We start from the raw sequence: 126,010 nt of genomic DNA, 5'->3' as shown, positions 1-126,010 counted from the left end.
TTTTAATGTATTCATAATTTACCACTCCCATTCCTGGCTCCACCCCTTGTATATATAAGGAGCCACCCTCACCATTTTCTTTGCTTCTATCTTGAATATTCAGCGAATATAGAATGCCTATTATTATTAAAGAGAAATATATTTAAATCTCTAATTCTTATTATCTTTATTGAGTCTGATCCTGAAAATATTGCAACATGATCATTACAAAAACATTTCTGGAAATCAAAGAGATATATTCTGTGTCCTGTTGTTTTGAAGTTCAAAAGAACTAGATCAGATCTCAAAACTGCAAAGCTGGAAGTGTATAAGACATAATATAAAGTGTTTTTGTTTTGTTTTGTATGAAGGATATTTTCCTTCATTAAAAACTAAATATTTGAAATGCATAAATTAAGTATACTGTATTTTTCGGATTTTAAGATGTACCGGAGTATAAGAAAAAAAACCTTAGTTTTTGGGGAGGAAAACAAGGAAAAAGCTGATTGGGGGTGGATCGGCCTCCCAGAATACCCCCAATCAGCTGTTCCCAGAGGTGAACTTTAGCAACAGGTTTGTTGGTTGTGAGCTCTCTGCCTTGCTTTTTTTTCAGCCTCTCAAACGGAGGTTTCAGAGGCTTTTTTCAGCCTCTCAAACGGAGGTTTCAGAGCCTTTTTTCATCCTCTCAAACGGAGGTTTCAGAGGCTTTTTTCAGGCTGGGCAGAGCTATATTCAAACTATAAGACACACCCAGATTTTCACCCTCTTTTGGGGGGTAAAAAGGTGCATCTTATACTCCGGAAAATATGGTATATAGGAGGGGGGTTTGCATGTTTATGCCTCTTTTAAACTACGTACAGGCAGTCCTCGATTTACGACCACAATGGAGCCCGAAATTTATGTTGCTAAGTGAAACATTTGTTAAGTGAGTTTGCCCTGTTTTACGACTTTTCTTGCCACAGTTGTTAAGTGAATCATTACGTTTATTAAATTAGTAACATGGTTGTTAAGTGGATCTGAATTCCCCATTGACTTTGCTTGTCTGAAAGTCACAAAAGGTGATCACATGACCACAGGGCACTGCAACCATCATGAATATAAACCACTTGCCAAGCATCTGAATTTTGATCATGTGACCATAGGGATGCTGCAATGGTCATGTGCAAAACTGTCATAAATCACTTTTTTCAGTGCTGTTGTAACTTTGAACAGTCACTAAATGAACTGTTGTAAGTCGAGGACTATCTGTATTCAGCATCCAAAGCTGAAATGGCTCTTAGCAGGACTTAGAAATATGGAACCCATTGCTGTTCAGTAGCTCAGTCACCTCAAAGCATCTGCTAAAAATAAAACTGTAATGTTTATTTTATTCTTGGATTCTTCTTCTTAAATAGCTTATTATTTCATTACTGATCAATAGGTCTCTTCTTGCTGTTTTCTCCAGCTGCTCCCTTTCATTCTCCAAAAATGATGTTTTTATTTAGAGCTAAATTATGCAATATTCACTGTGCAGTTCAACTTCTAGGTTTTTATCTGAATCCAATATAAATAGTCTGATTGAGTGGGACCACATCAGGAGGAGGAGGGAAAAATATCATTTAAACACTTGGTGACAATGTATTTTTCTTAAAAAGAAAAAGCCTTTCCACTGCACGCAAGTATGCAATTTTCTAAACCAAGAGAGGGCAGGAAAACTGGGCTACTCTCTTCATCCCCTACATGCTGCTGTCTTGATGCACTGTGCACTTATTCCAAAGAAAATAAAGATGAAGGTGGAATGATACAAAATCCATCTGATTTAGATGAAGAATATCTTGCACTTAGAGGGAAGATATCTGAATTAATGAGATTCGCCCATTTGTTATTAGTGACAAATATTACATTGAAAAATTAACATGAATTTAATATTCAATATGAAAAAAGCCGCCTCCCCACCCTTTTTTTTTTTTTTTTAAATTTGATTTATATGCTGCCCTTCTCCGGAGACTCAGGGCGGCTTACAATGCGTTAAGCAATAGCCTTCATTCTTTTGTATATTTTATACAAAGTCAGCTTATTGCCCCCACAAACTGGGTCCTCATTTCACCTACCTTAGAAAGGATGGAAGGCTGAGTCAACCTTGAGCCTTGGAGAGATTCGAACCAGCAGAAATTGCAGGCAGCTGTGTTAATAACAGGGTGCACTAAACCCCTGTACTATCAAGGCTCTTAGAGATGCTTAGAGTTTCCACTAATTCTTTGGAGGGTAGAGATAGGTTTAAGATTCAAGTTAGAATTATAACATAAACAGGGATCTGTCTATCTGCTATTATTGAGAAACTTATTTGTTTTCTATTGAGATTTAATTGAATAAAAAGTATTTCTATCTTCTCCTCTAGTTAATCAGACTGTCACACTTTGGAACTGTCCTAACAATCAAAGGAATAAGTTTATTAGAAACAGAAGAACAGAATGTAGTTCTTGCTGCAGCTAAAGGATAGTCTCTGGTTACTAGAATAATTTTGACAACTGTATTTTTGTCACTGGCTGCTGACTTACTTGTTTTGTGTAGCACCAATGTTGTGAGTATTTGTATGGATGAATCCTTGCTCGTTTTGCTACAAGGACAAAATGTATAATATTGTAATGGGATTTAAAACTCCTGCCAGTATGGATGAGTGGATTATAAAATCTGGCAATTTGGTGAAAAGAATGATATTTTGGAGACTGCAGCACCTAAAATGTACATGATCAACACAGAAATATGGCCATATGCTAAGGGAAAGACAGAACAAGGTATAATTACTTGGAGGAACAGAAAATAATTTGATGGCATCAAATATGTAAATAATATCCTTCATTTAAAATAATGCGGCAGTTATAGTATTAATACAACTTTTAGAAGAAAATTTTAGTTTCATAATTATGGAAATGTTTTCTTTTTTAGAAAGCTGGTTTTCTAAAGTCTGTATGCATTAATTATCAAATGAAAGGCAGATTTGTACTCCCTTTCTCAGTTTAGCAACATTACACAAAAAATATGAAGCAAAGCACTTTTTCTTGGTTCATTTATACACCCTACTGATTGTAACCTAACAATGCCAAGGATCCATGATGTGTATCTTTTTTTTTCCTTCATAGAAAAAGCTTTCCCATTTGTTGTATATTTCAGCCAAATATAGATTAGACCTTTTTTCAGTGTTTCTATTCTATCATAGACTTTAGAATGGCATGTCTAAGGATTATTAGGAAGAATCCCATCCAGATATTAGCCAGACCTGTCAAATTTAATATCATAAATAGAAGCAGTTCAAGAATTCTCATCTGTTCAGGACTCTGATGGGGAGAAACTTTGCAGCAGCATTCTGTAGTTGTTTCCTGTTTGCATCTTTCAAAGTGATTTTTGGAAATAAAACTTTTTATAACTATTAAATTCCCTAAATTTCAAATACACGGCACATTGTTCCATCAAAATGCTTGCTAAGTTACAATACTTTTTCCGAGTTCCAAAGAATTATATGTAACCAAAGCGGTTTTATCGACTCTCCCATCTTCCTTCTCTTGCCCTCTTAGTCTGGAAACAAAGTTGGTTGAAATGATCATGTAGTAAAGAATTTCTTTTCCCATACAGCATAAGTTTGCCATATTCCTATTTTACATACTGGAAAAAGGCAACCTAGTTCTGATATATGGACAGCACAATCCTAATCATCATCTTGTAATTCAAGGAGAATCAATCAAATCTATGACTAGATGAGAGAAATGGCTGTAAAGACTGGTAAATGGGAACTAACCGCTTAGGCATGAATTCATCACTTCAACATTAAAATAATTAATTCAATCAACAAAGCATTGAAATATTATGTTACTATGGAAAATTTCTACTTGGAGACAGTTTTTGAACCATAAAACACACCACGATTAGTTATGCTGCTAATCATTATGCATACAATTTATGCCTTGTAAAATCAGAAAAACAGATAACATAAATCTGAACTACATAATAGTGGTAGTTAGTCAGATCAGTCACAATCTCATTCAGTTATGAAATCTATTTGCCTTTTCTACAACAGTGAAATAAAATGACCTGCTAATATCAAAAGCTTGGGAGAATACAAGTAGAATCTGAACTAAAAAGCAGTTTGAATATAATATGTAAAAAGTAAATAAAGTTGGATGGGCTCTAAATTGCATAAACAAACAAACACATCTTTGCCCAAATTACTGGACCTTTAGCTAGTAGAGATTTGGCTAAAGTAAAATAATTTTAGGCGTATGTGCTTTCTATTAATGTAAATAAGCTAAATTAAAAATATATTTGAAATATATTTAGTGCATTTATGCCCATGTCTAAAGTCGGGAAAGATCCTATTAATAGTTCAGAAAAAAAAAATCCCAAAAAGAGTTACATTCCAAATGTAACTGCCTGCAAGTGAACACAAAAAACAGACATAAACAGATAAGCATAATTCAAATTTGGTAATTTATTTGAAGTATATGTTTTGCGTGTGGAATGCATTATATATAAGTACAGAGTATTATTTCATAAAAATTACAAATAAATGAGTTGAAATTTAATATATGCACAGGTAAAGATGTTATCAGCTACCATGATCTCTTTTTCAAACGTCGTCAAAATGTTCCTTTTCTGTCCTATTTCTGTCCAAGTTGGGAAAGCTAAATATATAAAAAAAGAATAAAATTAGTTTGCGGATTACTTTCTAACACAAAAAGGACATTTGACTAAACCCCAATGCTTGATTATTACTAAAAAAGGAACAAACAGAAATGATTAAAATTCAAGACAACTGATTTTTCTCATGGGTAAAGGTCCTTCCCTATGGGAGGCAAAAGCATGAGAGAAGTACTTACACAAAACGTAACAGTTTCCTTTTTCATTCATTTACTCAATGGTGCATCCAGGCAGCAAAATCTGTTTTCCTGCTCTAGCCCTTTATCCCAATCTGACACCATCTACTTTTTCCATCAGGTCAAACTGCTTGGGAAAAACCCTTATTTCTAGGACTTATCAGGTATATACTGCATGCCATTCTGTGATAAATAGGATTCTTTCAAATCCTATGAAATGCCTCTTGAATATAGGTAAAACCCACAGAAGAAAGGGCTGCTCCACCGAACAATTAAATAGTATATGGAAAAATTAAACCACATTTTATGTGTTTGCAAATGAATTTTGAATCTACATATACATGAATCACTGCATCATGATAATACTCTATGCAGATTTAATATACATAAAAAATAACAGGTTCAGCAATATTAAGCAAATTGACCAGTTAAACATTTTGGGCACCAGGAGAAAAAAAATATTGTACTCCTGTTACTGATTTATATGTACTACATGTAATGGTAAGGTCACTTTGACAAATTCATCAGAATTAAGATTTAGATATACTAAGGTGCTTCACTTTGACAAGGACATTCCCTATTGCAATGAATGCACAGACTGCTATACTAAAAGCAAATAGGAGCAGTATGAGACTTTTGTGCTGAATGTCTGTTTATCTGAATAGGTGGTGGTGATATTATTAATATTATTATCATCTCTTTTATTCATTAAACATGAAACTCAGTCAACTGAACATTTAAAAATGTATCACAAATATCACTGACTGTTGCTAATGGTTGATACGGGTTGCTGACAGCATCCTAGGTATCAATTAACTATCTTATGACCAAGTATGAGACTTTTGTGTTGAACGACTGGTTTCCTGAATAGATGGTGGTGGTATTATTATTATTATTTAGCATTATCACATTAACCAGGAGACCACAATACTATTGCAGAGTAGTAGTTTGGCTGACAAAGCACCAGCTCTGTTGTAGAAAATGCTCATGCACTTCCCATGACGCACCACAAAAGGACAAGCTGGCTTCGTACCAGATAGAAAGACAAGCAGCTCTTCCTGCAGCAGCATCAAAGGCTCCCTCCCACCCCGGACCTGCCTCGCCAACAAGTGCCGCAACCAGGAAGGTTCAGAAGACAGGTGTCTGACTGCCTGCATGGAGCACCAGCTCATTCCCCCCCACTCCCCGAAGTTGTACCTATTTTACCTACTCACAATGGAACATGCTTTTGAACTGTTAGGTGGAGAGAAGCTGAGGCGAGTGACAGGAGTTCACCCTGACACACAATGCTAAGACTTGAACCACTGGAGCAGAGACCATCTCTAGCATCATTAAGTCACTGAGCCACTGCGCCTCTTCCTGAAAAGGTTCTCACAAGAGACTAATTACTGATTTGAACACAACAACACATGGGCCTATAATAAAATAGGAGCTCTGGTGGCTCAGCAGACTAATTAACATCCACTTACATCTGCTGCCTGCAATTACTACAAGTTCAAATCTCACCAGGCTCAAGGTTGACTCAGCCTTCCATCCTTTCTAAGGTAGGTAAAATGAGGACCCAGATTATGGGGGCAATAAACTGACTTTGTATAAATATACAAAAGTATAAAGGCTATTGCTTAACGCATTGTAAGCCTCCCTGAGTCTCCGGAGAAGGGCGGCATATAAATCAAATAAAAAAAAAAAAAAGGAATATGCCTCTTGCTTCTTTTATATCAGTGCTGAGCATCTTGTTAAGTCAATCTTGAATCTTCTAGGAACGAGTTTAAGATAAAACATATTAACTGCTTGAATACATTCACTAACATATTTTATATGTCTGCATATTAATCTATTTTAAAATGATGTTTTAATTTAAATCTTACCTGTTTTAAAAACTCTGCAGCATTAAAGAGTTCACTGCAGCCATATAAGACATGTTTACCTTGTTTGCCCTATGAAAAAGATAATTTCAATAAGACATTGTTAATTACTTTAAACTAAAAGGGAATAAGATATAATATCAATTCAGCAATTTCAGCAAACAGGTTACTGAAGAACCACAGCACAGATACAATCTGTAATTTCATTTGTTTTAGTGACAACAAGCAATAAGGCATTGTTTATGGGGGGAGGGGATTAAGAATGTATCTAAGTAAAAGAAATATGTCTACTTGTTATATAGCTCATCACATCACCCACAGTAATATCAGACGACACATAGATAACATAAAATTATATTTTATGGTTTATATTATCAACACAATAACTTATATTGCATCAATACAATAGAATTATTACATATATTATGAAATTATCAGATGGTTATTATCAAAGCTACAATCATAAAAATTATCATGAACATTGCATTGGTCTTGTTATTGGGGATATAGACATGGAACCCTTGTCATGGACAGACCACTCACTCCTTCGCCTGGATCTTCGAACCGCTGCCCCCCGCCGCAGGGAGGCGGATCCAATTAGATGGATCCGCCCCAGGCGCCTGATGGATCCTGAGGGGTTCCAGATGGAGCTTGGGCCATTTCCTGAGGTTCTAGCACATGACTCGGCCGAGGACCTGGTAGCCGCCTGGGATCGGGCGGCTGGTGGGGCCTTGGACCGAGTCGTGCCTTTGCGGCCTCTGACCCAGTGCCGATCCCGTGCGGCTCCTTGGTTCACCGAGGAGCTGAGGGAAATGAAGCGCTGGAAAAGACGCCTGGAGAGCGGTTGGAGGGCCAGTCTCGCTGAATCTGATCGAACACTGGTAAGGTCGCATATTAAGACCTACCTAGTGGCGATAAAGACGGCAAAGTTTAATTACTTTTCCGCCTCTATTGCGTCATCAGGGAATCGTCTGGCCGCCCTGTTTAGGGTGACCCGCTCCCTGCTCCATCCGGGAGTGCGGGAGGATCCCTTGGAAGGCAGGGCGGAGGATTTTGGACAATACCTGTATGACAAAATCGCTCAGATCCGGGGGGATTTGGACTCTGACTGGGTAGATCAGGGCAGAGTGACGAGGAATAGTCTTGAGAATGTTATCTGGGAGGAGTTTGACGCTGTGACTCCCGATGATGTGGACAGGATTTTGGGGAGACTTAGTGCGGCCACATGTTTACTGGACCCGTGTCCCTCCTGGTTGGTACTGGCTTCCCGGGAGGTTACACGAGGCTGGCTCCAGGGTGTTATCAACGCTTCGCTGAGTGAGGGCCACTTCCCCACTGCCTTGAAAGAGGCGATGGTGAGGCCTCTCCTCAAGAAGCCGTCCCTGGATCCGGCAATATTGGCCAACTACCGTCCTGTCTCCAACCTTCGCTTCATGGCAAAGGTTGTGGAGAGTGTGGTCGCGCGACAGTTCCCACAATTCCTGGAGGAAACATCTTATCTAGATCCGTTCCAGTCGGGTTTCAGGTCTGGGCACAGCACAGAAACGGCATTGGTCGCGTTGGTTGATGATCTCTGGAGGGCTCGGGACAGGGGTTTCTCCTCTGTTCTGGTCCTGTTAGATCTCTCAGCGGCTTTTGATACCATCGACCATGGTATCATGCTGCACCGGCTGGAAGAGTTGGGGGTGGGAGGCACCGTGTTGCGGTGGTTCTCCTCCTTTCTCTCCGACCGGTCGCAGTTTGTGTTGGCAGGGGGGCAGAGGTCGACCTCGAGGCCTCTCATCTGTGGAGTGCCGCAGGGATCGGTCCTCTCGCCCCTTCTGTTCAACATTTATGTAAAGCTGCTGGGCGAGATCATCCGTGGCTTCGGGGTGAGATACCACCAGTACGCTGATGACACCCAGCTGTACATCTCCACCCCAGGCCACCCCAATGATGCCCTTGAAGTGATGTCCCAGTGCCTGGAGGCTGTGCGGATCTGGATGGGGAGGAACAGGCTCAAGCTCAACCCTTCCAAGACTGAGTGGCTGTGGCTCCCGGCATCCCGATATAGTCGGTTGACTCCATCACTGACTATTGGGGGCGAGTCTTTGGCCCCCACAGAAAGGGCTCGCAATCTGGGAGTCCTCCTGGATATGCAGCTGTCCTTGGAGGAACATCTGACAGCTGTAACCAGGGGGACCTTTTGTCAGGTTCGCCTGATTCGCCAGTTGTGACCCTTTCTTGATTGGGATTCCCTGTGCACAGTCACTCATGCCCTCATCACCTCTCGCCTTGACTACTGCAATGCTCTCTACATGGGGCTCCCCTTGAAGAGAACCCGGAGGCTCCAACTGGTCCAGAATGCAGCAGCGCGGGTAGTGATGGGAGCAGCATGGCGCTCCCATGTAACACCGCTCCTGCGCGAGCTGCACTGGCTCCCAGTGGTCTTCCGGGTGTGCTTCAAGGTGCTGGTTATCACCTTTAAAGCGCTCCATGGCATCGGGCCTAGCTATCTTCGAGACCGCCTGCTGCTACCGACGACCTCCCATCGTCCCGTGCGCTCCCACAGAGAGGGCCTCCTCAGGGTGCCATCAGCCAATCAATGTAGGCTGGTGACCCCCAGGGGGAGGGCCTTCTCTGTGGGGGCACCTACCCTCTGGAATCAGTTGCCCCCAGAGATAAGGAGAATCCAAGACCTTAGTGCCTTCCACCGTGCCCTTAAAACCCACTTTTTCCAGCAAGCCGGGCTGGCTTAAGAAGAAATTTTAAATGTTTTAATTGGTTTGTATTTTTAATTTTGGGCCAAATTTATATATATTTTAATTGTTTTTTAATATTTGTATTTTATGTTTTTTAATTTTGGCTGTACACCACCCTGAGTCCTCAGGGAGAAGGGCGGTATATAAATTTAAAATAAATAAATAAATAAATAAAATAAATTATCTTTATAAAAAATAATGATGAAATCAAACTTGGGACATTAATGAAATACAGAAATTGGAAAGAAAAAGTGAAGGTAATTACAAAAGGCAGAGGTATCATAAATGTTATAAATGTATAGAAAAAATAATTGTTATGCATAGTATGAAAATATTAAGGAGTCTTGTAGGAGAAAAAACTTGTTATATAAAAGCAATTTTATAGTAGCATTTATTTTAATTTGCTTAATATTTTATCCTTGAAAAACAATAAGGGTGGATAAAGCAAGGAATGATAATTCTACAGACAGTTTTATTTGCCTATTTGCAGATTACTACTTAATAATAGGAACATATATTACTTACATTCCAGATTACAGTAAAACCATAATGGAATGTTTTGCTGGAAAAGGATGATATTAGAAGTCTGTAACTCAAAGGTGCTTTTTCAAGGGGCAACTGGACTTTCTGGTTTTTCTTTGAAGACGTTTCGTTTCTCATCTAAGAAGCTTCTTCTTGGAGAGCTGAAGAAGCTTCTTGGATGAGAAGCGAAACATCTTCAAAGAAAAACCAGAAAGTCCAGTTGCCCCTTGAAAAAGCACCTTTAGGACAACCATGACCTGGATGACTGAGAATCTCCATAGACATGGATGATATTTAGAAGTCTGTAAACTCTATAATTAGCCACCCCATTATTTCTATGTGTACGTATTAATATGGACATTTTAAATTTTTGTTCAGTTCAGTAAAGGGACAAGCTCTGCACATATTTTTTTCCATCTTCAGTTGAAAAGAACAGAGCTTCACACAGCCCACCTACTATTGGAGATAATGTGTCAAGAAAAAGAAAAACAGAAATGTAATCCTAAACAACTATCTGAAGAAAAGGCACGTACGTACCTTTATGTAATCAGCAAGGTTTTGGTATTCAATATAATTGCCACCTCCAACTACAAATACAATTGCCTAAGATTCAAAGGGAAAAAAAAAACCATTTACCATAGGTATTAGTACACCCTAGAGTTTAGAATATACACAAGGTGCAAAATAGTTCATTCTAGACTAATGGAAGAAAGGATTTTGATACCTGGATAAAATTTAGGCTATTAGAGAAGAGATTATTATTTATTTGGTAGTAAGATTAAAGTAGCTTTTCGTAATGGTAAGTGTGAATGACCTTGAGAGACAGCAGAGAGAGCCCGGAGAGGACAATTGGCATATAAAAGATGTCTCAGCCCAAAGAAGGGGGGATGGCATGGGAAACATTTCAGAAAGGGACCCTCCCTAATTTTCTGGAGACGAAAAGGAAAAAGGGGAGGGGGGGGAGAAATACTTTTAGTTTTGCAAAATTTTGTTAATGTAACCTTACAATAAAGACAGAACTGGCACACTCTTGGATGTGCTTCTTCTCTGAACTACCCTGCAGGGCTAACACTTTTGCGAGATAACTTTCAACTATATCTCAAATCGAAAGTCTTCTTGATATATTTCATTAAGATATAAAATCCCTCAATGAGCAGCAGACAATGAAAAGATGTTATTTTTGGTTTCTATCTTCAACTTTTGGTAACTTCTCGATTATCTACACATTCGTATTATAGTAGAACTTAGTTGAAGTGAAGAGACATGCATAAAGCTGCAGTTAGACTGTTTTAAGGGGGGTCATCCACTTCTCTGAAAAGTAATGTTATTTTTGGTAATTATTATTTGTACTACTCATTAAGATATACTTGTTCAGAATCACATTTCTGATAAGTGAGTCTTAAGAAAATAAATTTAAGAACAGGGTATTATGTTAAGATTTTGTCATGAAATCCTTACGAGTTAAGGAAAGAAAAAGGATTAGGAATGCTTACTCAACTTTTTGAAGTTAGAAGGATTATACATTCGTAGGTAACTAATAAAACTGTAATCAAACTAATAATTTCAAATAATGGGATTTGATTTTTCTCTTAAAAATAACTACCGTATTTTTCAGAGTATAAGACACTCCGGACTATAAGACTCAGCTACCTTTTTTGGTGAGGAAGACAAGAAAAAGAAATCTGCCTCTGCCTCCCAGCAATTTTGCAGCAAATAGCAAATAGCCTGTTTTACTTTCATTTTCATTTTCAGCATAGCTTGATTAACACAAGAAAAAAAAAATCTGGTCAAAGAAATTTACCTCCTTGCAGCAAGCAGAAGAGGCCCGCACAACAATAGGCAACAGCAATCCTTGCATCCTGAAACAGCTGAGAGTCAGGTGACTGATCCAAGGGACAAACAACTTGTGCTAATTAGGCTGTGCTGAAGCTGAAAGGAGCTGTTTCTTCTTGCTGCTTGCTGCAAGGAGATAAATTGCTGGGAGGCAGAGGCCAAAGGGTGGGGGCTAGTGGGTGGGCAAGGCTACATTTGGTGTATAAGACGCACCCAAATTTTCATCCCCTTTTGGGGGGGAGGGAAAGTGTGTCTTATACTCTGAAAAATATGGTAAGTTATCACATTTTATCCTTGTAAGGCACCTGGAGTCGGTCGCTGAGGCTGAGTTGGGTGGTCATATAAATTTTCTTAAATAAATACTTAAAGCCAATTTTTGTCACCAATTGTGTGAAAAAAACATGAACCAGTCTTACCTCCTGAAATGGATTTTTGTTTCGTGGAACTGAGCTGCGATTTAAACCAAATCAAACAAGGCATTTATAAACAAAAATGAAAAATAACTTGAATTATACTAAGCATAAAATGTCCAGTTCCCCTAAGATTCCTGTTAGGCCCAACTTTAAAAAAAATCATTGTAATAATTAATTAATAGAAAGCTGAAATTCTGCAAAGGAAACTACTAGCATTCAGCATCATATAGATATTGCACTGGAATGTCACAGAACATCCTAGGCAGTTGTTTTTGTTGGTAAATGTGAATTTGTTGACTACACATGTCTAAGCGTGCATACCGCATTCCAAATGTGCTACCCCCTCCCCAGTAGATTATTTACCCTAGTTTTACTGGTCAAATTTTACATCTATCTGTACACATTCTTCTTCTGTTTCTTTCTTTATGTCCCTTCCTAAATATATACTAAGTTTAAATTAACTGCTCTTGGTCAAGTTCCCTCACATTAAAAATAGGTAATTTCTTAAATTATTTTTTAGAGGGTGCCTTTGAGTCAAGTCTATTCCTAGTCATTGCCTGAACAAGTTTGTGCAGTTTTCTTGGTAGCATTTTTGGATCTGGTTTGCCATTGCTTGCTTCCTAGGGCTGAGAGAGAATGACTGGCCCAGGGTCACACAGCTGGCTTTCTGCCTATATAGGTAGTCCTTGACTTACAACCACAATTCAGCCCAACATTTCTGTTGCAAAGTGAGACATTTGTTAGATGAATTTTGCCCCATTTTACAACCTTTCTTGCCAAAATTGTTAAGTGAATCACTGCAGTTGTTAAGTTAATAACACAACTGTTAAGTGAATCTGATTTCCACATTGACTTTGCTTGTCAGAAGGTTATAAAAAGTGATCACAGGATCCTGCCACACTGCAACTGTCATAAATATGAGCCAGTTAGTAAGTGGCTGAATTTTGATCATGTGATCTTGGGGATGCTGTGTGGAAAATGGTTGCAAGTCACTTTTTTCATTGCCACTGTAATTTTGAATGGTCATTAAATGAACTGTTGTAAGTTGAGGACTACCTGTAGGAGATTTCAAAGTCGGGGTTTTTTGGATATTTAGCAAACTGTTCAACAAGAGCAGTAACTAAAAGAACAAATAAGTAAACTAGGTAAAATATGCCTAAACAATAGATATTCAAATATTTAATATAAACTGTGAAATGGAATATCACATTTTTATGTTATTCCATATGTTTACACTAATTAGTGTCTGCACATTGCCATTTTTTTAAACCTTAAGTAACTTAGTATCAAACTCACCTGTCACTACCTCGCAACATTTTAGGGTCAAAATACCTATAGTCATCTGTCTCCTATTAAAAGAGAAAATTGGTTAGAACACATTTTCATTATCTTATTTTTTATTTCCCAATATATTTACATTTCATTGAAATATTTTGAAAATATTATTCAGCCAAAGAACTAAAGTATCTATTGTAGCTGCTACTCAAGGCGAGTCATGACATTCGCAGTTGCTAAATCTTTCAAAACATACTATTCATATATTTATTTGAAAGAATATAAAATGATAAATAGTCCTAGTTTTCATGTTGCTGCATTTCACCAAAGTACATTTTGTAATTATAATCTATTCTATTTTGAAAATATATTTAATGCTCAAATAATATAGCATAAAAAATCTTTCTTCTTTCATTCTACATTTAAAACAAAATGAAGTTTGTTTATAAGGTGTGAGATATTAGGACACTTTTGGATTTAACATTGTTATATAAAAATATTTCCTTTCTTTTAAAAAAATCAATTCAATATTAGCATTGATGACTGCAATATGTTTTTCTGCTTCTATGCTCATTATTTTGCAAAGCAAGAAAAAAAGAAATAGATCAATTTTGTTTATGGCCTTTTAAGAAGAAAATATTAATTCTACCACATTCTATATTTTTAAAAAATTGTAAGGTACATAACAAGCCAAATGATCTTTGGGGGATTCACCTTTGATTTCAAAATCAATTAGATACTAATTCTTTATATCTATAGTGCACTCCAATGCCCATAGGCATCATTACAAAATTCTATCTGATATCTAAATAATTCAACCACCTTGGATTGATTTTGGTATCTTTAAAGTCTGGACATAATAACCAAGAAGAGAATTGAAATTATTCTGGAAAACAATGGATTGCTGAAGATTACCTATTATTTATCATTTTGCATCTGTTAACTCTGTGAGAGTCTAAAGTGGTTCATATAGGAATTTCCATGATTTTCTTTCTATTGTATTACATGGATAGTATTTGAAAGAGCACTATAATTTTTGGGAATATATTAATTCAATCTACTGTAATTGTTATTCTCTATACTTACAGGATTTGACTTCATCTCCATAAGGTTATCTAAAATGCGGGTTGCTGGAAGATTCTATAAAAAAAGTTGCAAGAGCTGTGGTTTAAAACAGTAACACATACTCAGATCATTATTCAGCTCTATTATCATTAGATACTAATTCTTTTTGAATCATCATGTGGTTTGAATACAATTCTTTCATGCTTGCTTCCCTAAAGAAAGCATTTGACCACTTCAGATTTTATGATAAAACAAATATACAGTAACAGATAATGGAGATGTACTCTTATGTAGTTTTTAAAAAGGGCATTGCTTTTTAAAATTAAGCTTGGTGGGTAATACTGAAATTAAGAAATGTATACACTTCTGCAACATCCTGTGTTATTAATGAAGCAGAAATATAACGTAGGACAAATTAAAAAGTACTTTTTTAATGAAATGCATAATTAGAGTATGCTATTCACCACTAATACCTGTAACAATAACCACACATTTCTAAATCTTTTTTTATGGATGCAGCTGGCTATGTTTCAACAAATGCAACTTCAGATAGTATAAATTTTATGATTACTGATTTAGCCTCTTGTGCAGTCACTGGTACTTATAAAACCAAAGCACATCTTGTAATCTGTTGAAAGTATTTGTTATTGCATAGATAAAATATGTATAATCACTAAGTGATATGCTGCTTCTAATTCAAAGATAGGATAACACTACTTTGCTTCTCTTCCCCCCCCCCATCTTTTAAAATATGAAGTTGCATTAGCTTTAATGAAGACAATTTCTGGAATAGTAAGAAATCTGCCGTTACTCTGCTTTGATATTTTGCATGCTATCAAAGTAGCAGCAAAATGAAAAAGTGGATATCTTGAGTTACATAATTTGGATAACATTTCTTGATGGAAAAAGTATTCCCTTTTTTATTTTCTTTATAAAGATTTTTTTTTTTATCTTCTAAAAATTCTAATAATTAAAACCCGGCTATTTTAATCAAGTCTCCCAGGTATTTTGTGATAATATTAAAACATTATTTCAAGAAACTGTTTTTTATGTATTAGTAGCAATATAAACTAGAGAAGCAGAATTATGTAACAAGAGAAAATTAGGACAATCCAAAAACTGAGCTGGATGAAATAGTAGCGAACCAAACTTCTCTAGAATTTTTTTTTAATGAATTATGAGTTTATGAAAATGTGCAATTAAATTACCATACATTAATATCCATATTATTTCAGAGAGCCAGAGAATGTCACACAAAGCACAGAACTGAAATGGAACCTTTCCACACAGGGGTAATTCAGTTCAGTTCTGATAGGCCAATATAATTCTATTCACTTTGTTAAGCATGCTAGATATTGCAGCCTAACTGGGACACATGCAATTGATGAAACGCTGAAGTGTTTATCCCTGTTTATCCCAGTCTGAAAAGTCTGTAGTCTTGGGTATATGTTCATTCAAAAATAATGAATATACTTTTTTTTTTTTTTTTTTATTGAAAAAGTTTTCAAATACAAATTTTTCCCCCTTTTTCCCCCCCCTCCCCCCCCCTCCCTAACCCCCCCTCCCCACCCTTCCCCCCCTGTGACTTCTTCGTAACAAAAAAAAAAAACCCTAATTCATAACAGATTACTTACTCCCTCCTCAAAATACTGACCTTTACTTACTAAAAGTATTATAAATCCCCCTTTATCCATACATCTCAGAAAAGAAGAAGAGAAAAAAACAAAACAAAAAACAAACACATTATACTATAACTATTATAAAATAACTTCTAATTTAGCATAATAGTGTTTTATATCTATACATTATTGCAACAATTCAAAACCACCTTCCACTTTAAAACTATACGATAAGTCCTACTTTAATAACATTTCAAAGCGGGCTCCCCATAAAATCTAATTTAACATTTATTCCACTCTATCCATTTCCTCCACTCCCCTAAATGTATCACTTAAAAATCCCTTTTCTTAAACTAATCAATCTGTAGCTAGCTTATTCACCCACTGTCTTACAAATTTACCATACACAACAATTCTTGATATCTTTAATTCACTGCCCACACTACTTAAAAATATATATATATATATATTCCATTATATCTAAATAAAAAAAGAAAAGACAATAACTTTAAATTTATAGTCCATATAATATCTTCTTGAAGTCTTTCCACTGGATTGTTAGAACCAACATCCATAATAGGGTAACATAGCTTGCTGATGCAACAGTTTATTCAAGGTCTCCAATCATATCTGCCCCCATCAGTAGTAAACATCTTCTTATATATATAAAAGTAAAAACAACCACCCGAGTGACATTATAATTATATTCCATATAATAATAATTGTGGGTTTCATCAGGATTATTAATTTCCATCATCGTATTGGGTAACAATCCGATCTTCTGCATGTCCCAATGTGATTCTCTTGCCTTATAATTCAAAATAATTATAATATATTTATCAACACAAAAAGAAGTTTCAAAGTAGATAATTCAAAACCATCAATTTGAGGCTCTTTCCATGTCCCAAAATTACGGCAATGCAGAGATCTGCCACTATCCTCAGGATGATATTGACCAATGTGTCGCCTCCTCTATGTTTTCACATAATCATTCATATTTTAAAATCACTGGCTTCACTGTTGCTTGGGTTAGAAATTTCTATTTTTGCACAACCTATTTCTTTTTTGTTTTCTTTTTGTGGGTTTGACTTCCATCCTAATTTTTTGTGTCTCGCGTTTCTTTTTTATCCCTTGTATATCCTCTAATTGGTTTCCATGCTTGTCCTTGCCTTGATAAGTCATCACATTAAAATCAGATGGCACTTCTCTCGAATTTGTAGATAATCCAGCTGGGGTATCCGATAAATCCAAAGGCAATTTATCTGGTACAGTCTCTGTCTTTAGTTCCAGCTCCTTCTGCTTATCCTGTATTATATCTGAAGACGTTAAATTCATTTTCAACCTATTTTGATAAAATTCTTCCGCTCTTTCAACAGTATTTAACTGGTATCTTTCTCCTTGATATCTCAATATAATACCAACTGGGACGTCCCACCGGAATTGAATATTTCTCCTTTTTAACTCAGACACCAGAAAGCCAAATTTCTTCCTTTCCATTAATATCTTAGGTGGGAGTTCCTTGTAAATCCAAATCTTTCTTCCATACAATTGCAAATTAGAATTGAAGGAATTTTGCACAATTTTATTCCTAATTTCTTTATCTGAAAAATAGATTACCACATCTCTAGGCAATTGCCTTTGCTTGGCAGTCCAGGAGTTTATTCGATAAGCTCTGTCAATCCTACAAAACACTTCCTCAGGTTGAATCTTTAAAATCCCAGCTAGAAATTCAGAAGATATTTTCCTTAAGTCATCTCTGTTATTTTCCTGCAAACCTCTAAGTCTTATTGCATATTCTGTAAAATTATATTGTATCTTTAGAACCTCTTTTTCAATCCTCTGTTGCAGAGTTTCTACATTACCAGACTTTTGATCAGCATCCATTTTAAATTTTTCTTCTGAACTATAATCCTGAATATTTAACAAATCATTTTCAATTTTTTGAATTCTATTATCCAATTTGTCTTGAATTTCATCCATTTTTGACTCTAGTAAATTAGCATTTGTTTCCAACCGAATCATGAATTCTGACATTTTTAAAATTTTTTGCTGCAAAAAGTCAAACTTGGATTTCACCAATTCCTTAGTTTCCTGCTTAAATTTTTCAAGTTGCTGATTCACAATCTCATCCCTTCTTTCAATCTCCTCTAAGAGAAATTCTATTATATTAAAATCAGGTTTCTGGGACTGAAGAGTTAAAACTTGTTCCTTTAAATTCTTAGTGGGGGAATCCCCCCCACCTATTTTTTTGTCTGACTTCACAAGCCTCAGTGCCATGTTTCCGCCTAAGCAGGCTTTGTTAGAAGAAAAAAAAAAAAACAAGACAAAAGACTTCCAGCCAGCAACAATCAGGCCTCCAGGGGAAAAAGAGAAAAACAAAAACAGGAGCGGAGTTTTGTCTACAAATGTAGCCAGTGGTATTTATTCCGCTACATTGTAATAATAAAAAACGGAAGAACTTTCCCTCTCAAACTCTTCTCCAGCCACGGCAGACGCCATTTTAAAAAAAACCTTTTTTCCTCTTTCTCTTCCTCTATTCTCTTAAGTAATTTTTAAAAGATAAGTAAAATACTTGCGCTTCAGTATTACAGGTCCAGCTCACATTTTCTTTGAGTAATCTGTCAAATTCGCAGGCTTGCTTTTGACGCCTAGCTCTGCATTAGCAGAGGTCTCCCAAAGCCCGGAGCAGCGGCTGGGGATATGGGGCATCTCATCCGCTCCATCCCAAAAGTAAAAGAAAAACTTTTGGGACTCTGCAGAGAGTTCTACCCACCCCTGCCGGCTCTATCTCCGTTTCCTCATGGGAACGGAGTTTTTTCGAGCCGCCGTTCCGTTGTGAAGGCGGCTCTGACAGGCTATGGAAGCTGACGATCCCAAAGGAACGTCTGGCGGCGGCCAGCAGCAAACAGGAAGTCCAAAAATAATGAATATACTTAACGTAAAAACATACCTGCTGCTTTAGTACTAAATTTTTGACTCCTTCCATCACAAACTGGGATCCAGTATTCATAACGCGTGAGAAAAGACTGAAACAAAATGCACATCATAAAGATTTGATTTGTGTCCACATACTTAAGTAACAGACCTTTAGTACCGAGTCTGCATGTCAAAATATATATATATATTTAATTGATTTGGCAATATTTTTAAATTGTCCCAATCAACTGAGCAGTTAACAGATAAAAATAAAACAGCATGCCAGTAACAAAATAATGAAAAACAGTAGCATCAATGCATATCCAAGATGAACATCCACCATCAACTTGAGTCAAAGACAAATTGAAAAAGCCTGTTTTCACCAACTTACAAAATTCTAATAGGGAATTTGAGAATTTCCATGTTTCAGAGGAAAGACCGTTTCAAAATAGGGGGCTGCTACAGAGAAGGCCTGCTGCATAGCTCACTCCCAAGTACCTTACCATACAGGGTTCTCAGCAGATCTGCTTAAGAGGTTTAGACTGGATGGGCTAATTTAATGTTGGCAAGGTGGTATCTAATGTATCCCAGTGCTATACCAATTAGGATTTTATAGATGACAACCAGCTCTTTGAAATGGGCCTGGAAGCATACTGGTAAGCAGTGTGGTGACTTTAGGTTTATTTTGCAGTGGAAGGACTGTCCTGCTAGGAGCTTGGCTCTGCATTCCAGAGCCTTGATGGTACAGTGGTTAATGAACCCTGTTATTAACACAGCTGCCTGCAATTTCTGCTGGTTCGAATCTCTCCAAGGCTCAAGGTTGACTCAGCCTTCCATCCTTTCTAAGGTAGGTGAAATGAGGACCCAGTTTGTGGGGGCAATAAGCTGACTTTGTATAAAATATACAAAAGTATGAAGGCTATTGCTGAGCACATTGTAAGCCGCCCTGAGTCTCCGGAGAAGGGCGGCATATAAATCAAATTAAAAAAAAAAAATTTGCTGCACCCAATTTCTTTCCAAACACATGTAGAATGTCTTAAAGTAGTCCAGTGGTATGGCAATCATATTAATAGTTTATATTACCCAAGCATGGATATAAAAATATCAGTCAGCTTCTTTCCATTGTTTTATTGCATTTTTTCTTATTTAACCTGTGTGGGGAATGTTTTAGACTGAAACTACAACATAGGATGCCAAAAGCAACAAAACACATTTGGAACTCACCCCAATGACTTGGCTGCGCTATTTCCATACATAGCTGGACCTGAAGCCATCTTGGCAAAAGCTCTGCAAAATGTAAAAAAATAAATTATATACCTGTTGGTTTTCAGCAAATGATGATGAATAAATTGTTCATTAACAAAACACTTCCTAGTCATTTTGAGGATAAAATTGCTCCTTTAACATAAATGACAGTACTATCATAACTAATCACACAAACACACTATAAAACTGTAATACATATTATTGAAATAACAAAGGGAGAGTTCCTGCAATAATACACTTGGCAGATGAATTTATTTACGTGGAACAGAATTTCCCTATTTCAGGTAAAGAAAATGGCAGTCAAACCATTTTTGTTCAAATATGACTCCACATTCTATCTGGAAATCACTTGTTAGATCACAGATATATTATTACATATACAGCTGGGAAGATTTGAAAAAGCTTATTGTTCTTATTTGCGGCTGAGTAAAAATACGCTCCAATAATAATGCAGCTCATCATGCCCCAATAAATGAAGTAGACGAGGAAGCCAAATTTTATTGATATCCTACTGGATATGAAGGCTAGCAAAACACCTGAATCTTTAGCAAATACAATGGTAGATGGGAAATGGCAAGAAGAGAAATGCAAGCTGTGTGAGAATATAGGTAGCTGTGGATGAGACGAACTTATGTTTATGCAAAGAAGAGTATTACTATTGATTGTATCTTTTTCCATGTTTCTATGTTGCTCCACAGAATTGGGTAACACTTCAGGCATGCACCATGATATGGGGAGGAAGGGAAGAGTTCTAGCAAGGATAAGAAATATTTCCGAAGTCTTACATATATGAACATAACTTTATAAATTTTATAAACAATGTGAATAAAGAATTAAACTGTTCATTCATTACACTCTGTTAAGTCTTTTCCTAACAGCCAAAAGCAGTTACTGCTCTTATTTTGAGAACTATGAACATATGGCAACGAAACCATAGGTGGTTATTCTAACAACAGTGATGCCTGAATGAAATATATGTTGTGACATCATGGTACAAGTTGTTCTCATACTTGTGCTGTGAAGTTGCGTGAAAGAACAACAGAGGCAGAGTTTGCATCTGAATATTGCAGCCTATGTTTCACAACCTATCCTCCTTCCTCTCCTCTTATTGGTAGTCCTCTTACAAATGGTCATTCGTTTGGTGACCATTCAATATTACAATGGCACTGAGAAAAATGACTTATGACCGTCTTTCACACTTAGAAGCATTGTAGCCTCCCTATGGTCATGTAATTAAAATTTGAATGCTTGGCAACTGGCATGTATTTATGACAGTTGCACTGTCCCGGGGTCATGTGATACCTTTTGTAACCTTCTGACAAGAAGGGTCAATAGGGAAGCCAGATTCACTCAACAACTGTGTTATTAACTTAACAACTGCAGTGATTAACTTAACAACTGTGACAAGAAAGTTTGCAAAATGGGTCAAGTCAATTAGCAAATGTTTCACTTAGCGACAGAAATTTTTGGCTCAATTGCAATTTTAAGTTGAGGACTACCTGTATACTCCCCTTTGGGGTCAAAATGCCTCTCCTTACAGTCCTGGATGGATTCTAGGTTCAATCTGAAGCAAAATTCTGATCTAAATTTTAGCAGCATACTACTTTCTTATATTATGAAAGCAAAAGTTACTTACTTCCATTGTTTAATGTAGTTTAAAGGATTAAGGTTACATCCAGCATCAGTTAGTGCTTTTTTGTACTGTTCCAAATCTGCCTGGAATGAAATGGACATTTGAAATTTGTGACATTTAAAATTTATTAATAAGAAAAACATTAGTATGACAGGAAATAAGCTAATATTCATCTTCCAAATATATATAAATATAAAAAGAATGAGCTTTTACACATAAAGGCAAATGTGTTAGTCCCCCCCACCAACCACTGCTGTGAAATTGCTAATTAAGAAAACAAGATCACTGCAACAAATGATTGAAAGCAGTTACTTTTGTTTCTTTTTGAAGAAGAGTCTATTTGAGAAAATGAAAGGAAGCACTACTATAAAATGAAATTATTTTATTAAGCATTTTAGTATGTGTGATGGTCCATGACAATCTCATCATATCAGACTAGTTGCCATGCTGGCTGAATGTGAAGAAAGTTAGTCAAAATATATGAGGAACATCAGATTGATTATAACATAAATCAACTTTCCCAAATTCAAATTTTGAGGATTAAGATATATTTACATTTCAGTTCCTCCAAAGGCAAGAGCTTAAATCACTGTAAATACAATTTGATTGGTACAATATAGAAGTTTGGTAATGAAGAAATATGAAGGATAGTATTTACAGACCTCAAAGTCAGAAAATATTACAGGTAGCACTCATTTAACAAATATAAATAGATAACTATAATAGATAATTATAACATGTTATATGTTGGTATTGTTTTCCTTAAATAGTAAATCTGTAAAGTGTAAATAAGGTAAAGGTAAAGATTCTGCGTGCTAGTCGTTTCTGACTCTAGGGGCAGGGCTCCAGGGCCGGATTTAGATGAAAAGAGGCCCTAGGTTATTCCACTTATGAGGCCCTTTCACCAGTGGTGGGATTCAATTTTTTTAACAACAGGTTCTGTGGGCGTGGCTTAGTTGGGGGTGTGGCTTGGCAATCATGTGACTGGGTGGGCGTGGCTAGCTGGTCACGTGACTGTAGGCGTGGGTAGCTCATCATGTGACCGGATGGGCGTGGCTATGTGCATAGACTTTTTTCAGAGGGCTGAAAAAAGTCATTTCTGACTGGGCCTCGCACTTTGACCGGTCCTCACACTTATGCCCATGCAGCTTTCTTAACAACCATGTCACTCATTTCACAACTGCTTCTCTTCACCATGGTGACAAGATAGGGCAAAAACGTAAAATGTGAGGACAGTCGTAAGTTCGAGGACTGGTCAAAAGTGCGAGGACCAGTCAAAAATAACTTTTTCAGCCCTCTGAGTAGTCCATATGCACAAAAGGACTACCCAGAGGGCTGAAAAAAGTCATTTCTGACTGGGCCTCGCACTTTTGACCGGTCCTCACACTTATGACCATCCTCACATTTATGCCCGTGCAGCTTTCTTAACAACCATGTCACTCATTTCACAACTGCTTCTCTTCACCATGGTGACAAGATAGGGCAAAAACATAAAATGTGAGGACAGTCGTAAGTTCAAGGAGAAAGATTGCTGTACAATAAAAAAGATGAAAGGGAAGAAAGCCAACCCCCAAACAAATATAAAGATATTAAGTTAAAGAATGAATTGTTAAACTTTAAAGAATAAAAGAGAACAAATATGAATAAATAACAATAATTAGAAACACACATACAAACATACAATGTATTTTCTTTGAACAGAGTATTTGGCCGGTTCACAAATTTAAACAGTGTTCAGTCATTTCAATTAAGTTTACAATTTCTATATTTCCTTTTTGCCATATTTATTCCTCATCTATTTTTGTAAAAAACCAATATTACCCTTCATCCTCATCTCTAATCTTAATCAAATTCAATTTTTCCCTTCTATTCTATATTTTACCCCTTCCCATTGTCATATATTTTTATATCCATCCTCACATTGGTTAATTATGTAATATTACAGTTGTTTAATATAAATTCAACATTTTAATATAAATCAATTAGTTATATAACTACCTTTTTTGTATATTAATCAATATGAACATGAATATTCTAATTATTTCCATGCAATCCAATTGCTTACCAATCAATTAATTATATTTACCAATAATAATAAACCAAATAATTTCCCCCATATATTCCTCCATACCACAACTTAACCATTTCTGCTTTCAGAAATATACAATTAATAGTATCTCGATTATTACAATTCCCTAGTTAAATAGAGCTTTTTTTCTTTTGTGTTTTAAAATCCTGAACTCTCCTCTTTTTCCCTAAATTTCCCATTGTTTGTACCTACCTTTTTTGGTGAGGAAAAAGAAAAGAATTCTGCCTGCCTAATTTTCCAACCTTGCAGCAACAGCAAAGCAGTTTCACTTTCGTTTCTCAGCATAGGTAGGGGGAAAAAAATCAGCACTCTTTGCAAGGAAGCAGAAGAGCCCTGAGCAAAACAGCTGAGACAAATCAGCTGAGAGCCCGGAGGCCAATTAGCCTCTGCTGAAGCTCCGGGGGCCAATAAAATTACAAAAAAAACACCGAACCCTTTGTTAAATTGCTGGCTCCCCCGCCCCTCGCCCACCACTATTTATTGGCAATAAATAGTGGTGCGGAGGGGCGGGGCAAGCCAGCAATTTAACAAAGGGTTCGGCTGCACCACTGTCTCTAGGGTGGCCCTTTGAAGCCCCGCAGCAAGAATTTGAAGTTTTTTTTTTCCTCTAGCCATCGGAGGCAGCAATAGATGGGGAGTGGGCGGGGTAAGCGAACAGCCGGCGATCCAAAAGAGCAGAGAGTGAGGGTGAGTGAAGGCGTGGAAGCTGCTTTCTCTACCCTGCTCTCTTGCGTCCGGAGCCGGTGGGGAACCACGTGGCAGCCCACGTGGATCCCAGGCAGCGGAACTCAGGCTAGGGAAGGGGTGGGCAATTGTGGCTCTTTTACAACCTGTGGCCTTCAACTCCCAGAATTCCTGAGACAGCCAAGCTGTCCACAGGTTGTAAAAGAGCCACAATTGCCTACCCCTGGCTACGGTAGGCTGGCGCCGCGTGGGTGGGAGGCAAGGGGCGGGCGAGCCAGCAATTTAACAAAGGGCTCGGCCGAACCCCCTAGAACCCCCAGAATCCCACCACTGCGTAGGCCCCTCTTGATCTTGAGGCCCTAGGCTGAAGCCTAGTTAGCCTATAGGAAAATCCGGCCCTGCAGGGCTCATTTCCATTTCTAAGCTGAAGAGCCAGCGCTTTTTCCAAAGACATCTCTGTAGTCATGTGGCCAGCATGACTAAATGCCAAAGGTGTATGGAGCGCTGTTACCTTCCCACCAAAGTGGTCCCTATTTTTCTACTTGCATTTTTTATGTGCTTTCAAACTGCTAGGTTGGCAGAAGCTGGGACAAGTAACGGGAGCTCACTCCATTATGTGGCGCTAGGGATTCGAACCGCTGAACTGCAGACCTTCTGATCGACAAGTTCAGCGTCTTAGCCACTGAGCTAATGTGTCCCTTAAAAGTGTAAATAGTATATCCTTAAATAGTATATCTGTTTATAAAACTCAGATTTGTTTTTATTTATTTAGTACAGGAAAAAAGGGTTTTTAAAAAGCTTTCCTCAAGTAAAAACTAGAGTATTTTATCACATCACTTAGTGATAGAAATTCCAGCCCTATTTACTATTGTTAAATGAGTGGTATCTGTAAAAATTTTTGAGTTTGAGGTATGTAAACACTATCCTTTGTATTTCTTTGTTTACTGAACTTCTATGTATACCAAGCAAATTGTATTTATACTGATTTAACCTCTTGCCTTTGGAGGACCTGAAAAACCAGGTTAGACTGGGATAGATTGTCATGGAGAAAATTGTACCTTGATGGCCTATAATCAAACAATTAATCACTTGGGATTTTTATTAGTATTAATATTTCAAATGTGATTATAATGTAAATTATAAACTAAACAAGTTAGACAACATTAAGCTCTGTTAAGTTCAATGGGATTTTTGTTGTTTAAAGATGCTCAGAAAAGCTACTTTTGTAGTTAACCTCTACAGCTTTTTTGCTGACATAAAAACCTTTCTTGTGTTCCCTGATATCCACAGAATATTTTGATCTTTTAAACATATTCACATAATAAAAAGTAAAATAGTTTACATATTGCTAAATCACTGTGTGGCCTATTTGGCTATGACATAGCATATTATGTGAATTCTATCATAATGGATAGATATAAGCCTAAACCTGAACACATATTTTTGTTCAACAAATTAAAAAAAAAAGTTTAATGCAACACATAAACGATTCATTATGTCTGCCTGGATCTATGTACATTTCCATTGTTCATAGGTTTGAAACAAAGTATTTAGAGTGCAACAGGAAATTACTTAATGTTATTGACCCAAAAAACTAAACTATAAATTCACCTATGTTACTGACAAAAATATTAGGATTATCTATATGTAGATGTTTGCTTTAAACATACCTCAGAAGGTAACTGTACAGAACTTATGAAATAGATAAGAAAGAGTCGCATCTTGTCTTCTGCAGTTCCCGCTGTTCAGAAAAAAGGTTTGCTTTTAAAAAAAATCTTTCTTTAAATTATTATAAAATACATTTCACTAAAAAATCATCATAATAAAAAGTTTACCACTTCACTTTTGGCATTTACACCGGCAGGAAAAGTACTGACAAATTAGCAGTCATGACATAGAACAAGAATCAATTTGATAACTACTTATTCAGCATTTGCTCCTCTATGATTCTCCTGAGATATTTGCTTCAGAGTGGAGATAATACTATCCCTCAATTTGTATAATGGATGGAGCAACTCTCTCTCTCTCTCTCTCTCTCTCCCCCCCACCCTCTCTCTCTCTGTGTAGTAACACCAATTGAAAAAAAGCCTATTCATATAGCAAAATGGATAACAGGAAAAACAATGGGAAACACCAGGGTCACCAGGGATATGTAGTGGCATGGCTACTAGGTATCATTTATTTCTATTGAGAATATAACTGGTTGTACTTTTGATCAATACACAAACCTGTTTGCTAGAAAGCAACAGACCATTACCCCCAAATGTATTACATCTCTTAAAATAAACAATTTGTACAAGTTATAAATGCTGACTTTTAGCACCAAACTGAGTCCTCTAATGTCTTAAACAAAATTAATGAGATTCCTCTGTTCAAAGGGAAGCTAAAGGAGTTATTAACCAGAAGATTTTTTTAATGTAATAGTCAAGATTGGAAATAGGTTACAAACAACAGTCTATAACTTTACTTATAGTAAAGTTTATATCTGCTTTATATAGTACAAGACCTTTGGTTCTTCTGGCTCTGCTATTTCACCAGTAGTGACAGTAGTTTTTCAAGTTTTTAGGTAGAGGTTCTTATTGCTATACGAGCAAGTTAATTAGTTCATCTTTAGAACATTGATTAACAGAAAGGAACTTTGCAATAAATCCAAATTATACACTTACCATCAGGATCAGAAATCATATCCAAAAGTGATTTATCCAATGTGGACTTGCTCATAATTTTTTCTTCATATTCAAAATACACGTCTAGTTTCCGAGTCTGAATGAAAAGAAGTTGCCATTGGAAAGTGTTTTTGTATACGCACATAGCCACACACCCATTTCTATTAGAAAGTAAGAAATGTTTCCATATTTTTAATACATTTTTCCATAGTAAAAAACTAAAAACAATTGCATAGTAAGGTTCATAGAATATATACAATATATGTATATATATATAACATGTATACATATGAATACATATGTACAGTAAATACATATAATACATATACGTATGAATAATATGTATTTTCATAGAATACAGAAAATACATAGAATACACAAACTATTATATTTTTCTTCCATGATACCTCAAACTCAAAGGATTTACAGATCATTCATCTGGGGGTTAATCAGATTCAGTCGCTATAACCCTTGCCTTCAAAGCACCTGCAGCACAAAATCTTTCCTTACTATTTTATATTATATATTTTAAAAGTATTTAATAATATTGTTTACTGATTAAATTATTAGATTAAAAAAACCACAAGGTTTTAAGCAGAGGATAACTCTCTGCCTATCCAGAAATGGTCTACATCAAATCATTACAGCCAAATCATCTGAAAATAAACTTAAAACTACTTCCAATTAAGTCTAGTGGTTAAGGCACCAGGGTTGTAGAAAGCAGAAGACTGTGAGTACTAATCCCACTTTAGCTATGAAAGACAGCTGGGCCAATCATTTTCTCTCAGCTCAACTCAGCTCACAAGCTTGTCATTGTGGGAAAAATAGGAAGAAGAGGAAGGCATTTTGATATATTTGCCATTTTAAGTTATTTGTAAAAATAATAAAGGCAGGATACAAATAAATAAGTAGTGAGTAAGTAGAAGCTCAGTTTAGCCACCCAAAACAAAACAAAGCCAATGGGCAGAACATATGGTAAAGTACTAATTATTTGCAACCATTTCAGACCAATTGCAAACAAACTTGTTCAATTGGTCTGGTAAAACTATATTATATATCTCAAATCAATTGTTTAGTAGGAGGGGGAGGTTCATACTTAAGGCATTTTTAATTTTCTAATGCAATAAAGATTAGAGCTTTCTATAAAAAAGTCTACAATGATTTAGTATCCTTTACATGATATTGGTAAATGGTAAATGGTAAATGCAGAAGTCTTAACAATTTTTTCTATTTCTTAAATTTAACTTCATAAAATGTCATTCATAAAATAAAGGCAATACTTTGCATTATATTTATTGGAAATTACTATTAAACCATGAAAATACTCAAGAAAAACCAGAGACCCATGGAGGAAAAAAAAAAAGAAACTCTCTAAAAGTACAATTGCTCTTTTTCTGATATTTAAGTCATACTAAATACCAATGAAAAGAAAAATGAATAAAGATGTCCAAAATAGTAGTACAAAAATGCTTCCAATAAAAGCAGATATTTTCCTTGCATCTATTAAATTCTGATTATATTTCTGAGTTGCCAAAATCTTACTAGGTTAAATAATAACTTAAAACAAGGTTTCTCTTCTTCTAAGCTTTTCCGATAAATATTTGGTAATCCATCTTGGGAAATACTGAGGTTTCTTTCCAGCTTGTTGCTTAAACACTGAAATATGCCAAAAAACTGCCAGAATTTCTGAAAGGTGATTAATCTCAGAATTCCTTTTGCTATGCCTTAGGCATAGCAATAATCTAAGGCAATCTGAAAATAAATCGCAAAGTGAACTACTACAAAAGTATAATTTAAGATTCATTGTAGAAAATATAAATTAGCATATCAACTATTTTGGCCTTGACAAATTACACTGTAATTACACTTCCATAAAGCTTTATTAAATTACTCTGAAGTCAAAGATATATGGTATGGATAGTACTCTAGGCAAAGTCTAGATTCTATGATGAGCGGCTTCTATGGATGGAAATGGGAGAAGGGCAATGTTCCCTTATTTTACATTTTCTGAATCGTGTTTCTCTTTTCCATTCATAGAAGACTTCACTGGATCAAGCAGTCTTTCAACAGGCCATAAAGGGGGACAGCATATCTGTGGCCATATGCAGATGTGTATGTATTCACTGACACATCCTTCCATATATATTTGCATGTCTGTATATATGTGCATGTATAAGAACTTTTTAAAATACAGATTTAGGGGCAGCCAATCTATTCCAAAATAAATTATTCTTTTACAAAATTAATGATAAAAATTAAAAATAAATTACTACCTCTTACTGAAATGCAAATAATGGATACATGAGATAATAATTAAGGATCCTAGAAAATAATATTTCTCCTCCATTTTGGCTTCAACTGATAAAAACTTACAGGAAAGTTAGCTACCCTTTCTCTCCTCTTATTTTTCTCTAAGAAACTTCCTGAAGCAGAAAGGAAGCATGCTAATAATTTATTCCACCTCTGCAGTGTCAAAAGCATCTAATTCAGTAAGGCCATCTGATTTTGATGCCTTGGGAGGAAAAGACAGTCAACTATGGAAGTATTTCCAAACCACATCCTGCCTTGAATTTTGAGAGCGGTCCAATGTAAAACACTGAAGAAAAAATAAACTAACTTTATTTTCAACATTACTTTCTATGGAAACAGATTGTCAGTGAATTAAGCTTCAGTTATCGAAGACAATTGTGAAAAACATTTTATGCAAAAAAGTAGAAAAAGTGATTGTACTTATTCAATGCAGGGGGGAAAATATTCTCAATAATACGCAAATCTTCTAAAATTCAATATCATCACAAAAAACTAATTAAAATTTCAGTTGTAACTTTTATCTCTGGTCGTTGGCTATAATGAAGTTTCATTCAAACTCATTAAAAAAAATCTATAGTACTATATTTTAATTATAATAATTGAATTGTTGGTTTGGTTACCAATTTCCAAAATTCAATTCTTATTTAATAAGTGTGTATTCTCAAAAGATTGTACCCAGAAAAGTCATGGAAGAAAAAAAAGATTGGATTGTTTAGTTTTCTTTTATGAACTTCTTTTTTTTTGCAGCAGCAGCAGCATGAAACAGTAGTCTGTAATTCTGCCTAAATTTATTTTTTTTAAAAACCCAGACAAAAATGAAAATTCAGTCTGGCAGAACAACAGCTTGAGTATAAAGCCTCTGGAATAAATGAAAGTTTTCATACATTTTAAACAATTATAGAAATATAGGACTATTAAAAAATAAGTTTGTTTTTCTGAGTATGAAATGAAAAATCCAGGCAAGCTAAACTGTTATGAAGGGATTGAATTATGCCAAATCATTTTTTAAGTAATAAAAAACCCGCACTATGCTTTAAAACCAGCTATTTTGTTTGGCTTAATAACAAATATAATTATAAAACATCCTGCCACCCAATCTCAAATGACAAGGATACTTTGATTGAAAAGAACACTTTGTTTTGAGAGCAACCATATTTGTACAGAATCTTAAAATGCTACTTATCTAACCCATTATGGCATTCTTGTGAATGAAGGGGATTTATTTCTTCTTGGCATGGACGACACAAAACAATATTTTGTAATTTATTGGAGCTCTGGAGAAAGAGGTCAAAATCAGACTTTTCAAGCATGGAGGCTAGAAATTCATATACATATTGGCTGTACTTTAAACTAGTGGCCCTCAACTTTTTGGATGCCAGGGAACAGATGATGAGTTTTCCCTGGACTGGGGGGCATGGTTTCACACACTGGTTAGATCCCATGTATGTGTGGATGGGACAGTACTCGCTTGCACGGATCAGTTCCTGGTAAGCTGTGGTGGGCCGTGGACCACTGCCAGTTCACGGTCTGGGGTTTGGGGACCCCTGCTTTAAACCATGTCAAGTACTCTTCAACATGGTACTATTGTATCCCTCTGAGGCTCTTTCCTTTTTAAATGATTATTTTATCCAGAGAAAGAAAAAAAGGGTCTAAGTCCCACAGGAACTCTTGGGACTCAAACAATTGTTAAAAGTTCAAAAACCATGATGAGCAGATTAAAGTTGCGGTAACTAGGAAATGGGGCTATTTTACTAAGCACATTAGCAGAATGTAATTTTATTACATTCTGTTAATGTAATTTCATTTTATTGAAGTTTTTTTTTTTTTTAAAAAAAAATCCTTTTCTGCTCTACAAATGCCCCAAAATGATAATAAAGTATAAATCAATACTAATCTAAATGGTAGCCTAATTTTATAAAATAGATCTGGGAGAGAAGACTCAAGAAAACTAAATAGTGAAAATTAGTAATGGCTGAAAATCAAAGCCTTTTATTATCTGATGAATGTAAGCTATCTTGCAGAGTGCCAATTATGTTCAAACCATTACATATAAGAGAAACATAATGCAAACAATTGTTCATTATAACTACTGCTGCATACTCTCTTGCCAAAAAACTCTGTCCTCGCCATTTCCTCTGCGTTGATTCAGTCACAGCTAAAACTTGGAATCAAATTTCATAGTACACAGTATCTCTCTGTGTTTTTTGTTGCATATTATTTTTGAAAGGAATAAAACATATGGCTGAACATTCCTTTTAATATATTCAATTAAAAGGATTGATTAACTATAATAATTATAACTATAATAATTATATCTGATAAACTTTTAAATGGCAATGTTTTATACCTTTATATGTTCCAGAACGGCTGTTGCTACATTTGTATGAAGATCTATGAGTCTTTTCTTTTCTAGAAGCTCCGGAAGAGAGCTGAAAAAGATTTCATTCAAATTAACTTGTCTGTTTATTGTATTTTAATAACATAATTAGTATTGTATACACAAACACACAATTTGGGAATCAATCTCATATTGTACAAATGTATCAAATAAAAGCAGAGAAAGGAAGAATCCATGAAGGTGCATCTCAGAACTGGGCCTCAGGAAAATATTAAAAGTATTCTGAACTAAATAATATTTAGATCCTGTTTTGTCCTTATTTGCTAGCCATAGAATGTACTGCACAAGAAAAAAATATGAACCTGGATAATATACTGTCCAGATCTTTCTCTATATGCTCTGAAATCTTAAGACTTTGACACCCTCTTCATTTACTAGTATGATTTTGCAGGTAACACATCTGGTTTTGACACCCTCTTTTTTTACTAGTATGAGTTTGCAGATAACACAACTGTCCAGTTTTGTTGTAAACTAGCTATTCTACCTCATCATATTTCTGATTGGTGGTCATAAAACAGTTCATGATTCAAATCCTTCCTAATAACTTAGTATGTCCATTAAGTCAAATGAGGTTACAGTACAGGAATTAAAATTAATTTTGCAACACATAATAATCCATAAAATTGTTTTCAATACTTAAAGAGCTCCTACTTTTCCCAAAATGTAGATTTGGAATATATGGTTTACATCATTATATTACTTTAATATTTGATGAAATATTTAAAGAAGAGCATTGCACTTAGTATGAAATGTAGTCTAATATCAGAATAAAGGAAACTGATTAAATTGTGAACTTCTTGCCCATTAAAAGTGTTTCATAATTACCTAACAGCTGAAGTTAGTTTAGCTGTATTATCAGATAGCATACTTATTGCTCCTTCATCTTCACCTTCCAACCCCTAAGAAGAAAAATTGTATTTTTATTTATTTTTATTCATATGTCTATGCTTAAAAACTAAATGGGGCATTTAATTTACACAGAATGGAATTCTCGTTTTACATAACATTGAAGAAGAGGCAGTTAAAGCAATTCAGAAAGATCTTACTGATTATACGCACACAACTTATTGCAGATCTGACTTGCAGCTTATCAGAAAAATGATTCTCTGAATAAATGTTTTAGACATACAATAAGAAATCCATGTTATATGACATTAACATATCATGAGAGGCAGGGCAATGATGAATTAGATACAGATGGAAAATCCTATTTCCATTGAAAGTTATCTGGAAACAAAAAGAATAGCCATCATTTTATTTATTTTTATTTATTTTTAAATTTATATACCGCCCTTCTCCCGAAGGACTCAGGGCGGTGAACAGCCAAAGGTAAAAACACAAAATACAAAATTTAAAAGCAATTTAAAATAAATTAAATAATTTGGCCCAACAGTTTAAATACCCCATTAAAATTCAGATTAAAATTAAACAATTTAAAAAATTTAAAAATTAGGCCAGCCCGGCTTGGTGAAATAAGAAAGTCTTTAGAGTCCGGAGAAAAGTTTGTAAGTCCAGGATCGTCCGTATCTCCGGGGGGAGCTTGTTCCAGAGGGCAGGTGCTCCCACAGAGAAAGCTCTCCCCCTGGGGGCCGCCAGTCGACATTGTTTGACCGACAGCACCCTGAGGAGCCCCTCTCTGTGGGAGTGTACTGGCTGGTGGGAGGCTCTCGGCGGCAGAAGGCGGTCTCGTAGATATCCAGGTCCTAAGCCATGGAGCGCTCTAAAGGTGGTAACCAACACCTTGAATTGCACCCGAAAGACCACCGGAAGCCAGTGCAGCTCGCACAGGAGAGGTGTTACATGGGAGTGCCATGACGCTCCCATAATCACCCGCATGGTCGCATTCTGGACCAACTGGAGCCTCTGGGCACTCTTCAAGGGGAGCCCCATGTAGAGAGCATTACGGTAGTCCAGGCGGACTACTGTAATGACAACCACAGAGGTTTCCTCTTTATATGACATCCTAACTATTGGATATGTTCTCTGCCTTGAGTTGGTTATGTTCACTTCCTTGAGTTATTTGTAGACTAATAAAGGCAGGATACAAACAAAACAAACCAACTGTTCACGACGGAACAGATAATGAACTTCGTAGAACAAGGAAGGAAACTGGAGGTACAGCAGAAGGGAAACCATGTATAGGTTAGATTGGCCCCAACCCTGCTGGCCTTCAGGAAAGGCCTCAAAACATGGATGTGTCATTGGGCTTGGGGATCCCATGGAAGTGTGGAGTCCATTAAATGGTTGCACTGAGTGCTTAGGCAGCATACCCCCAATCTTTTTTGTCACTGTAATTTTTGTTTTTAATTGGTTTTAATGGTGTATATATATATATATATATATATATATATATATATATATATACACACACACACACACACTACTGCTATACAGAGGGTACAGCATAATTAGAGAGGGTAATTATACTCCATGCCACAGTGGAGTAATTAAAGATTTTGTCTGCCTTTCTGGATATAAATTTAATGAAAACTAAAAAAACAACAAGGAATGTAACTTTTAATGAAGAGGATTTTGTTAAGAAACAGATATAGCAAGAAATTCAGTGAAAGATATGATTCTACTTGACATGACGTAATATATTTTAAAAATATATATGGAAATAAATGAAACAAGATATTAAAAGAAAATTTTCCTAGTTAGGATTTAGGATATATTACCCAAGATCAATTTTCTATTTCAAATGACATTGATTCCAATGTCAGATAAAAACTTGCAGGTCTGGCAAAGAACAATCAACATATTTATTATGGAATGGGAAATAAACCAAGAGTTAAATTCAAAATTTGGCCAGATTCCAAAGAAAGGAGAAAATTAGCATTTTTCAATCTTAGACTATATCATCTTAAACTCTGGAATCAGGTTTCTTTTTTCATTTATGTGGAAGACTGCCTTCAAAAGGGCTTTAGGTGTAAAATGTGATTGTTCTACCCTAGCAGACAGTTTAGCTGAAATCTTCATGTTACCTGTTTCAAATTACTATGGATATAAATAAACTTAGTCATAATATAGAATAATATTCTATATTATTTTACATATACAGAAGCAGGCAAAGCTGGCTGATTGAGACATAAATAAACATAAATTTATACATTTCTTCATCTATTTTTCTGTAGTATTTTCTCATCTCCAGTTTTTTCTCTTAGAAGATGCAAAGATTCAATTTTGCTCCCCTAGAAGAGTAAAGAATATTCCTAGCTCTCATATCTACTTGTAATCCATTTGTAATCAGTTACAAGAGTTATTTGACCTCTATTTATAAAATATAGATTGTGAAACTCTTTACAAGGCTGTGGAATTGATTTAAAATCTTTTTTTTTAGTTTTAGAATTCTAAATTAACCTGCATTGCACTTCCAGCGTATTTTTAAAATGTCAATATATTTAAAGAACCCTATGAAGTCCCAAAAGGTTATTTTTATTATATCAATAAATCTTACCATTATACTTTTAAGCCGCTTCACTTCATCCTCTTGAGTTCTGTAGGATTCTAACTCTTCCTGGACAGACTCTGCTACCTCTGGAAAAGGACTAATAAATATTGTGTAAACTATTTTTTAATTTATAATCTGTATTTTAAACATACCGTATTTTCCGACGTATAAGACGACTGGGCGTATAAGACGACCCCTGACTTTTCCTGTTAAAATATAGGGTTTGGACTATACTCGCCGTATAAGACTGCCCCTCTTCCAACGCACACCAAATAAAAATTAAAAAACATCAACTGGCTCACCCACAATGTAAAAGCAGCTGTGCTAGACCCAAAATGGCCCCTGAAACAAGCAGGAACCTCACACAGCCACAAAAAGCCCCCAAAAAACTACTTTCACACTTTACACACACACAACACAACACAACACAACACAACACAACACAACTGGCTCACCCACAATGTAAAAGCAGCTGTGCTAGACCCAAAATGGCCCCTGAAACAAGCAGGAACCTCACACAGCCACAAAAAGCCCAAAAAACCAACTTTCACACTTTACACACACAAAATTCCACATACAGCTTTGTGAGATTTTGTGTGTTTGTGTAGTTAGAGTGAAACACTACAGAAACACACTAAATCTCAGAAAGCTGCACAAATATTACTTTATTTTATTTTATTTTTATATGAAAGCTAAATTTAAAACTTCCTAAGCTTTAAATGGCTAGGTCTAAAAAAGAAGAACTAAAAAAAACCCCAATTGACTATTTTTTTTAAAGCTCCCAAAGGGGAAAAAAACTTACCCAATAGAACAGGGATCTCCAACCTTGGTAACTTTAAGACTTGTAGACTTCAACTCCCAGAATTCCTCAGCCAGCTTTGTTTTGCTGGCTGAGGAATTCTGGGAGTTGAAGTCCACAACTCCTGCCTGCATGATTGCAGGCAGGGAGTGGCTTGCTGATGGAATGGATTCAGGCAAGCGAAGCAAGGCTGCTAAGCAAGCTGGAGGGGGAAAACTTTTCCTTTTACAGGGCTCTGGGCTCTGGCGATCCCAGCTGAGTTGCCTGATTAGCAGGCAACGCAGCTGGGATCGTCAGAGCTTGGATCGATGGCTCTGGCGATCCCAGCTGCGTTGCCTGATCGGCAGGCAACTCAGCTGGGATCGTCAGAGCTTGCAGAGCCACGTAAAAAGAAAAGTTTTTTCCTTTAACATGGCTCTGGCATCCCAGCTGAGTTGCCTGATTAGCAAGCAAAGCTGGGATCGTCAGAGCTTCGATCGCCAGAGCCATTTAAGGCTCGTCAGAGTCTTTTGGTTACAGGAGCCTGGTTACAGGAGAACGACACCCGGCGTATAAGACGACCCCCGACTTTTGAGAAGATTTTCATGTGTTAAAAAGTCGTCTTATACGCCGGAAAATACGGTACTTTTTTAAAATGTTACTTATAGCTTTCTTCATACTACATTTTATGCTTTGTTTAACTTACTGAGAAAACAGTAATATAAATTGAAGCATAAATAGTGAACTGGTGATATAAAATACTCCGCTTACCTTCCTTTATGTTTCTGCCAAAATTTATCAGCTGCAGTTAAATCATATGTTTTTTTATTTTTTTTCTTTGGTCTAGCACCTGCTACAGAATTTTCCATTCCTGAAGATTCTTCCAAAACAACTCTGTTCAAATGAAAATCCTAGAAAAGATTACTTTAGAGATTATTGCCTATTACCTAGTATTTCAATAGACCATTTTAAATTCAAAATAAGTTAATAAAAACATCAAACTGATATTTGAAGTTTTGCTCCTGTAAATAAAGACAGTTTTCCAATTAAAGATAATATTTGAATTTTTCTTTTAAATTTCTCTGTACATATTATATACAAATAAAAACATGTATTTTTTTCTGTTTAATATATGCACATGGTTTCAAAATTAATAATTTTGAGTTACTAATTATTCAGTATTTCTGAGTAAATTTTGAAATTCTGAGTAATTCTGAAAGTTACGTGATATTTCTGTTAGTCTATTTTATAGCCTGGAACAAAGATTTTTTTCCCATTGGTATAGTATTACACCAATGTTCATTAGTACTAAAATTGATGATTCATATTATACAAGTGCTCTAAATGACAATTGGTTTGATCATTTTTTTCATACTTAGTAGCCAGGTCATAAAGCTCAATAACCCTGGAAGATGATTCACCATAGAATGATACAAATTTAAAATATTAATTTTAATTCTTACCAGCTGTTTTTCCACTAAGCATTACTCAATCTTATATGAATGCTGCAAAGTATATGGAGTTGGCTTGTAAATGATAACAGCTGGTAGAATACCATATAGTTCTTCATGGAAATTGCACATAATCCCTTCTTTAGAAGAACTGTGGACTATGCCATGGGAATATGGGTCAATGTAAAAAATAATTTAGTATTTAGAATACAAACCTTATCCTGAATTTAATTTAACCTATTAAAAAAGTTTATGCATCTCCATGAAGCCAATTATATAGACTACAAAATATGTATTTATTGTGACAAGTCAAGTAATTAATACAATGAAAAACTTTGTAATCTTTCTTGATTATAAATTTAATTCAGTTGCTTGGAACAATTCTTTCTATAAAATTGCACATTTTAGATTTTTTTATTGGATCACATTCATAACTATGAAAAACTACTTTTCCATTGAAGTTATTAATATGCAACACCTACACCATCTTGTGGTGATTAATGATATTTTAATATTTAATGTGTAGCTTTGAGAAATAAATAAATACTGAAGAGATTAAAATATATTTTATGAACATACTTCAGAAAAATCTAAACAGGCAAAATACATATTAACAAGTAAAATATGTTTTATATTTTGGTAGGACACAATCTATGAGATAGCATTTTAGACAGAACAGCATCATTTAAAAGAAATTTCATTGACATTATTTGGGACTGGCAGTAATTTTATTTAAAGTAGTTTAACCAATTTTAAGCAATGAAAGGCAAGTACCTTGAAGTTAGTTCACCTTTTCTCTAAACCTCCTACACAATCCATCTTCTAAATTTCTATTTCCTTTTATTAATCAAAGATACAACCATTTTTTCAATCCTTTCCAATTGTTTTGACATATGAATTCTTTATATCTGGCACCAGGCCATGGCATACCAGAAACCGGACTGCGCAAACAAGTGAAGCCCCATTCGCGTGATGTAGGCAGCACAGGAAACCACACCCACTCCGGTCCATGGAAAAACCTCTCTCCATGGAACCAATCCTTGATGCTCCAAAGGTTGGGGGCCACTACTTTATATGCCTGTCCTATTTTCAGTACATTTTCCACAATCCTTTCCAAATTCAGAAAGTAAACTTTTACTATACCAACAATATATATGAAACAGTGGTGACTCTCCTCACATAATACCATTATTCTATCATATTCTGATGATTAGTATAGTAAACCTCTATTATACGCCACTGGAAGAATAAAATTTCAAGAGGTTTTGAAAGCAAATTAGGAAAGCAAGATTATTCCCCTCCCCCATGGCATCAGACTGTATGTTCCTCCACAGTTTTTCTTAGATAAAATCCTCTTGCCAGGCAGTTGATACAGGCACTTCATCATTGTGCAGGAACAAATGAGAAAAATGGAATTTCACTAACTAAAAATAATGGCTGGTGACCAAGCTCAGCCAAAATCTGGGTAATCCATTATGTCAAAATAAATCATACCATATGTAGCAAAACTATACAAGACACCTTGGATTACTTACATTCCTAAGTCTATATAGCCGTGATGGCAAAACTATGGCACGCAGAGCTGCAGAGACCTCTCTGCGGGCACACGAGCTGTCACCCAGCTCAGCTCTGCCACACATATGCGCACGCCTCCCACTGGCCAGCTGGTTTTCAGATCTCTGCCGTGCATGCGCAGGGGCTCATGCAGGAGACGTGCACGCACGCACGGGGCTTGGGGTGCACATGGGGGTGTTGCGCGTGCATGTATGGAGGAAGGGAGTGGGGCACGCTGGGAGTGTTGTGCATGCATTGCATTATGGGGGTGCGCACACGCGCTTTTGGCACTCGGTGCCGAAAAGGTTAGCCATCACTAGCAAAAGTAAAGCTGGCATTAACTGATAAATTTGCATATCTCTTGGGATATCAGCTATTTGGAAAGAAACTGATTTTTAAGTTATTGGTGTCAAGTAAGAATAGTCGGTGATGTGCGTGCATGCATTGCATTATACTTTTGTACTATGAAGGTGGGAGTAAAAAGAGAAAAAAAAGATAATACACATAGTACTTACCAGTACATCATGTACTAAGGCTTGGTAGGTCCAAGTATGATGTAGAGGAGTTGCCAAATCTATATTTCTGTCAACAAGTACTAAAAGAGGTCTCTGAAAACTATAAAAAGATATCTGTTTAGAATCTCTATTGCTATCTGTATATTTAGAAAATTCTAATGATTACAACTCTATTGGAACACTATAGGAGTTATAATGAACATGAAGCACTGTTCCATTGAATATAATGGAAACGTGTAAACCTTTATACACAAACGTTTAATAAAATGAAACGTTTGTGTATAAAATTACATTAAAAGCTAACAAGAGTCTGTCTAAAAAAATCTTCTTAAATCATCGATTTTCTTCAAGAAACATTTTTAAATACTGCATTTGTTACAACAATAAGTAAATTATGGAGAAGCAGCGACATACTTTAATTCTACAAAGCTCTAATCAAATAATCTTTTTTTTAAAAAAAATATTGCTTAAAAGTGAAAATGTTACCTAAATTGCCCAGCCCCAAGTGTGTCGCCGGTAAAAAGGCTATTTCTGGCATCTCTAAGATTCTCTCGGAGTTTCTTATCCAATTTCTATGGAAACAAAATACAATTTTCAAAAACCTATAAAGTTGGTGCTATATTGGGGGGGAGAGGAAAGAGGAAGAGAAAATAATTAGGAAGATGGGTCATGAATTTCTCAATAATTAATAAAACATATCCAAAACCATTCATATCATTCCTATTTTTCTAGATACTATTAACAATAGATCCCTCAACTGAAAACATTGTTTTCTCCAGAGCAATCTGGTATCATTTCAGAATCTTTTCTTTGTGACTGAGTTGGTGAAAAAATGGTAAACTGAAGACAGCTCTGCAAAAAATGGAGCTGACAACTGTGGCAGAATGAAGTGCTGGTAAGTAGTCTGGCTCATCATAATTCTTCTCTGGATAAGAAAGTGGCTCACAAGTGCTTTAGACAGCAGTCTCCAGTGGGTTTAGAACTCTGGGAGATGAACAAAATAGCTGTCTTGCTCAAACCGTAGTCTGTTTCTTTGGGTTTGCAGACTTCTTTTCTAATAACTTTTAGAAACTGCTTATTAATTGCTTTTCAGCTATTAGGAACGTTTGGATACACTAGTTTGACAACACTGGGTGAGTTTCCTTCAATCCTTAACAAAATCAGTTTTAAATACAAGTTTACAGACTAATGTTTGTTGAATAAACAACAAAAGGGTGATTAAAACTTTGATTTTAGAAAGTTACAATGGACTAAGGGTCTAGATAAATTTGAAGTAAGATTAATAAGAATCTTTCCCAAGGAAAAATGGTGTTTTGAATTCTTAGAAAAAAATGAGAACTTTAAATTTTGGACACTATAGAGAACCATAAAGAACTAAGATTACAATTAAACTTAAATTTGATTTATTAATACAGAATGGCACAAAATACTTTAATATTGGATATACTAAAGGATATTTGTGAACAATGGACCCAGAAGTTAATTCCAAGAATGACTGCCTCTACAGATAGACTGTGTTTAGAAAATGTTTGTAATGAAAGAGGAATCAGTTTTACTGACATGATTGAGATTGATTTGAAAGTGGATTTAAAAATGACAGGCTACCAGAATAACATGTAAAATGGAGTTACACTGGACATACAAAAGTAAGTGGCTAATATCTTAAAAATCAAAAGGTATATACGAATAGAGAGTGACCTGGGTAATTTCCTTACAATGGCTTTACAAAAGAGGCTTTGAAAAATTTTATGAGAAGGAACAAAATAAAAATGAAAAGAAATCAAGTTCTAAGACACTATTTGGAGGTACTAAAGATCAAGATAGTTAGAAGCAAAAGGAACGAATATAAAGTTGGTTTGTTTGATGAAAGTTAAAATAGATATGAGAGTTAAGTCTGGTGTAGTGGTTAAAAGCATCAGGTTAGAAACCAGGAGACCTTGAGATCTAGTCTCACTTTAGCACAAAGCCAGCAAGATGATCTTTGGTTAGTTACTCTCTCACAGCCCAAGGAAGGAGGCAATGGCAAACACTTCTGAAAAAAATCTTGCCAAGAAAACTGTAGAGATTTGTCCAGGTCAGTCTCCAATAATCAGAAATGATTGAACAGTGAGAAATAAAATAAAATAGTTATGTTGTTATCTCTAGTATTTGAACAAGCCAGAATTTTAAATTATGTATAAGTTTGATAGAAGAATTAAAAACAATTAACTGAAAATGGAAGAAAATCAGATAGTACCAGATGAGATTGGAAAGAAAAGTATATAATCCTAAAATCTATTTATTTTGCATCAAAGCAAGTTTAAGATTTGATTGAATAAGATGAATTGGGAAATTCTTCAAATATGCTTGACTTGATACATCCATCCATGTGAATTTACCATCAAGCAAATGCCAAATCTCTTCTGCAATTCAAGTCAAATATACAAATAAAAATGCCATTGGCCTATTATAAGACTAGGTGAAAAAGTATAAAATGAATAGTTTGTTAATATTTATATGTTGTTAGCATTTGTCCACACTGTAATAGAACAATATGTGCAGTCAGTAAATAAGACCTACTAATGTTAGTCCAAAAGTTGGTACAAGAAAATCAAAGGTTTGATTGGGCACTTGAAAAAGGATAAAATTTGTTTTTGCAAGCTACAGAAACTACAGTAACTACTGTATAAAATCCATTCTACATTTTATATTAAAGCACCTACAATGTTTACAAGCTTAATGCTGCCACATGTTTATTGGACCCGTGTCCCTCCTGGTTGGTACTGGCCTCCTGGGATGTTACACGAGGCTGGCTCCAGGAGATTATAAATGCTTCTCTGAGTGAGGGTGTCTTTCCCGCCGCCTTGAAAGAGGCGGTTGTGAAGACCCTCCTCAAGAAGCCTTCCCTGGACCCGGCTATATTATCAAATTATCGTCCAGTCTCCAATCTTTGCTTTGTTGCGAAGGTTGTTGAGTGTGTGGTGGTGCGACAACTACCCCGATACCTGGATGAAGTTGTCTATCTGGATCCGTTCCAGTCGGGCTTCAGGTCACGATACAGCACGGAAACGGCATTGGTCGCAATGATTGATGATCTCTGGAGGGCTCGGGACAGAGGTTGCTCCTCTATCCTGGTCCTATTAGATCTCTCAGCGGCTTTTGATACCATCAACCGTGGTATTTTACTGCACCAGCTGGAGGGGTTAGGAATAGGGGGCACCGTGCTTCGGTGGTTCTCCTCCTTCCTCTCTGATCGTTCGCAGTTTGTGTTGGCAGGGGGGCAGAGGTCGACCTCGAGGCACCTTATTTGTGGGGTGCCGCAAGGGTCAGTCCTCTCACCCCTTCTGTTCAACATTTATGTAAAACTGCTAGGCGAGATCATCCGTGGTTTCGGGGTGAGTGTTCATCAGTATGCTGATGACCCACAGCTATACATCTCCACCCCAGACCACCCCAATGATGCCCTTGCTGTGATGTCCCGTTGCCTGGAGGCCATGTGGATCTGGATGGGGAGAAACAAGCTCAGACTCAACCCCTCCAAGACCGAGTGGCTGTGGCTTCCGCCGTCCCAGCATAGTCAGCTGGTACCATCACTAACAATAGGGGATGACATCTTGCTCCCCACAGAGAGGGCCCGCAACTTGGGTGTCCTCCTGGTTTCACGGCTATCTTTAGAAGATCATTTGACGGCCGTGGCCAGGGGTGCCTTTTATCAGGTTCGCCTGATCCGCCAGTTGCGTCCCTTTCTGGATCGGGACACCTTGCACACGGTCACTCATGCCCTAGTTACCTTCCGTATGGACTACTGTAATGCTCTCTACATGGGGCTCTCCTTGAAAAGCACCCGGAGGCTCCAACTGGTCCAGAATGTAGCAGTGCGGGTGATTATGGGTGCAGCTCGTTACGCCCATGTAACACCTCTCCTACGCGAGCTGCACTGGCTCCCGGTGGTCTTCCGGGTGCGATTCAAGGTGTTAGTTATCACCTTTAAAGCGCTCCATGGCTTAGGACCTGGGTACCTACGAGACTGTCTTTTGCCACCAATAGCCTCCCACCAACCAGTTCGTTCTCACAGGAAGGGACTACTCAGGGTACTGTCAGTCAAATTATGCCGACTGGTGACTCCCAGGGGGAGGGCCATCTCTGTGAGGACTCCAACCCTTTGGAATGAACTGCCCCCTGAGATACGAAATATCCCTGATCTCCGTGCTTTCCGCCGTGCCCTCAAGACCCTGATGTTCCAACAGGCGGGGCTAAACATATGAACATGTGAATGATTTTTTAAAATGTTATCTAATTCTGGGTTTTATTTAATTGACCAAACTAAGTAATAATTTTAATTAGCAATTTTATGATGTTTGTGTATCTATATTTTTCTTGACTGTACACCTCCTTGAGTCCTACGGGAGAAAGGCAGTATAGAAATATAATAAATAAATAAATAAATAAATAAATAAATAAATAAATAAATAAATAAATAAATGAATGTTATTTCAAAGCCTATTAAGTTGTGATATTTCATAACTTACCACTGCCACCATTTCTGCTGCTGTTCCTCTTGAGCATCTAATAATTGGAATTGCTCCTGTAAAAATAATGTTCAATAAATATCCTTTGATCAAGTCTAGCATATATTTAAGCTAGATTACATATTGTTTGCAATGTTGCACAGTGCATTTTTTATTAAAGAAACAGGTGGGTCACAACTTTGATAAAACATACTGTATATAGACACATACATGCATATTTAAAAAGCAGACAGAGTTTATAGAACCTTTCAGAAAATAAAACAGTAGATTGATAAAGCAACAAGAATATTATATATTGGAGGCTCTACTAAAAAGGCCTTTACTAACTTTCGGAATGAGATTAGTATTCTCCTGGAATAGACTTTCCAAGCAGTGGCCAAAGCCACCAAAACTTTAGTCTTATTAGTTCTAAAAAGATAGTCCCAAAAATTTATTAGAATACAAAACAGGGTTCCAAAGTTAATTTTAATCAGTGTTTATTTATTTATTAGAATTTGTCAAACAAAAACTAGAACAAGAATAAACGAATAAAAATACAGGGACAGGGACAATAGGCACGTTAGTGCACTTATGCATGCCTCCTTTTCCAGTATATACTGGAAAAGGAAGTTCTTCAAATATTGTTTTCAATCATTCTGGCATTTAACATTAGTAACTAATTAACTAATTAACATTAGCATAGAGTCCAAAAATAAACTAGTACAAATTTTTTAATACCTGATCATAAGCTCACTATATATAGTCCCTCTTAACATGAGTTCAGGACTTCCAATGCAGAATGTATTTTAAAAATCTTGATATGTTCTAAAGCTTTATATTAATTGTAAAACCATTAAAAAAATAATTTCAAATTTCATACAAATGAACAATATCAATTCTGCCTAATTCAAGCTTACAATGTCATATCTCTGTGAAAATAGGAAACATGATGAATATTTAAAAAATTTAAATTCAAGGTTCAAACTGATGAGAAATCTTTGAGAAAATGTTATTTTGGATAGGATAAACTTTAATGTTATAACACAACTAATGGAAAAATAAGAAAAAATATAGAAGTGCACATAATAGATGATACATCCTGTTTTCTTATTATTTACTCCAGATAGTACATTGAAGTAGAAGTCATCATCTTTACTAATAATTGTACAACAATGAAAAAAGAAGTCTACACTTACCGAGTGTAACAAAGAAACAGAAAAGGCTGTCAACAATTGTATCCATAATGGTCTCCATTTCTGTATCTGTTATGTCTGGTTTGTTAATGGCTATATCAAGGAGGAAAAATCATCAGAGTGACTTTATTTCTAGCAAAGAATTCTATATAACAAATGCTACACTGAAAGATAAAACACACATATACCCAACACATACAACTTGAAAAACATTACTTATCCTTCTTTCCATAATGAAAAAGATATCCTGATGCTATTAATGTACAGAGCATCAGATCAGCAAAGGCTAGATAAACATGGAAGGAAGAAGATTTAATAAACATGAGATTTTTCTTTCTCATTTTCTTGATTTGGCTCAGGCAACCCAAACCCCCCCTTATCTAAACCAGGTTTTTCTATCATTATTTCTCTTCCATCTATCCCACTGGGAAGAAAGTATATAAGCCATCCCAAAGGATTATTTTTTCCCCAAATTCTGAGGAATGCTAGCATCCTTCTTTTGCTCTTTGTAAGAAAGACTCAAAACTCCTAAGATCCTGGAACATTCTTTCAGAAGCTAAAAGACTGCAGTTTTTTTTTTAAAAAATTTTTTTTGCCTCATTAAGATCCATTTTTATCAATAACAAATGCATGTTTAATGATGTGGTCTTACGTGTTTAATAGCAAAATTCTGTATCAGTGATTGAAAATTTGTATGCATGCAAAGAATTACAGCGTTAAGATCTTATACGGTTTAATTGTACTATACCCTCAATAATGTGGTTTAAAGGGTAGGCTGAAAAAAAATCTAACAAATATTGATTTAAAATGCCGCACATTACATTAAATAAAAAAATTACCTACCATGATATGAAACAAGCTCCTTATTTTGATTGCATAATACAAACATGTCATCTTCCAAGGTAATGAAATTGAGGTATTGATCAAAAACCTATACATCAAAGACAAAATTATCATCACTACAGAAACATCTTTGTAGATATTGCACATATTTAATTAACATACTTGAGAAATATCAGTGATAAGAATAAGAATAGTGAAGTAATACATTCAGTAGCGAGGCAGTCTCAGGAAAAGTATGTGTGTGGATTAAAGAGATACTGAGGATGACACAATCACAGGGCAGTAAGACAGTAAAAGCAAATATCTTTCAGAAGCCACTGACAGACAGTATGAGTGCTGGATCCAAAGGACCTTTACTTTTCTACTTTAACATTATTTTATTATCTCATTTTTATTATTCTTTAGCAATCCTACAAAAAGATACGATGCAGAGGATTTCAGTAGTTAAGGATTCATAAAAATATAGGCGTTCCAATTTGTGCAAAGAACTTCCAATAAAACAAAACCATCACAGGATACAATTAATGCCTTCATGCATTATGCATCTCTGGGGTGATTCCGTCCCTATGGAATATCATCCCCCCAGAAATAAGATTATTCTCCAACTTGATACTTTTCCAGAAGGCCCGGAAGAGTGTTTCTGTTAGCAGGCCTGGGGAACCCCATGTTGATATTGAACTGATCAAGCATTGGTTTGATTCTGTTTCTTGCCACTGCAGGGTGTGTGTATTGTATGGGTTTCTGTACTGTGATTTTTAATTTTGTAAGCTGTCCAGCGTCACCATGTGTGAAGGTTGGTCAGCCATGTAAATTTGTTTAATAAATAAATTAGAAAATGATAAAATGTGACTGTTATCTCAACTAAGTTTGCAACTGTCTATACATCTTTATGCACAACCCATTCTCTCTATGAAAAAATCCCCTTCTTACCCCTATGGATGGGATGAGTCTCAATTATGGGTCCTCTATCAGAGGCCTAGGAGATTGACAGTTCTGTGTTGTATCTTAGCTGTTCCTAGCACTGCCTTCTTCTGGACTCCGATATTGTTCCTGGGATCAAATTGGAGCCACTCTCCCAACTTAGAAGTCACAGCCCTGAGTGCTCCTACCACCACTGGAACCATTTTGGCCTTTATTTTCCACGTTCTCTCCAGTTATTCCTTCAGACCCTGGTACTTTCTCCAGCTTCTCATACTCCTTCCTGATGTTGTTAGTACTTGGCACTGCTACATCTAACACCACTGCTGTTTTCTGGTCCTTGTTTACACCATGATGTCTGGTTTATTGGCCAGTACCTGCCTATCTGTATCTGGAAGTCCCACAGGATCTTAGTCTCATTATTCTCTATGTTCTTCTGTTGAGCCCATACCCTGTGCACATTCTGGTACATAATGCTACCAACTTGTTTGTGCCGTTTAGTGTATGCTGTTTCTGCCTGCATCTTACATCCTGTCAATATGTGTGTTGGACTGTCTCGGGGGCCTCTCTGCAGTCTGTACCTCAGCTCCTATCTAGTGTGATAGATGCATGCTTCTATGAACTGGTGCTTGGTGCCCCTTTTTGTGCTAATATGATCAGAAACAGCACTGTTTCTTAATCCAGCCCTTTCCAGTCACTGGTAAGATCAGTTTGCCACATCAGCTATCTGTCACTAGTATATCCCATGCCTTGCCATGGCACTTTCTCTGCTTGATCTTCCTCTCATGTTTGCTGCTGCTTCAGCAGCATATTTTAGGGTGCCATCTTCTGATATATTCCTGGATGTTCTGGGTTTTGTCCAGGACAGTGGTTTTAACATTCCCGCCGGTTTCCAGCTGGTGTACAGTTCATGGGTTTTTGATTTGGCATGGAAATCTTTGTACATTGTGAGGAGCTTCTGAGTCTTCACATCAACAGTTTGCATGCGCATATTATGGTGGCCAGCTCACTATACTGGCAGGGTATCTGATGACTAGCAGGCGATCTTATTCTTCCCATTGAGCTGGCTCTTCAGGACCTGCTTATCCTTTGGTGATACTTGGACATGTCTCTCTTGCGTCATCATGGTGCCCATGTAACTGTGAGATACCAAGGTATTTGTAACTGGTCTCTATGTCTGCAAATCCATATCCAGTATTTGTGATTATCTGCCTATGCAGAACAGCAACTTGCACATGCATCAGTTGGTGTGTGCCATACTTGATGGCCACTTGTGTGTGATGTTTTGAGTTGACTTCCAGTGTTGTCTTCCACAGTCCCATTGAGTTCTTGAGGAAGTCTTGAGTGTCTTATACAGCATCAGGCAATCACAAATCCACGTACTGTATGTGTTAGAGATTCCAATGCTGAAACTACCTTTTGAAATTAAAGATATACAGTACCAGTCACTCTACAAGCAATGTATCTTCAAAGATGTATTTTTAAATTAATTATAGATTTGTGCCAAATACATGCTTTGGAAATACATAAGCATGTGTGTCATGTTCACCTGTATCAATATAACTTAAATTATACTTTGTACCTTAGCAACTTGTGTAACTGCATTGGCACCAAGAGCAGCATTTGCTATATCTTCCAGTTTACTTCTTGAAATGGCAGAAATAAAATTTAAATAATATGATTCATAAAGTTGATTTCTAAGATCCTGAAAGAAAAAAAGGCCAAACCAAATAATGTTAAATAAATGGGCTTTTAGTGAACAAGAGTACTTTAAGATTAAAATATTTAGCAAACAGGACAGTAAAGATGTAATTATTTTATACAATTCTCCACTGGATAAATCAACTGTCAAGAGCTTGCCTTATTTAGGAATATAATTTTCTTATTAATTTAAACATATAGAAATTACCTTTAACGTATGCCATGAAAAGTTGAAAGTGGACGCATAAAACTGAACAGCTGAGCAAATGTGGTTGTATGAAATTTTGTAAAACAAACCAAGGAGGTATGTTTAATTAAATTTGGGGTGTCCTGCATCATGATTAAATGCATTTTTCTAGTTCCTTGCTGAGTCATCTATCACTATTGAAATTTCAATTAAGATGCAATATTTTTAGTTCCTTATTGGTAAGATTGGCCTTCATTAATATAATTTTAAAAAAGGCTTCTAAGTGAGAAAGTGCTTATTTTTAAATGAACGTCCCCTGGGTTACCGAAAATATGGGATAATCTATCAAAATTCTGTGATGTGGCTAGGTCTTAAAAATATGGATATACTAGGCCACCTCATCTATTTATTAAATAATTTGTATCATGGCCAGGAAGCATTTTCTATTGAAGAGACATTATACAGTGGCTATTTTCCTCCCATTTGCTCCAAAGACAGATATAAGATTCAGTCAGTGCTTCAGTTCTACGTACAGCTCCGTCCGTAGTTTCTGAATAAAAAGCTATTTGGAGAGCTCAAAGAAGTATATTTGAGAAATAGGTATATTAAATATATCTGATTGCTGAAACTGGTGGTTTGAATGCCTTTTGTCTGCTATAGAAAATATACTCACAAAGTCTCAAGTACCATTTTCCTACAATGGAGTAATGACATTCTACAATGAGATAAGATGTGGCTGCTTGAGGGATACAAGACAAAATTCAAGGTTCTGAATTTCTCTTCCTTGCTATCGTAATGCTCTCCTGACATTCAATATATGTCAATATATGTCTCTTTCTTGGAACTGAGGCAGCAGATGGATGGGAAGATCCTTTTCTGGCTCTGATGGCTGGGTCTAAGTACAGAGTGATAGCTCCTGGCTAGATGATACAAAAGTCTTACTTGGTAAAGAGTGACCCCAATCTCTGCTATGTGCCTGGCTGAATTCATAGTTCAGATATTCACAAATGCCATTTTCTGTATGAGGAACTGCAGTGAAGATCTGAAGGGGGCTTGGGTGAAGGCTTGGAATACTACCCAAAGTTCCTGTGAAGAATACAGTATATGATGAATAATGATTGGACACAATAGTCTGGTCCAGGAGTGCCAGGATCAGCTCCAACTCTGACACAACTTGCTCCAGAAGAGCTGGTTGGACCTCATCCTAAAGAAGCATCTAGCATTCCAATGCCTGAGGCAGATTCATTGGGAAATCACTGGAACTTTCTCATCTTGTATGTATCCCCTTGAATTCTATATTACAATTTTGTTACTATTTATAGAAAATGTTAAATAGGCTATATCTACCTGGCACAGCCTATCAATATTTTCTTCTGTTGGCATTACAAAATATATTGCTGGAACATCAGGAATAGGGTCTCGATCAGAATGAAGAAGACTGAAAAGAAAAGAAACTTTAGTTATTTAATACTAAGCAAACAAACTAAAAAGCCATTTAAAGAACAAAGACATCACTTTGATCCTATGAATTTACTTGGGATTAAGCATCACAAAAAGCTGAATATTATTTATTATTTTTATCATCTTTCCATAAATGATGGTCTATAATTAATTATACAAAAAATGCAAACAGATCTATAACAAAATATTTTTAAAAAGTTAAACCAACATTGAACACACTAATGTGTAAAATCAAACTGATACTTTTAAGTTTTAAGTTCTACTCAAAAACTCAAGAGTAGGGACTAATTAATTAATAAGAAAGCATTTTATTTTATTCCATGACAATCTCTGTAAGTGATTGTATCATGGCCAGGAAGGAAATAAGATATACTATTTAATGAAATATATTTTCTCCTATCACACTTTTGAACTCTACTGAGACTGTTTTGACACATGATTAAAACATATATTTTTAGATTTTTTTCTTGGTTTTTTTTCAGTATTTTTCAAACTAATAATTTTGTCATCAATGTCATCAAACTTGTTTAACTTTATACTGACTGGCATGCTAGTGTTTCAGGTCTGCTTTTGACAAGACAGGGCAATGGCCCTGATTAGTATTGGGCCCTTATAACTTTCTCATCTACTGCGTCATTGGCAGGATATCCAATTTGCAACTTAATCTGATAAACTTTCAATCATGTAAAATCTTTCAAATACTATGCATTACAATATATGCACAGACATAAACATACACAATACATACAGATGCAAAGTAATGCCCATATCTCTTAATTCTTTCACAGAGAGTAATGGAGATATTATGTCTTGGCCAAATCTGTCATAAATAAGAACCTAAAATGGAAACACAAATAATATTAAGACATACATTATGTATATAATCTTAATATACTCTGTGTATGCTCTTTTCCCACTAACACTTACTATATAGTTAATATTGTAAGTAGTCCTCAACTAGCTTAAAATATGGTATTATACAGCTCTCTCATTCAAAAAGTAAGGACATCTTTTATTTAAACAAAGGAAGGGATGAATTTACAGAAAGGATAAAACAGTAAGTTAAACAGTTTTAGTTGCAATATTAAGAATAGTTTTGAAAATAAATGTTCTTTGATGTTTACAATTGTTTTTTTATACAGCCTTCATCAAAATTTCAGACCAGCTAATTTTCAATTGTCATTTTTTTTCTATTTACTTCTTTATCACAAATAACAATTGCTCCACCATGTCACCTTATTAGCTAGAATTATAAAAAATATTTTTCACAAATATGACAAGGAGGTTAATTTGACAATATCAATTATCTTGGATAGAAGAACAATTTATAACTTGACTTACTTTCCATACTGGTTCACCTGTACTGTTTTTAACAGGTGGCACGTTAAAATTCAACATGCGCTTCAAAGCCCCTGAAAAAATAAATTGTTAATAATTATAATGATCACAATTTTAAAATATTTATATTTAGGGGGGCACTGCAGAGAATGGGCCTGTAATCTTTTGAATATGCATACCAAAATGCTTCTTTTAAACTAAGGGACTAGAGGAATTCTTGTTTATGGACATTAACACCCAAAACAGAGAATTATAAAGCAAATGAAAACATGTGCAAATCTCTAGGTACCCAGCACATTTATACAAATGTCTTGGTAAGCCCTTGACACCATCTATATCAGATGCACAGGTAGAATAAATGCAATTGGAAGATCTATTCTATGTGCAAGTATTCCTTGCTTAGTGACCACAGTTGTGACTGGTAACTCTAGTCTGTTGTTAACCATTGCAATTGCAAAGCCAAACATCATATTGTTGCAACAGGTTTACAACCTCACTTCCATTAGTTGTTAAGCAAATCACAGTGGGTTGTTAAGTGAGACATCATATGACTGTGACTTGTGATTTTACTGCCAACTTCTAATGATTCTGCTTGTTGGAAGCATGCAAATATAGATCATTTGACTGCAGGGCACTGTGACAGTCATAAATACCCACAAAATGCCTGAATGTTGATTGCAGGACTGCAGGGATGCTGTGACAATCAAAAATGTGAGGACTAGTTGTACAGTTAATTTTACAGCACTGTTGTAACTTTGACTGGACACTTAAATAGGCCTTAAATACTCTTAAATTCCATTATTTGATAAATAGGACAATTATCTTATTTAACCAGTCATTATGTTCATCAAGTCTTTCAGAAATTTCAGCTGAAGAAAAGGCAAAAACCAACTATTCAAAAGATAATTAACAAGAAGAAAACAGGGTTCGCATGTAATTTATATTCACAGTTCTTCATAGCAATGTAAAAAGCTGAAGAGAAAGGTAGCTTTGTTTACAAGCTTAGAGTTTTGATTATAACTACTGTATTTTTCGCACTATAAGATGCACCCCCCGCCAAAGTGGGTGGAAATGTCTGTGCGTCTTATAGAGTGAATATTGCCAATGCCCCGGCCACCTGCCGGCCAACCCCTTCAGCCGTTTTTGGCCTCAGCACGCCCCGTTTTCCGCCCGTTCCAGACAGCGGGGATTGCCACCATCTATTGCTGTGGCAGTGGCAATGATCCCTGCCGCCTGGAACGGTCTGAAAACGGGATGTGCCTAGGCCGAAAATAGGGTACGCAGAGGCAGCGATAGGCAGCGGCGATCCCCGCAGCCTGGAACAGCTGATTGGCGGTACTCTGGGAGGCCGATCCAACCGCTAATCAGCTGTTTGTGCTGAAGCTGACCAGGCTGTTTGCTGCAAGGAGGCAAAATTGCTGGGAAGCAGAGGCAGATTTTTTTCCCCCTCCCCAAAAACTAGGTGCATCTTATGGTCTGAAGCGTCTTATAGTGCAAAAAATACAGTATATGGAAAGAAATAAGAAGACTATTGTCTTCTACTGCTCTCCTCATATTGGAGGACACATTTATAAAAACATGTTTATGTGTAGACCTTCCCTTTCATGGTAATCACTAATAATGCAGAAGGTGCCATTGATACCTTTTTTTCAATCAACAATTACGGGACAGCAATTAAAAATTACCTCCTTCACATTATTATATAATAGAATAATTACAATAGAATATAGCAAGCAACTGTTACTAAAAATCAAACTGGATGTAACAGGAGTAATTTTTAATAGGCCTGTCTTGGACTCTTCCATTAACGTTTAGACTCCCCAGGAATCAAATTGACAATGTATAGTAGACCTGCCATGTTTTCTCAGGCCTTTGAGTGTGTTAAGGAGATGGTTGACTGAGTACTTCTAGGGTAGGAAAATGGCTTACTCAACAAGTTATAAGTCTTGGAACAGTGATCCCACTGCATCTAAAAGTGTGGTTAAGTGCTCAACCTTGATTCTTGGCAATGAGTTTTCAATGGACAGGAAGGCAAACCCCTCTGGCACTTTTACAGAGAAAGGCGTGAGTAACTGAGGTCTACTTTTAGCATAACCTCTTTCATGCCATCAGAGCAAGTTGGTATTATATTTTCTACTCCCTTCCCTATACTGACACCCTCATTTTTTATGTTTGTTTAGTTTATTATTTATGGTATCTATTTTATAGTGTTTCTCTCTTCCATCTACCCAATTACTATGACAGAAGGACTACCCAAATTTTTCTGTTTGTCTTCAGCGAAGTCCCTGTTTTTGGCAGACTATGACGTTCATGCTTTCCAAAGTTTTAAAAGTGTTCTTTCAACCTGTCACCTATTATATTTCTACCATAGTTAATTGCCATGATCTTTGGATGCGGTGACAAGGAATTATGGGAGCTGTGATCAAACACACCTAGAAGACATCAGATTAGACGAAGCACCTGTTAGCTGTAGTGCATAAAAGGAGGACCCTGACTTCATTTCAAGAACTACAGGTAATATATATGAATATGAATCACGAAGAAGTCTATGTCCATTATTTCTTGGGATAATAGTTCTTTAGAAATCTTGCTTGTTTTTGGATATTACCTCTTTTTTTATGTAAGAAGCTCAACATTCTTACTTTCTTTATTACAAAATAAAGTTTATTTATTAGACTTGTATTCCTCTATATGTAATTTTTCTTGGTATATTTAAATCCACGTAAGTGTAATATTTCTAATTATGCTTGCATTTTGGACCAACTTCTGGAATGACAGTTTCTAACCAAAATGGATCTGTGGGAATATTGATGACCAGAAATGGCCAAATTGTACCAGTCCTACAAGAAATATACAGATTGCCAGTTTGTTTCTATGCATGATTCAAGATTTAGGTAACATTTTTTAAAACTTAATTTCTTGGTACTTTAGGATTTGTCTCCTTCCATACTGTCATCTTACTAAGATATGACAAAAAGCCCTTGTCTATGTCCCAGTTGGGGCAAGAAAAATAACCTTTTACAGTCACATCTAAGAATTGGAATATTGTATTTTGGGAGGCTAGGCTAGCACCCTCTCTGGCATTTTGCCAATAGGTTAACATCTTACCTTTTAGGAATATATGATCTCTAAAACCAATCTGAAAGTTAGTCTTTTTTTGGTCCCAAACAGTTAAATATTTCAACTTTGTAAATGTCTTTGCAAAGTCCCTATACAAAGGTATAGCAGTTATGGATTCTCCTACAGGTTACTAAATTGATGTGAGCAAGAAAGGTATACCCTAAAAATCAAAGCACACCATGGAAACCTGCCAAAGGATCCCTCCAAATAAAGCATATTGAAACAAATTGACAAAACAAGTTTGATATGGACTAGTGCAAAATGAGATTAGTTTCAAGTTATATGTTAACTCCATATTGTTAACATATAACTTTAATTGTTCTGAACTGAACACATTCTTCCTTCTTCTGTAGCATAATAGCAAGTAATTTTTACTTCTAAGCTCAACCTCTGAGAGCATACCTGACATGGAGTTTATCTGAAAAAAAATATTTTACCTACGATATTGGGCTGTAAACCAAGCTATAAAATCAACGTCTCATAATTTAACAGAAGTAGAGATGGCACTGTCTACCTTGAAAAAAAAAACCTGACTCTAATGCAACTTTCCTCACCCAAGTGATTTCCAGATGGTTTAGATGACAAACCCCATAATCCCAATGAGCATAACCACTGTTGGATGGGAATGATAGATGCAGCCATCCATCAAATCTGACAGCACCTGGTTGGGGAGTGGACCCTCTGTTTTACAAACTCCAAGTACATGCTTCTTATAAACAATTCACTCTTATATTTTCAACTTATCCTGTTGATTTTAAAAAGTTTAAACCGGCACACCAGCCTAAAAATTAATTCAGGTATTCCTTTCTCTCTGAAACAATTTCTTTTGCAAGGCAGTATAGGTAGTCCTTGAGTTACGACCACAATTGTGTGGTGGTGCAGTGGTTAGAATGCAGTATTGCAGGCTACTTCTGCTGACTGTTGGTTGCCTGCAATTTGACAGTTCAAAACTCAGCATGCTCAAGGTTGACACAGCCTTCCATCCTTCCAAGGTTGGTAAAATGAGGACCCAGTCTAAGTGCTATGGCACCCAAAATTTATGTTGCTAAGTGAAACATTTGTTAAGTGAATCACTACAGTTGTTAAATTAGTAACACTGTTGTTAAGTGAATCGTAACGATCTTCCGTCGTGAATCTGAATCAGTTGTCAAGCATCCAAATGCAAATCATGTGACCATGGGGGGGGATGCTGCAACTGTCATACGTATGAAAAATTGTCATGTCACTTTTTTCAGTGCCGTTGTAACCTCGAACGGTCACTAAGTGAACTGTCATAAGTCGAGGACTACCTGTACTGGTGGAAAGCCGGCTTCCCGTTTTGCACCATGCCCTTAAACTTTAGCCCACGAAGTCCTTCCTAGCCGGTAATCCCCAAGGCTAAGCGAAAACGAAAATAAAGAAAGGCCTCCAGAAGCACCCTAAGCGAGAGGCACAAGGGGCATCCCAGTAGAAGCCACCCCAGTAGTGAGGGCTCCATCAGCCCAGCCGAGACTGGGCATGCCCGCCCGCTGGCTCTCACGACGGGGCAGAAAACAGTTCTCTCACATAAAAAGCACCGAAGCAAGGTACAGCGACGTAGGGAGGGCCGCAGTTCCACACCGGACAGACACGAAGGAGGAGGCCCTAGCCTTCCTCCTTGGAGCCAGTCCTGGCTTCAGGCGTGCCGAAGAAGGTAAAGCGACCAGACCAAGCAATCCTGCGGGCGACCTAACGCCGGGCACTCACCGGTCTGCTTCTCCCGGATGCTGGCCGCCATCTTCCCCTGGTGTTCGGGCCGACTCCGCCCCCCTCACCGCCGCGCCATCACCAGCCCGGCAGACGTGGCGCGCTAGAGGACTACGCGGGTTCTTGCGGGAGCGCGGCGGGCGGAGTCTGGCGAACTCTTGGTCGACCTGTCGGCCCTGATGCTGTTGCCCCCGGGGTGGTGGTGGTGGTTGCTTCCTTTGAGAAAGGGAGAGAGATGCCGCGTCTTAGTAGACCGGCGTTCCCGCTCTGTTTCTTGAGGAACGGCATTTGGCATTTTTTCCTGTCGTATTCTGCGACTCGTTCCGGACATCATTCACTTTGTGGGCGACAGTTGGTCGGATGGCAGATGCCGGACGGCTGGATTGATAACCCTCGGCACTGTTTTATGGGACTTTTATGAGTGTGAAAGCGGATCGGCGCATTTCAGCTTTCATTTCTAAACAAACCTATCGCTTCGATGCTTTTAGGGGACTAAAATGCTTCGATGCTTTTAAGGGACTCCCCCTTACATTCTAAAAGTTAAAAGAGCTGTTATCGTTTGTTCTCCAATACATTCTTCCAGCTAGCGGACCCTGCTCTTGCGGGAAAAATGCTAGGAGGAGGAGGATGGTGACGACGACGTGACGGTGATGACAACGACATTCTTACAACTGGAAAGTACGCGTAGGATCTTGTTCTTTAAACTTTAGCCTCGCTTACTGCAGCTTAAAACGGAAGCAAAACTACAACTTTTCCGAATGCTAACTAAATCCCCTTATCTCTTGATTTTTCAGGGTGGCTGAGGGCTGACTGGAACTGGATTTAACATCTGAAGAGCTAGTCTCGAGGCAGGCATTGGACGGAATTGCTTCAGGAATAAAACGAAAAAGACTGCACAAGATTGTCTTTGTCTCCCCAAAATAACCAAGAATGATTTAAGTTCCACTCTTCTTTCTAGCAGTGGTTAATTATCCCTGTATTTCACAGGCATTTCTGTATCCGAAGCCTAATTTCTGGGCATCAAATTAGATAGGCAGCTTGACTATTTTTGTAACAAATCTTGTTTCTATATCAGAAGAGTTGGCAATGGGAGCCAGAGGTTTTCTCATCTGTAGCAAAAATTAACACATGAGAGCTGATTTCCTTCAAAGCAATTTACTTTTTAAATAAATCTGACATTGATAATAAATCAAAGGAAATTGAAATGGAAGCAAAATGAAAAAAGCAAAAGGGGAACAGGAGTTCCACCTGTGTTAGATGAGATTGGGATTTAGTTTTGGTGTAGACCCAAATCCAACCTTGAACCTAAGCAGCACTTTTCCAGATTTGATTGATGTGCTATTTTGGAATGAATCTTTTGGCTAAACGACTTTAGTTATATTCAATTTTGATAAAAAAATATATAGTGATGACACAGAAGCTATGTTCAGACAATTGCAATAGAAAAGCTTTTATTGGATCATGTAACCCCCTTATTAGAAGATGCTGTCTTAGCTTCCATTCCAGGCAAAATCCAAAATATTGGTTATGACTTCTAAAGCCCTATTAATTCCTAAGATTTTAAATTAGTTTTTCTACATAGGAACGATAACATTTTCAGTAAAAGATCTTTGTTAGAATTAAAGCTCTTGGTAAAGATTTGAGGGTCTTCTCTTTATCCGTTCTCATTCTGGAATTCTTTGTTGTTTCTGGAATTATTGTCTAATTACTGTCTGGTCATAGCTGTTCTAAAACCTTATATTTCTGAGCAAATTACTGAATGTGGAAACAAATAAACTATTACATATATTTTAATAAAATTCCAGTTTGAAAATTGAACCAGAAAGTTCAATTTTTCTTGCTATGGCTTCACGCTTTCACTAAAAGGCAGAAATAAGCCAATTTCTTACAAATTGATTATACAACATTGGCTGCACATATGCCTTACTTTCACTTTTAAAAGGATCATAAATTTAAATCTTAAATAAACTTAAACACTTAAAGGTTAGTTTGTCACATTTATAGATACTGGAAGAGAAATTTGTTTGATTAAAGTTGTCCATATATGAATACAACTGCGATATTTTAAGACCACCAACTTTTGTTACTGCTCAAGATTTAAGGAAGACATATGGAAGTCAATTTTACAAATAGATGCATACAATTAGAGAATGCAATTGACTTAGTTCACACTTTTTCTCAAAAATCATGAACCCAGCTTTTGATAGCATTGACAAAATGTCTATTATTACTTTTAGCATTTGACAGTTCTCATTCTTAAGTGTAATTAGAGCAGAGGATAGGCGCATACCTTTTTAATCATGCAACACCAATTGTTTAATCCAGTATTATCAAGTTAAGTCAAGTGACATGGCAATGTTTAATTTTAGAAATCTCACATATGAAATGTCTTTGTATGGCAATCTTTTGCCATAAAAGCAAAACACTTCATATTCATTCCATTAGAATTAGCTTCACTTTCAAACTATGATTGATGTGTAATAATAATAATAATAATAATAATAATAATTTTATTTCTATACCGCCCTTCTCCCGAAGGACTCAGGGCGGTGTACAGCCTATTTAAAAACACAAAAACACAACAACAATTTAAAATTTAAAATCATTAAATAATTAGGCTCCAATTAAAATCCCAGAAATTTAAAATACCCCAATTTAAAACGTTATGTTAATAGCCCTGCCTGGCGGAACAACAGGGTCTTCAGAGCGCAGCGAAACACCCGGAGGTCGGAAATCTTTCGTATTTCGGGGGGCAGTTCATTCCACAGGGCTGGGGCTCCCACAGAGAAGGCCCTCCCCCTGGGTGTCGCCAGCCGACATAACTTGGCTGATGGCACCCGGAGGAGACCCTCTCTGTGGGAGCGGACTGGTCGGTGGGAGGCTATTGGTGGCAGAAGTCGGTCTCGAAGGTACCCGGGTCCTATGCCATGGAGCGCTTTAAAGGTGGTAACCAACACCTTGAATCGCACCCGGAAGACCACTTGGAGCCAGTGCAGCTCGCGCAGGAGGGGTGTCACGTGGGCGCAACGAGTTGCACCCATAACCACCCGCGCGGCCGCATTCTGGACCAGTTGGAGCCTCCGAGTGCTCTTCAAGGGGAGCCCCATGTAGAGAGCATTACAATAGTCCAACCGGGAGGCGACAAGGGCGTGAGTGACCGTGCGCAAGGCGTCCCGATCCAGAAAGGGCTGCAACTGGCGAATCAGGCGAACCTGATAAAAGACCCCCTGGCCACGGCCGTCATGTGCTCTTCTAAAGACAGCCGTGCGTCCAGGAGGACACCCAGATTGCGAGCCCTCTCTGTGGGGGGCAAAGATTCACCCCCAATAGTCAGCGATGGCACCTGCTGACTATATCGGGGCGCCGGAAGCCACAGCCACTCGGTCTTGGAGGGGTTGAGTCTGAGCCTGTTCCTCCCCATCCAGGCCCGCACGGCCTCCAGGCAGCGGGACATCACATCAAGGGCATCGTTGGGGTGGTCTGGGGTGGAGATGTACAGCTGAGTATCGTCAGCGTACAGATGACACTTCACCCCGAAACCACGGATGATCTCACCCAGCGGCTTCACATAAATGTTGAACAGGAGAGGCGAGAGGACCGACCCTTGCGGCACTCCCCATGCGAGATGCCTCGAGGTCGACCTCTGTCCCCCTGCCAACACAAACTGCGAGCGGTCGGAGAGGAAGGAGGAGAACCACCGCAAAACGGTGCCCCCTATTCCTAACCCCCTCAACCGCTGCAGCATGATACCATGATCGATGGTATCAAAAGCCGCCGAGAGGTCTAATAGGACTAGGACAGAGGAGCAGCCCCTGTCCCGAGCCCTCCAGAGATCATCCACCAACGCGACCAATGCCGTTTCAGTGCTGTACCCCTGCCTGAAGCCCGACTGGTACGGGTCTAGATAGATAGCTTCATCCAGGTGCCGGGGAAGTTGTCGTGCCACCACGCTCTCAACAACCTTCGCCACAAAACGAAGGTTGGAGACTGGACGATAGTTGGCTAATTCAGCCGGGTCCAGGGAAGGCTTCTTGAGGAGGGGCCTCACTACCGCCTCTTTCAAGGCGGCAGGAAAGGCACCCTCACTCAGAGAAGCACTTATAATCCCCTGGAGCCAGCCTCGTGTAACCTCCCGGGAGGCCAGCACCAACCAGGAGGGACACGGGTCCAATAAACACGTGGCGGCACTAATCTTACCCAGAACCCTGTCCACATCCTCGGGAGTCACAGGATCAAACTCCTCCCAGGTAACATTCTCAAGACCTGCCCTCGTCTCCTCCCGTGGACTCATCCAGTCGGAGTCCAAGCCATCCCGAATCCGAGCGACTTTATCGTGCAGGAATTGCACAAAATCCTCAGCACGACCCTGCAAGGGATCTTCCCGCACTCCCCCCCGGAGGAGGGAGTGGGTCACCCTAAACAAGGCGGCTGGGCGGTTCTCTGCAGATGCGATAAGAGCGGAAAAGTGGTTAGACTTTGCCGCTTTTATCGCCACTAGGTAGGTCTTGATATAAGACCTCACCTGTGTCCGGTCGGAATCGGATTGGCTAGTCCTCCAAATGCTCTCTAGGCGTCTTTTCCGACGCTTCATCTCTCTCAGCTCCTCAGAAAACCAAGGAGCCAGTTGAGATCGGCATCGGGTCAGAGGCCGCAAAGGCACGACGCGGTCCAAAGCTCCAGCGGCCGCCCTTTCCCAGGCGGCCACCAGCTCTTCAGTCGAGTCGTGTGTTAGGGTCTCAGGGCACGGCCCAAGCTCCGTCAGGAACCTTTCGGGTTCCATCAGGCGCCTGGGACGGAACCATCTAGTTGGCTCCGTCTCCCTGCGGCGGGGGGCGGCGGTAGGAAAGTCTAGTTGGAGGAGCGAATGATCTGTCCATGACAAGGGTTTAATATCTAGGTCCCCTCTACCAAGATCATTCAACCACTGACCAGAGACAAAAATCAGGTCCAGAGTGTGTCCCCCTATGTGAGTGGGGCCTTGAACTAACTGGGTCAGGTCCATGGCCGTCATGGAAGCCATGAACTCCCGAGCCGCCTCTGACGCCTCACCCGCGGATGGAAGGTTGAAATCCCCCATGACAATAAGTCTGGGGGTATCAACCGCCACCCCGGCAATGACGTCGAGTAGCTCGGGCAGGGTCGCTGCCACGTGGCAGGGAGCCAGGTACATAGTCAGCAAACCCATCTGCACCCCACGGCCCCACTTCACACAGAGGGACTCACATCCGGCTATCTGAGGAACAGTGGTCTCCCTCGGACAAAGACTTTCCCTCACAATCACCGCCACTCCCCCACCCCTCCCCTGGGCCCTTGGCTGATGAAATGCACGGAAACCTGGTGGGCACATCTCAACGAGGGGGACCCCCCCCTCCTGGCCCAACCAGGTCTCCGTAATACCTGCCAGGTCCGCACCCCCCTCCGAAATAAGATCACAAATGAGGGGGGCTTTATTAACCACCGACCTGGCATTACACAACATCAGCCGCGGACCCAGGGCCTGAGACTCTACACAACCCAGGACACGAGTCACGCATCGGGGGCCGGAGTGCGCAATTGCTCGTAAACAGCGTATGCGCACCCCCGACACTTGATATGGCCCCCTGCGTCCGTCATACCTGCCCCTCCCACTCATTATTTCAATTTCACAGCCCTTCCTGTCATCCCCCTGCTTCCCGGTTAAATTTCCTTTCGCGACCCTCCTGCTGCAACTAATCGACCCATCATCCCGCTCGGTTGCTATCTGGACCCCCCCAGGTCCGCTTTTACAACCCCCCCTCCCTCCCGGGTCCCCTTAAAATTTTTTTAAAAAATTTTCCTAAAAAACCCCTCAACCCCCTCTTCGCTACATGCCATCTCTCGGGGTTCCAAAGCCCGTCATCAAGATAGGCCCTCGATAATGTGGAGGGCCAGGCCTGCGAGACGGGGGGAACCTCGCAGCGCAAGAAGGTCGGCTTTTTGGAGCATCAACCGAACCAGAGATGGGAAAAAGGCCAGTCCGGGGGTCTATCATAGTCCAAAGGGATAACTGAACATACAGATCACAAAATATCCATTTGTAGAGCTGGACTCCACTGTCCTCTCACGACAGGGAGAAGGTCCAATGTTCTTTTTCTCCAACAGAGGCTAATAGCCAACCATCCTCTCACAACGGCCGGTCCCGTTACAAAAGTTAACGGGAACAATGTTCTATCCTCCCCGTTGGGATACAAAAATCTCTCAGTTCTTTCAAATGGTGTTCAGTCTCTCCTACCAGCGAGGGCATGAGTGGAACATAGTGGGGGGGGTCCAGAATGTCCAGAGCGTAGTAGTTCGTAAGCCCCTCCCCCCATAAAAAAAAGGGGGGGGAGGCAGGGGGAAGGAGGGGGGGGAAACAATATCCCCAGAGGAGGATAACATCTCTTCCTCTGCCGATCTATAAATCCAGGCCTCCTCACTTCGGCTTCTCCTCTCCACTCTCAGCAAACTACCACTGCAGCATCCTGTGGCAGACGTCGCACCGGAGCCAGTGTCACCCCCACCCCAGCACCATAACAGATGCATGGGGGGGGGGCAACCAGCGCCGCCAACTGGCCTCCACCGCCAGCACCGCCTTGGCTCTGCTGCTTTGAGTGGGGGGGGGAGGGGAGGGGGGGCATCGCCCCACGGCCGTTCATACCACCGCCGGAGCCACCGTCCCCCTCCAGCCCCTCTTCTCCGATGGAAAAAACAAGGACCGCAGCTAGATGACTCTTTGCGGCCACGCCAAGCTGCTCCCACCATCGCTGCTACCGCCATTCCCGCTGCTGCTGCCGCCGCCATCACCGCCGTTGCTTTCTCGGCGCCCTCAGCTGTTCTTCGGCGCCCTCAGTTGTTTTACGGCGCCCTCACCGCCGCCACAACCTCGCGGGGCTCCAGGCAGTCCCACAGCGCCCAGGAAGGTCTCACAGCGTCGCCGCCGCCGCTACCAACCCTGCGGCGCTCCGCGGCGTCCTCGGCGTCCCCAGCACCCTTCAGGGCCTCTCCCAAACCGCTAGCCCCTCGCTCCAACCATGATGTCACAGGGGGAGCAAAAATCCTCCCCAGGTTGGGCAGGGGCTCTCCTCACTGGGGCTCGGGGTCGCAGGTGGATTTAGCGCCCCTACACCCCTCGAAAAGGCCAAATAGCCCCCATCATCAGATCGGGAGCTCACCCAGCACCGCCATCTTCGAGCATGCGCAGAATACAATCTGATGTGTAAAACAGAGTATTACACTTCTCCTGAGCCAATTTCTATATGCTTGTGTTTTGATAGAAAGAAATTTCAACTGTACTAGAAGAAACAATATTATGTAGATTCCTTGTTCATTTATCTTTTATCAGGCAAAAGTTGAATTGGCACACTATTTTAATCCTTTTTTGTAGCATATGTGTTGTTTAGAAATTAATCACTTATAAACTATTTTTATTGTTTTTAAAAACAATTTTAAGTAAAACACCCCCCCCCCCTCTCCCAAATTGGGTTTTGACTGACTTTAGGGTGTCTGAAATTAGTGGGACTTAGGTTTCACCTAAATGTTTCAAGAAATGCTTGCATCTAGATGTAACTTATTGTAATACCGGTAGTACAATTCACTTTGAAAGTGAATGGTTAGTATGGAATAGTATGGTTAAGTTTTCACTTTCAGATTAAATTCTTTTTGGTGAGACAGTGGCAACTTTAAACAACCTTTGCACAATCTTTGGAACAATTATATATAATTATTTTAATGCATTCCAAATAAACTATAAATAATATCCTTCCGAAGTTTTTATTTGGACATGGAAAGTACATCAATAACATTTGATCAAATTGTGTTGTATGTCCATCCTTTATAAGTTTATCCCACATTTAATTTTGTCATTGGACTCACAGTGTTTATTCTCTAAAGAACTTGGACCAACAGTACTTAAGAAATAAACATGTAACACTTAACTAGAAACCCTTGATTTATTGCACTTTACATGGATATAGATATATACACATACAAGACAGTTCTTGCTATATTGCTACAAGTAACTTCAAAGCAAAGTACTACAGACATTGAGAGTTACAAAAGGCTTCTTGAAATAATAGTTTTACACAAACTATAATTTACAAATTTGTAACTGCATATAAGGTTTATATTCCACTTTTGTTTTCTTAATGCCAAGTTTCATCTTTCAATAGTACGCATTTCCTTTTTCACATGTATTTTTCTCAATGGATACTTGTGTTAGAAGAAATAATAGTGAATTCATGAATCTTATTTCAAGTACCTGAGCTCAAAAGGAATACTGTTGCCCTGGACTGACATACATATATAAATCCTATTAATTTACAGTGTTTCTGTTGTAATCAGTAGATACAGTATTATACAGTCTACCAAAGTTCAAATTCAAGTACTATAATCATAATTGGAAGAATGTGTGATACTCATTCTGTAAAGATAAATTACACTGAGAGATGATTAAGGCATATCTTATTTCCTTACAGTCCATCCCCATAAACTGGTATAACATTTTGCTAGAATCACATGGTAAGAGCAAAGAATGGATAAGAAGAAAAACATCCAATATCAATCATGACACTTAAGCACCATCGACTCTGGGCAACAAAGGGAATCTCAATATTTATATATTTATAGAGTATGACCGTCACAAAGAAATAGGATGATATTGCACCAATTTCACTGTAAAATAATTTGTGACTGAAGTAATAATAAACTGATGAAATGAAACATTCAGTAGCTAATTCTAGTTGTCCTTACCCAATATGAAATTTTGGAACAAAAATGGCTTTTTCATCATCATACCCATCCATATGTTAGCATTGTTGATAGTTTTGATTTATATTACTACCTTGTTTTCACTAGAACCAATCAGAAATTAGGCAAAATATGATCCTTATGTAGAAAAAGCATGACCAGGACCAAAACTAGCAATTCTGTATGTTTGTAAGTTATTTCTCAAATATATCTTCCTTTAAAGCAAATGAATACTGAAAAGCACATTAAAACATGTTCTAGTAAAGGCATGGTGATTTGTTATTCAAAAAGCTATAATTTCTCATTAGTCACATTGAAAGGTCTTTAAAAACTACAGATATAACCAAATCTTATTCATTCACACCAAAAAGCTATTTGTATGTGACAAAACAATGAATGTATAAAGTTCACTGAAATCTTTTTGTCTACAGCTATAAAGATATGAACATCTATAAAGATATGAAATGTGAGAATTACCAACATTTACTTCTGAAAATGTTTTGAACTGTTAATAAGCAATTTTTCTAAGCAGTTTACAAGAAATATCTAGTCATCTCCCAGAAAGTTTCCCCTGTTCAGTTGTCACATATACTGCTTAAACATCAAATAGAATTTTGTAACTTACATTAATTCCACTGAAAAATGAAATTAAAATATTCTAATTAATTCCAGCATACAATCAAAACCTCAGTGGAAATAAAAAAAACCTCAAAGTAGTATTTAAACTACATCTGCCAAATTTCTGCAAAAATGCCAAGATAAAAATCTCACTTTTCAAATGAAAATGTAAATAACCATATATTAACATGAAACACCTTCTAGGCAACACCATATATAAGACTATGAGTTCTAGTCCTGCCTTGGGCTGGGTAACTGTGGGTCAGTCACTTTTTTGCAGCCCTAGGAAATAGGCAATGGAAAATACTGAAAATCCTCCTTGGGGGGTGGGGAACCCTGCAGGGATTTGTCCAGATAGTCTCTGAGAATCCAACATGATTGAATGGAAAAAAATATATATATTTCAGAGTATAAGACACACATTAGTTTTTGGGGAGGAAAAGAAGAAAAAAAATTCTGCCTCTACCTACCAGCATTCATAGGTATTCATCTGGCTAGCGTCCTTGCAGCAAACAGCAAACAGCCTGGTCAGCTTCAGCACATTATCGCAGCCTGATTCAGCACGAGCAACTTGTTGGCGGCTGGATCAGCCTCCCTGGCTGCAAGGATCTCCATAGCCCATCGCCGCCTCCGCGTGTTGTGTTTTTGGCCTCCGTGTCTTGCGTTTTTTGTCTCAACGCGTCACCGCTGATCACCACTGCCTGAAACCGGCCAAAAATGTTACGTACGGGGGCCAAAAATGTGACACACTGAGGCGGCAATCGGTGGCGATGCGCTGTGACCATCCCTGCAGCCTGGAACGGGTCTAAAATGGGGTGTGCGGAGGCCAAAATCACAAAGCGCCAAGGCAGCGATCGGTGGTGATGTGCTGTGGCAATCCACGCAGCCTGGAACCGGTCTAAAATGAAGCATGCGGAGGCCAAAAATGCAACACACGGAGGCCGAAAATGTTTTCGGCCAAAGGGGGGCCAGCGGGTAGGTGGAGCTTCGGCAACATTTGGTGTATAAGACACACAAACATTTCCACCCAACTTTTTTTTTTGGGGGGGGGGGAAGTGAGTCTTATACTCCGAAAAGTATGGTATATTAAAAAAAAATTAGCTCCAGGGTATTTACACAAGCATAGTGTTCGTGTATTCAAAAGTATGCGTAATAACCAGTTTTTTAAAAAACAAAATAAATTACAAAATACTACATACAGGCAATCCTCATCTAGTGACCATTTGTTCAGCAACTGTTCAAAGTTACACTGATCTTGCACAAATGATGACTGGCCCTTGGAGCTTTGGCTATCTCAGCAATCCTGCAGTAACATGATTGTAATCTGAGCACCTGCAATCCTGTGATCAAAAGTCAATGGGGAAGCTGCAGTGGTGGTTGCAAGTTGTTGGAGTAAGTCATTGCATCACCCTACACCCCTGACCCTGTGCAGCACTTCTCATGGACCCTTTTCCACCTGGCAGCAGCTACTTACCTCCCTGCCAGCTTGGGAGTTGCATTTTCCCTTTGGTTGTGGGAAGTTGCCAAGATGTTACCTCATCTAACAATTGTGGGATTCATTTAATAACCAGGACTTTAGGATTTGCCTTTGCTAACCAATGCAGTTATGCTTTACAGCCGCATTGCTTAGCAATGGAAATTCCAGCCCCAATTATTGTCATAAACTGAGGACTACCTGTACACCAGTAAACTTGTAATAGTTTCTCTCATAGATCCACAATCTTTGTCTGGTTGGGTAGCCAGAATTTAACTAATTCACACTGAGGAAAGAATTTGAATCAAATGTTATTTCAATCACATTGAAAATAAGGCCCACCAAACTGCTTGTTTACAGAAGAGGACTGAATTTGTGTAACACTGAAATAGGAGAATCTTCAGACCTAAGTACAAGTAGATTTCTGAAAGCCAGGAAATAAATGTTCCCTTTCAAACACATTAATTCTTTAATATAAGAAATTGAAATTTGCGGTTAGAAACTCTGGGAGTAGAAGCATTCCATCCATTCTGCTGAAATATTAACTCCATCATGCCTGGAGTGCTTCCTCTACAGATGAATTCAAGTGGTTGAAATAGATATCCTATACCCGTGGTGGTACACTGAGCCATATCTGTGGGACGCGAGCGTTGCCCTACCTCAGTCCAGCACAAATTTTCGGGCCTTCCGGGCCCATTGGAAATCGGGAAACAGACTGTTTCCAGGCCTCTGGAGGGCCTTGGGGGGGGCTGTTTTCACCTTCCCCAGGCTCCTAGAAAGGCTCTGGAGCCTGAGGAGGGCAAAAAAAATGGGCCTACTGGGCCCACCGTGCCATCGCGTGCCAAAAGCGGGGGGAGAGTGGGGGGGTCATGCGTGCATGCGTGGGGGGACGGGGCTCATTGAATTATGGGTGTGGGCACGCGTGCATGCAATCCACCCCCCACTACCCCCGCTTTTGGCACGCGATGGCAAAAAGCTTAGCCATCACTGTCCTATACCTACTGTAAGCTTTATTTCAAATCACTGATATACATGCTTGCCAAGGATGAAACTCTACTAATGAAGTAGCCTTATCACTATATTCCGATATATATTTTGCAGAACATTTCAGAATAGCGTACTCTATATACTTTTCACCCACACAATTAATTTTCAATAATTGAAATTCAAACAATTTAGAATAGCATGGATAAGCTCCAGAAATTTTTATTGTGCAATTTAATAAGTGACGACAGAAATAACTTTTAAATGATAAACTGCTGTGATTAATCTTTCAGCTCAGCACAACCCAACAAAACCAACAGGGAAATGTGGCCCAGGGGGAAACATAAATTTGCTTTTTTCTCCTCTTAGAAAAAGCAATGTCATATCAATCTGAATTAAAGCCATTTAAAGGGATTGGTGTATCCATACATGTGTGTGAAAATGTTGTGTGTGTGTATAAATTATTCCATCACCTATTTCATAAAATTTAATACTCTACATGGTGTATCTGTAATGCATCCAACATAATAGATTTTAGAAAAATGAAATAAAATTCATAATCTTTCTAGTAAAGTACCGAGTAGGGAATGGCATTTCTAACTTTGGTATTTCTGGGACATATACAAAGCTAACTCATCTCAGCTTCTAAAAGTCTTATTTAAATCAAATATTTGCTTCAATTTGCATAAATGTGAGGATAATTCTTAAAGCATCTACATACATTTTTTATAGTATGCATAGTCTTATAGAAGATAGTTTCAGAGTAAAACGTCCTATTCCAGGTTTGAAATAGCTGCTTTAGTCTAAAACAGACTGAAGTTTAGACCTCTCCCAGTATAGCCAGAATAATGCTAGGACTCCTCTGGCAAGGGTGGAACTGTTATTTCACGGAAAAAGCACTTTTATGTCCAAACATATCACCATCTCTAACTGAAATAATAAAACTGAGTTAACAAACACATCTGACACCAATTATAGCTTTTCTGAATATAGAATTCCTACCATGCAGTTTTTAAAAATCCTTTTATATTCAAAACTATTTTTTTTTTAAAAAAAAAATTAGAATGATTACAGAACGGAAACACAGTTATTTGGGCATAATCCCACAAATGTTCAAGACATTACATATATTTAACAGAAAATAACATGAGGTAATCTTTAGGGTTTTCCCCCCCCATGTTTAGCTAGAATAAAGAAGTTTGTGTGTGAAATTAACATCTCCTGAATCAGGAATCCACATAAATAAATCCACACTTCAAATCTTTACACAAAAACACAATGTATAAAAGTTGATATATTACAATTTGGAAAGGGTTCCTGAATGCATTTGCAGAAATTTTGATGTGTAACATTTATGATATAAAATGGAGGGTACACCACAATCTCAAACAACCAGTTACTTGCTGGTTTGGCCAAAAAAACAAAACCCAGAACAAATATAATGCAAAATTGATTTAAAAGCTTTGTTTGCTCATCATTTTGAAACACTGTTCAAAATGTAAAGACTGAAATTATGCATTTCCATGATCAAGTTTTAAAACCTGTGAGGATGAATATGTCTGTTTTCCAGTAGGCAAGTAGCAAGCTTCTTGTGTGCTTCATCATTCAGTTTTCATTATCCATTGTAGCAACTAACATACTCTTGACTGTAATAGAGCACGTCGGATGGCAATATCCAGAACTTTTTTAAAATTCTCATAAGATTTTGTTATTGGAAGCTGTAAACAGTTAAGGTCTCTCTTTCCGATGGGATATTTTATATGCAGAAACATAACTGAAGGGTCAGGTTCAAAGCCAATGGGTGGAATACTGCGGATGCCAGTTGCAAATACTAAAATATCCTCTAGAGTTACAGATGACTCACCACCTACACCAAGAAATATGAAGATTGTTTTGAAAAAGCCATTGTAGTTAATCAAAATGTCACATTAGTTAAGAAGATACAGATGAAATGGAATAGCATTTTGACTTCAGGAAATTGTAACTGCAAATATAATGTTAAATAAAAGTGCAAAACAAGCCTTTCTCCACCAATAATGCAACCTGATGTCTTATTTTACAGGTACAAATATATTTCAAAAGTTCCAAATTCTAGAAGTAGGCAATATCCCATTTTCTTACCTTCTGTTTCCTGTAAATAACCCATCCAGAAATCAAGACATCTGGCCTTGTCTGCTCCTGATAGACACTGAATTGTAAACAGATCACCAAGAAGTTTTGCTGAGAGTTTCTCGGGTTTGTGACATAATATGCTACAGAATGCATCAGGATTCATTTGTATTTTTTCCAGAACACCAAGTGTTTTCAAACCTTGTCTAAAGCTTTTGGGGAAATGGAGAGAGAGAGAGAGAGAGAGATGCAAAGAAAGAAACTGCTATGAGTCTTTAGTGCTTTTTTTTTTTTTTTTAAATAAAAAGAACCTTGAGGACACTACCAAATTTATTTCAGATTTTTTATTTTAAAGCAAAAACGTACTAGCTCTGTTAGCAAGAGGATTTAAAATTATGCTTACTGAAATGATTCCTGTGATTGCTTCAACTAGAAAGGCAAACTCACATATTCTTACTCATAGCTGGTATTGATTCTTTATCATTCCACCCATATAATAATAATAATAATAATAATAATAATAATAATAATAATAATAATAATAATAATAATCAACTTTATTGTCATTGTATGTGTATACACACTATACACATACAACGAAATTTACTTAACACTCAAAGACCAGGTCCAAATATGTTCCAAATCTATTAAAATCTCTTGAAATATACTAGAAAGCTTCATAACCTTTTGCTTGAACAACTTATGATTGTTGAAACGATCCTCAAATGATTTCCAAGTGTTGAGTTACAGAGCTTTTTTTTTTAACCTACTCCACATTTTACTAAAATTATTAATTTTTTAATACGACTTGATTAAAGAGAAAAAACAATTTGGTGAAAATAACTAAGACATAATGATCAATCATATTTTAATGTACACCCACAGGACATCACATAATATTTTATTGCAAAACAGTTGAAATGATTCTTAATTAGTTAAAAATTCAAAAATGATAGGAATGATTTCCACAGCAAGCAAACCTTTCAAATGGTAAAAGAGTTCTTTTGATGACATGGTGATTCAGAATCTCATTCACCAATATATTCTTATCACGTAGTGCTGTTACAGGTTTCAAACATCCAATAGAAGCAAGATAGTCAGAACAATCACTTATTGCCGATTCTAAGCTGCTCAGTGTTGTGGCAGATTTTATCTTTAGAAGAAAATTAAGCATATTTGCACCATTAATGAGCCATTCAAGTTAATATATTCCCTTGGAACAACCTGTTCCGTTCCTCCCACCATACCTCCCCAGGCCTGTCACCACCATAATACTCTGCTTCATCCCATCTCCCCAATGGCAATCCCATCCCCAAATGTAGATCCCCCCAAGTCTCAAGGCCAAAGATCTCCCACTGTCTTCTACAATCATCCCTGGGGAGGGAAGCAAGCTACCCTTAGGCACTTTAACTTCATTAGTTCTGTGTCATAATGATACCCAGTAACCACCTTCCATTCCACCACTAGCATTCACAGGGGATCCCAGTCCTATTGCTCTCACCAATTGGCAGAGAGCTTCCTTTTCATTCATCTCCCGTCAAGTCCTCTTTTGGCTCTCACCCAGAGGGGAAATCAGTCCTCAGTCCACACTTGGAAACCAATAGGCCAACAGTCAAATCACATAGCCATCAGACACAGTTAAGAACCCACATTAGGTCTTATCTTGTGGCGATGGAAGCGGCGAAGCGGGATCATTTCACCGCTCTCATTGCATCTGCAGAAAACCACCCAGTGGCCCTGTTTAGAGTGACCCGCTCTCTTCTTAATCAGGGAACGAGGGAAGACCTCTTACAGGGCAGAGCTGAGGATTTTGTACAGTTTCTGCAAGATAAAATCGCTCAGATCTGGATTGGATTGGACTCTGACTGGGCAGAATCCATCCAGGAGACTGGGGTAAGTCTTGGGAGTAGTATCTGGGTTGAGTTTGACCCTGTTTCCGTCGATGAAGTGGACAGGATTGTGGGTAGACTGGGTGCCTCCACGTGTTTGTTGGATCCGTGTCCCTCCTGGCTTGTTTCGGCTGCCCGGGAGGTGACTGGGGACTGGATCCAGGCAATTGTCAACACTTCCTTGAGGGAGGGGGGTCTTCCCTGCCTCTCTAAAAGAGGCGGTGGTTCGACCCCTCCTCAAGAAGCCTGCCCTGGATCCAGACTCACTTAATAACTATCGGCCTGTCTCCAACCTTTGCTTTATAACGAAGGCTGTTGAGTCCGTGGTGGCGCAACAGCTCCCACAGTTCCTGGAGGAAAGAGAGTTCCTAGACCCGTAACAATCGGGGTTCCGGCGTGGGCACAGCATGGAAACGGCATTGGTCGCTCTGGTGAATGATCTCTGGCGGTCCCAGGATGGAGGTTGTTCCTCCATCCTGGTCCTCTCAGCGGCTTTCGATACCATCAACCATGGTATCTTACTGCAGCGATTTGGGGGTAGGAGGCACTGTCTTACAGTGGTTCTCCTCCTACCCCTCAGGTCGCTCGCAGTTTGTATGGGGGGGGGCAGAGGTCCACCCCGAGGCTCCTAACCTGTGGTGTGCCTTAGGGGTCAGTTCTCCCCCCCTACTCTTTAACATCTATATGAAGCCGCTGGGTGAGATCATTTGAGGTGAGGTATCATCAATATGCTGATGATACTCAGTTATACATCTCCACCACGGACCACCCTGGGGATGCCCTTTCCGTGATGTCCCGATGCCTGGAGGCGGTACAGGCCTGGATGGGTAGGAACAGGCTCAGACTCAACCCCTTCAAGACTGAGTGGCTGTGGATGCCGGCACCTCGTGTTCTAGAGGTCCCATCACTTTTGATGGGGGGGAAGTATTTTCTCCCGTTGAAAGGGCCCGCAACTTGGGTGTCCTCCTGGATTCCCGGCTGTCGCTGGAAGACCATCTGATGGCCGTGACCAGGGGGGCTTTCGCGCAGGTTTGCCTGGTGCGCCAGTTGCGCCCTTTCCTAGACCGAGAAGACCTTCTCACAGTCACTCATGCCCTAGTTTCTTCTCACTTGGATTACTGCAACTCCCTCTACATGGGGCTACCCTTGAGGTGCACCCAGAGGCTCCAGTTGGTCAAGAATGTGGCCGCGCTGGTTGTTACAGGAGCTCCCCGTTACTCCCGCGTAACACCTCTCCTAAGCGAGCTGCACTGGTTACCAGTGGTCCTCCAGATCCGCTTCAAGGTGCTGGTACTTACCTATAAAGCCCTACATGGCTTAGGTCTGGGATATTTGCAGGACCATCTCCTGCCCGCCTCCCACCGTCCTGTCTGCTCACACAGGGGTGCCCTCCTCAGGGTACTGTCGACCAGACAATGTCAGCTGGCGACGTCCAGGGGTAGAGCGTTCTCTGTGGGTGCTCCTGCCCTCTAAATGAGTTACCCACTGAGCTCCGGACGGCCCCTGATCTCTGCTCCTTCCGTCGAGGCCTAAAGTCTTGGCTGTTTCAACAAATGGGCTGATTCTGATTCTTGGGTTTTATTATTTATTTGTCTCTGTTTTAATTGGTTTTTAATTAGGATTTTCCTTTATTATTGTATGTTTTTTAACTTGTGTTTGCCGCCCTGAGTCCTTTGAGAGAAGGGCGGCATATAAATATTTGTAAATAAATAAATAAATAAATAAATAAATAAATAAATAAATAAATAAATAAATAAGTAAGATGAAAGCTACTTTGACATGATCTACAGTTGCTTTCTTCTTCCTTGGGGCTACCAGGAGAGTAAGCAAAATGATCTCCATAGTAGAGGAGGTAAACAATAGTCTTCCACTTTACTGTAACACCTTTCTGCCACCCTCATATCTCTAAAGACATCAGCACCCATCAGTGATAAACAGATGGTGCAGGAAGGAGCCATGCCCACAACCACTGTTCACAAGTGCAGCTGGTATAACAAATATGGCCAGCAGAACAGAACAAATACAATCCATCCCCCAGTGAGACCGGAACAGGTCCCTGAAGAGCAGACCGAGCTTGTGTGAAAAAAACACTGTCATGTTGAAAAAACTATGGCCAAATCCACAGATGCATCTCAGTTTGGTAGGCAAGACGAGTGCTGCAGAGTGGTTCATCCTGCAATGTGATCCTTCAGTCTGAACAAGTCCAAAAATAGCCCAAGCAGGTCTACAACTTCCACTTAGGTAAGTGCCACCTCACTCAAAAACATCCTTCAACACACCACAACACACAATCACGATGACAGCCCCTCTGTGACTCTCTCTCCTCTTTCTTACTGGAAGTTTATATATCCTACTGTCTTACAGAGCAATTGCTCACCTTCTTAATTGCCTGCAAAACGCCTATATCAGCAACATCTTCTACTGTTGGCTTCACATTTTCTGTGCCATAGACGAGGCAGTGAAACAAGGTTTTAGAAAAGAAGCTAGGAGATGAACCTCCATGAACCAGAGAAATTGCAATCATTTTTCCTGCTTCATAATATAAGTCATCTTTAAGAGCTGCAAGTACAAATGGTGTATTACACTTACTGAATACAACTGATAGAAACTTGTTTTAGTATGAGAAACAGGTTAAACCAAAATCCATTCCATTCCCTGCTAGTCAGAACTGAACAGGTTTCTTGGATGAGAAGCAAAATGTTTTCAAACTAAAACTAAAAAAGTCTGGTTGCCTTTTGAAAAACACGTTTGGAACAACCATGTCTTGGATGATTGCGAATCTGCATGGACATTTAGACCAAAACATAGTATTCTTTTTTCTACATCATTAGTTAGAATTAAAAGCCTATTAGGCCAAAAAATGGCTCTTTCATTTCTTCTGAGAATTAGATATATGATTTGTTTGTGAACTTGGACATTCAGTTTAGAATCTGAGAATGTAATCAACAAGAACAGTATCATTTCTGAAATTTCATTTGTTATATTTATGATTTATGATATTTATGATGATTCTTTTTAATGTGTGCCCTTTGCTTCTTAAAGTTATTACACAGTTCACTAGTATTCTCTGTTGATAGTTAGAAATTCTGTTCTGAATCCTTAAATACCCCATCAATATATTTCATTCAATAAAACCCATATTAACTATTTAGGCATATATAGGAGGAAGAAAAACAGTTCTGTTTGAGCTCTAACTTCTTTAATTCCTTTTGTTACTGCATACCCCCAAACCATTATAAGAAATGTGTTTTTAAAACCTGGAAACTATCCAGAAAAAAATTGTAATTTAGCATGAGCTGAGGTCAATAGAGGAAATTAAACTACAAGTACAGTAGCCTTGGTTGCTTAATGACTATTTGAAGTTACAAGACACTCAGAAAAAAATATTTACAACCTCTCCTTGAAGATATAACTGCCACCCCACTCCCCGGTGATGTAGTAGTATTTTCGGTGCTTGACAACCTATTGCCAATTATGACTTTAAGTATCCTGTGTTCATGCACAATTGATTACCATTTGCAATCTTCTCTGCTGGCTTCCCCAGAAAGTCAATGGGGAAGCCAGCAGGGAAGATTACAAGCTGCTGCCACCAGTGGAAGGATTTCCCCTCTGTGGGGAACTTCTGTGGGGGCTGGATAAACAATAATCTTTGGGATACAAACTTTCCTCCAGCCCAGCATTGGATTTCTCCCCTCCTCCCACTGGGAAGAACTGAGTTTCTTTCCAGTCTTTCTACTATTCAGAAACCTTGTGTCCATTAGCCTCCTAGCCAGAAACTAGCAAGCATTACATTTTTGAACAGTAAAAAGGCTCATTCAAGCCTTTCTTACCTTCAAAAACATTTTTTTTGCAATTGTTCTGAATGGTACGAAAGAATTTTTAAAATGAGTCACACCAATTCCAGAGTATCGGGAATAATTAAAACAATATGAAATAAGACAGTATTTATCTTAAACTTGAGACAAAACTTACAATAAATTCTGTTTGTTTTGTAGTTAGGCCAAACATCTTAAAATATCACCATTTTAAGATATTCTAACAGTTAATATTAGAATAAAGGCTCCTACCTCTGCCACCATTATTTATGTCTAAACATAGCTAGCAATCAAAGCTGCATCCCCTTCCTGGTGTAAATTCCAAATATTTACCATGTCAAGCTTACCTTGGGAATCAAAGGACAAATTCTTTGAGTGGCCCCCTTCAAATAATGATGAATTCTGAAGATGAAGCATCAGCAATTGAAAAAAATCTTCCTTTGATGAGCAACAGAGATCCACCTCTATTTTATTCCTGCAGTTCATATACTTTACTTCAATAGTGTTAGCAGGATTGAAGTTCCGCTTCTGAAATCCTTTGAGAGCACTCTCCCAGATATTTTGTCTGATGATATTCAATCTTGTTGGTTTGGTATTAATCTGTAATCTTAATTCCCTCAGAATTTTGGAGACTTCTCTTTTCTGCATTCCAAGTTGCCTATATGAATAGCAAAGCATTTATTTAGGAACTTCCGCAATAATTCTGATGGCAGTATTTTATATAAAATTATGTCTAAAATTATTTAATCATTATAATAATGGCCTAATTTTAGATAGAGAAGCCAAAGGATTATTCTGCATCCTAATCTGAGACATTTATTAAAGTATCTAAAATCACATTTCTATTGAGATAGCAAATGTGGGTTGTGGTATAGGTTGTAACAGAAAGTCTTGAATAGAATTCTGATTATGTAATACTTCTATTAATAGAAGTATATCTCTTTATACCTCTTGAAAATGCACTGGAGAGTAATCTTCTTGGTAGTCACTTCCAAATATTTGTTGGAGTGAAATACTTCACTTCTACAACTAAGATCACTGGAACGTAATCCTGTCTCGTAATGTAAGATCCTGTCTATCTACATGTCCATTTAGATTCAAAGCCTATATCACCAATTTTGAAACAATGTGCAGGATCCTAAAAGCTAAAATTGTATTTATTATTATTTTAAGGTACCCAGTATTAGAAGGCAAACTATTTTTAAAAACCAAACTAGTAGAGCCAGATGAGTCCAACCAAAAATAATGGGAAAGTGTTGCAAGAGAGAGTGGCATTCAATGATAGCTTCCATATACCCTCTCTGTTTTCCTGGGCCCAATTCTGAGGTATGGTTGGAGCATGCTCTCTCTTAAAATATTGAATATTTTTTTATTTGTCAACTTGGTTGATCTCTCTATGAATGGAAGGAATCTTGGGGGATAAAAGAATTCAAAAGCTATTTGCAATATGATCTAAAGAAAAGTTATGCAAAGTACCCAACTCCCCTTGTTTTTTTTAAACTCAGTCATTAAATGTAACTCTGTTAACTTACATTTTTTTAAAAGACAAATTCCTTACTGAAGGACTGATGAAGGCAGATGGGGATAAATATCTGTTATTAGAAGAGGGAAGATCAAGTTGTGAACACGGAGTAAAACCACTGGAGCACACCATCTTTGGGGACCTGAAGGGAAAAAGAACATCCCCAAGAATAACTTAATTTTTACTCAAGTTACAGATTTTTTTTACAAATCAAAAGCTGAAAACATACAAGTTCAAGCATATATATTTAATTTCAAGCCTACTTTGAAGGCAGTTCTTCATAATCCAAATAGTTCTATCTATAATATATGAAGCATTAAAGGCTAGATTTTTTTTTTTTAAAAAATGACGTTAAATGAATTATGCTGGTTACATAGAAAAGCTTGTTAATATTGCATAAATGTTTACAGATTCCTTACAGATAAGAGCTCTCAGTTGCTGAGAGAGCAACCTTTCTGATGGCTAAAAAAAGCTGCTTTAAACAATTTCTAAGAGATGCATGGAATTCACCATAAAATGCTTGTTTTTAGCTTACAACATACATTCTGGTTAGTTATAATTTAGCAAAATACAGATATGCAAGAAAATAGCTTGAGCACAAATCTTTGGATGATTTTGATGCAGTACAACCGACAGTGTTGTTTAACTCAAAACTGCAACTTATCTTCTATTATATTCGACAATTTCATGAAATATGGTTTGAATTTAACATTTTTTAGGATTAGTTTCAAATATTTACTATAGATCAGGGGTGTCAAACTCAAGGACCACGGGCTGGATCTAACCTGTGATGTGGTTTGATCCGGTCCATGGGGCTGTCCTGGAAAATGTAACGGGCTGGCCTGCGTCGCTTTGGCCCAGTCTACTGGGGTCACTTCGGCCTGTCTACCCAATGCAAAGAGGAAACATGCCAGCAGTTTGGGGAATGGCATCAAGCTGGCCATGCCTGCCAAGTTGGCCACGCCCAGTGAGTGGCATCAAACTGGCCACGCCTACCCAGCCAGCTACGCATACCCGGCCCCAAGGTCAACCACAACCCTGATGCAGCCCTCAATGAAATTGAGTTTGACACCCCTGCTATAGATTGTCAGTATGAGTGACATAACAGTATAAATTAAGAAAATAAAAGCATCAAGTTCTTGTTATGGTTATGTAGGAAAGTAAAAAGAAATGAATGTGTATGAACTCACTGTAGCACATTTCAGCTTATTTATATCATAGTCAACTTTGACTAGCATAAGTGCAACCTGTGGGTAATATTATTGTTGTTCTTATATTCTTACTTTTGTACACGTTAAGATGATGCACGTGTTTCTATCTATTTTAATCACAACCACCAACCTGTGAAACAAGGTTGGGCTGACAGCCAAAGTCATGTAGCTGGTTGCTATACCTAGGAGAGGACTAGATAATGATCTCCTAGTTTTTAATCCAGCACTTAACTACTACATCAAACTGGTCCTCTAAACTTTTTCACATGCTTGTGAGAAGATGGAAATCACATGCCTGATATGGATGCCAAGGTGGGATCCTGGAGACTGTCTAGGGTATTTGGGTGATGGATCTTCCATCAGATTGTCTCCATCTGCTTTTTCTGGCATACTCAAGGAACGCTTTCGCCATTTCTGAGCACTTCCTGTATAACAAAGTAATCAAATGTGGGTTTCCCCCCATAAATTATTAACAGCTTTCAGTTAATTCAAGCAGTGGGTTCTTACCATTTGATTTGGCAAGGATGGTCCTACATTCAATGCATTCCCAGTTTAGCTCCAAGCTTGTTAGTGAGGAGCACGCCAAATGAGTTCCACTAGAACCACAATATTGACAGCGTTTTATTTCCCATTTGCTAAAAGGAAGGAAAAATGTATTATTAATTATAACAATAACTTTAAATCAGCCAAGCTACATAGGCAGTATCATTCTTTCTGAAAAGGAATTAGATTACACATTTATTGGGATGTAACAAAATACGAGAGTGAAAAACTAATAGCATTTTAAATTATTCTAGGCTGCCTTTCTATCGGGAAATGAATGTATTGATACTTAATGCAACTGTTCTACTACATTTCGTTCTGCAATGCACTATTATTGAATAACTGCTAAGAAATAGGCTGACATACATTACAAATAAGAAGAACTGTCACAGAAAAAGCTATAGCAACAAACAATCACAAACCCTTTAGAGTCTAATCTATGGGCAACTCAATCCTACAGATAATCTATGCTGTCATCCTTAAAAGCTTTCTGAAAAAGCCAAATGTTCATCATTTGACAGAAAGCTGTTAACAATGAAGCTTCAATGGAAAGTGACAAGAAAGCCTTCCCCAGACTTCCCATTAACTTCAAAGGGTAGCATATAGATGAAGATCCTTCATCTTTATCTGACTGCAGATAGGCATATACTTATACTTCTTTTAAAACATAACTTTTTCATAATTATTGATTATAATAAAAAGAATTGTTCAACATTTCAAAGAAACAATGAGTTTGCCAAATACAATAAATTTGATGCAGTGATTAATAAGCTGGTCTAGAAACCAGGAGACTGTGAATTCTAGTCCCATCTTAGGAACGGAAGCCAGCTGGGTGACCTTGGGCCAGTCACTTTTTCTCAGTACAACTCACTTCACCAGGTTGTTATTGTGGAGAAAGTAGGAGGAGGAATAAATATTATATATGTTCCCTGCCTTGATTTTTTAATTCTAATTTTGTGTTTGCTACAGTTGAAAAACTACAAAGATATTAGACATGAATGGTGACAAAGACCGCATATATTACTACCTATCAGGCTCATTGTAGTCTCTTCCATTTTTGCAAAGGCATCTTTTAATATCACAACGTTGGTAACGTTGAAGAAGTTCTTGATAGGCATTCTGTTCTAGTTCCCACGAGGCATCCCTGGAATCATTTAAACATTTATTAGAATGCTTTAATTCTGCAGTTTAGCTTTTCTTGTTAAACAAGCTATAACAGCAAAATACAACATAAAAATGCACTCACACAATATAATAAGATAATACACATTTAAATGTATTAAATGTAATTTAAATCACTTACTTTTCTGGAATATGGATGCCCATTCTTAACATTTCATTCTGAAATTTTTCTTTATTATTACATACAGGACATCTAAAGAAATATACCCCTGCACTGAGAGCTTGACGCTAAATCCAAGAGAAAAATAAAGAATGATCAATAAAACTTATTTACTTCACACAGAAACAACTAAATTACTTTGAAAATTAAGGCATAATATCTGTAAGAACAAATAAATGATGCAGGTATAAAAAAAATTCCATTTCCTTTAAATTTTGCAAAAACTAACTACAAGGGATGAATGAAAAGTAATGCCTTCAATGACACCAACAGATGGCGATACTAATGAACTAAAACCTCTAACATGTTCTTTAACATATGTCCTTTCACTTCAGTTGGTAGAAGATCGCTGTGAGAAAAGGTTGCCTTAATATTGTTCATTCTTTGAAATGGAAGACTGTGAATACTCATCAGTGAGCTTTAAGCAACACTCCATGTAATTTCTGACTAAAGTAGTCCCCTCCTGGGACTTTCATTGCAGAATGTGGGGTTTTTATGGTGATGACTGCATTGACATTACTGTGTGCTGCTGGATTAAAAAAAAATGGTGAACAGGAAAGATTATCTTTGCGTGATCAGAATGAAGTGGACAATTAAGATAACATGAAAAATGCTACTGAATTGGTTAAAGGCAACTGGCAGATTATTCAAAGGGACACTGCTCTCAAGCTTATCATTTAATTTAGCAGGAACATGTGGGTCACGTTACCAATGTATTTCAATATACTGTAGTATCAGAAGGTTGGGCAAGATGAGTTGCAGATTATGGGCAATTTTCAAGAGTTGAAATTTGCCATCAATTGTTGTCATGCTAAGAGAATGAAGGTGATGACTTTTTTTTCATAACATTGTGACAGCCAATGAAACAAGAATTTATCCTGATAATCCAGAAATGAAGTATTAGTCCATGGAATATTATCACAAAGCTACACCTGTAGAAAAAAAAATCAAAATCCCAGTTTGGCAGGAGAACATATGGCTACAGTTTTATGACACAGATTACTTTTAATTTGGCACCGCTTATGAGCTCAAAAGTACTTCACTACAATACACAAAATTCTGAAATAACAATTTAACCAGAATTCGGAAGCACAAGAAGAAAATTTTGTTGCATCATGTGAACGGTAGGCCTCATAGCTCATGAGCCACTCAAGAGGCAATTGTGAAGCTGGATGTTACCACCTTACCCTATTTGCCATACAGTTCAGACTTGGCATCATGCGACTTCCATTTTTCCCCAAATTGAAGGAATACCTTTATGGGCATCTGTTTGAGTCAAATGAAGAAATGGAAAGGACTGTCATGACCTGGTTGAAGAGACAAAGTATGGAGTTCTTTCGTGACAGCTTTCAGAAGCTTGTCCATCGTTGGCATAAGGATATAGTGAATGATGGTGATTATAAACGTAAACGTAGGTAACAAAAGAGCTCATTTCAAAGATTATTTTCCTATTTCATTTATTAAAATATCATCATATGAATTAAAGTTATGGAGATGTAGACATTACTTTTCATTGCAACCTTGTAGATCAAGTTTTTTAAGAGTTTCCTGGACCAAGTCATAAATTGATTTCTGTTTCACTTCCAACCTACTCTGAATACAGACATACTTAACAATAACAATTTACAGATTTTGTTTTTAGTAGTAAAAAAGAACTTCTGCTATGTCAATCCAGACATACCTGCAAGCATTCCCTATGAAACCAAGCATTTTTACAGCATGGACTTGTCAAAATGTTGTATGTAGGTCCTTGTTCAACCAACTCCAAACATATTGTACATTGTGATGATCCTTTATAATTAGAAAGACGTTTTTGAGTGGGTCGGTGTTTCCAACAATATGACCTTAAATCAGAGAGGTAGAATTACATAGAATCACATCACTTAAAAAAACTAGAATTGTTACTCAGGTAAATCATGTACTTTAGAAAAAGATATTCTCAGATGAAGCTGTAAGGACCAATTTGCTTTCATATTAACTGAAGTTAATGTGATATTATTAAGTGGAACTTTGCAATTTTAGAAAAAAAATAGTTTCAGTACTTTTGAAATAGTTCTGAAATAATGAAGCAAAATAAACTTACGGAAAAGTTTCTCTGAATTGGAAAAGACATCCTCTCTCTATTCCACAAGGAAAGTGGTAGCTTCGTTTGCATCTGGATGCTATACAACCAATTGAAGCACCTTTTTTCTTACAGATAGCACATTTCTAAAAAAAGGCCATATTAAATAATTGTAACTAAGAAAACTTCACCATAATACTTATAGATCTAATCTAAGATCTTTTGGAAATTTCACACTAATCTGTAATGAATTTAAATATTTTAAATAATTTAAATATTTTTGTCTTTTATTACCATTTATAGAAAAGTTCTATAAAACACTGGTATAGTGAAATCATTCATCACTGATAGTCAAATTTCAACCAATTTTATTTTTTGCCGAAGACAATTTTTAATAAATTATTAAATTCATAAATGTAATATACCTACCTACATTCTAATCTTAATATAAATTGTTTAATACATTATCAACTCCTATAACTGGCAAACACTCACTATTTCAAATAAACCATTTTTCCCCATTTCATTACCTACAAACAATATTCCTATAAATTCTATTGCCTAGCCAATCCAGAATATCACCGTCTGATGTTTTGTTTTCAAGAATGTGATCCCATAAAATAAAAAGTATTTCCTCTTTTATATTAACCTTTAGTTTGTTATTCCCTCTCAGCCCTAATCAACATCAGGCTTTGCAGCAAACCAGTTGATAAACAAATGCCCATCAAATCACAACTTGGTAACTTGTAGTTAAGTAGGTGAAAGCAATCCCCAAACAAGTAGAGCCGGTAAATGTGCAGAACACTACTGTTGTTGCTATTCTGAACACCTATTTTAATCAATAGATTTTATGAAACTAAGCCACAATACTGAAGTTAAATTAAATACTTAATGGTTGTTAGTCTGTCTAGCTTAATCTCATCTCAATTTGCTGTTCCCTCTTCAAATGGGTTCCCAAAAGTATGGCAGATCAGCGTATTACAGCAAGGATACACGCAAGAAGAAAGTGAAGTATACCACTACTTAAATCTTATTCCAACCAGTCTTTCACAATTTTTTTATCCTGGAGGAACCCTTGAAATAATTTTCAGGCCTCTCAGAACTTCTACACGAAAATTACAAAAAATATAAACATTTCACAATAAAATTCTCCTCTAATCTACGTTTCACCATCTTCATAACCTTAGCAAAGCAGAGATTGACAACAGAGCCATAGCACTAAACATTCCCATTGCATTGTGTGGCATGCAACATTTAATTTTTTTAAAAAAATAAAATTATCATCTTTCTTAACCCAGTTAAGAAAGGCTGTTCTAAACCTTTGTATGAAAGTTCATTTTGCAGGAAACTATAAATCTGCTTTGGACATATCTAAGGCAAAGAAGTGATTAATTCAGTTGGTTCAAAAGTAATACTGTTCTAGTTGTATAGCTGAGAACAAAATATTCCTTTTTTCTTTTTCAACCAAAATAGCTTAATTACATCTGTTACTGCTAATGTGAGCTTAGGATATATTTAAATTTATGAATATTTATAACTCCTTGGAACAGATTCATTATTCAAAATCTCTTACCAATCTTGCAGCTCGATTAATTTCTTTTTGGATATCTTCAGGTAAAAAACCATAAAAGCCTTCTTCATCTTCACCTCTCTGCCAAATCCCACTTGACATTAACTATAATAAATTTAATGATGAATTAAATCAAGTGACATTCCAGACATATCTGCATTAACTTTTCACCATAAGAAAGCATGTAATTTAATCATTACTGAGGTTTACCTGCAGTATAATTATATGTGATTTTCAGCAAATTATTGAATCATGTTTGCAATATATTTGTCCTCGCAAATATGGCAATAAAAGTTGCCATTTATTCAGCACAGGTAGTCCCCACTTAGCAACTGCAATTGGGAGCCTCAAATATGCATCAGTTATAAACTGAAAAGTCATGTGACTTAATATATCAGTTTCCATTCTGGTTGTTAACAAATCGCCACAAGTAGTTAAGTGCAATGTCACATGACTGCAACTCCTGCTTGTCTTCCCCATTTACTTTGCTTGTCAGAAATCGACTGTGAAAGTCGTAAATGGCAATTATGTGACCATGGGATGCTGTGACTGTTGCAGATGCCTGAATCATGATCATCTGACCATGGGGACATATGAAAGCTGTAGCTTTGAGGATTGTTTGTACTGTAAATCTCCTTGTCCAGTACCATTGTAGGTTCAAATGGTCACTGAATGAATGGCCAGTAAGCGAGGACTACCAGTACACCTTTTTGTATTTGGTCCACATTTCCCAGCCAACCAAAAAAATATAAAGGATTAGAACAAGTTCAGATAGTTATGGCAATACTTGCTTCTAAGGAAATATAGACATGATTTGATAACAATTCCCACTGTTTGCAAAGAGGTTCACTATCAATTGTAAAGCTAGCATTGCAACTTTATTGTATAAAATGATATGCAGATCTTTTGCCACTTTCTAGTGGGATAGTTTTGAATATTTAGTGTGGCATAATTTTAATTTTGTAATTGCTTTCTATTTAACTTTTTTATGTTCTGTAAGCTACCCAGTCACCCCATTGGGAAGATGGCCTGCATATAAATAAACAAATAAAAGATCTTTGGTAATTCTTCATCCTAAAAATAAGTTTAAGTTTTCTCTGCTTCAGCACAGTATTTGTTGCCGAGAATCTTTGCATGGTTCTGTTCTCTCATTCGCAATGAATTCAGAATACACCTGCATCCTTTTTGACCTTTCACATGGCACATTTGCACATGGAGCTTTGGCATTATTCCTGTAGTGGGGTTGTACCCCTTTGTTCCCAGGCTCAAGTTTGTTGTGTCATTCCCTTACCTCTTCTTTAAGGCACATTTTCTTTTGTCTGAGGATATCTCTTCAGCCAGGAATAACATGTATTCAGGTAACAATGTGGATTGCCTAATACTATGTATGGCCAGTAATTGGCTGAATGTGAATAGCAACCTTAAACTGAATTCAGAGAAAACAGAGGTGCCTATTGTGAAGGGTGACATTTCTCAACAAAAGTGGCAGATGATCCATGTTTTTAATGATATTAAAAACAATTCTCCATTGTCAGAAAGACTGTGCATAGTTTGAGAGTATTTCAAGATTCACATTTCTCTTGAATTTCCTAGATTGAAACAAGGAACAACCAAACATTACATCAAGGTTATGCACGTACCTGTACTCCATTTAGTTACTAATTTGAAAGGAAATTGAACTCAACACATATTTATGATTCAATTTTGTTACATAGACATATATTATAACCCAGATATCATAAGAGCAGCCTGTAAATTATCTAACTTTCCAATAGACTCCCAAAATTCTTTGGGGGCAGCAAGAAGTACTTACCACACAGTAATAATGAACAGTGAGATTACAGTCTTCAAAGGTCCTTTTTTCCCCATATTTTTCAGGACAGTCATCAGCCCGTTGACAGAATTCACAGGCTAAAAGATAAAAATAATGTTATGTGGACACTATGAAGTTCTACTGGTATTTGGACATATAACAAGGTAATCAGAACATCATGCAATAGTTTAGCATATTTTACAGATTTCTCTGAACTATTAAGACAAGTAAATTGTAGTAATTACAACCCCAGAAATTACTTCTGACTGCATTCATAAACAAAGCCACTTGGAAATTTAGCAAATTTATATGGTTGCATATATTAACCAATTAACACCAGGTAGTCAACAAAACATGAATAATGAAATAAAAAATAGAATAAGCATCAATCTATTTAAAATAGTTGAGACTCCTCACAGATTCTCTATAAAGAATCTCAAGTATTTTCTGTCAGTATACCAAGATACACATATTAGGCTCTAGAAGAAAGTTGATTCAATGGATGATGGAAAAGCTTTCTGGAAGGCATGTTTCCCATGACACTGTTTCACAGAAGGTATATGGAACGTGCCCACCATACAGATGGTGTGCTGTGATGGGCTGAACCACTGGAGACAGGCAGGCCCTCAAGTTCTTGGTTCTATACCATATATGGCTTTGAAAGTGACAAGACACCTTGAATTATACCTAGAAATTTACCAGAAGCCAGTGCAGCTCATGTAGCTGTTCTCCACTGCTACCAAATGAATTCAAGGTCAGCCCTATACAGAGTGGATTGCAATAATTCATCAGGAAATGGCTAAGGCCTCAATGACTATGAACAGTGCCTCCAGATCTAGAAATGGATGTAACTAGGGTACAAAATGGTTTTGTGCAAGGGGCCTCCTGGGCATAGTTGCCATCTGCTCCAGAGAGATCTGTGGCTCCAGCAGGACTCTCAGGCTGCACATCCACTCTGTCTGTGGTCCAGCTGAAGGGAGCTCTTGAACCTCCTGCCATTTAGTCTTGCTAGAACTGAGGAAAAAAAACACCCTCTTCTTCCCCATCCAGATCTTTCAAATAAGTCTACCACCGTCTTAACAGCCTTCTCAAGAAAGAACAGCTTGGAGAACTACCAGGACTGTATATCTTTGATCAAGAACAAGACATAGTTACTGATCTGGAGAACTTAGTATTAAACTTTATTAATCCAATTAGAATTCAAAACATTAACACTGCAGTGTTTGTATAGTCATTAAAAATGCAATGATTAGTAATAATTACTACTGTGCTTGATTGTAAAAACACCCCAAAGCACATGTTTAAATTATATCAGTTCTTTTGTCACCAAGGTTACTAAGTACAGGAAAGGACAGAAAGAGTTTAGTGTTCTCCAATCTAGGAACCATATAATTTCCATAAATCCCAACCAGCATGGCTATTGCAGACTAATTGAAGGCACCAGGCTAGAAGCGACATTAATTAAATCAAACATAAATAGTTAAAAACACTTACATAGATTCTGGAAGCATCCAATAATGTTCTTACTCATTCTAGTGTTCTCCATTCAACTAAGTCATATGAGAGAAAAAAAATCAGTTGCTATGTGATATTAAACTTTTAGTCTTTGAATTATCTAAACCTCTACAGTTTCAATTAAAAACAAACTACATGGTAAGAAAAATAAAGAATTGCTCAATATATCCATCCATCCATCCATCCATCCATCCATCCATCCATCTATCTATCTATCTATCTATCTCAATATATATCTATATCTATATCTATATCTATCTATCTATCTATCTATCTATCTATCTATCTATCTATCTATCTATTTATCTATATCAACTGCAACATGAAATGTGGCTTTGCTTTTGATCAGTAACTTATAGAACTTTTTCATTACAACTAATTATTTATAGCAACAGTACAATTTAGCATAAAGCTGAAAGTCAGAAATGCAAATACAGTCTGTTTTTGGTTACACAAAATTACCTGGAAAAAAAAAATAAGGTATTCTTTGCTGTTCTTTTGTCTCTGCAAATTTGTGGACAGTCCTGCATTCAGTCTTCATCCAGATAAGAAAGATGATGAGGAGCAAAAGAAGAAAAAGACAGAGCAAACAAGAAAGGGAAGGAGGGGTAGGGGAGGGGAGTAGAGTAGAGGGGAGTTAAATGTTTTATATCAAATGAACAAGCAAGGAGGCAAATGAGACAATAGATCATAAAGGCTAATTAGGTCACAAAGGTATTTCTCTGAGGTATTACAGTTGTCATCCAACCATTCAAGTTAGGGATCTCATAAGTCAATAGGTTATATAAAGCAAAGTAGCAAACCCTATTGGAATATAATACTAAGTGTCAAATCCAAACTACACTTTTAAAAGGACCCAAAGAACTGGAAAATAATTAAGTGAATAAAGGAAAATTATGAAGTTAAATTATATTATTCTGCAGAATAATATAATTTTCCCTAGCGATGTTAACTTATGCTACATTTTGTGCTATGTGTTTGGAGATAGAGTTTTTAAATAAAACAATTTATTCTTGTCAACTGAAAATAAAATAAATGAATTTGCAGTAGTATCTTTTACCACCTCAAATACTTTAATGTGAGAAAATAAGACAACTTCTATTGGTTGAGGAATATAATATACATGCAACAACTTCAATATTTGTATAGGGAACACATGTAAGGTTCTTATCTTGGTTAAAACTGTAAATCAGATGGAATCTGTATTCTTCTTGAAAACGGGAATACAGAGGTGTCTACAGAAGCAGGCAAAAGCCCTATCTCAGTATTTCAAATAATTTCCAGTCCCATATTTGAGAGTTATCCCCCAATTCCCAGAGCACCTTTTCTAGAAATACAGAAGAAAAAAAAATATAACCCCCCTCCCACACTTTCAAAATAAGTGTCCTGTTACTAGTCAGTATTCCACTAATAAAAAATAACATAATTGGTGTTTGAGAAAAATAATAAACCATTTATTTTCCCATGATTATTTTGAATACAGTACTAATGCAGTATTGATGAACATGCAATTTGTATTTAGTTTATAAATCTTTCAAAGAAAATAAGAGGCTTTGGAAAGTTAATTAGTGGGTCTATACAATAAGTTAATAAGCAAGAATGAACAAATTTTAAAAGTTTGCATACACACACACAGAGATGAATTCTAGGATTTTTCCTTTTTGTTCATTCATGAGCCTGGTCTGCTTTTTTGCATACATTACAGAAAAAGGTACATATTTCATTTATTTATGATCTCCAAGGCAAATCTTCAGCTCAATAATAACTGACTGTGACTTTTCAAAGTACTCACAAAATTTAAAGCTGTTTTCCTATAAGCTTGTGTAAATGATAGGGGTCTTGTGTTCTCCGCCTTGACTGAATCTGATCACCAATCTTGCTCCATTTGCACTCTTTAAGGATTAGAAAAACACAATGATTATTTATCTGAAAATAATATTCTTTATTAGTAGTAAAAATCTTATAAAGTAAAATGTTAGTACCCCTATGAATCAAAAATAATACTCAAAAGAATCTGATTCTACGGTATATGTCAGCCTTCTACCACCTGAACATTCTTCAGATGTTTGGACATCTATTTTTATAATTCTTAGCAGTTACCAAGGTGGTTGGAAATTTTAGAAGTCCATACACAATTAAAGTTATTCTATGGTGTTTTTAACTGCTGTTAGTTGCCTGGTCCCTACAAGCCCTACTATGCTGCCTCATCATGATGGTGGGTGTTCCTGGCAAAAATCTGTGAAGAACATATATTCTCAGTTTGATGACCCAAGGTGTAGAGATTATCCCAGCTATCCAGCAAAAGCAAACAGGTACCTGTGCTAAGCATTAACAAAATAGGAAGATGTTGGATGCAGATTATCACTTTAGCAGCAATGGCAAAGGCATTATTCATACTGTGAGAGAAGGCAATGGCAAACTATTCTTATATTTTTACTAAACATCACATGGATAGAAAATGATTGACAATTCACGGAGAAAATCTATATGGTTGCTAAGAGTCAACAACTTCTTGATGGAATATATTCAATCAATCAATTGTCCAGTCACATATTTGAGATGGGCAGTCATATAAATTGAAATATAAACAAATAAATTTGATGGCTTCATTTCATAAAACCGCAGCTGGTATGTATAAGGCCAACTTGACGTATTTATTAGATTAAATATATTTCATTGGTGAGAAAAGGGTTTGGACAGCCCATTCTGAAGAACTAAGGAATTATCCAGTGAAATATGCTTGGCCACACACTAAACCAACTTCAATTAGAAAAAGAAGAATTTCATTCCAATAGCAAATAAACAGAATATTAAATAATACATGTCTGCGCAATTCAAGTATTTAACTATTTCTTCTTTGGTGGATGATTTCAAATTACAAGTAACCTTACTTCTTCTGGTGCCTCTAAAGAGATTCTTTTCCCAGTAAGGTCCTCTGGTATTCAGGGTAGACAAGTTCCAAGTACTTGAACAGTGATATCATCTGTACAGATAGAATTCCCTGGAATTTTAACTCATTTGGGACTATCATGGAGTGTAGAAATTACCATACACTCTTAATTATCTTTAATCACCTCTCTCAAAGAAGAAATTTGTAGGATACTGTTACACTATGATCTTCCACATTTCTATGTGCAGAGATATGGAAAACTGAATTATCCACTGGCAAATGTGATTTCTGTATTAGGGCTATAATGATAGAAACAGGCACAATAGTGCTTTTAACATGAGAAAAACTTCGTCGAAGTGTTAAAGTGACCATATCCTTTGCATGCCTCATGTTCTTGTTTCAAAAGCTGACCATAGTTGCTTCCAATGCTGTACACACAGACTAACCAGGAAGCCTTACCAATCCTTATCATGCCAATGTGCTTTACAAAGCATCTTTCTGGAACCTTTTGCACATATACTGCAAGTTCAATTTACCTGACCTCAATTGATGGATTTTACATGGGAAGAAATGTTCCACAAAGATTAATTACATTTAAACAAATTACAAACAAATTATAAATGTAATATCATTTATAAAATATCATTTATAAAAAAATCATTTGATATTTTATTAATATCATTTATAAAAAAAAATCTAAAATTGTGCAAATGAAACAAATTATTGCAACTAACCTACTTTTCAATTAAATAATCATCTGGAAATAATGGCATCGAATTAATTTACTAAAATGAAGTTAAGATAGTACTTTACTTCCACTAAATTCTTGGAATCCAGGTAAATGGCAGCTTGAATTTGGCTAAGAAAAATGAATATTTCCAGATTTGATAAATAAATCAGACAGCAATTTTTGAAAGGTGGATTTCCTTTTTTTATTTTGTATATTAAATACCTTAATATTTGACACCTATCTTCTCAATTCATGCTTTAATTACATTCTAAATGAAATATTGTTATAGCATCAAATAAAGCAAAACACCTGCTTGTTGCAGCTGTAACAGTATCAAGAAAATAAAGCTGTACATTATAATCATAAAAATCAAAAAGACAATCTACGGTAGTGAACATAAGTGGCATTAAAAATCAAGTTTACACTGCCGTGAACAAAACATTTCCAAGTTACTCAATTTTAAATAAAACTATTTGTAACAAACAAAACAAGAGAATTTTAGATGCATGTTTTCCATTACATTAAGGAGCAACAAAGTGTGTGTTCAGCAGCTTTAACAAATGCCATCTCAGTTCACAGTATGTGCTTTGCATTTAAATAAGAAAGGGTCTTAAGTTCATATTGTAGCTCTGACAGGCTAATGTTACCTTTTTATCTTTCAGCAAAAAGCTTTGGGGAGGTGAACAGCAGTGTCCAAGAAAAAAATATCTGGAGTATACAGTATTATGTTCTGCAAGTTAGAACATATCTAATTTTTGAACTTAGAAAGTACCAAAATGCTCCTAATGCTCAACTTCATTCAGAATTAAATCCCACTTAACGCTGGATATTTCCTAACAATTAGTAATTTGGATTCAGAGTTCTAGCTTCGAGGCGGTGTTTTTCTGTTCAATTGTGTCCAATTCTTAGGGACTGCCTGGGCAAGTGCCTGATGTTCTCTTGGCAAGGTTTTTTTAGAAATGGTTTGCCATTGCCTCTTTCCTACAGCTGACAGAAAGTGACTGGCCTAAGGTCACCCAGCTGGCTTCATGCCTAAAGCAGAACTAGAACTCACATTCTCCTGTTTTCTAATCTGGCTCTCAGAGAGTGTTTTAGCTATGTCTAAAACATAGTAACAGAACTTCTGCTATCAAGAAAAATGGATGTTACCTTATCAGATAATGAAATGTTGGCCAGCAAATAACCAAGCTCAGAGAGCACCAAGGACTGCACAGTTCAACCCTGAGCTACATATACTGTATATTCTCTTTTATTTAAACATAGAATTTGTTTAAGTTTTGGTAAATAAACTGGAAGGATAAAACACAAACCATGATTTACAGACAACAGTTATGTTCAGATAAAATACTGAATTAAAACCAAAGTTCAGTCTTGATTATCACATGTAAATCTGCAGTGTCAAGCACATAGTTTTGATGGTATAACATATTATACACCATATTTTCAACACCCCTGTATATGATTGCCATAAAAAAACCACAAACTCCTCCTTAAAGATTTTTAGGAGAACTAAAAACTAGATTAATATTCTGTGTAGTTTTATGGGGCAAAACCTATACTGGCAAATTATGCACAGATTTTATTTATTTATTTATCTTTTATACCGCCCTTCTCCCAAAGGACTCAGGGCGGTGAACAGTCAGAATAATATACATATAATGTGAAACAAAAATAATTTAAATTAAACTGATTTGGCTCATCAATTAAGATCCTCAGCGTAGAATTTAGATAAACTGAAAATTTATGCCAGTCCGGCTTGGTGAAATAGAAAGGTCTTCAAGACACGACGGAAAGTATGGAGATCTTCATATCTAAAAAGGCTGTTGTAGAGTTGAAAAAAAAAAGCTGTTGTCCTTTTTCTGTGACAAAAGCAATCAAAATGAAAGAACCTGGAGCAATTTCCAGGGAATAATTATAATTTTAATTGACCAAAAATAATAATTACTTAGTATATTGTAGAAAAAATAGGCAAAACAAGTAACATCAGGGTGGATAAAAATCAATGTTTTTTTAAAAAATCAAAAAAATCAGATTTTTTAAATTTAAATCGGATTTTTTTTTATTTAAATTGGATTTTTTTTTAATTGAATTTATTTTAATAAAAAACTTTGGGGGTAAAAATCTATCGTAAGATAGTTTTCTATTTAAGATACATAAATAATTTAGTTTATTCAGCATGAAATGGAGCTTAGTTATGTAGCATGAGGCTGTATATTCTGCAACACTGGGACTATCAGTGAGTCAACAGTGGGTCAAAGGAGTAGCAGAGATGACGGCTGCTCTTTAAAAATTATGATTTAAATCGAGTTGATTTAAATCAAGCCTTTTTACTAGTGATTTAAATCATGATTTAAATTGTGATTTAAATCAACTCGATTTAAATCAAATCCACCCTGAGTAACATACAGAAAATAAAAGTTTTTCTCCATTCCTGATATAAAATTACTGCTGTACCATGTAACGTGTTAGACCAAGTAATCATGCTATCAACTATAAAAATTCAAAATCATGGGGATGACATATTACTTCTATGATCCAAAGCAATGTGCTATATAATATCCAATACTGAGGAACATAAATGGCAGAATATCAGTGTGTTTATGCTCTACATAGGAGTTTGCCTTAGTGTTGATCATTGTAGGAACAGTCTCTTATATTTAGACAAACTTTTCTGCTGTGTTATAGCATTTATATACTTGACAATGAAAAATGTTAGGAAATGTTGGAAATGTCATCTCCTTTCTACCTACAAATGGTATGAGATGATTATCCTATTCTCAGAATGGCTTTTTTTTTTACCATAGGATGATTTGCTTTTACTACCTGGGTAGCAGTCAAATATGCAAAATACTGGAGTGGCCCAGCTAGATCAGACAACCAATTAAATAGCAATCTGTTTCCTATACCGTAAGATTAGATGCCCAGAAGTTCACAAGTAGAATACTTTTTTGACAGAACCATCATATAGCCAACACTATCAGCTCTCAGAAGCACAACAGTTAATCCACTTTTGTCATTTCTCCTAAAATGGCAACTTGCTTTAAAATAAGTCTTTTGCAATTACTCTGCCCTTTGTCCCATTTTCCTAACCTAACTGAAGACCATGTCTTTGAGAAAAATATTTTAGGCTACTATAAAAAAAAAAACCCTACAATACAAATTCTTACTTGTTTACAAAAATAATTCAAAAATGTAACTGAAACAAGTCAAATGGTAATGACTGCAGGAATCTATCTTGAAATTCTTTCAAGAAATCCAAAGAACTATTTTAATATATTGTACAATAAAACAGGAGAGGGAAAGCCTTTTCCTAGTATTAAGATGCCTCCACACAAATTCAATACCACAGATGTCAACATTCAGACAAATGCAAGAAATTGTCCTAATTATGGAACATGTTTTCAAGCTTCTATGCCTGAGTCAAAATGTAGCTAAAGGGACTGTTTTTCTCTGTGCGGAAGTGGTTGGGAGAGAGAATTAGGGAAAAGACCCTGGTTGCTATAGGGAAAGGACACCACTGCTATCGGGAGGCAGAGAAAGTCCTGGGAAGATTTGTGGGAAGGTACACAAGCTAAGATACGCTGCATTTGAGTATTAGCAAAAGCTCTGTGGAGAGAAAAATAATGAGCAGCTGGATGGGATATGCAGTGCTTGGAGTAAGTGAACCTCTTCCCTCCCTTTAGTTACCTAAAGATTAAACATACCAAGGAGTATCAATTGTCCAGAGACGACAATGCTACTATAGGGGTACACAATTTGCTTAAGGAGCAAGCCAACAGATACAAAGGTGTTCATGATGGTTGCCAACCTTTTTTTTTTTTGTTCAGATCCAAATACTGTGCATCACTACTTCCAGTCCAACTTTTGTATTGACCAAAAACACTGCTATCTGGCTTTAATTTCAGCTTTTTCATTCTCATCTATTATCTAACTTAATATTCAAAGCTGTCAATTGTTTTTGGATTTTGGTGACACATTCAAGGTATTTATTTGCATAGCTGTCCACTAGCATATGACTCTGGCCTAATAAACAATTAAAATACAAGATAAATATTCAAATAATCCAATAATTAAACTAGTTAAAAACTAAAATAACACCTCACTCCAAAGCTGAATCACCAGCCAACCCTACCAGATAGCATAGAACCTAGATTATTACGGCAGATTGTTACAAAATGTCCCAGTAGCGCAGATAATCTATAAGAGAGTTTTAAATAGGTAAAGCAGGGAAAGAAAGACTGTCACAAATGAGAAATTAAGTGGAAATTAGGAACAATGACCTTAACGAAGCCTGCAAAATTATTAAACAGAATATTACTTTGAAAAGCCTCGCCGCGTGCCCCTCTTTTCACAAAGAAATCCCAATTTACGTCATCCTTTACAAGTAAGAAGGGAAAGAAATACACCCTATTTCTGCAATTCTCACACGAGTTACTTGGGAAAGCAGGACCGATTTGAACAACTCGCGAGTAAACAACTGCCCAAAGAGGCAAAAGGAAAAAAAGAAAGAAAGAAAAAAGGCGGTGGGACGGGGAATCTCGCTTACCCATAAAAATTCTCAGCCTTTGGCTTCGCCGCAACAAAATAGTAAACCCTCAAATTCGGGATTTCGTCTTTTAAGCCGATCGAGCCTCAACAAACTGCAGCCCTTTTTTCCTCCATTTCTCCTTTTGTATTGTTTTACTCCTAATATTCACCTTTCGGGGAATATATCCCGCCGAGTTTGACGGGCTTACTCCATAGACTGCAGTTCCCTAATTTAGCATAACCAGGGAAAGTAGCCAAGGAGTCGCCCACAGCAGCTTCACCGAAGCCACGACGGACAATTCGGAGTGCAAAGAAGCGCCGTACAATCAAATAAATCAAACAATCCCTACGCAGAAAAACCCTTCACCCTCTCTGTGCCCTAGTCCGTTCGCCCGAGCCGCCCGGTCGCAGAACCTTCTCCCAACGCACAGCCCGATCTGCAAGCCTCACCTCCAAGACGCGTAACACGCCCACGTCCGCTCGAAAATAACCGCCGCGCTATTCAAACTCCGACATCCGCTTGCGTCAACAAATAGAGGCACGAATGGAAGAAAAGAGCCCCGCCCCCTTTCTCCGTTGTAAGCTACATCCATGGAACCGATGTTCTACTGCGCTGGTCTGAATGGAATTCTTCGAGCGGAGGGAGGGGCTGGTGGTGAGGAATTCTTTGATTGGATGATTGGCTGCTTATTGGCTAACTATGTCGGGAGGGGGAAAGAGGCTGGGCTAATTTTCCGTCTCTCTTCATTCAGTTTTTCGGGGAGGGGTGGAATTTTTTAGCCATGTCAGCCGGGGAAACCAGTGGGTCTTGCCGGAGTTTGAGCCTTGCCTCCACAAAGGAACAGTTCTCAGTATGCGAAGTTGGCAGAATCGTCCGTGATTCAAATCCTCATCGCTCGGGACCTTTAAATAAGTAACCCTCAATACAATGCATAAAATAGAATGAGCTGGAAGGAACCTTAGAGGTCTTCTAGCCCAGCCCCCTGCTCAAGTAGGAGAACTTATACCGTATAGAACACCTTTACTGGGAGTAGCCTCCTTGTGTGAACCCAGTCCATGTTTGTTGGAAGGGGTGCATAGATTGTAAGGGTTTATTCAGTGAAGTCCTGTCTCCCCAGCCACTCGTAAAAAAAAAACTCACTGGTTTTAGTGAGGCTTATAACCCTGAATCTTTATGGCAGTTTTATCAACATTTATTTGCGTCCTACCTTTTATTATTTTTACAAATAATAAACGTTGGCGAACGTAGCCAACACACCTTTGTCCTATTTTTCCCCCATATCGACAACTATGAGGTGGGCTGACAGAGAATGACTGGCCCAAAGTCAAGTTAACTAAATTTAATGGATATTATTGTAATGCACCATTGCGGCAAGGAGTTCTCCTTGTAACTAGTATATACCGGTACTAACATATTCCATTTGAAAGAGAGTGAGGAGGCAGTTATCAGAGAAACTAGGCTTAAATCCATTCCAAGAAACTAATTTGAGAAAAGTCTCAGAGTGATAAAGGAGAATCACTAACTAATTGCAAGAATCAGTAACTATAGCTAACATAATACAAGTGGTTTTAAACCTATGTGACACTGTTTCTTAAGTCTGATCTACCCTATAGGGCTGACACCAACAGAAAACATTGTTTTATGGAAGCATGCCCAGCAGAAGTGGGTTTCAGCAGGTTCTGACCAGTTCTTGAGAACCATTAGCAGACATTTTGAGCAGTTTGGAGAACTGTTAAATACCACCTCTGGCTGGCCCCAGAGTGGGGTGAGAATGGAGATTTTGCAATATCCTTCCCCTGGAGTGGGGTAGGACTGAAGATTTTGCAGTATCCTTCCCCTGCCACACCCACCAAGCCACACCCACAGAACTGGTAGTAAAAAAATTTGGATTTCATCACTGGAAATAGGTGGTTATGCAAATAAACTGTCACTGTGCCATGAAGGGGAGGAACAGGCTCAGGCTCAACCCATCCAAGACTGAGTGGCTATGGTTTCCGACGTCCCGATATAGTCAGTTGACACCATCACTGACTATTGGGGGCGAATCATTGGCCCCCATGGAGAGGGCTCGCAACTTGGGCATCCTCCTGGATTCACGGCTGTCTTTAGAAGAGCACTTGACTGCCGTGACCGGGAGGATTTTTCATCAGGTTCGCCTGATTCGCCAGTTGCGTCCCTTTCTGGATCGGGACTCGTTACGCACGGTCACTCATGCCCTTGTCACCTCCCGCCTGGACTATTGCAACGCTCTCTACATGGGGCTCCCCTTGAGGTGCACCCGGAGGCTCCAACTGGTGCAGAGTGCGGCCGCGTGGGTGGTAATGGGAGCGACATGGCGTTCCCATGTAACACCCCTCCTGCGCGAGCTGCACTGGCTCCCGGTGGTCTTCCGGGTGCGCTTCAAGGTTCTGGTTACCACCTTTAAAGCGCTCCATGGCTTAGGACCCGGGTACTTGCGGGACCGCCTACTACCACCAATAGCCTCCCACCGGCCGGTACGCTCCCATAGAGAGGGGCTCCTCCGGGTGCCGTCAGCCAAACAATGCCGACTGGCGGCCCCCAGGGGGAGAGCCTTCTCTGTGGGGGCACCTACTATCTGGAACGAGCTCCCCCCAGAGATACGGAGGATCCCGGATCTGCGCACCTTCCGCCGCACCTTAAAGACCTTACTATTTCACCAGGCCGGCCTGGCCTAATTTTCCCCCTCTTTTATAAAAGATTTTTTAAATTTTAAATATCTTTTAGTATTTTATATATTCAATTTTAAATTGGTTTTAAAAGTTTGGGGTTTTAAATTTGTCGGGGCCAAAATTATTTAATTTGATTTTATTCTATTTTTTAAATTTTGTATTGTATGTGTTTTTATTGTTTGGCTGTGCACCGCCCTGAGTCCTTCGGGAGTAGGGCGGTATAGAAATCTAATAAAATGAAAATGAAACTGAAAGAGATTTATTGGTGATAAAATAGGTGATACTATATTATCTGGATATAGTATCCAGAATTGAATTATATCTGGAAGTCTATTAGTAGTCAACACAGGTTGACTGATTAACAGGATGGAGGAGAATGGCAGTGTGCCTGCTCCCATTACTTCTTTTTTTTTTGCATAGTATCTCATGAAACTTAATTGTAATAACAAATTAGAATATAAATTGAGCAGCACAAAATATGTAAAGGCATTGAAAGTGTTGGCCCACCTGAAAACCATAATGGATCTGCTGCTAGACCCCTTGCAATTTGCCTAATGTGCAAATAGATCAGCTGATGCTGTCAATATGACACTGAACTACATCTTACAACATCTTGAATCCCCAAAAACTTATGCAAGGGTTTTGTAGACTTTAGCTCTGCATTCAACACCATCATTCCAGAAATCCTCTTTAACAACGGGTTTCAAACTTGCGATGTCACATTGTCATCACATGAGATATCAAAACTTTTTCCCCTTCGCTAAACTGGGGGTGGGCATGGCAGCACATGACGCACCTGGGCCACACGTTTGACACCCCTGTTCTAAACTGACTCAGCTAGCTATGCCTGACCACACTTACAGATGGATTATAAGCTTTCTAACAGATAGGAAGCAGCAGGTGAAGCTAGGTAAAATCTTCTGATTAATTATTGTAACTATGATTTATGATCTATGACAGTGATGGTGAACCTTTTAGACACTGAGTGCCCAAACTGCATGCCAAACTGAAAGACATGTGTCAACGTGCACATGCACAGACATGAACAGCGGAGACATGCGTGCAGACATGCGCATGCACTGATATGCATGCATGTGCAGCAGAGACTCAAAGATCAGCTGGCTGGCAGGAGGCAGGTCATCCCAACACTGGCAGCACGGCAAGAGGTAAGATCTTTTTCTTTCGTGAGCTTCTGTTTCGTCGTTTGCAGGGAAACAGAAGCTCATGAAAGAAACGCCACGAAGATCTGACCTGGGGCGACGGCGGGCGTGCCAGCAGAGAGGCCTCTGCGTGCCACCTCTGGCACGCGTGCCATAGGTTCGCCATCACAGATCTATGACCTATCACTTTGTTGTATGTATGTAACACAAATTCCTTGTGTTTCCAATCACATTTGGCCAATAAAGAATTCTACCTATCAAGAAAAAAACCAATATAATGATATTTGAACAATGAAAAAAATATATATACAGCTGAAGGAAATGTCTCTTTTCTCTTAGGTAGCCAATTTTTCCATAAAAGGATAATATTTGATAGAAAAAAACCAAATATTTTTCCTCCCAGACATTTGGATAAGGATTCTTGTCAAAATACAGTATTTATGTTTTCTTGGGACTTCTACTTTGTTTAAAAAAGAGCCAACTGCAAGAAATATTTCAGTTACAGTGTGTATATTTTCTGCTAAAATGTTTTTCAGAGCTAAAGACTTTATGTTTGTTGGCTTGTTACTGAATGATTTTCACCTTAGGTTCATACATTGCGCTAAACAATGGTTTAACTATGGTTTACTGAATAACTGGCTGGATTTATATAATATACTGAGCCATAAACCATGGTTCACAAATCCTAATATGTATGTTCACACAATACACTGCCCAAAATAAATCATATTATTTATGGCAATGTTTGCATGCCACACCCAGTTAACAAACAATGCATTCCACCATTTTACTCCTCACGGTATCGGGTGGTATTCACTTACCTTCACTACCGGTTCACAAATGTGAGGGTTAATTCTGTTCCTGGGGGTTAATTCTGCCAGGAAAGAGGAAAAGGAGAGTTCCAGGTGAATTATTTTTAGCCTGATTCCCCTTATCTTAATGGCTTAAGTATAAGAAATACTTAAGTATTTCTATTGTCAGCTCTGTTAGCAGGGCTGCTCTGTGTTTTTCTTTAAACTGGTGCTTCTTGGTTTTCTTAAAGGGGGAAGGGCTGGCTTGAGTCTCTTGGTACTATTTTCTGAGGCTTCTGGTGCTATGAGATCCCTGGCACTGATCCCTGGGGAACACTTCCCACAAAGGTCAAATCAATAACTTAGGACTGGGATAAATTCTTCTGAACTCACAGCTACTGCTTTATTAGCAGATAATATCTATATCCAGAGACATTTTTTGCCTATTTTTGGCTGCTATGTCAGTTGCAGCCTTCTCTGAGATGAGAGAACCAACAGTAACAGTAATCCATGCCTTCAGCCCCTTGAGACTGGATTACTGCAATATACTTTTCATCGCCTTTGATGACTGTAAAACTGATGCAGAATACAGTAGTTTGCTGATGGGTAAAAATCAGCCTTGTTATATCTATTTTTCAGGCGCTGCATTGCCTACTATGAAAGTTTGTTTTTCAAAAACAAAATTATAGCTAGGCTGACCATTGAAAAAACTGTTCACAGTTGGGTTGATCAGTTGATTTTTCCCATTATGGGAAAAATAAAAAGATGGAAACCAGTTTCAATATTGATTCTATGAAAAAGACTAGATCTTGGAGCATGGTGTCCCTGGAATTGTGTTGTTACAGCTTCCTAATTTTTCTCCATTAAATACCACGTATCAAAAGTTATTGCATTCTTTTGAGCTTGACTAATTGATTTTGGTCTAGTCTGCTAATTCAAGCTGACCACTAACTTCCTGAGTACAATTCAAAATGTTGGCTTTAGCAATAAATCCCTACAATGCTTGGCTATCAGGTTCTTCAAGTATTACCTTCTTCATATTGAATCTGCATACCCAAATACACTCAGTCTAGAATGGGCTTCAGTTTCCCCCTTCAAGAGGAACGTGTGTGTCAGGAATAAATGCCTTGCCTCTGACCCAGAGCTAGAAGCAGGGGGGCTGGGCAAGCCAACCCCCAAGGTCCACCCTAACCCAATAACCCCTCCTTACCTTAGCCACGCCCAGGGGGTACTTAAGGGTCAGCCATGCGGTCCTGCTGCAGTTCCAGCCTTGTACCTGTAATGATAAGATGCCTTGTTAATAAACTATATCTGAATTGATGAATACTTGCTTGTGGAGTTATTGGGCGTGATCCTTGAACACATTCAACAATATGGTAGCAGAGGATGGTTTAACAGCCCAATCCTAATACTCCATATCATACAAAGGACCACGACAGACAGGGTGAATACCAGGGCATTCACCAAGAAGATGGCAGAACGGCCTGCCCAACCCGAAACCACGCAAGGAGAGGCACCCGAGACGAGCAGCCTACTCCACTACCCATGTACCCCGGCCAGATGCGACGAGGGGTGGAAGGAACACGAGAGCCCGAAAGGGGAAATGCACGACCTGAAAGGAAGACTTCTGAAACTGATAGATTCGTCTCAGAGCAACACCGACCTCATCGCGGAACTCCGGAGACTGATCAAGGGCTGCGAAGCAGCGAGTGAGGAAGATGAAGATGAATCCGACTACACCGACGAAGACGCGGTAAGAGAGGACTGCCCCCACCAAAAACCCACCGAAAAGGCCGAAGGAAACTTCATGCCCTTTTTGCGGCGGCCATCTTGGGAGGTGACGTCACCAAAGATGGCCGACCAACCACCAATGGATTCCCGAGATTTAAATCTCATGGCGGGAATCGGGGCCTACTCCAAAGTAGCCGCCCAAAACTACCGCGACGAACAAGAAAGCCCAAAGCCAAAACCTACAGGCCCGCCTACCGAGCCCGAGGTCAACAAAGCTATCGAACTAATCACCGCGGCCCTAGGGGACAAAATGAAGTTACCGGACACGCCAGGGCAAAGCTCAAAGGGAACCCTAACGCGAAGAGGGCCAGCGCTGGTACCCACCCAGGGGAAAAAATAGCCACCGCGCAGGACCAGGGCTACCCAGGACTCCCAAGGAGCCCTCCCATAGGAATGGGGCACCGAAGGCGATGGGACTACTCACCAGACCGACAACCGGGACCAGATCCATGGCCCACAGGGTCATCCGCAGGGAGGGGACGTCTATCGGCGGGCAGGGGACTCGGCCCGACACCAGGAGGCGACACCCACGCAAGTCCGGGCCATCCGGGACCATTCGCGGCCCCAGCGGGACTTCCGACCTTCCCCGGCGATCCTCACCGCTTCCCGAGGCTCCAGGCGGTGACCCGCGACGATTTCGAACAAGCGAGGCCGACCAAGGAAGAACCGAAGGCCCATCCGGAAGATTGGGGCCTTCACCCGGGAGCTGCAGAGACGAGCTCCTCACTCCACGGCGGCTGGGCAGGAATGAACCTCACGCATGCGCACTGCTTCCCGGCAAGAGAAACGGAGCGAGACATAGAGCTACACCGACGCAAGCACATAGAAGCAAGTCAGTTCAGACTTGCCACAGTCGTTCCTCTGCCTTATTGTGAGTATCCTTACGTGAGGAACCATGGACAGCGACACAATGTAAGTAATTTAACTTACAATTCAGGGACTTTGCCAAGTGACTTTCCCAAACTAAGGCTAGATGGGGAGAATTTCCTGGACTGGAATCAACAGCTCCAAGTCACCCTGCTGAAGGAAGACCTATTATCACTAGTCACTGACCCACCAGAAAAACCCTGGACTTTTGAATTAGATTGCACACACCATAAAGCTTATTGTATTGTTATTGCTAGCATTACCCCCAGCATTTACCCTAGCATTAGCCACCACTTGACTGCTCTAGAGGTAATACAGAGGATGCACAAACTATTTTACTGCCAAAGCGTAGCAAGCACCACTAGATTATCCAGGGAGTTCTATGCCACCAAATTTAAAGCAGGGAGCCCAATGAGCAAGCATCTATTATCCCTAAATGCCACCAGGGCCCAGCTGACACAAAGAGGGGAGGTCATAAGTGAAAGAACCATGATAAGCATTATTGTAAATTCCCTGGACTCCAGCTCGGACACCTTCATCACGCAGATAGACAACCTAGGGTCAGGGAAACTCTCACTGGAATTACTAACAAGCAAACTCATAGCTGAAGACAGCATCAGGAAAGACCGCTCATTAAGCCGCAGGGAACAAAGACCCAGCAGAAAGATTGAGCCACAGGGTAGGAGCCACAGTAACACAGAGTGCTACATATGTGGGTCAAAAAACCACTACAAAGGGGACTGCCCTAGAAACACAGGGGACAGGGACAGGTCACACCGAAGGGACAGACCAGAACAAAGGGCAAGGTACACTAGCAGACGCTCGCCAGAGGACAGATACAGGCGCAGGGACTCCCCTAGCCCCAGGGACAGGAGGAACCACAGGGACAGCTCCAGGGAAAGTCAGACTGGTTCACTGAATGGACTAGGAGACAAAGAACAACACAAAGGCCAGGACAGGAAGAAAGGCACAAGGCTACTGGACTCAGGAGCCACAAACCACACCACATATGACCGTAACTTACTAACCTCATTTACAGAAGAAAGTTTTATAATAAAAGTGGCTAACCAGAACAATGTGCAGGTGACAGGGAAAGGTAACGCATACGTGCCAGGGGTAGGAGTCATACAAGGGGTGCTATTAGTACCAAATATACCGTATAACATCCTTGCCACACTAAAACTAAGCAAGGACAACAATGTCGAGGTGACATTCAAAGAAGGAAAGGCACAGGTGACTAGAGGGGGCAAAAGCATAGGGAAAATAGTGATCAGTGGGGACCTGCCATTCCTTCACCCAGTCAGGGACATGCAGCCCAAGGTAAACAATCACCGGAAGGTAAAAACTGACAACACAGACAACACAAGTGAGGAAGTAGAGGGGGTTAGCAACACAAGTGAGGAAGTAGAGGGGGTTAGACACCGCTGGTGATTCAAGTGAGCAAGGGACAACCAGGAAAGAAAAACCAGCGATAGGAAAGTTAATGCATGACAACTGTGCACACCTGTTACACAGAAGACTGGGACACATTAGCTTCCCTGTGGTGCAGAAAATGTTGGAATGCTCAGAAGGTGCAAAAATAAAGAATTGTGAGAACTATCTCGAGTGCTCTGTTTGTAAAAGCTCCAAATTAAAAACCAAACCCAGGCCCAAAAAGTCAGTATGCACAACTAATTCAATCTTCCAACTTATACATATGGACCTAGTGGGGCCACTAAGACCCTCCATCAAATACAGGAAGAGGTACTTCGTAACCATAGTAGATGATTTCAGCCGCTATGGCTTCGTGTACACCCTAAAACACAAGAACGAGGTATTCCAAAAATTTAAGGAGTTATATGCAAGGGTGGAGACACAACACAACACCAAGATCAGGCAAATAATGACAGACAGGGGGTCTGAATTCTTATCAAGCGACTTCTCGCGATGGCTGAAGACACGCGGGATAGTCCACTACACGACTTCTCCGTTCTCCGCCTTTCAAAATGGCGTTGTAGAATGAAAAAATGGAACACTGCAGACTATGATGAGGTGCGCACTAGAGGATGCCGGTTTAGGGCAGCGTTTCTGGTCAGAAGCACTCATTTATTCGAACTACACTTTGAACAGGCTATGGTCCAGCGTACTGAATAAGACTCCATACGAGTTGATGTACCAAAGGAAACCACAGGTGTCACACTTACACATATTCGGGGTCACAGCAGATGTGCACATCCCCAAGCAATTGAGACATAAAGGGGACAGGGTATCCAGAAGGTTGAGGTTCATGGGGTATGAACCAGGGACGAAGGGATACAGATTCATAGACAGCAACAACAGGTTCGTGATATCACGAACAGCTGTCTTCCATGAAAATACCAACTGGTCCAAGATACACCTCAATGAGGTATCCCTTAGCAAGGACGGGCCAGGGGATGGCCAAAGGGAGATAAAGCACAATGCAGGAAAGGGCACAGAGCAGGAAAGGGGCAAACCCAAGAGACAGGGAATACTAGTGAAGGAGTGGAAGGAGAACCACCCATGTATCAAAGTGGACTCACTCACAGAGAGAGAAGCTAGGTACATGCATGACACTGAGACACCCCCTGCCAGGCCAATCAGGGCAAACGGGCAAAGCGCCAGAAAGGTTAGGGGACTACGTGTTATCCCTCCACACTAACCAATTAACCCCCAACACATATGAGGATGTACTGAAATTACCAGATGGGGAAAGAGCAAAGTGAGAACAAGCCATGGAAAGGGAGATGAACAGCCTGAGGGAACTAAACGTATACACTCCCTCTGAAGTCCCAGCAGGCAAAATGCCCATAGGCACCAGGTGGGTCTACAAAGTCAAAACACTAGAGGGAAACAAAGTCCTCTACAAGGCTAGGCTGGTGGCTCAGGGGTTCGCCCAAAAATACCCTGATGACTACACTGAAACTTACTCCCCCACAGTCAGGGCCGAGAGCGTAAAATGTGCATTGGTAATTGCATCACTACTTGGGCTAGAAGTGCACCAATTCGATGTGCAAACCGCTTATCTGCACGCTGAGCTCGACAAGGAAATATACGTGAGAGCACCACCTAGCCAAAGCACCAGGAAGGGAGAAACCTGGGTCCTGAACAGAAGCCTGTATGGACTCAAACAATCAGGGAAACGCTGGTACGAATGCTTATCCAAGACACTGAAGTCCATGGGGTTCTCAGCCACCTTGGCCGACAACTGCTTCTTCACCAAGAAGTCAGGCAACTCTCTCAAATATGTCTTGATATACGTGGACGACATATTGTATATTGGTGACCAGGTTAGCAAATGCAATGACTTCGCCAATGAGCTGGGAAAACACTTTTCACTGAAAATATTGGGTAAGGTAGATAAATACTCGGGGGTGCAAATCACAAAAACTGACAAAGGTTTCCAACTATCACAGAAAGACAAAATTTTAGAACTGATACATAAATGCAATATGACAAATGCCAAAGGGTATGAAACGCCAATGCAGCCAGATTTCATAAAGGACATGTACAATGAGTCTGAGGCATTCAAAGACAACACATTATACAAATCAACCATAGGCTCTTTACTATACATTGCGAACTGGACAAGGCCCGACATCGCCCTACCAGTTAATTTGCTATCTCGACATGTAGGTAAACCCACTGTATACCACTGGGAAGCCATCAAAAGGGTATTGAGATATCTAAAACATAGTGCTGATGCCTGCCTAGCACTAGAGCCCGAGAATACCACAACACCCACACTCACATGCTACGCAGATGCTGACTGGGTTGGGGACGTGAAAAGCAGGAAGAGCACACCAGGTTACATATTCTTCCTCAACAACAGCCCAGTACATTGGTACACGGGCAAGCAGGACCTGGTGGCTACATCCACAACAGAGGCCGAATACATATGTTTGTCCAAAGCTGCCAACAATCTGGTCTGGTTTGATGACCTGCTCGCGGACATATGGGCCAAACCCAACTATCCAATCACCATACACGAAGACAATAAGGCCGCTGTAGAAATATCAAAGGCTGAAGCAGTTGGTCAAAGGTCGAGGCATATCGACATAAAGTACAAACATGTTAGACAGTTCGCAAGCATAGGATTCATAAGAGTTATACATTGCGACACCGAAGAACAAACAGCGGACATTCTAACAAAACCATTGCAAAACAAACAGCACACATATCTAACATCAAAATTGGGTGTTCTCTTAAAAATGACACCTCAGGTATGCACCGCCCAAGAACATCTCGGCCAGGCATTTAGAGGGGGTTTTGTCAGGAATAAATGCCTTGCCTCTGACCCAGAGCTAGAAGCAGGGGGGCTGGGCAAGCCAACCCCCAAGGTCCACCCTAACCCAATAACCCCTCCTTACCTTAGCCACGCCCAGGGGGTACTTAAGGGTCAGCCATGTGGTCCTGCTCCAGTTCCAGCCTTGTACCTGTAATGATAAGATGCCTTGTTAATAAACTATATCTGAATTGATGAATACTTGCTTGTGGAGTTATTGGGCGCGATCCTTGAACACATTCAACAGTGTGGCTGTTTGAAAATACTCCAGTGGTGTCCTATCCCTTGGAAGACTTTTCCATCAGAAGTCCTAATTTTCTGTTTTTCAGGAAAGCACTGAAAATTGACTTATTTAATAGAGCCTTTTGGTGTTTGACTGATTGCTCACATTGCTCTGAGTATGGAAAGTTTGTGATACATTCTATTGCTATTTGAATGCGGATGTGGGTGTTTATCTCATCTTACAAATTGTGGCTGTTAACTTTCACATTTCCTAATTGCCAACCCAGCATTTCTTAGGGGTATCATTTTGGTTTTCTTTACTATAGAAGTTTGGAAATTTTCTCTATTATAGTTTTCCATTCTTATTTGAGTGTTTTGATATAAAATAACCTCTGGCTGTGCTGGGTGCTTTTGAAATTCAAACATGCCACCTTCTTAGCAGCAGGGTCTCCCCTCCTCCCCCCCACCTCCCCAAAAACAGCAATTTAAAATCTCTTGTTACAGGATGCCTGGATAATAAGTAGCTACAGGAGCAGTGGTGTAGCTGGAAATGATATTTCCTCCTACAATTTCCCATGGAGAGCTCAGGTGTTAGTTTCAGGTTTCCATTCTTTGGCCCTAATCTGGCCCACAATGTAATGTGCTTGAATGAATGCAACACCATCATGTCACATTCCTTCATCTTTGAAACATAGCTTGTTTTTCTTTTCCTTTTTCTTGGTTCATACTTCCAGCGTCCATCTGAAAGTGAGTTCACAAACCTGATGAAATGTGAATCAACTGAACCAAATTAAAATCTGGTCACTGCTCTCTCTGGTAAAATATATATTTTCTTCCACTCACTTTTTAGATTACTCATCTAGTTGGTATTAATTGTAAAGTGAAACAGAAAAATATAATTAATATGTATGCTGATGGTGACTTGCCTTGCCTTAAGAAACAGCTTTCATAAATAGTAATAAAATGTATTGGGTAAAACAACTACTGAGTCTTGTTGCATGCATACATTCATTTCAGTTATAGATTTGTTTACTTATCTATTTAAATAATTTATAGTGCCGCCCATCTCACTAAAATGATTCCAGGCAGATTATAAAATTATAACAAAAAATATTTATGGAACAAAATACAAAAATCTATACATCTATAAAAACTTCAAATTTTATGGAATGGGTTTTTATTTTGCTAGTTTCTTCTACCACACTGCTATGGTCCCATTTTGTTCTACTTTCAGGGAGGTAAGGGATAGATGGTCAGAGTTCTGACCTATGGTGAAATCCAATTTTTTTTACTACCGGTTCTGTGGGTGTGGCTTGGTGGTGTAGTGTAGCTTGGTAGTCATGGCTTGGTGGGCGTGGCAGGGGAAGGATACTGCAAAATCTCCATTCCCACCCCAATTGAGGGGAAGGATATTGCAAAATTTCCATTCCCACCCCACTCTGGGACCAGTCAGAGGTGGTATGTGCTGGTTATCTGAACTGCTCAAAATTTCCGCTACCGGTTCTCCAGAATCAGTCCGAACTTGCTGGATTTCACCCCTGCTTCTGACACTCTTTACATAATTACTTTCCAACATTCTGTTGGGGTTGAAAGAATAAAAATGGCTTTTTAAAATAAGGTTCAAATGGAAGAATGAATATGCTTAGCAAAAATGCAAAAATGTTGCAGGTAATGAAGAAAAGATGAAATTACTCAACTCTTATTTTGTCTTAGTCTTCTACAATAGAAAATACATATTCTCTCAGAGTACAGAATAGTATGATGAAACAGAACTGAAGTTTGAGACTAATAAGATCAGAAAATATCCATTTACTCACAATTCAAACCTCTGAGATCAGATGAGCTTCATCCTAGTGAATTAACATTAATGGTCCTGTTTTTATTCTCTATTCTACCATGTGCCATATTTACTAGAGCCTTTTGACTGTTTTACTTAATTTAAAGCATATTGGAAACAACCTTTAAGCTGAAAACTCTGTAACATTTGTTTCCTATACTTAAACTTGTACTACGAGGCATATTCCCAAGTGTGTCTAGGACACAACCTATATGCAGGGTGAAATGCTCCCGGATCGGACTGGATAATCCGATCCAGTAGCGATCTTGGCTGGTGGTTCTGCGATCCGTAGCGATGGCAGAGCAAAGCTCCGCCCACCTGCCCAGGTGTTTTTTACCTTCTGTACATGCACAGATTTTGTGCATGCGCAGAAGGTCTGCGCACGCACTTGACGCGCGACGCGTGCGCTTCCGAACCGGTAAGGAAGGTAAGTAGATTTCACCCCTGCTTAGATGTCTATCTAATCTGTTCACTAACATTTCTTACTGCCACATCTGACTATAAATACATGGTCTATTTATGGTGCAAGAATGGATAAGCTACTTAGTGATTTTACCTCTTGAGGGTGAACTTGCAAAGGAAATTGACTTTGGGGATTATTTTGCAGTGAAAATGATTATTTTTCCAGGAAAAATAAAGCTTTAGAGTAAATGGATCTATTTATAAAATGCTGGCTGATGAACTTTTTTTAAAATAAACACATAAAAATATTTACAAGATAATGAGTTTATTAGGACTAAGTAGAAAGTTAATCAGCCCTCAATTCTTTAGGAATGGATATATTGCTAAATAAAAACATTAAAAAGTCACGATGGGCCATGATGTCATTTCAAAAAATGTAAATTAAAATAGACCCATTCTTTCATGGATCATAGAATGAATATGGAGTGTTTAACTTCAGAGTTGGAAGGGACCTTAGAGGCCTTCTAGTCTAACCCCCTCCTCAAGCAGGAGACCCTATACCTCCAGTGATGGTGCAACAACAATTTTTGAATGTAAGCTGTTCCACTAGTTGATTGTTCTCATGTCAGGAAGTTTCTCCTTAGCTCTGGGTTATTTCCCTCCTTGGTTAGTTTCCATGTATCGTTTATTGTCTTGCCTTCTGGTGCTTTGGAAAATAGGCTGACCCCTTCTTCTTTGCAGCAGCTCCTTAGATATTGGAACACTGCTATTATGTCACCCCTTGACCTTTTTTTTACTAGGCACACTCAAATCCTGCAACTGTATTTCATATGTTTTAGCCTCCAGCCCCCTAATCATTTTTGTTACTCTTCTCTGCAGTCTTTTCTATTTCCATGCCAGCTTGCAGATTAGTGGTTGTTCAGGAGATTAGAAAGCAAACCAGTAAAAACGATCTAGTGAGCTAGTAATTTGTATATGTTTATTTCAAAGGACAGTAGAGGATGCCTATATGACTAATGTGATATGATCTCCTTTAAAGTGTTATGTTCACAAGTTTACTTTCAGAGAGCTATGTGTTTGCCGTGGTTTATTTCATCCATTCATTTCCATAATGGTGTCATATGGCAATGACATGTTCACCTTTATGTAATGACTCCCCAAGAAAGCACCTTTCTCCTTTTGTGAAGCCCGAGGTATGTGGGGAGTTCTCATGTCAGTCTAGATGATTCACAAGGCAGAGTAGGCTGTGTGCCCTATATCAATGCAATTATATAATCAGTACCTGTAACTGAAATCATTCTTCACTCCCACTGGTGAAAAAATATGACAATAAATCTATTCTTACTATGATTTTGCTCCATTGAAAATAATTACATAGGCAAAAAACCATATTTAAAGTATTACCTTCATCCTAAATCTAAAACTTTTTGTTCTCCTTAGGCAGTTTGCTAGAAAAAGAAAAAGACCATTTCTGAACAGCAAAGTATGTAATTTTTTTTCACAGCAATATAATATGGCCAAAAAAGGAGGCAAGACTTGATTTGATTAGTTAATTGAAGGTCCTGTAAATGTCAGCAGTGAATTTCTCCAAACCTGCTCTTTGATTCAGAGACCACTTTCATAATGAAGTATATACTTCATTAAGTAATATATGTAGATGGACGCATAGGCACACACACTCAATTTTCAAACAAAAGTTCATATTCTACTAAAGACACTCCACAGAAATCAGTGGTGGAATGCTGCTGGTTTAATAACCGGTTCGGTGAGTGTGTGCTTCATGCTGAAAATGGAGCATTTAGAAGCTCAGCTGCTTACCTTCCAAGTCAGCAACGGTAAGTAGAACAGTGAGGGGAAAGAAAATCAGCTGTGCCGCATGATTGAGATGAGCTAGAAAGCAGGAAATAAAGGACAGGATAGAGTGGGGGCGGGTGGGTGGGGCCAGCTGATCATTGGAGCTACCGGTTCACTTGAACCGAAATGGCTGAATTCCACCTCTGACAGAAATATATTTATTTCTAGATTCAGCCTAGGCTACAGTATAAGCCATGAGGATGTCACAGGCACAATGACATCATCATGTAAATAACAAATATGTAATCTACACAAGCCCATGGTGTAGACTTGCGGTGTCAAACTCGCAGTGTCACGTTGCTGTTATGTGACGTAAAGCAATGTTTTTCCCCTTTGCGAGCTGGGGTGAGTGTGGCCTGCACGTGACGCATCTGGCCATGGGCCATCAGTTTGACACCCCTGGTCTAGACCTTACACTTAATTGTGTTATTATTTTGGAATGGAATGATAAGCCTGACTGGTAATTATGTGGGACTATCTAAATAGATTTGTATGCTCTCTTTAGGAATATTTTCCCCTCATAATGAATTTGATGATTTGCTATAACTGATCTTTATGCTTTCAAACAGTTTTATTACTGATACCAACTTCTCTTTAGCATTAGTCAGTTAAAAAAAGGATAGTAAGAGTTTTAATTCGACAACAAAGGAAAAAAAAACACTCTTCCCTGTTCTACTGAAAAAAGTTAAATATTCATATCCTAATATTGTTCATTTATTTTAAAATGACTTTTCATGTCATTTTCTTTTTTTAAAAAAAGTTGATGCAGGGCTTACGTTTAAGCTTTTGTTTAGCTGCAGAGCCAGGTAGATGGCAGCATTTAGCTAACCTTGGCTGATTTAAAAAAGCTGAGTAGTATGCGAATGGGAAACCACTGAGAAATCCTCAAACTGTAGGGTAGATTGGAAAACAGAACAAAACAAAGCAAAACAAAATCAGTGGCAAACAAATTCCATGGAAACTCAATGCATGTGTCCGTATTGTCACTGAAAGTCAGGCTCAGCTTGAGACTATGAGGTTTGGTGGCAGCACAGAGTATTTAAAACGTTATGCTGAAAATTCAGTGCAATATGTTAAAAATATTTTGATATCAATGCAAAAAACTCCTTTTAATGCTTAAGAACCAAGAAAGATATGCTCTGATCAAGAGAAGGAGATTTCACACAGAAACAGACTTTATTACTCACCAGATTATGAATAAGGCCATTAACCGAATACATTTTGCCTGTGTTTGGATGGATAACCAGCTGTATGTTTTAAATAATGTTTATGTAGCAAAAAACAAACAAACAAACTATGGGATTTTTTTACAGTATGGAATAATAAATAACTGTCCACAGTTTAAAATTTTTGCTTTTTACTAATGTTCAGCATTGCTGGCTGAGGAATTCTGGGAGTTGAAGTCCACAAGTCTTAAAGTTGCCAAGATTGGAGACTCCAACTTTAGTTGGAACTCAATTGTTTGTTAATATATCTGTAACAAAAGTAAAAGGCAATATTAGCAGGCTCAAATTTTAAGATCTAATAAAGAGCTCTAAGAACTTGGCTACTAAGGTTTCTAAAGTAGAGATATTACCAAAGGCTTTTTAAAGGTTTGGTTTATAAAAGAAAATCCAATTCTTTTAAATGGAGGCTAAATGAAATGTTAATGAGAAGAAAGATAATTTCAAGGAAAAAAAATATTATAAAGAATCAATTGAGGATATTTGATCCTGGACAGATCAGAGATAATGTTAGAAAGAAGAAATAGAATAGAACAGAACAGAACAGAACAGAACAGAACAGAACAGAACAGAACAGAACAGAACAGAATAGAATAGAATAGAATAGAATTTTTAATTGGCCAAGTGTGATTGGACACACAAGGAATTTGTCTTGGTGCATATGCTCTCGGTGTACATAAAAGAAAAGATACATTCATCAAGAATCATAAGGTACAACACTTGATGATAGTCGTAGGGTACAAATAAGCAATCAGGAAACAATATCAATATAAATCATAAGGATACAAGCAACAAAGTTACAGTCATTGTAAAATTAAGGTTTGTAAAAATAAAAGAACTTTTAAAAAGCAATTTAAATAAAGGCACTATTTAAGAATGGTTTGTGATATAAGTTAAGTTTTATTAGAGGCTGTTTTATAGAACATAATCGTGAACTTAAAAAGGAAAGTCAAATGAAAACACATGCTATTTTGAATGAAAAAAAGAGAAAAAAAGAATAATTAAATAAATTTTCAGAGAAGTATTTCTCAACAAATCAAGCTTTTGCAATTACAACAATCTGTGTTAACAATAAGATGAATGGAAATAAAAATGAATTACCTTATTTTTCAGAGTATAAGACGCACCGGAGTATAAGACACACCTTAGTTTTTTGGGAGGAAAATAGGAAAAAAAAAATTCTGCCTACCAGGTATTCATCTGGCTAGTCCTTAGCCTGGTCAGCTTCAGCACATTAGTTCGCTCTCTGGTTTTGAGGTTGGGGCTAAAAAACAGCTTCTAAAGCACAGCTGATTGTCAGCAGGAGCTCCAGTGACTAAAGCAGGCCAAACGCGGAAGATGTAAGAGAAGGCAGCAGCTATTCTGGGTAGACATTTTGGGCACTGCATGCGGGGTTACATTCAGAGTATAAAACACACCCAAATTTTCAGTCTCTTTTAGGAGAGAAAAAAGTGTGTCTTATACTCCGAAAAGTATGGCATGTAAAGCAAAAAAATTGCTTTGCAATTTGCAAATAAATCAGAGAAGTGGCTAGTATATAAAATATGAAAAAAGAAAAGACAATTATATTGAATTACAGTAACCTAAGAGGTTTGACAATTGTTGCACCATTTAAACAGTGGTAGAAACTTGTTGTGGAGCCTGGAGCTGCCACACCCAGGCTGCTATAGAGGAGGAATGGCAGCAAGAGAACTGTTTGGGGCAGAACGGCATTAATGGTACTGGTTGGGCCAGTATTAGTGACATCAAATTTGGATTGCAAATACTGATTTTTTTTTTATTTATCAAATTTGGAAACCACCCATTTCTCTCAATATGAAAATCTATTATCACTCAATGAATTTGACCTACCATCTATCTACTGTAAAAGAAAGCAGCTAACAAGTAATCCCAATAACACGCTTAAGTTCAGAACCTTCTGTTAATGATCTATTATTATATTTAACTCACAGAAAGTCCACAAACAGCTTTTAATCTACCATAAACCCATTGCAATCATTATCTCTGATCTGTCCAGGATCAAATATCCTTGATTGATTCTTGATAATAAAACTTTTCCTTGAAATTATCATTGGGATCTTTCCAAATGGTTGCACCTCACTCCCCAAAGTCATAAGTCTTGGTTGAGACAATCTCTGCAGCAGTTGTTGTTCAGCAGGTTTTCCCACAAATCACAGCATCCCCCAGCTGTTGCCTTCTGACTGCATATAATGAGTCTACTACTCAATCTTCTTCAGCTTTCCTAAGAAGCTCCATTCTTTAGCCATCTACTCCACGGGTGTCAAACTCGATCACGTCACGTGACGTATCGTGATATATTGCGACATTTTTTGCCTTTGTGGAGTCAGGATGGGTGTGGCCTGCGCATGACGCATCCAGCCTGCAGGCCGCCAGTTTGACAGGCTTGATTTCTACTCCATCAGCTCCACTGTGAGGAAAAGGCATTCTTCCTGATTCCCACCAGACAGAATTCTTTAACTGATCTGGCCAGCAACATACCCCTTCCTGCCTAAGTAGGATGGGCTAATATAATGGGCAAAGATGGTTCCACAGGTAACCTGGCCCCATGCTATTAGATGGCAAAAATGAAAATGTTTTGCTATTCTTTGCTACCATCCAAAGACCATCCCAATCAATACACATGAGGCTTGTGATCCTATTTGCCTGCCACTAGTTTTGCTTGCCCCTTTGCTGCCCAGTATATGGACAGGTGCTGCTTTATGGCAGACCATGAAAAGCTTTGGTTTTGAAAGACTGAAACCCTGTCTGAGCTACACTATGCTGGTGCCCCAGGGCGGCTGCTACCCAGGCCTTGATTGTATTTACACTACTGACAAGTAATATTTATGAATAGATAGTAAGTATGCATAAAGAATATGTTTATGTACAGTGGCATTTATTGAAGAATGGGATGTAGGTTGTCATGGAGATTAAAAGCTTTGAAGTGCTTTTCTTTGGTGCTAGTTCTAGCTGCTGGCCATGAGGATATTAGTTCTGGCACCCTGAATCTTGCATTGTAAAAATAATTGCACTTTTATCTGCACTACAAGAGTTATTGAAGTAGGATAAATACATGTCGACACAAGGACACATCTAAGTTTAAAGATAAACATGCTGGCTTTCTGACACATCTCTGGTCAAAATGAAGTGTCGGCAGTTTTCAGAAACCTCTAAAATGCTTGTTTTCTGTTGAATGGTCATTCAGGCTGTTTACAAGATGTCATTACACGCTATACAGAATCTGTGCTTGCTTCAGAAAGAAAAAAAAAAATCATTGCGGAATATCGATAGCCTGTGAGTCGCCGGTAAATAGATGGGATTTCTTTAGAAAGAAGGTCTTGTGTTTTGTAAGTAGAGCCCGGTGTACAAGGTTTGTGTAACAACTCTAAACTCATTTACAGTTTGGTATGAAAAGCAGGACAACTTCTTGAACAATTAGGGGAAAGTGGTTATTGACAAGTTTACTTCTGTGAGAGGCTCAGCCTCTTCTCTATCAGAACCCTGTTGTCTGCCAGACCTGCTTTGGGTAACATCTTAACCAATAAATCAATGTCAAATGCTGCAGTCTAAACAGCATGTGGCCACAAGCACAAAACAGACATCAAGTGAGTTTTCAAAACTGACTAAAAGTGATGGCGATTAACTAGAATTATAGATATTTATATTTAAACTGACACCACAGAATACTTTTGAATCTTGACAGATACGTGGAATCTTTAAATGTGGTAATTGCAGTTACAGGACCTCCTGGGATCAACCTGCTAGAAAGGGAGTGACATATTACAGGTTGGGGAAGAAAAGATTTTAAAAAAAACATGGAACAGAATAAACATTATATTAGTTCATGCATGTACAAGTATGTGGTGTTATTAATTTTTTTACTATATTTCATTTAAAATGACAATGGTTTAGAAGAAGTTTCATTCATTCTGTTATACTATAGTTCTATGTTGATTTAATCAGAATAGAGCTGGAAGGGATCTTCGAGGTCTTCTAGTCCAATCCCCTGCTCAAGCAGGAGACCCTATACCATTTCAGACAAGTGACTGTCTAGTCTCTTCTTAGAAACCTCCAATGATGAAGCACCTACAACTTCTGGAGGCAAGCTGTTCCACTGTTTAATTATTCTGTTAGGAGGTTTCTCCTTAATTCCAGGTTGCTTCTCTCCTTGATTAGTTTCCATCCATTGTTTCTTGTCCTGCCCTCTGGTGCTTTGAAAAATAAGTTGACCCCCCTCCTCGTAGTGGCAACCTCTCAAATACTGGAATGCTGCTATCATGTCCCACCTAGCCCTAGTTCTTCTTTTCTCTAGACTAGCAAAACCCAAATCGTGCAAATGTTCTTGTCTCAACTTTTTTTGTAATGTGGTGGCCAAAACTGGATGCAGTATTCCAGGTGTGACCTTACTAAGGTTTTATAAAGCGGTACTAATACTTCACATGATTTTGATTCCATGCCTCTGTTTATACAATCAAGAATTGTATTAGGTTTTTTGACTGCCGCCGCACACTGCTAGCCCATATTTAAGTAGTTGTTCATAGGACTAAAAAAAAAAAAAATCTTAGACATGAACATACTCAATATATGTAATGAAGCTTATGCCTAAATAAGTATGTGTAGGGTAAAGTATTCTGATTACAAATTCTAATATTTAGATAGTAAGACAAAAAAAAATTCCACTTCATTTATAAAAGTTGCATTTTTATTCTTTCATTCAAGTAACTACAGAACATATAATAAACATCACTGTTTATATCAGAGAACAATATTTATTATTTCAATATTTTTGATGCAGACGGTGTGATATACACTATGTGATATCCAGAAGTGGAAATTGGCAACAGGAATGCTATTTGCAGATTCTGTGCTTTCAATAATTCCGTGAATGAGGTTAGTGGTCCTCTTCAAAACTACTCCTGATATGGACACATAAAGTTAAAGATAACATCTTCTTTCAGTCCAGTTTGACTTCTGGTGACTTTGTGTCAAATTCAGAATTTAATTATATGAGATTGAGAAGCATAGAAAAATAATGTGTATATCAATTTAGACTGGCTGTAACTACTTCTGGATATTTTAAGTAAAATGCTATGCCTAAAATATTTCAAGGAGAGGTCAACAATGAAATATCATGCAAATGACGTAATCCAAGTATTTGCACCAGATATCATTTCACAAATACATAATTGTGTCAATTGTGTGATGAACTTATGATAAAACGTTTGGCATTTTGATGTTACTGTGGTTTATATGAATGCCTACCTCTGTAACATAACAATATGTGTCCTGAAGTGAAAGAGGCTCAGCACTTAAAGTTGAAGGAAATTAAGTGAAAAATATGCAGATCAACAGGACCAGGAATATTCAACTATAGAGAGCCAAAAGAATCATAGCATTGGCAAGGACCATATATGTCACTGAGTCTAACTTCCAACTCAGTGTAGGAACCTGAACAAAAGCAGCCCAGACAGATACTTAATTTCTCATTGAACACAACCACAACCTCTATCATTTCTGGGTAATTGGTTGTGCTCTTGGGAGCTTTTTAAAAACATCAATCAGAATCTGTCTTCTGGTAGTTTAAATCCACTATTAGCACACCTTATTTTGGAACTAGAGGGAACATGTCTTTTATTTCTTCTATGTGATATCCTTTCAAATATTTGAAAAAGTGTCTCCTTGTCTCCCAGTCATCTTTTGTCAAAGCTAAGCATAACCAAGTATTTAAAACTTTCTTTTTAGGTTACAGTTTCTAATCCCCTGATCATCTTCATCATCCTTATTTACAGTATCTTTGTTCTAATATCTTTGTTCTAATTTCAGTGCCCAGAGCTGAAGATAATATACAAATAGAGTCTGACCAAAGCAAAACAGGATGCAACAGTTATTTCCTATGATTTGGAAACTCTACTTAAAAGAGAATATCATTGGTAATTCTCAATTCAAACCATTCAATCAAATTTGTCAACAATCAACAGCCCTCTGTAGATAACAAGACTTCCCTTTCACAGGCTTTCATGATAGACAGTTTATTTATTTGTCGAATAATGAATTTATACATAGCCAAACCTTCAGTACTAATGGCACCTTACAGTAACATGTTAAATACAATAGTAATTTAAGCTTCACAAAAAGCAAAAAGCAGTTCAGAAGCTCTTTGCCATTAAAACCATGCTTAAATACTGTATTAGCTTAATACTTCCATTCTGTCCACTATAGTAATGAATTGTATATTCAGCTTCAACATAAAGGTGTCATGAATAATCCTATGACACAAAGGTATTATCATTATTTGGTTTTCTCTTCATTTTCATTGTCAGCAGTGCAGCTTGTGCACAAATCTTTTTCAGCACCCATCTATCTATCTCTTATTACTAACAGCCTCCACACTAAAATGGCTCAATTATTTATAGTTCAGAACGCTCAGCTAATTTACTGCAAATCATTGGTGATCTTAATGGTATAATTCAACCTTCCTGGAACTGAATAAGAAAGATAAGGCTGAAAATATTCCATTGTAACAGAGGGAATAAACTATTTTGTTTGGATCTTTAAAAAGGGCCAAGAAGAAAAATACAAAGGGAAATTACAATATTGGCTAGTCGAGACTCCATCAGATGGACTGGGATTTAAACGGGGCTGTAAATCTGAAGGTTTGTGCCTTCTATAAGGCCAAAGTTCCCACATAGGGTAAGTATTAAAATGACATGTATGATGCAACATTATGAAAGGGCAGAGATGGCCAGGAAACAGCTCTTGGCTTAATTCCAACAGTTATTTGCAAGCAGTAAGTCCAAACTTTTTTTAAAAAAACAAGAACAATAATTTTCTCCCCTATCATCTCTCTGGGTAAAGAAGATATGGAAGGGAAGGAAATAACAGGAAATAGAGAAGGGATGATAGGGAAAAAATAATGCCTTCACTTTTGGTTCAAGCCCTTTCCCTCTGGCTTTAATCCTATCTGCTAATAGTCTATAAACTTTTACAAATTATTTTTGGTGGAATGATGTCATTAAAAGTTGAACGTTCTCTCCTTTCTATTCTAAAGGCATCAGTGAATTGAAAAAGTGGTCATCATGTGGGGCATATTGAAAAGAAAGGCAGTAAAATGGAGTTTTAATGCCTCACAAAAGATGGTACCCTAGTATCTTGAAATCAAATAACTAGCTTACAAAGCAATATGGCTCCACATCTCCTCCATTTATACATTTACTTAAATGCATAAATCTTGTCCAAAAGCAGATTTGTATACCGTATTCCAACGAAGCAGAGCTATAAGCACTTTAAACTGGAGGAAATTATTTTAAAAGACATTCATGTCATAGAATGTTTTAGAATCCTAACTTAGAGTAAAAGGAAAGAAAACAATAGAGTTGAAGAATTTATAATTGCAATCTTTCTGCATTTATAAAGCAAAAAAACCCGTTCATTTCATGAAGGATCATAGACATAGGAAAGCATTCAACAAAATGTTGGTCTTTGAAGCATATGTAATAAAGAATCATATAGTATTTAATATCTAACCTATTTATTGTCACATAAACTTTCATACAGCTCATAGCCCACTTGATTTATATTCGCATATATGGAATGTAACCTGAATATTATATGTGCAATTTTTAGGATAACAGCAGTTAGGAGGAGCAACTCACCTGTAGTTTAATGCCTTCTATCTTTATTTATTTATTTATTTATTTATTTATTTATTTATTTATTTATTTATTTATTTATTTATTTATTTTTCATATTTGTATACCGCCCTACTCCCGAAGGACTCAGGGCGGTGAACAGCCATAATAAATACAAATACATATAGAAGTTAAAAACTATTAAGAAACAGATTAAGTAATTTAGGCTTAAAGATTAAAAACATCCAAATTTATCTAAAGAGGTTTTAAACCCAATTTAAAAGCCAGTTTAAAAGCCAATTAAAAAGGGAGAGTTAGGCCAGACCAGCTTGTTGGAATAGAAATGTTTTCAGGGCACGGCGGAATATGCGTAAGTCTTGGATGTTTCGTAACTCCGGGGGAAGCCCGTTCCAGATGGTAGGTGTCCCCACAGAAAAGGCTCTCCCCCTGGGAGCCGTCAGTCTGGAGTTTAGTAAAGTTAGTATTTCCTCTTGAAGTTAAAAATGAAGGAGGAATTTATGGAAAGTTTTTCTTTGAATTTCTGTGTGTGTGAAATTAAAAAAAAGGAATCTAAGCCACTCCACTCTGTGGGCTAAAAGTCTTTCAGAAACATTTCAATAGGGCACGGTGGAGCACAGGGCAGGCTGCTAAATGGTAGGCAGAGTCAATTGCTTCAGGTTTTATCTCCATCTTTCTCTCTTGCAAAGCATCCTGAGTACTTAAACTATGTATTAATGTCACTTATTGTCTTATTCAGTGTAAAGATAATTCAGAAGTTTGCATGCTGGAAGGAAAGGACTGTGGCCTTGATTACTTCTTACATCCACTTCAATTATCCAGTTTCCTCCCATTTTTATTTTTTGTATAGGAAGTTGGCCAAAAGTTCTTTCTGTCTGGCACAAACAGTGCAAAGATTTTGTGATTTAGTAAATAGCATTACCAAGACATTGAACCTGTCTTCTGTACTTTTTAGAACTGAGAATGTCCTCTGTGCTTTCATTGTTGACATAGGAAGGGTGTTATGTCTCTTAGCAAACTCATTATTTGCTCCTAAGTGGCCTCCAGCATAATGGAGAACTTCTGCCTGCTATATTTTACAAGCTAGAAAGCTTTGTTCTTAATCTAGCTTTCTGCTGAAACGAGTAGACTTCCACTGTGTAAGTACTGCAGGGAGCCACGGAGATGATCTATTTAAGGCAAACATTCAGAAGTACTACAAAAGCTCTGGGAAAGGAAAAAGTATTAAAAAGAGACTTAGGCTTGCTCTTCTCTGCCTTGCTGAGGTATAAGAACGAGAAAGAGAAAAACACATCAAATTTGCAAGATTTTGTTAATATAGCCTATCTCAATAAAGCATAGTTCTAAACTTTGTGTAATTAGTTTGTTGACCTGGAAAAGCTCGAAGGGCTGATATGCACATATTGTGGGTATCTCTAATTTTATAAGAACACAAATTCCCCGGAAGAAAGTTGCATTTGCTAAATAACTGTAAATGGAAAATCTTCTGTTGCACAAGCAGTGATGATGTCTTGAATTTTTATTGCAACATAATGACACTTTCCCTGGGTATGCCGTTCTTCATATATTTCTTTTAATTCTAAAACACATGCATTTTGATTGGTCAAGCCATAGGACCTGAAATTCTATAGCTATCACTTGTTCTGAAATTTCTTAATGGGCAGATGTATACCTTATTTCTCATCTGGAGCTAACTGGATTGAAAGGCCCCTAAATCACTAAGATCACCCCTTCCTTTAATCCATGCTTTAGTTTCATTCACACATCTGTTTTTCTCCCATCCCTGAGACTTGTTCCATATTTCAGACTAGTTTAAGTAAGGTCTATTCCAGATTAAGGAGCAGTTAAAACATTACAGCAAATTGAGCTTTCTCCTCAGCTAATCAGATGAATCCTTCACTGTATGCTTGCCATAGCTTTATGTCATGACCTGTTTTTACCAGAGGGTTTTTTGCTTTTCATCTGGAAGCCTCTGTCCCCTGATAACCATTTGAGTGAATGTTTTTATCCATCCAGCTGATAATGTGTAATTAGAACAGGTTATAGTGATGAAAAAGCATGTAATAATTCATAATATACATTATGAATCTGACAGGAGAAATCAGTACAGCTTTGTTATCTTGGGCAACTGCCCTGTAACTTTCAGAATATGTAACATCAGATCCAGTGATGGGTTTCAAATTTTTTTACTACCGGTTCTGTGGGTGTGGCTTGGTGGGCGTGGCATGGCTTGGTGGGTGTGGCTTGGTGGACGTGAAGGGGAAGGATACTGTAAAATCTCCATTCTCACCCCACTCCAGGGGAAAGTTACTGCAAAATCCCCATTTCCTTCCGATCAGCTGGGACTTGGAACGCAGAGAATAGACGGGGGTGGGGCCAGTTAGAATTTTTACTACTGGTTCTCCGAACTACTCAGAATTTCTGCTACTGGTTCTCCAGAACTGGTCAGAACCTGCTGAAACCCACCTCTGATCAGATCACATTTAAGCCTAACTGGATAGTTGAGAAACAGCCTGGAAGAATGCAGTGGAAGAAAAAATACCATTTACCTTTCTCTTACCTTACCACTTCTCCTCCCACCTGCCCACTAGCATTTGAGGCCAACTCTTTAAAAGGTTAAGAATCTCAAATTTCAAAAAAGGAGATAGGTTGAGGATTTTCTGGAGCTAAGCCTCCACCTCCAATCCCCCTTCTGTATTCCCAGAGAAAATGTAACAGTTTGAGAACTGTTCTAAACTTATTATGTCCCGTTGTGTGAAATACAACGCAGTGCAGCTCACTGTGTGAGCTGCACTGGCTCCCGGTGTTCTTCCGGGTGCGCTTCAAGGTTTTGGTTACCACCTTTAAAGTGCTCCATGGCTCAGGACCTGGGTACTTGCGAGACTGCCTACTACCACCAATAGCCTCCCACCGGCCGGTACGCTCCCATAGAGAGGGGCTCCTCCGGGTGCCGTCGGCCAAACAATGCCGACTGGTGGCCCCCAGGGGGAGAACCTTCTCTGTGGGGGCACCTACTATCTGGAACGAGCTCCCCCCGGAGATACGGAGGATCCCAGATCTGCGCACCTTCCACCACGCTCTAAAGACCTTATTATTTCACCAGGCGGGCCTGGCCTAATTTTCTCCCTCTTTTATAAAAGATTTTTAATTTTTTAATATCTTTTAGTATTTTATATATTCAAATTTTAAAATTGGTTTTAAACAGTTCGGGGTTTTAATTTGTCTGGGCCAAAATTATTTAATTTGATTTTAATTCTACTTTTAAATTTTGTATGTATGTGTTTTATTGTTTGGCTGTGCACCGCCCTGAGTCCTTCGGGAGTAGGGCGATATAGAAATCAAATCAAATAAAAAAATAAAAATAAAAAAAAATAAATATAAAAGGAATTTTTACAAAAAGGCTAACAAACTCTGTTCCTTCTCACTTGTGATGCTGCTGTCCTGCCCTCCCTCCCTCTCCCTCTATAGGAATTTCTGTAGGAATATTTTTTTCTGGACTGAAATACTAACTTTTTATCTGTAAGATTAGGAAAGACAAAAAAAGGGAAAATGTTTATTTAACACAAGGAAAGAAATCAAAAGAAAAAAGAGCATTCAACATGAAAAGTATGTCAGCGAACAAAAGTACCTTACATAACACTCTGAAAAATTGGTAAAAAGTACAAGTGTTCACACCATATTGTAAAGTAAATTCTTTAGAAATTGTTCTGTTATTTCAGAGGTAGCAGACATACCATATGCTGTATCTTGCAGTTGCTATAGTAACAGCTCTTAAAATTTAAACATAGGAAAAACTGTTGCCCAAAGTCTCCATGACTTTCGTCATATTCTGTATGTTTGGTTAATATCCCGAGTTTTGTTAATACCTTTAAGGCAGATTGAACGCTTTGTTTAAAATATTTGTATTTTAAACTAAAGCATCTTAATGGGAAACAGCAGTGTTATATTGCCGTGTTTTTTTCTTACAAGGTTGGTTTATACATTATAACTGCCACCCTGAAACTGTCTGAAACGTTTGAATTCTGACCATGCTGAACAATTCTTGCCGTTTTAGATTGTGTATATTGCCTTTGTGGTAGGTTATCTCTACCATCCTCCAACATTTCTAACCATGGCATATAATGGAAGTGCTTGCACACAACACTAATGTGGTGTTCTTAAAATCATCTTAATCAGACAGAAAAAGATCTAATAGTATCACGTGCAAAAGATGCTTAGCCTGGTTAGTTTTAACTCCTTGTTACATATTTGGTTTGGGGCATCTAGATTCATGTACTGTATGGACATTAACTATTCATTAGCCTGATTCTCAAATGAAGGCAAATATACAATATAATTATCCAAATATAGGATAATGTTGCAGAATCCAATCTGAGTTGGTCACCGGGACCAGAGATTTATTCTTCTTCCAAGCTTTTGGATTCGTGCTAGAGCCCATTTTCAGGGAACTTCTCTCTCTCCAGAATTAGCCTGATTCATTCATGGTAAATATATTGTGCAACCCCAGAAAATGGATTAATTCAATAACTGTCTTAGGAAATTGCATGAAATCATCTTCTGTACAACTAAGCGATAACCATGGATAAGATATTCCACTGAATATTCAGGGTTTTGAGCCTCTTCAGCCAATAAACTGGATGCATCTGTGAACAGTTTTTGAATACTATGGACACAAACAAGGCAAATAATTCAGATAAGTAATTAAATGATGGCTGCCAGATTTAGGTTGCAAAAGTCTAAATGGAGTAGAGGAAAAAGTCAGTGCTAACTCTTTATTCCCATCTACCGTGTTTCCCCAAAAATAAGACCCTTTCTTACATTTTTTTTGAACCCCAAAATAAGTGCTTAGCCTTATTTTCAGGGATGTCTTATTATTTTGGGGCACGTGGAGCAAGACAGGGATCCTCTTGCCATCTTACCTGATATCCAGCTCTGTCTCCCTAACCCTAACCAGAGGAAATGGCGGGGACTGGCTGCACATGCAGTTAAATATTTTTGAGGAGGGCTTATTTTCGGAGGGGGGGAAATTATATTAGCGCATGCAC

General features: G+C 38.1%; 2 protein-coding genes across 2 annotated transcripts; both read right to left on the bottom strand.

The window, feature by feature from the left end:
* Positions 1–4,457: 4,457 nt before the first annotated feature.
* Positions 4,458–56,891, bottom strand: SCFD1 (sec1 family domain containing 1). The gene is made up of 25 exons (XM_070931368.1): positions 56,844–56,891; positions 52,002–52,072; positions 51,409–51,497; positions 50,547–50,637; positions 48,894–49,016; positions 46,394–46,481; positions 45,554–45,643; positions 44,379–44,434; positions 40,357–40,442; positions 39,871–39,970; positions 37,122–37,261; positions 35,579–35,669; positions 32,947–33,020; positions 32,071–32,152; positions 27,414–27,510; positions 26,418–26,488; positions 21,978–22,057; positions 20,300–20,362; positions 19,110–19,185; positions 14,562–14,615; positions 13,497–13,549; positions 12,204–12,237; positions 10,492–10,557; positions 6,695–6,763; positions 4,458–4,634 (listed from the first exon to the last, which is right to left on the bottom strand). The coding sequence occupies exons 1-25, from the start codon at positions 56,872–56,874 to the stop codon at positions 4,611–4,613; spliced, it is 1,899 nt and encodes a 632-aa protein (XP_070787469.1). The 5' UTR covers positions 56,875–56,891; the 3' UTR covers positions 4,458–4,610.
* A 13,401-nt stretch (positions 56,892–70,292) lies between these two features.
* G2E3 (G2/M-phase specific E3 ubiquitin protein ligase) lies at positions 70,293–88,577 on the bottom strand. Its single transcript, XM_070931367.1, has 16 exons — positions 88,515–88,577; positions 88,032–88,087; positions 86,538–86,635; positions 84,728–84,829; positions 83,176–83,300; positions 82,774–82,936; positions 81,054–81,160; positions 80,778–80,894; positions 79,715–79,842; positions 79,503–79,632; positions 78,007–78,138; positions 76,822–77,132; positions 75,037–75,218; positions 71,751–71,923; positions 70,783–70,982; positions 70,293–70,528 (listed from the first exon to the last, which is right to left on the bottom strand). The coding sequence occupies exons 2-16, from the start codon at positions 88,081–88,083 to the stop codon at positions 70,293–70,295; spliced, it is 2,256 nt and encodes a 751-aa protein (XP_070787468.1). The 5' UTR covers positions 88,084–88,087; positions 88,515–88,577.
* Positions 88,578–126,010: the final 37,433 nt, after the last annotated feature.

This window comes from Pituophis catenifer, unplaced genomic scaffold (genome assembly GCF_029215685.1).
Source record: "Pituophis catenifer annectens isolate HBS135680 unplaced genomic scaffold, rPitCat1.0.hap2 SCAF_1, whole genome shotgun sequence".
In the NCBI taxonomy this organism is placed as follows: domain Eukaryota; kingdom Metazoa; phylum Chordata; class Lepidosauria; order Squamata; family Colubridae; genus Pituophis; species Pituophis catenifer.
This window is presented reverse-complemented; position numbering and strand designations above follow the sequence as displayed.

Excerpts from the sequence above, each read along its gene's own strand:
- G2E3 (XM_070931367.1), bottom strand. The coding sequence starts at position 88,083 with ATGGAGAACACTAGAATGAGTAAGAACATTATTGGATGCTTCCAGAAT. Across the intron at positions 86,636-88,031 it reads TGGATGCTTCCAGAATCTAT|CCTGTGAATTCTGTCAACGG; the intron begins GTAAGTGTTTTT and ends TTTATCTTTTAG. Across the intron at positions 79,633-79,714 it reads CATCCTTGCCAAATCAAATG|GAAGTGCTCAGAAATGGCGA; the intron begins GTAAGAACCCAC and ends TTTGTTATACAG.
- SCFD1 (XM_070931368.1), bottom strand. The coding sequence starts at position 56,874 with ATGGCGGCCAGCATCCGGGAGAAGCAGACCG. Across the intron at positions 22,058-26,417 it reads CTGTACAGTTACCTTCTGAG|GCAGATTTGGAACAGTACAA; the intron begins GTATGTTTAAAG and ends ATTTCATTCCAG. Across the intron at positions 10,558-12,203 it reads ACAAAAATCCATTTCAGGAG|GCAATTGTATTTGTAGTTGG; the intron begins GTAAGACTGGTT and ends TTTGAATCTTAG.